This window comes from Alligator mississippiensis, chromosome 1, assembly GCF_030867095.1.
Source record: "Alligator mississippiensis isolate rAllMis1 chromosome 1, rAllMis1, whole genome shotgun sequence".
Taxonomy (NCBI): Eukaryota; Metazoa; Chordata; order Crocodylia; family Alligatoridae; genus Alligator; species Alligator mississippiensis.
Window position 1 is genome coordinate 3371711 of NC_081824.1, and position 109941 is coordinate 3481651.

The window sequence follows — 109941 nt, forward strand, 5'->3', positions numbered from 1 at the left end:
TATTCAATCCCCCTCGGTCTTCTCTTCTGCAGACTCAATCAGCCCATTTCCCTCAGCCTCTCCTCACCAGTCCTGTCCCCCAGCCCCGCAACCATTTTCCATGCCCTCCGTCGAGCTGTCTCCACCTTGACCACATCCTGTCTGTAGTTTGGGAGGTGGGGGCAAAACTGGACGCAGGGCTCCACGTAAAGGAGTCACGGTGCGACCTATCTACAGGAGCGTGTTATATGCAAGAAAATATGACAGTCCTTTAAAGAGACACTCACCTGCTTCTCTTGCAGGCAGGACCTGGCCACGCTGCTTACGCCGAGAGGACGCGCCGGACCCGGAGGGGTTCGCTGCGGCTGCGGGGCTTGCTCTGGGGGTGGAGGACAGCATCTCGCTGCCTCCCATCTCCGCGGCTCTGCAGCCCTGGATCCTCGGGGCACGACCACGGTGGGAGCAAGCACCCCGACGTGGAACCGTGTATCGTGCCACCGAGGGCCAAACCCAGAGGCCGGGCTGCAGCCCTGCAGAGAAGGACCGGGCTCAACCAAACCAGCCCGCGGACCTGCAGAGGTCACGTCTGATCCAACCCCTGCCTGGGCCAGGATCCGCCCCGCGCGAAACCAGCCCAGACAAACCCATTTTGTGCAAAATTATAGTCAACACCGGGCGTCGCACCCCTTCCCTATTAAAGCAGGGGGGCCACGGCAGGCAACGTCCGGCCGCTGCAAACGGGGTTCATAGACACAGAGGAAGCCGACCCCCCCAGTCACCCCTCTCGGGACCCCAGGGATGGGGAAAGGGCAGCTGCTGCTTTCTTCTTTTTCAGCTTGTTTTCTTTGTTTTTATTTTTTCTTTTTTTTTTTTTGCACCCATTTCGCAGCTGGGCAAACTGAGGCCCGGCGGTTTTTTTTTTTTTTGTTTTTTTTTTGTTTTGTTTTTTGCAACGCCGCTTCCTCCTGCGCCGGGCGCTCCTCCCCTTCCCCGCGCGCATGCGCAGGGCGGGTATTTTGACCGCCGCGGCCGCCGTAGCGCTTGGCGCGCGCGGGTTCAAACCGCAACGGCGCGGCCGGGAGCAGGGGACACGCACGCGGGCACGGGGATGGACATGGAGAGCCGGCGGACACCCGACGGGCGCGGCCAGAGGAGGAAGGCCGGTGAGCTGCTGCTGCAGAGACATTTCTTTGCAAAAACCATGAAAGTTTGCAAAGAACTTTCCTTGCAAAAGCCAGGAAAGCTTGCAGAGACATTTTCTTGAGCAAAAACCATGGAAGTTTGCAAAGAACTTTCCTTGCAAAAGCCAGGAAAGTTTGCAGAGACATTTTCTTGAGCAAAAACCGTGGAAGTTTGCAAAGAAATTTCTTTGCAAAAGCCAGGAAAGTTTGCAGAGACATTTTCTTGAGCAAAAACCATGGAAGTTTGCAAAGAACTTTCCTTGCAAAAGCCAGGAAAGCTTGCAGAGACATTTTCTTGAGCAAAAAAGGTGCAAGTTTGCAAAGAAATTTCCTTGCAAAAGCCAGGAAAGCTTGCAGAGACATTTTCTTGAGCAAAAACCATGAAAGTTTGCAAAGAAATTTCCTTGGAAAAACCATGGAAGCTGGCAAAGACATTTCTTTGCAAAAATGTTTGCAAAAAACCCTGAAAGAGATTTCTTTGCAAATTTTTTTTTTTTGCAACCCCCTCCCCCCCCCCAAAAAAAAACCGTGAAAGCTTGCAAAGACATTTCTTTTGCAAAAGAATGGGGTTTTTTTTGCAAAAAGCTCCCCTCTGCGGTGAGCCCCGACGGGTTGAGGAGCACGTTTGTTACCGCGAGGGACCGCCTTGTCCTTCGGCTCTGGGGAGAGCGAGGTATCTGGGGAGCCCCGGGTGGATTTGCCTGGAAGACAAGGAACTGTCTGAGGATGCCTGGCGAGGAGAGGAGGAGGGAAATGGGCTGATTTAGTCTCCAGAAGAGAAGACCGAGGGGGATTGAATAGCAGCCTTCACCTCCCTGCAGGGGGGCTGCAAAGAGGATGGAGCTGGGCTGTTCTCAGTGGGGGCAGATGAACAAGGAGCAATGGGCGCAAGCTGCACCAAGGGACATTGAGGTTGGATATTAGGAAAAACTTGCCCCTTAGCAGGGTGGAGAGGCAGTAAAACAGGCTCCCCAGAGAGGTGGTGGCGTCTCCATCCTTGGAGGTGTTGAAGGCCCGGGTAGACAAAGCCCTGGCTGGGATGATGCAGTTGGGGCTGGTCCCTGGAGCTAGATGTGACCCCCTGAGGTCCCTTCCACCCTCCTTGTCTATGACGGTCAAGACCTTGGTGGCGGGGGAAACCCTGCAGCCCATTGCCCCTCTTCCCTACAGGCCTCCACGTTCATTTGTCACTGGGGGGAAAAGTTGCAGTTGCAATAAGGGCGCCGAGAGCCCCCGATGGGAAGGGCAGGAGGCGCGCGGGGATGTCGCCCTCGGTTCATGTTGTTTGCTTCTTGTTTGCAGACGCGGGGCCGTCTTCTGTCGTTATCCCGGCCTCCCCCTTCATGCAGAAGCTCGGGTATGGAACCGGGGTGAACGTGTATCTCATGAGAAGGTATGGGCACGGCCGCGGGCACGGGCAGGACCCGTGCTGGGACGTGGGTTTTTGTCTTTTGTTTTGTTTTTTCCAGAAAGGTTTTCTTTTAAGCTGCCTCTGCCGGTAAGTTTACTCCTGTGACTCGGGAACCGAGGTCTAGCTACAGGATAGACGCACACAGTGGCAATGAGCTATTCCCCGTCTGGTCTAAACAGAACATATTAAACATAAAAATAAGTAACCTAAGCTGCTCAAAAGAGTCCAGTTTTGTAGCTGCTGCATCTTTGCAGCGGTTTGCTCTTTCTTCCCACTGCTGATCTGTACATACAGCATCAGGTTCGTGACGAACGCTCCTAACCCGCTTGCGATGGGTCTTCAGTGAACGCTGAAGGTTTCATCCGGCGGATGCTGCATTTTCTGTGTCCCCTTCTTGTACAGATCTCCTAAAGGCTTGTCCCGTTCCCCCTGGGCCGTGAAGAAAATAAATCCCAAGTGTAACACCAAGCAGCAAAATATATACCAGGAGAGGCTGAACGAAGAGGCCAAGATCCTGAAACACCTGCAGCACCCGAACATCGTGGGTAAGCCTTGTGCGCAGCTGACAAGTCTCGATTGCTGGGCGTGATTGTGGGAGCTGGAAGGCGTATCGAGAGCGTGGGGCTGCGCCCGTGTGAACGGTGGTTGGCAGGTTGAGGGCACGTGCAAGCCATGGGAAGCAAGTACCAATTTTCTGCCCGTCCCTGGATCCCTTTCAGTTCGCCAGCCGGGGTGGTACCCAGCTGCCTCGTTCCCCTTCTCCCTGCATTTCCGACAGGCCTATTTGATGCACAAAGCACGTGAACCCGTGCAGAAATGGTTGGCTGTCCCCCTCTGTTTATTCGAGGGGGCCAGCAGAGTTCGTGTAAAAACTATTGTAAAAACGCTAATGTAAAAACAGGGACAGGAGTGCGGGGTCCTCCAAAGTGTCGGGCGGGGGGGGGTGCCCGTGCAATGCACCAGACACACCCGTGGAGATGGCTCCGTGGAAGAGCCTCCAGCTGAGCCAGGTTCCCAGTGGCTCGTGTGATGGGATCCCCGCACGCAGCGTCTCGGACAGGACCCTGCTTTGTTAATACAGGGAGGAAGGATCCGTATCGCAGGGCACCTCCAAGTGAGTCAGTCGCTCTTGGTTTGGAGGCAGGAACCGACCTGTTAATCAGTTGGTCCCGTAACCTACAAGCTAATTGGACCCCATGCGCCAGATGAGTGGCATGGTCCCCGTTTGCTGGGAGTGGGTCCTGGGAGCCCAGCACCACCCCCTTGCGAGCCAGGATTGGGCCCTGGGGATATAGCACAACTGTCTCCCACCCCCTGTGCCAGGATTGCATCCCGGGGGTCTGGCGCTGCCCCCTTGCACAGGGATTGGGGTCCAGGGGGCCTGGCGCCACCTCTTCCCACCCTCTGTGCATCGGGGACGGGAGTCATAGTTAGTTTTCAAAACGCTCCACAGGTGTTAATGGCCTTCCAACCCTTTTACTAGTCTTGACAAGCCGCTAATTAAGCTAGCCTTTCTTCAGCGATTCTCCTAGTTATATAGCTCCTATTTTGTAGCCCTACAGACTGGTGGGGGGGGTTTACTCTAGCTAAAAACATTAACTCGGGTGTGGAAGTAACTATCAGCGACACATTGGATGCGCTGCCAAGATGCTCAACAGGCTAGATTTTGTTTTATGAGTCGGAAAGAGAGATGCACATTTAACTTTTAATTAATGCAAGACTAATGAAACGGGCATCCTTCGATTTTAATTTTTTGCCTAGTTTATTGTGTCCGTGCATAATGGGAAATGAATGCGCGTTCCAGTAAGGTTATATTTGCTTTTGTTTCAAACTTTAAATGGGATAATATAGCCCTAGGCCCCTAGCATATTATTAAAGCATCTAATTTATTTTTAAATGGAGATGAGAGAGACTAGAGAAATGACCTTTTCAGCCTCCGCAAGAGAAGGTTGAGAGGCGACCTTGTGGCTGCCTATAAGTTCATCACGGGGGCACAGAAGGGAATTGGTGAGGATTTATTCACCAAGGCACCCCCGGGGGTTACAAGAAATAATGGCCACAAGCTAGCAGAGAGCAGATTTAGACTGGACATTAGGAAGAACTTCTTCACAGTTCGAGTGGCCAAGGTCTGGAACGGGCTCCCAAGGGAGGTGGTGCTCTCCCCTGCCCTGGGGGTCTTCAAGAGGAGGTTAGATGAGTATCTAGCTGGGGTCATCTAGACCCAGCACTCTTTCCTGCTTATGCAGGGGGTCGGACTCGATGATCTATTGAGGTCCCTTCCGACCCTAACATCTATGAATCTATGAATGTGTTGTGTTTATAGGATGATGTATTGCACCATCTGTACCCCCTTCCCCCTCCCGCATCAAAATCCTAGATCTGCCTTTGATAACTGTCACCTTGCGAGAGCTAGGAAGCATTATAGCAATCGCTGTACTTGATCGGTGAGGCGTTTTGTGGTTCGTGGATGCGCAGTTGGAGATCCACGTACGATGGTTGTCATTTACAGCCTCCTATCAGGTCGGGCTTTCGAGTGCACGTGTAAACGGTGCTCCCACCAACGCTGCCTGTTTTGCTGTCCTCACCAAATGAAATCTCTTGGACTGTTTCAAGGCTACCGTGCGTTTGCTGAGGCCAGTGATGGGAGCATGTGTCTGGCGATGGAGTATGGGGGAGAGAAATCTCTCAACGACTTAATCGAAGAGCGAAACGACAAGAACCTGGGCCCTTTCCCTGCCGCTACCATTCTCCAAGTTGCCCTGAACATGGCCAGGGGGCTGAAGGTAGGTCCGTAGCCCTGTTAGCCATTCCCCTGCATAGCCGTATGCACGGCAGGACCCTGCCCTGGTGTTGGCTGACCGCGAGCAGGCCCGTTGCATGCTCCTTAACGTAGCAAATGGCTTTTGTTATAACCAAATAAACCAAGCCCCGTGTTGCGCAGCCGTGCAGAACAACAGGACACAACCCGGTCCTGCCTCGGGGAGTTCACCATCTAGATTGCAATGCGACTTAACTTTCAGTCATGACGTTCAGCCAGCTTCCCTGCATCTCTGGTCCTTTGGGAGCCTTTTCTCCTCTGCTAGCCTGGGACGTGTGCCCTGGCTTCCACGTCCACTCCTTGGCTTCAAGGTCTGGCAGCAGTGGAGCTAGCGGGTGGGTGGTCAAAAAACCGTGGAGCCCAAAGGAGCTGGTGCCAAGCATGTTGTAGCAGCAGCCTGAGAAGGTTAGCTTGCCACGAAAGGGGCCCTTTCCAGGATGGGTGGACCAAGACTGGAGAGGGGAAGGGAGGTTTCCAACTGAGGCAGAAGGGGAGCAGCGTTTCCTCATCTGTCCTTCAGTTTAGCACGAGATGCTTCAGTCAGATCGGCCTCTTGCAGCAGCCCTACTGGCATCGTCGCTCCTCTCCCAGCCTGCTCCTCGCACGCTGGTCCCCTGCCGCCGGCAAGCATGTTTCATCGCTAACGAAAGGACAAACCAGCCAAACTCGGTGCCTGTGTTGCCGTCTCTCTAATCAGGCCAGTTCATGCTAGAGCGGGTCCTATCCAAACACTGTCCTCGGCCATAATTTGGGGCAGCTGTGTGAGGATATGGCTTATTGTTGCCTGCACGGATGGGAAGGCGTTGATTCGCACACAAAAATGTGTTGGCTGAGGTCTTGACGGGACCTCCGGCCTCGCTCCTAATGCCCACGTAGAGCTGTGCCTTCGGCGGTAAAAACCGAACGCACGGCTCCCCTAGCCACGGCAGCAAGATATCGCAAGACTTGGCGCAGAGGATTTGTTAGGTGCATCCTTCGTGCTAGCTCGGCGACTCTCAGCCAGCGTGCCTGGCTGCGGTTGTGCGACGAGGTCGCCTGGGTACTTTTAGGAATGGGCGAGATGATGCATTTGTCTGGGATGGGGATGATCCTTTCTCGGGCAGGGGGTTGGACTAGGTGTGACCTCCCGGACGTCCCTTCCAGCTCGATGTCTCTGATCCTCATTCTCGAATGAACACTGCTCCTCTCTCTCTCTGCCTCCTAGTATCTGCATAACGATAAGAAGTTGCTTCACGGAGACATCAAGTCTTCAAACGTTGTCATCAAAGGCGACTTCGAGGCCATCAAGATCTGCGACGTGGGGGTGTCCCTGCCCCTGGATGAGAACATGACCGGTACGTGGGGCTGCGGGCTCAGGGGGCACGTGAGTGATTTAGAGATCGCCGTAGCTGCCAATGCGGGGTCCAGGACCACAGAGCAGTCTGTCCTCTCCTCCAAGGGAGAGACCAAAGAGGCCAGGCCTGCTCTGTTTAGAAAAGAGACACGTGAGGGGGGAACATAAGAAAGGCTTACTAAACGGTGAAGAGAAAGTCAGTAGGGATTTATTATTGGCTGAATCTCACCGGACAACTAGGGCTTGCCAAATTACACGAGCAGGCCATAAGTTTTTAAAACTAACACCAGGCAGTTCTTGTCCGCACAGCGGGTCATTAAAGCGGAGCTCATGGCCACCAGATGTGGTGGGAGCTGAGAGAGTTCAGCCAGTTTCCCAAAGGGCTTGGGCCTGTTCTTGGAGGAAAGGGGCATCGGCTGCTATTGAGCACAGGAGCCAAGGGCACGGCCTCTGCATCGGCCCCCAGCATTGGAAGTGCAGGCAGGTGTGGAGGAAGGAACAGGGGAAAAGCCCTGCTCACACCCAGTTCACTCCCCTGTCCAGCTTCCACTCTGCCGCTGTGTGACACAGGACATTGGGCACGACGGACCCGTGGCCCGATCCAGTACATGCCGGTCCTTAATGCTCTTAAGAAAGAGGATTTTGACCGGCCAAAGCCAGGCAGCTTGCAGTCTGCATTGAGGGGAGAGGGGTCTTTGAGAGCCTGCATCCGGCTCAGAGCTTGCAAGCCTGCAATTCCCTCTCAGTAGGGATTTACTGCAGTGTGGAAGCACACCTTTTACACCAGCCGAGTGCTGTCCTTCGCCCCAGAGCTGGCAGCTTGTGGGGGTTATAATCACGAAGCACCTTGGGTCCTCTCCAGGGAACGGCATTGCATAATTGCAAGCAACATCGCGGTGACCCCACATGGCCCTCCTTGCACGTCTATGCTCACTACCATCCGCAGCAGTCCCGTGAGACTCGCGTTAGCGTGTCGTGGCAGTGGCCCCCCTCTCCCACGCCCGAGAGTTCAGGACGTCGACCTTCTTTCCCTAGCCCTGGAGGCAAGCTGCACATACTCCACTTAAACAAGAAGCAGATGTCTAGCAGCCCGTTGGCTTCGGCAGCCAAGGCAGGAACGTGTTTAAGTTAGTTAACAGCTCGCTCTTCCAGGCCACTTCTGTTCCCGGGGACCTGGGCTCGCAGTGCATCGATGTTTTGCAAACCTGCTCTCTAGGTCTTTCTTTTTTTATTAGTAACTTATTACAGGAAGAGGGAGCGAAGCCGCGGCGGTACCCCAATGAGATGCGTGGCTTGCCCTGGAGAGGCAGCTAGGGTCTGGGCAGCACCCGGCGTTCCCTCGTTCAGTGCGCCGTGCGTTTTTTGGGACTCCCGTGAATTGGGAACGTCTCCGAGGCCTTTAATACAAATGTGCATCGGCGAGTAATGGATTGCTGCTTTAAGGGAGGCAAAACTGTTCTTTGTAGCAAAGCAGGTCTCCTCTGCTGATGTATTCCTGCCTCTGCCTTTGCCCCTTTCAGGGAGCCCTTGTGAACGGCGCCAGGCACAAACAGCATCTGGGGTTGGGGTGATGACCAGCACCGTGGAGAGCAGGTGCTGCATCCTCGAAAGGTGCAGGATGCCCCTGGTGAGGAGCAGCCCTCACCTTGCACGTGCGTCCAGCCCCTAAAGCATGCAGGTTTTCTGCTGCTTGGGTGGCGCGTGGTGTTGGAGAAGACCAGGTACTAAACTTGAAAGGGCTAAGAACAGGCCACCAGGTCATCCCCAGGACAAAGACTTTGATCCTGGGGTGTTGCAGACCTACGAGCCCGTTGCCCCACTTCAAGTCCCCGTGAACGATGGGAGATATAACGCCCTGTCCTCCTTCCAGCTTCCAAGGGCAAGCTGAGTTCTCGACACCCGGGACAATCGGAGCAGGGATAACCCTTGCTTGAGTTTTTCCTAATGTTGAGCCTGAAACAGTCTTCCAGGGGTTTGCGGCCATTACTCCTGGTTTTCCCCAAGGGTGCCTTGGTGAACAGTTGTTCGCCGAGCCCCTGTTATAGCGGTCCGCTGCTACCACGGCCCCTCTCAGCCCATTCTTGTCTGGGGAGAGACAGTCCATTAATAAATCCCCAGTGACTTTTTCTTTGTTTAGACTTTTGTAAAGCCTTCTCATGCCCCTTCAAACATCTCTTTTTCTAACCTGCCAAGGCTTGACCTCTTTAGTCTCTCCACTCATCCTAGTTGCCCGTCTCTGCGCCTTCTTTACCGCTCTTTGTCCTTTTGGAGGTGCGGGGACCACGGCTGGACACAGGATTCAAGCTGCGGTTGTGCCATGGATTAATAAAGGGGCACAAAGATGCTTTCAGTTTAGTTCACAATCCCTGTCTTCATAACCCCTAACATCATGCTTGCCTTTTTGACAGCTGCTGGGCACAGACTTGATGTTTTTAGTGAACTGTCCCAGATGTTTCCTGCGTGATCATAGCTCGTGTAGAGCCCGTCACGGTGTAGGCGGCGTTGGGGTTAGTCCTGTGTGATGTTCTACGGTGGTACACGGGCTTCTCCCTGCCGCTGCAACACGGGGAGTTTTCGGCAGGACGTGGCCAAGATGTTAACGAAGTCGTGGCTTTGGGGCACGGCCAGGCCCTGAGCTGGACTCTCGGTGCTTTGCCATGCACATCATCGTTGGGCCTTATCCAGCCTGGGATCAAAGATGTATTTTTAACCACCTAACACGTGCTCCGTGATGTGTTGAAGTGCCCGTGTGGACAAGTGCAAGAGGGGGCTGTTTGGCATGCGTTGGCTCCATGCGACAGCCACGCACGCAAGCCCCTGCCATGCCTATCCCTGCCTTGCACCGTTTCTCTCGCAGCCACGGCATTAATCTCGTGTCCTTTCCTTTCAGTGAGCGACCCGGAGGCACGCTACATCGGCACGGAGCCGTGGAAGCCCAAGGAAGCCCTGGAGGAGGACGGCGTGATCACCGACAAGGCCGACATCTTTGCCTTCGGGCTGACCCTATGGGAGATGATGACCCTTTCGGTGCCGCACGTGAATCTGCTCATGCAGGACGACGACGAGGAGGAAGGTTGGCTGGCCTCCTTTCCCCTCTTTACCCAGTCCTTCTTGCAGGGGCTTGCACTCTGCCGTGCTGCAGGTAGCTGGGGCGGGGGGTGTTAATACAAAACCAGTGAAGCCGGGAGCAATTCGGGCCTTGCTTTTTCCACGGCTAGAAACATTGTGAGACTCTTCAGTCTTTTGCCATCCTCCCGATGCAGCTCCTCGCCAAGGGGAAAATAGCCCAGACCTCATCTGCTCGCTGATTTTAACAGTGGGGTGAGGCCAGTCCCTTTTCCCAGCATCGCCTTTCTTCCCTTGAAATGCGCTGCAGCCTTCAAAGCTACCCCGGGGCTTTCTGCAAAACACGTGCCTGGCTGCGGCCCTCCATGTTGTTGCAGGTGGCTGGGCGGCTTCAAAGTTTATTTGGCTTTGGAAAGCCAAACGAGGAGCCGATAAACGCTCCTAATTAATCATCCCAGGGGCTGACGTCCTCCGCAGGCTCGTCAAACAGCTGGAGAGCATTTTCCTCAAATTCCCGTCAACACCATTCCAGCCCTGCAGCGGAGACCGCATCGAAGCACGCTCGCGACGGTGCCTTGGTTGTGGTCGAGGAAGCGGCGAGCTAGATGCCGTACAGCTAAGCGATGCTCAGCTGTTCGACTCGAGGCCTCCCGTCATATTTCAGGATTCAGCAGCCCCCCACTTAAAGTGGGGTGTCCCCTCAGAAGGATCTTGCGTGGCAGGGCATCCTGGGAGCATTGGGGAGGGGAGCCTTCAGGTCGGCTTGTCCCCCACCCCTCCCGGGCTCCCAGGAGGGCCCGTGGGGATGGGTGCACCGGGGTATTACTCGGTCAAGGGACACAGAGGCGACTGGTGTGTGGAGGAGCCAGCACGTCGCTCCTTGCATGGGGGCTGGGCGCTGCGGTGCCCTTCGAGGGGTCTCGTGGCACCCCAGGGTGCCGAGTTCAGTGAGACAACAGGACCTCCAAAGAAGTCTCTTTAGTAAGTCCAGGCAAAGCGTGGGGCAAAGCAGGCCGTAGCTGGGAAAGCTCGCGTCTCCCTGAACGGGCAGGTCTCTGCCTGGCTTCAGACGGCTGCAGGCAGCGATCTCTCTTGGCCGGATAAGTCGGAGCGCGAGCCTTCTGTCCCTGTTCAGCCTGAATAATTTAGTATTGATAGTTGTTATCAGTATCCGCACACATGAGGGATAGCAATAGACCCCGAAGAGGATCAGTCTGGGCACAGCAGCAGTGTCGGGTGGACCAGGCCCCCCGCCAGCCGCATCTCGGTAGGCTCGGACCGTTGCTCGTCTAGCTCGAGGACCGGCGCAGGCCAGGCAGCGACTGCTAATCCGCACGTCCCAGTGTGGCTTCTGGGCTGGAACGGAGCTGGTCGAGGCCAGATGTACGGTGGGAAGTCCCTCTTCCCCGCTAGCAGAAGCAGCGAAGCATGCGGTTCCAGAAGGAATAATCCGGCTCGGTTTATTTTTCAATCGTGCCTTTGATTAATAGGGAAAACTCCAGCTGGAATCGGGACCTGGCGAGGTCTGGGGTGACATTGCCACCGCCTTCACGATGTAAATGAAATGGGGAAGGGACAGATCAGGATTTAACCTTTGGAAATATGTCAGGCTCGCTAAAGACCTAAGCAAGCCATGCAGCTGTGTGACCCCGGGGGCTACTGTCCCACAGCAAACGCAGCCCGATGGCTTGTATCTAGGGAGGGTTTTGCATGTGTGCCCGGACAGGCAGCCCTCGGCGCTGCTCCCCGGGGGCCTGAAAGCAAACGCTCGATTCCAGCGTCAAGCAGTAGCTTGCGAATGCAAAGGCGAGCGAGGCAGCCCCGGGAGCACGGGCCTAGCCGTGCCCGGAGCGCTCCCCTAACGAGGAGGGAAGCTCCTTTTCTCTCTCGCTGCACAGAGCAGGATGCCGACCGATGGCTTGAAGTTGCAGCAAAGCAGGTTTCGACTGGGTCTCCGGGGGGGGCACATCTGCACTGTTGGAGCAGGGAGGACATGTACCCTTCGTCACTGGAGGTGGCAAGGAGAGACACTGGTTGGGGTTGATCTAGGTGCAGCGATGCTTGTGCTACTGCAGGGGTTTTCCTGGCTTCTGGGCTTTGCTTGTTGCCGCTTGGGGCCAGGAGGAGTTTTTCCTGCACTGGGGGTTTTTATTCACCTTCAGAGACATTGGCTGCAGCCCAGGCTGGATGGGGACTGGGCTGTGCCAATGCTGCTGGGAAGACATACTCGACTCTGGAGGGTCTTGCCCCTGCACTCAGGGTCAGACTGATGCTGTATTTGGGGTCAGGAAGGATTTCCCCCCTTGTCAGACTGGTATAGATGTGTGTGTGGGGGGGTCTTTGTCTAGCAGGGGGCCACAGCCTCTGCCTGTGATCTCTCGAGTGTACGTTAGCACCCTTTGCAGCAGCAGGATGCCAGCCGCCGCGTCCCCCTGCTTTCCCTGGGGCAGGGGTGATGTCTGGTGCTGTCAGGGGTGACTTGTTTTGCGAAGAGGTCTGACACTGGGTTTGTGCGGGATGGTTTGGGCAGGGCTGATCCAGCACCGGGCAGGGGTTGGGCGAGATGTGACCCCCACGGCTCTCGGACTTGGAGGTGTTGGGTGTGCTCATGGTCGCTAAGTCAGCTACGCAGGCCAAGGCTCTGGACCCACGTAGCTTCTCAAAGGGAGTCGGTGGGTCTGACCCTCGTCCCTACCCTTCAAAGCACCCAGGAACGGCACATGCCAAGGGCTGGGGAGGGGATGCGCGACTCGCCCTGTCCCTGCCACTGATTAGTTCTCCGCTTCCTTGGCCAGACGAGTCTTTCGACGAAGACGACTTCGACGAGGACGCGTACTACGCCGCCCTGGGGACCAGGCCGCCCCTCAACATGGAGGAACTGGACCCGTCCTATCAGCACGCCATCGAGCTGTTCTCCGTCTGCACCAGCGAGGAGCCGGCGAAGCGCCCCTCCGCGGCTCATATCGTCACCATCTTGGAGGCCGGCGCGCAGCAGCCGTGACCGCCCGAGATTCGCCTGCGGCCCGGAGGCTTCTGCACGTCGGTTTTGGGTTCCCCGTGTATCCTACGCAGGGATCTGGTGTAATTTAAGGGGTTTCTTGAGATAGCGGAGACTTGCCAGGCAAATGGCATTGCTAGAACTTCCAATTGCTGCAAGTCTCCTCCTTCCCGCGTCTCGTGTTTAGAGCAGTCCACATCCTTAGAGAATTCCTCTAGCAATTGTCTCTGTCCCATAGCTTCAAACCAGCTGGCGACCAATTCCCCAGCCCTGCGAGCCACGGCCGCATCCTGCGGGCAGGGTTGATCTGCGGGTGCAGCCGGCACTGCGCTGGCCCCGCTCGCCAGATCCGGCTGCAAGCAACCCTCCATGTCAGCCCAACCGAGCCCACGCGCTGGATACAGCCGTGGCCCAACCCTGCGTCGCCTGGCCCCCGGGACTGCCCGTGCCTCTGGGATTTTGGCATGGGGGGAGCAGCAGCCGTGTTTATTGCTGTGGCTTCCGGAGCTGGAGGCTGAAAGCCACGGCTTTAAACAAATACCGAGCAGCTGGGAAGCACTAATGCTAGTCCTGGAGGAACGGGGATTGGTAAACGCCTGGCTTGTGAGCCAAGCAGTCTTCCAGCCATGCAGAAAACCTCATACGTCGCAGGCTCCCTATAAACCTTCTCCCAGCTAGTGCTTCTGACTGGCACGTCGGGCCCTTGTTCCATGTAGGATAATAGTTTAGTATTTATATATTTCCCCTTCTCCCAGCTGGTTTTGTTTGTTTAACTCTGTCATTGTTTTCCTGTAGCTTGTCTTCTAACACAGTAAACCGTGTTTTGGAGCCATGACTCGAGTGCAATAACTCTCCGGCTGAGTGTGGTGTGACATCTCGGCAACGCTTCGTGCAGTCCGCGCTTACGGTGCCTGTTCATGCTTAAGGATCGGGCTGGGAGGGACCTCAGGCACCCCTGTGGTCCAGCTCGCCGCTCAAGGCACCGTCGCCCCTGTCCAAACCGCCCTAGACAAGTGTTTGTCTAATCCAGGAGTGGGTAAAATATGCCCCACGGGCTGTGTTCAGCCCCTGAATACGTTTTGGGTAGATGGCCCTAGCACGAGTGCTGGCGGCGAGGGAGAGGCAGCGCCTGGCCATGCGCCGGCTCCAGCCAAACCCCGTCCCACCCTGGCTGATCCCCTCCCCAGGGGCCAGAGCCGGCGCAGCCGCAGCTTGAACCCACACGCGGCCACGGGGAGCCAGAGCCGGGCACGTGGCATGGGGCCAGGCATAGCTCGTGGGCGCAGGTACAGATAAAAGGTCGCCTGAGCCCCACCAGCACCTGCTTTTGGAGAGGGCTGGGAACCCCTGGCTGCGGGTCCAAGGAGTGTGCCGTAGGTGCCTGGAGGGCAGACGTGGGGCATATGGGGCGCCTGGCGGAGCTGTGGGGAGGAGCTCGCGCTCCTGCTCTGGCACCCTCAACAACTGGTTGAGCAGCCCTCCAGCCCAAATAATTGCCCACCCCTGGTCTAACTCATTTTAAAGCAATTTTGCAAACAGCCCCGGTGCGTGGCTACTAAGTAGTGGTTCTAACAGGTCCTGAAGAGCAAAACCCTGGTTGAAGCGGCTGCAGCATAACGTCCAAGGAGCTTTCCTGGCAGCGTGCCTTCAGTGGGAATCTGCAAACCGGCTGCTTGCAGCCCTCCGTGATGCGGGTGTAATCCAACTGGCACGTCTACGGCTGCCAAGCCCTGGGGACTGGCCAGTGGAGAGGGCAGTCGCTGGCACAGGATGGCCTGGCTCACTTGGGAGCGGGGCTGCCAGCAACACAAAGCCGCGGCAGCTGGATTGCAAGTGCGGAGCCCTGTTCCAGGACGCAGTGGATAGAGTTGGGGTACTCCCTCCATGTAAGCAGCAATAGCAAGAGAGAGGCATGCCCATGTCGGCTACAGGGACCACAAGTGGGACCTAGGGGTGTTGAAGACCCAGCTGGACAAAGCCTTGGCTGGGAAGGTGGAGGTGGGGCTGGTCTGCTCTGAGCAGGGGGGTGGACACTACTCCCGAGAGCCCTGCCAACCCTCATTTTGTGATGCTAAGTGAACCACTGAAGGGATAGAAGAGCCACAACTGCAAAATGCTTTGTACTGCGGAAATTCAGGCAGTTCAAGCTGCATTTGCCTAATTCAGGGGTTTTCAACCTTTTTAGCGGCTGGTCTACCCCTGGGGGCCGGTTGAGAAGGTCTCAACTTGTCCCCATGGCCCTCAGCTGGGTGTTGCCACCTCCAGGTAAAGCTGCCGTGTGTGCCTGCTGCACTCGACCAGGGAGGGCTGCCATGCACACTTGCTCTCCTGCACAACAGGGCTCTCCCATACCCCTAAAACGGGCACAAGCTGGTGCCGTTTCTGGTTCAACCCTGCACCACATCTCCCAGGAACAGGCCCACAGGGCAAGTGGAATTGTCCTGTGCACCTGTTTCCGATGGGGGCTGACTAGGAAGGACTGCAGTGCGAGCCAGCTCTGCCTCCTGTAAGGTTATCAGAGAGCCCTCATGCAGGAGGAGCATGGGGCAGTTGTACCTTGCTGCCACAGTTGGCAGCAGCTGTGTTGCAGCATGGCTGGGGGGGGTCTTGTGGCACCCCAGGTTGAACTCTAGCAGAAATGGAGACCTCCTAACAGGAAAACCTGCATCAGATGAGAGGTCAGACTACAGCAGTGGTTTTCAACCATTTCTCATTTGCAGACCCCAAAAAGATTTCAAGTGGCAGTGCAAACCCCTTTGAATTGTAAGTGTTGTGGGTATTCACATACTTTGATCGATCACAGTCATCTTTCACAGACCCCTTAGATAGATTTTGTGCACCCCAAGGGTCTGCAGAGCACATGTTGAAAGCCACTGGACTAGAGGATCACGATGGCTCCTTCTGACCTTGATGTACGAGTCTAGCACAGGACAAGTACAAAATCCTGGTGCACTTTCCAAGAGAAAGAGGAGGAACTTGAGTGGCATGACATTCTTAAAGCAGGAAAATTTGTTCACCGGACCACTGTAAATTGGAAGTTTTATAGCAGACGCAAGGTGTGTGCCAATGCCACTGCTTGGGCCCTGCAGAAATGAGACAAGAAGGTAACTTGGAAATGCATTTTATTGAACAGATTAGTCAGGGAACTGCCTCCAGAGCAAAGTGCCAGTCACGGTCTTCAACAAGGCTGACACTTGATTTTCCCAAAGTATCTTCAAGGCTTGGGTTTCAGGTGGAAAACCTGTCCTGGGTCAACTAAACGCTTAAAATGTTAGCTAAGCCCATTACCAATACTGCCCTCACCCTTGACAGGTGGTTACAAAGGATGCCCAAGGACTGTAGCGTCCCGACTACAGTTGCAAGCATTTTGTGCTGGGTCACGTTTCAGGTAGCTTGGCAGTAGCAGCGATCAGCAACCTGGGCAGTAGACTGTAGAAAAGGCAAAAAAACCCAAGCCCTTCATCTGGAGGGTGCGAGACAGATGGAACATCCTTACCCTGTCCCCCGACTGGCCCAGGATGTGAAGAATCAGTATTTGTAGTATACTCAAGAGCTAAAATAAACACCACTCTTGTCTCCACTGTACCAATGCGATCGTCTCCACTTAAGAGTCTTGAGAGGATACGATGAGTTAAGTACCTAAAACCGACAAACCTATCTAAACCCAATCAGCGAAGAGAAAACATCTTTATATTAATAAAATCATTTAAGCAATTTACAAATTGCAGCAATAGACGCTCTCGATTTTGAAATAATAACCTTTAAATCTATTTAAAAAACCCAAACAAACACGAGTTTGTTTAGCTCCAACGTACATTCCCCGCAAAGTACGTTAGCCACGCAACACCACTATGTACAGAAAGTGACGAGTTTCCTTCCGCTCCTCCAAACTTGACGGAGGCAGGGAAGGCAAGACACAGCTTTCAATAGGCATCTGAAATAGAAACACAGCCCCGGAACAAGGTTAAAAAAGGTTGTTTTCAATATGTCCAAACTGCTATGAACGGTTTACCATCCTAAATAACTCCGCCATGACTCACTTCTTTTGGATTGTTTGGAACTGGGTTTAACTAATGAAGTTGTAGACCAGGAAATTGGGGGTTTGGCAGTATTTGGTTGCAAACAGCTTGCCATCGGGCGTGGGGTCAGAGAAGGCGATTTCAGCAGTGCTTAGGTAGCAGCCATATATGAATGTGTTCCTGAAACAGAGAAGCAAAGTTCATTGTTGGAGGTAACGGTTTGGCTCTATCGCCATAACGTGCTAGCAGCTGGGAGTTGTTCCATAACTCGTATGTCATAGAACATGAGGGCTGAAGGGACCTCGGGAGGTCACATCTAGTCCAACCCTCTGCTCCAAGCAGGACCAGCCCCAACTACATCATCCCAGACAAGGCTTGGTCTACCCGGGTCTGCAACACCTCCAAGGATGAGAGTCCACCACGTCTCTGGGGACCCTGCTCCAGTGCTTCACCACCCTCCTTATGAGGAAGTTTTTCCTAATATGCAGCCTCAACTTCCCTGGCTGCAGCTTGAGCCCATTGCTCCTTGTCCTGTCATCTGCCCCCACTGAGAACAGCCCAGCTCCAGCCTCTTTGCAGCCCCCCTGCAGGGAGGTGAAGGCTGCTATTCAATCCCCCTCGGTCTTCGCTTCTGCAGACTAAATCAGCCCATTTCCCTCAGCCTCTCCTCACCAGTCCTGTCCCCCAGCCCCACAACCATTTTCATTGCCCTCCGCTGGACTCTCCAATGTGTCCACATCATTTCCGTCGTGGGGGCCCAGAACTGGACACAGGACTCCAGATGTGGCCTCCCCAGTGCTGGATACAGGGGAAGAATCACTGCCCTGGATTTTTACTACAACTTTATTTCACACTGGGATGAAGGACTCAGGTAGAGAATTTTTTTTCAAGAGGAAGTAGATTTGAAACCGAGATGAAAGCCACTAGCAAAATTTTGGTTGTAGTTGGAAGTTTCCTGGATTTAGGTGACTGGTATCGCAGTAACAATCAGGCTTTTAAGTCTGTCCATGTAATCTTTCCCTGGGTATTTCCACTGAACTGATACTGGAAGGGAACTGTTCAGAGGCACCTACAAATCAGTGAGCAGAAAGGCATGTTCCTAACAGCGACTGCTGTGAAAGCAAGGGGGTAATGAAGGTCATTAAAGCGTAGATCCCTGCCTTTTATGTTCTCTCCAAAACTCAAAGTACAGAACACAAGCCTCTTGCCTAGGAATAAACGGTGGTGTTTGGATTACAATCAATGCATCAACCATCGTTGTCAGTCAGCAGACTCCTAGCGCTCCATTTAACTCGGCTGACATCTAATACATTTGCAGAGGTGGGCTAAGACACTTAGCATTGATATTTGATAGGCGACCCGTGAAAGTCATTTGCAGGCCACGCTCTAGCTGCTTAGTTGTGAAGCAGGTCTAACCCTGGACATGCAGGTGAAGCTTTCCCACAGGCTTAGCTTTGCTCAGTGGGCTACGGTGCACCCAAAGTCAGGCCAAAGCCAAAGGCACGTGAAAAGCAAACCTACATGATCTGTACAGCTCTCCGCAAATGTTGCTGCACTGCCGCACTGGCTCCGGGGCACAGGCTAGTAACAAATGCTCCTTACCATCTGTCTGGTCAATAGGCCAACTGTGCAGTGTGATAGGGGGCTCTCAGACCTGCGAAGGACATGCATCTACACTCTTCCATAAGCAACAACTTCTCCCAATGCCATGGGGTTACCCTACGTAATCAGCTTTTCCACATCACCATGAGACTACTGCTGTGCTGCTCTTGCTGTTACATTTCGGGAGAGACTCATCTCTGTTCCTCACCTGACCACATCCACCATCCGGCGCGCGATGCTTCTTCTCCGCATCAGGCTGAACACCCAGATCCTGCTGATTCCGCAGATGGCAGGTTCCGGCTTTGTGGAGCAACGCCAGGCACGATGGTACTCCAGGACCCCCTGGTTCGGGGACTGTGGGGCGTGCGGCTCAGACAGCACCCGGAACGCCTATTGGGGAAAAATCGTTGAGGAGTTAAGCCGGTGTCTTTCCTGAGAGCAACAGAGCAGCAAACTCAGCTGACCCCCAAGAGTGTCTGGCAGAAAGGCAAGCGGCTCTTTTTAAATTGGTTCCTTAAAGGTCACCCTGATAAAGCCAGGTGCCGGCAACAGATCAGCCCAAGCAAACACAATTTAGATGCTGGGAACACTGCATACCTGTCTGATGTGCTCCGCAACCAGACAGCCAACTATCTTCTTCTCGCTGGACACAAACAAGTAGGTTTTGATCTTGGCCGGGCAGCGCAGCACAACTTGTTTAAACCCCAGTTCGTTATCCACGAGTTCTCGTACCTCTTCTGCCTGATAGGAGTTAAAAGGAGACACAGGCTAGAGCCCAGCACAGGTCAGAGAAGCAATCGATTTCAAACACAGGAGCGTAGCTCAGCTGATCACCCACAGAGACGTTCATTATCCAGCTGCTAAATCTGCCTCTAGCTTGGTAGGTGGGCTGCACTATCCTGAGATCTATGAAATTGGAAGAGTCTTCTATGGAGTTATGGACACGCCCCAGAGGTGTTGAAAGGTCTAGATTATACCTGTCTATATTTTAATGCACATTCCTGCACAGACAGAAAGATGGACCAGCTGACTCAATAGGCTCGCCCCATCCTTTATCATCTATGCAATATACAACTCACCTCTTTGCAAGGTCTGGCCCCCTAGCCTCAAACGGCAACCTGACACAAGGCTGACAGACAATGCAGTATATGGCATTCCTTCTTCCCTGCTTGACTTGAAGGACCTAAGCCACACTTGCCCCACCGGAGCTCTGCTGGATGAGCAGCAGCTCATCAGCTGCTGTTTGAATGGCTTCCAAATCAGCAGGCACGTCTCTGGCTTTTCAACAGACCCAGTAATAACTGCATCAGCATAGAGCTAGTACCTCAAACTGCCTTTAGTGCTTCACACTGGATAAACTCTCAGGGCTGGGAGCTCCCGTCTTCATCCTGGGATGTCACGGATGATTACATCCCTAATCCTTCCCCAGATGTTGGTCTAAGCTGCTGTTCTTATTCCTGCACTAGCTGGAGGCATATCCACATCTGGGTATGCCTCCAGCTAGTGCAGGGATAAGAACAACACTGGAACAAGTTACCTAGAGAGGTGGCAGACTCTCTATCCTTGGAGATTTTGAAGACCTGGCTAGACAAAGCCTTGTCTGGGATGATGTAGTTGGGGCTGGTCCTGCTTGGAGCAGGGGGGTGGACTACATGTGACCTCCTGAGGTCCCTTCCAAACTGAATTTTCTCTGATTCTATGAATGGCTACTTTAGCTTATCTGAACAGGAAAAATATGCAAGATGCTCTGGTGATACAGGGACTTGGGTCAGTTTTGCAGTAGCCCCATGAACCGTCAGCCTCCTTGTGCTAGGCACTGTACAAACAAATCTAGAGAAAAAGCTGCACCTTTCTGATTGCATATTTAGGGTCATCTGGAAGGACCAGCACAATCTTCCCATCCCAGAACTCTGCTACCACCCGTTCTCTCTTCCAGCTCTGCCAGAGAAAAAGAAAAGTTAATTAACTGCAAGGAAGGGAGTGAAGGTTTTATTTGCAGAGCAGACATCATAGCTGTAATGTGAATGCCCTCTGGTTTCAAGGTGGCAAGGGGAAGGGGAAAGTCAAGTCACATGCATTAACCTGGTGGCAAGAGGTGATTATGAGAATCAGCGAAGTAACATACCCTTTAACGTGTCACTTGGGCAACAGAAAACCTTTGGCCTATGCAATCTTAAATCTGTGCTCGATCACAAATGCCACTTCCTGTAAAGTTCTCTGGCTGCCATGCAAGAGTCAGCCATTTCCTTACCACGTATTTTAGCCCCTCAAGGAACCGCTGGTGATGTTGGATGTGCTGGGCTTCATCCTCTGGGCTGGCAGCTGTATAGATCATGCCGCACGACTTGCACACAACAGCACCAAAATGCTTCTGACCGGCATCCTGGAATCAGGAGGGAAGCCCAGACATGTCAGAAGCCGATCTGAAGGGTTCCTGACAGGCTGTTCAAATATATTCAGATTTAGTAGGACCAGGATTAAAATAATCCAGGGTCCTATGGTTGTTCCCCTATAGGACAGCCCTGTTTCATAGTTTCAGAGCTGGTTGGGTCAGAAGGGACCTGAGGAGATCATCTAATCCGACCCCCTGCCATGGCAGGAAAGAGTACTGGGGTCAAACGACCCTGGCCAGATGTTTGTCCAGCCTTTTTTTAAAATACCCCCATGGTAGGAGCCAGCACCACTTCTCTTGGAGTTGGTTCCAGGTCCTAGCTGCCCTGACAGTGAAATAGCACCTCCTGATGTCTAGCCTGAAACTACCCTCCGCTAGCTTGTGTCCGTTGTTTCTTGTAACTCCAGGGAGTGCTCGGGGGAACAGGGACTCTCCCATTGCCTGCTGGTCCCCCCTGACTAGTTTGTAGACTGCCACTAGATCCCCTTCAGCCTTCTCTTTTGGAGGCTGAACAGGTTCAGGTCCCTCAACCTCTCCTCGTAGGGCCTGCCTTGCTGACCCCTGATCATGTGGGTGGCCCTCCTTTGGACCCTCTCCATATTGGCCACATCCCTCCTGAAGTCCGGTGCCGAGAACTGGACGAAGTACCCCAACTGCGCCCTGACCAGTGTCGCATAGAGGGGGAGGATCACCTCCCTGGACCTGCTCGAGATGCATCTGTGAATGCATGACAAGGTGTGGTTGGCCTTCCTGACCGCATCCCCACGCTGTCGGCCCACGTTCATTGTGGCATCAATGATGACTCCAAGATCCTTTTCTCCCTCTACACTGACGAGAAGGGAGTTCCCCAGCCTGTAGGTGTGCTGCTGGTTCTTCCTCCCCAGGTGCAGCACCCTGCACTTGTCAGTGTTGAAACCCATCCTGTTCTCATCCGCCCACCCCTGTAACCTGTCTAGATCCGCTTGCAGCCTGTTCCTTCCTACTAGTTCATCTGAGTAAATGATGATGTGGTTCTGCAACTTTGATTTCACAGGGCATGGGGTGGAGAGGAGGGAAGAAGCAGTTCACTTGTATTAGTTATGTGAATATGTTTATGTTTTTTGTTTTTTAATTAATAAAAAAACAGCATAATAGAGAATGCAGTCCCGGAGGGGGGGTGTATTCCATGGTATTGCCAGACTTTTGGAGGAGCTGGACTATGTACTAGGGGTGTCACGAGGTGGGCATCCATCCTCCCACCAGATACACATACAGGATGGTTTAGAAAATGTCCCTACTGCTGGGTATTAAACCTTATTGCATTAGTCATCTTCAGTGGTTGGAGCACGGTAGCCTTTGCCCAGGCAGCAGACCGCATAGCCATGGGAAAGTTGAGTATTTTTCTGTTAAGCAACTGACTCCTACAGCCTCAGTATGGATTTTTCTTTGTCATTGCACAAACCTCTCCCTATTTATTCCAAGATATTAGAAAACCTTTAGCCCAGGGAAACCTTGGGAAAAAAACAGATTCCCAAATACCGTTTATAATCCTAGCTTTTAATGTTTTGGATGGAGATTTATACACTATTTGGAACCGTTTCAATACTAAATAAATAAATCACTGAGACAGCCAGCATGTGGGTTGGGTGCAGTGTCATTTCACCACTACCAGAAGTCCCAGCTCCCTGAAGGATCAGCATCGCCAAGAGGGATACTCACAATAATCATCTGGGCTTTAGAGTCTCTGCTCAGGTCTTTTGTTTTCTTGCTGTTCTTTTGCATGGTGTGAGCCATTGTCACAGGTGGGTTGAGTCTCAGGGAAGATGCCAAGTCATCTGGGTGAGGCTGTGGCCTGAAAAAAAATCATGTCAGAGTTACCTTGCAATGAGTCCCATCACACCCCACATCACATGAAACACCAAAGTAAATCACATCCCCAGAAAAAGAAGAGAAAAAGGAATTCAAAATACTCAGGCAGCTTGAGGCTTCCTGTTCCAAGAGACCCCAAACTAGGCGAGATGCTCTGGAGATGGTACATGAAGTATCCTCCGGAGCTTAATGAACACTGTACTCTTGTCTATACTCTATCCGTGCAATCCCAGCCGAGTGGGAGCCTGGGGCTTGCAATGTAATCTGTGAGCTGTCGTTTGGACAGCCCAACTTCAGAATACTTGAGGCTTCTTGAATGCTAACACTCCCCAGCCGAGGTAGATAGCAAGGCTCTTACAAGTGGGTGCTAAGTAATAGGGCAGACCCATCAAAATTGATGGGCGTCCCCATCCAAGAGTGCCCAGAACCACAGAAAACGAGGGTGGGAAGGGACCTCAGGTCAAGTCTAGTCCAACCCCCTGCTCCAAGCAGGACCAGCCCCGACTACATCATCCCAGCCAAGGCTTTGTCTAGCCAGGGCTTCAAAACCTTCAAGGATGGAGACTCCACCACCTCTCTGGGGAACCTGGTCCAGCGCTTTACCACCCTCTTAGTGAGAAAGTTCTTCCTAAAATCCAACCTCAACTTCCTTTGCTGCAGCTTGAGCCCATTGCTCCTTCTGTCATCTGTACCACTGAGAACAGTCCAGCTCCATCCTCTCTTCAACCCCTCTGCAGGGAGGTGAAGGCTGCTATAAAATCCCACTCAGTCTCTTCTCCAGACTAAATCAGCCCAGTTCCCTCAGCCTCTCCTCACCAGTCATGTCCCCTAGCCCCACAACCATTTTCACTGCCCTCCACTGGACTCTCTCCAACTTGTCCACATCCTTTCTGTAGTGGGGGGCCCAAAATTGGACACAGGACTCCAGATGTGGCCTCCCCAGTGCTAAGAGGGGAAGAATCACGTCCCTGGATCTGCTGGCAATGCTCCTCCCAATGCGGCCCAGGATGCCAGTAGTCTTCTTGGCAACAAGGGCACACTGCTGGCTCCTGTTCAGCTTCTTGCCCACTGTCACCCCCAGGTTAGTTCTCAAACCCCAGCAGGCAGTTATTCTTTCACCATTTCAATTTTCCAGGTACCTGAACCTGGTCCTGCCTAAGCCGAGAGTCCACAACAAAGCAGTCCCCCACCCCGCCCCTGAAGAGCTTGATCCCATAGGCATGCTCCCAGCATGCTCAATATGCACCTAACAGAACAGACTGGGCACAACACAGCAGTAGCCACTTTCATTCAAAAATGCATGGCTAAAGGACGAGGAGGTGGAGCCACTTTTTGTACAGCTGTCTAATGTTTAGAGAACTTGCCCAGTCTAAGGGGGTTTGACAGCACCCCCCACCAGGCTGAAGAGCCCAGTGGACCCAGACCCCATGACCTGGGTGACTGCTCCAGCCATTAGGCAGTTCTACAAGGTGGGTACCCCCCGCCACCACCATCTCTCAGGTTCTGGAAAGAACTGAGCTCTGCTCATTTCAGGTATTACAATGTAGGCACCTAACTCCAGGAGACGGGAATTCCCACGCACCATAAGGACCTCTATACAGCCTGGAGATAGGCACTAAGCACCGGCTGGAGTAAGACTGAAGGCAGATCCCAGTCAGCAGGTTCTCCTACTGGAAAGCCGGGGTGACTCCCTACTCTTGGATCTCATTTGGAGGTGCTTAGCGGCCGACTCCAAGCAGCAGATTCTGCTCCGCCGCCTGGCCCTTGCAGCAAGATGCTGAAACACTTGGCTTTGCATTGCCTAAGTGACTGGAGGCTCAGATTTGCAAAGAAACTTCCCTAAACTGTCAGCAAGTCAGAGCTGGGAACAGGATGTATCAGTCCTGCCTCGCATTCCTCCACTTCTAATCACACTTGGAACAGGGGCTTTGCCAAAGCTGGACTAAAACCTTAATGAACTGGAATAAATTCTGGTGCACAGCACGTATGCGGGACACCTCTGTCCTCAGCCGCTTCACAAGCGTACCTGAATGTCAGTACCCAGAAACATACCCCTGGGAGTAGGCATTCGATGAGAATACATACACATTTTATTTACAGAGATAAAAGGCCCCAAAACCAAGCGAATGCTTTGGAGCCTCTCGCTGCATCAGACAGTGAACTCAGGCCTGTGGCTCTACAGCCATTCCCAGGGACAACATCTCAGGCACTAAATGCAGCTTTGAGTGAAGAATCAAGCACTGAAGAGAGGGAAATAGGAACTGAAGACAGGAAGAAACAGCTGAGCTTCCAAGACCCCTCTCCCTCCTGTACACCTAGGATGATGGTGGCTCTGCAAGGCTGTGGAGTGATCTAAGCGCTCTCCTCTAGGGAGGACACATGAAAGGTGGCAATTCTTGCTCTCTCCCCCCCATGCAAACATAGTGGTGTCCCTTCTGCACCCCCTTTAAGAAAGGGAAGGCAACCATGAAAAATGAGATGCAGTAAAAGTTAAGAAACTGTTTCATAAGGCTATTGTTTCAGCGCTAAAAATTTGAGACATTCAAAGGGGCCTCTCTCTGCCAGCTGGCCAACAGTAACTGTGAGCTGGCCCCAAGCCCATGCTGCACCTGCTCCAAAGCACCTCGGACCACCTCCCCTTGTGACTCTGCTCCAGCAGTAGAAATCCAAGACTGTCAAGCTAATAGCGCTCAGTCTGGATGCAGCGATTGGCAGCAGCTTCAGTTAAAGACCCTTCACTCTAAGCAATTTTCTCTCTTATAAACCAGCAGAGAAAAAAAATTGCTGCTGTTCCAGGCACGAGGCAACACTAAGAGAGGAATGGGATAGATCAAGGGAAGGGTTTTTCACACGGCTGTTGATCCAAATGAAGTCTTCATGTGAAACATTTAAGTTTATTACATGTGGTCTGAGATGTGGAGAACCACATGTAAAAACTGTTAACGAATGTGTGGTGTTTTTATAGCATTACCTTGAGTGGTTAGGGTTCTTTCAGCAAATTCAGAGAGGGTCCCTGCCTGTTGTGCTATTACCCTTAACGCAGAATTGATTTACAGCCACAAGCACTGAACAGTTTTCTAGCTTTAGATGCTGAGGAGTTCCCAAAGCAGAAAATTAAACTCTAGTCCAAGTAGGAAAAGTCTGTGCTCATCTCTTCCCAAGAGACAACATCGTGTGGGAGGTAACAGCAAGTCCAAGGCCAATTTTCAGTTAATCACAAACATTAGAAATTCAGCATATTCCAGAATTCCATTTGCACCATGGAAGGTATTTGAAAAGCCACATAAGGAAACAAAGTAAATACTGTAAACAGATCTTGCTCTTTCCGCACTCCTAAGAGGCAGAGAATTATTACAGTGTGACAAGTTTAGGTTTTTTTTGGCTCTATCAAATGTAAAATAATTGTGTGTTTAAGCTCACAACAATCTGAGATCAGAATGTCCCTTTGCTAACAATCTGTACTAAAAAGCTGATTAAGTAAGACAGAGGGATTATTAGGTTCTTATTTTGTGTGTGGGAAAACATGGCATTTTCATTAGCAACATAGACCTATGACTGGGTTAATCAAGTTGTCAGGGGCAGAGTCATACGTTAGCATGATCACTTTCTATAAGTTAGCTGGCTTGCTGGGCAGTCGTCATCTACTTAACAGAACAAAGAGTTGGTACTGTAACAGAACAAGGCGTAAAATACATAGATCTGCTTAAGACTGTTAAATGCTAACGGCTCTAAAATACCTAGTAAAGACGCACTGCACTGGGCAAAGATCAACTTGGCACAAGAAGACATAAAGCAAAAACTCTGTTCACACCATCCACTTTATCTCCAACCTGCAACCCCCTTTTCAAAAAATGAATGGTCTGCAACCACAGGGATGTTGGATATTATGGAAAGAAGAGCGATCACCTGACAGTTCCCAACCACAGCTCTCTCTAATATAAATGTCAAACTCCTGAAACAACTAAAGATTTAAAAAGGAACTCAAAAGTTCAAGTACTAGTTGAGTTAGAGTAGAGTTCTGCACTTTTTAGGTGCTCAGAAGGTTTTTGGACATTCTGCATTGTACCTCCCAAAATACCAGATTAGCAGAGAGATGCGAGGATGAATCATTCGTAGTTCTAGTTATGCATTCTATTAAAAAGGGGCTACTAAAGAAAAGCAATGAACTGGGCAGAAGGTGATTTACCATCTGCCCATCGCAGGTTTACAGGCAAATTAAATAGGGCACTGCAGCTCAAGTGAGCTCAGTAAGCACCACTTTATTTCAAAAACGTATTTCAATATTTGAAAATTAATACGAGATTATACGAGAGAGAAAAAAATATATAACTAGACTGTCAAATCTGTAAAGGCAGGGTATCTGTTTCCCGTCCTTCAACATGGGCAGGGTTTATTCACTGAACTACAGTAGCATCTACAGGTCCCAAACAAGAGCAAGACTATATTCAAGGTGCAGCAAAGGATGTTGAGGTTAGATATTAGCAAGAACTTTCTCACTAGGAGGGCGGTGAAGCACTGGAACAGGCTCCCCAGAGAGGTGGTGAACTCTCCATCCTTGGAGGTTTTTAAGCCCAGGGTAGACAAAGCCTTGGCTGGGATGATGTAGTTGGGGCTGGTCCTGCTTTGAGCAGGATGTTGGATTAGATGTGACCTCCTGAGCTCCCTTCCAACCTGAATTGTGTACGATTCATTGTGCTGGAGCAACAAACACATTCAGGAGTAAGTCTCTGTCCTGCAAGCTTCATTGCTAAACCTGCTAAGACAGAAGAGGTTAGGGTCACCTCTTTTTTTCAGTATACAGATGGGATTAATGAAACACAGACGGTGGTCAAACAAGGACAATGTGGTACCACCAGGAACTGAACCCATATTTCTTTAATTTCCAGTTGGATACTATACTGGCTTTTAGCCCAAAGAGAGATTTAGTGTTCTGATCTCCCTCTCAAAACCGGAGCCAATACTTTCACGCCTCCTGATGGTTCTACTTCCTCACTCACAATCCCGATGGAAGATATCTGTTCGCTAAATTTTGAATTAATATATTTTCTTAATTGGATTTCCAGAGATAGTTAGGAGTGAGCATTCTCTCCAGAATCCCGTTCTTGGAGAACATTAGAATAAGGTCAACATACCTTTTTTTGTTGCTGGAGAATGTACTGAATATGGGGTAGATAAAACCTGCTGGAAAGAAAAATGGAAAGAGACATTACTGCTATTAAATACTGAAAGAAGTACAAGTGACTATCTAGAAATGAGCTCCTGGGAAACTCAGACATTTTCAAGCAAGACAAACATGAAAGGCAGAAGGTAGGGCAGGGTGGCTTCTTAGACTAACTGGTTCAGAGAGACAGGAGGTTTCATAGGCAACAACCTACTTTGTCAGACACTAGGAATGGACTGGTGGAAAGAAAAGTTTTTTCTATAGAAGGGGAGGGAACATTGCTGAAGGAGGTAGTAAGTGCATTGATTGGATCAGTTGAGACGAACTGGGTAGTTCACTGAAGAAACACAGCTAGTTCACATAACAGGATAGTCCCCACTGAGACCCAAGTTAATACAATCCAATCCGTGGGTAAGGGTAAAGTCACATGTTACACTTTGACCACACTAGGTAAGTGGTGGTCAAGCGAGAATGTGCCATCAGCACTTCTAACTGGTTAATACCATTTCTTGCCTGCACGGCTCTGACTTGCCACTAAAGGACTGGCAAGTAGGAGCAGGGCTAGGAGCCAGGACACCTGGGCTCTCTCCCTGCTCTGGGAGGGGGGTGGTGGTAAGGAAGAGGAGCTGGGAGTAGTGCATCGCGGGATGCTGAAGGATTGCAAATTGCTTGTTTCATTTCTGTGAAATAGACTAAAGTTATATGAATTCAAGCTGGGTAGCATGGCTCGGAGTTAACACTTGCCTTAAGTGGCATCACTTTGAGATGCTCTACACGAGACGCTTCAAGTGCAGTAGACTACTGTGCATTAATGTGGTGGGCAAAACCCATAATAATGTACTAATATATAGTAGATTTAATCTACTAATGGACACAAAAAGACCATTTGTTTGCACTAATACACAGTAGCACTAATTACAGTGCATTAAGTTAGTACTTGTCATTACAGGTGCTAAACTTAGTGTGCCATAATTATAGCACGTTAATGAACACGTAGACATGCCCAGAGAGCACATAGCACAAGTTAACAAACTTGAACATGTGGACACTTATGTTTTAAGGTAAGTTATGGTCTAAGTCAGGAGTGTAAAATAATTTTGGTTCGAGGGCCACTTAATCAGTTTTGGTGTCTTTTCAAGGTCTCTGTTTCCGTATCCCCCTTTCCCTCCCTCCCTGGAGCTGTAGCACATCCCAATCCCCATCCTGTAGCATGCCTTGATCCTCTCTCTGTCTTCCTCCCCAGAGATGGAGCATGCCCTGATCCTCTCCCTCTCCAGAGCTGTAGCACACCCCAATCCCAGTCCCCACCCAGAACCTGCCAGCCCCAATCTCAGCTTACGCTACCACCTGCCCAACATGGCAGAAACAGCCCCGGGAGGGCACCAGCGTCAGCTGTGGATGTGCCTGGCAGGTTTTGGGTGGGGACTGGGACATCTACCTGGGTCCACAGCTAACGCTGCTGAGCCAGCACAGGGTGGAAGCTGTCCCATCCACCACCACTTAGCACCTGAAGCTGGAGCTGCCGGCCACCCATGGGCTAGATCCCGTCAGTTGATGGCCACCTGCCAGTGGGCTGATTCCAGCCCGTGGGCTATATTTTGCCCACCCCTGGTCTAAGTCTAACATGTGATTTCACCCTTATTTATTGTTCTGAAATTTTATGTTCAAGTTAGGTTTTAAAGGTTTTTTTGGTTTAAGGACAGCTATTCTGGGGGGAGAGGGGGGTCTCTTTCTTGGATTTCTGAGTTGTTGAACTTGAAACAGAAATCATGCTTAGGTACTTTAAATTAACACAACTCCATCTTTACTTACCCTTCTTATTCTCACTTGGAGACTGACTTGAAGGAATAATTTCGTCATCATCATCATCATCTAACTCACAGGTTATAGAAGAGCCAATTTCATTTGAGTCCTGTAATCAAGACAAAGATTCATAAAGCTTCATTTTCAGCTTGCTAGCTACAGAATCGCACCAAGCTCAAGAACCTCACATGACACAGAGAATGCAACGTCATCCTCTTTCCTTTCCAGTACAGAAATGCTACTGGTAAAGGCTAAAGATTCTACAATATAATGCTCAGGTGAAGATAGAATATCAGCACGTAATGTCCCTGCAAGCAGAACAGGTAGTCTCATGGGCAACACTGGGGAAGCCACATCCGGAGCACTGTGTTCAGTTCTGGGCCGCCCACTACAGAAGGGATGTGGGCAAATTGGAAAGGGTCCAGCGGAGGGCAACAAAAGTGTTTCAGGGGCTGAGGCACGTGACTTGTGAGAGGCTGAGGGAACTGGGCTGATTTAGTCTGAAGAAAAGAGAAGACTGAGGGGGTATTTAATAGTAGCCTTCAACTCCCTGCAAGGGGGTTGCAAAGAGGATGGAGCTGCTCAGTGGGGGCAAATGACAGGACAAGAAATACTGGGATCAAGTGGAAAAAAGGGAAGTTAAGGTTGGATATTAGGAAAAACTTTCACTAGGAGGGTGGTGAAGCACTGGGACAGGCTCCCCAAGATGTGGTGGAGTCTCCATCTTTGGAGGTGTTGAAAACCCGGGTAGATAATGCCTTGACTGGGATGATGTAGTTGGGGCTGGTCTGGTTTTGAGCAGGGGTTAGATGAGATGTGACCTCCTGAGGTTCTTTCCAACCTCATTTTCTATGATTCTAACACCTCAAGATTATAACTTGCAAAAAAATGGAGCAGCCTATCAAGGCCCTTCTTGCTTTTAACCAATTGTCAATATGTCTCTTCCTTGGCCACACTTGTCTAACTCTTCAGCAGTCACGAAAGCAGCTCCAAAATGTCACAATAAATAATTTTATAGCAAGACATCATGACTATGGTTTCCTGGTTCACGAAGTGTATAACTACATACACTTGATCCACTTTCCTATTTTTCCATGTTTTGCAAATCCCAGGACTTTTGTTACAGTATTTTGTGCTTTTTCTTCATCTCTATATTGGTTATACTCCGTTCCATCCTTTGTTTATAATTATGAAATTGCAAAGGTTTAGGGAACTTCCTGCAAAGACTCGGGTAGTGTGCCAAATTGATTTCTGCTTAAGCTTCTGCCCAACTCCCCGTTTCCCTTGTATGTGAAAACAAATGAATCCTTTCTTCCCCATCACCAAAGTCTTAATTCTCTGGAAAGTCACCAACTACAACAATTAGCTCAAACAGGAGCAATTTGAAACTAGATCAAGGCACAAGGCTGGCCTCTACCGATTGCAAAAAAATCACAATTCATTTTCATATGCCCAATGCTACAATTACCTTTTGAGAAACGTCGTTTGTCAACATAAAAACCTACGCTCAGGCAGAGCCAGCTGCTTTGAAGTTACATTTTTTTACTGCATGTGTGAGATTGTCACACAAGCCAACATTTTTATTTTATTAATACTATATTGTAAAACCAAGCTGGCAATCAAGTCAGGAATGTGCTGGATATAGTAATACAGCACAAGTGAACAAAAAGGCAATAAATAGCTCTTTACTGAACCAACACAGGAATATAAAACACATTAGTCCAATGAAAACTATTACCCACCTTGTTCCCTGTTTCCTCTGAAAGGCCCATACAGCTATTAAAGTATTCCAACATGCCTACATTTTAGATGCCAGAGCATGGCAGCCAAAATATGGCATCAAATGTAATGAAATAGTTTGAAAACCTGTTTTGAATTTGACATTTTATTGCTGCACTCATTGTGTAGCCACCCTCACCTCTGGCATCTACATGCTGGATAAGAACCCTGGGCTCATATCCAAACCTAAACAAATCTCTAGCAAACCATAAAAATAAAAGCAAGACCTGGCAGGGACTTAATTGTTCAGGGCTGAGCTTTGGGGCGATTTTTAAACGTAAGCATTGGAGTGCTATTGAACTTCCATTGTATGAGGTCCAAATGCATGCCCAAAGCAAGTCAGACCTATTTACTTCTAGACCTAGAAGCTGACACTGTCACAACACCTTGCGATTCAACGCCTTGGTAGTTGAGTACCCAGCTGGAGACATCTTAAAAGTGACCTAGCTGGTAAGTGCTCAGTCCTTCCTGGAAAGCAACCCCCTTTCAAGGATCTCAAACCACGCAGCCACAGGGTGAGGTACCCTAACTACACTTTTCAAAGGTTGGATCAAAATATTTTGTTACATTTGATTAATAATCCTTATAATCACTGCAACCTCCTCCTGTCTTGTCTTCCCAACATGCATGTTGTTTCACTTGTCCAGGGGTCATAGAATCATAGAAAATGAGGGTTGAAGGGAGCTCAGGAGGTCACATCTAGTCCAACCCCTGCTCCAAGCGGGACCAACCCCAACTAGATAACCCCAGCTGAGGCTTCGTCTAGCCAGGTCTTAAAAACCTCCAAGGATGGAGAGTCTACCACCTCTCTGAGGAACCTGTTTCAGTGCTTTACTAAACACTGGAACAGGTTCTGCAGGGACTGAAGAAGTGCGGAAGTTATAAATGCTGTGAAGGTCAGAAACAAGCTAAACAAACAAAGAGTACATTAAAAGGGTGTTTCAGAAAGTCATGGTAATTTTAAAATAAAACCATTTTAAACACAATGATAATTTAGTGGACCACATCCACAGAGCCCTAAACGATGGGCGTGTTTGACAGTGCTCCCATCAGTGTTCCCCGTTGCTGTGCAGTTTCCCACTCATTGCACATAAAATGGTTTCAAAATTGCCATAACTCTCCAAAACACCCTTGGTCCTTTCAATCCAAAATTCTTTTTGCTAGTACCTGCACCTCTGCTAGGTAATACATGCTTTGCAGAAATGAATGCTCAGTAAAGATTCAACATTGAGCTTCATTTGAGGTAGAGGCAGGAAAAGAATACCCAAAGTACAAATTTGAGATCCTCCAGAAGTCATCTAGGGAAGGCCACACTTATTTTTAAAAACCTTACAAATATCAGGAAAACTATCTCTGTTTTTAAAAGTGTTAACTTCTATAAACCCAAAGGCTGCATCCACACAAGTGTGGATGTTTGATTCCCTGGGGACAACTACCAGTAGGACACCTTGTGCCACTGCTAGTTGTCCCCATGGAATGCCTGCGCCACGCACTTCATGCGGCAGGTTATCCCAGGTGGCGTAGGGGATCCTTTCCTAGGATCCTGGGCGCCTCCAGGGGCTGAAGCAGCAGTGATCCTGTTCCTCGGAGCCTGGCCAGCAGCTGGAGTGCGGCTCCAGCTCGTCAAGCTCTGGTTTTGAGCAATGTATGTTGCCCCCACATGCACCACTCCATTTTTTTGACCCCCAGATATCCAGGGATCAATCCCCCCCACCCACCCCTTGCTGCTACCTTGCAGCACAGAGAACAGCTGAATGTTTCATAGTAGGTTGGGTCAGAAGGGACCTGAGCAGATCATCAAGTCCAACCCCCTGCCATGGCAGCAAAGAGTACTGGGGTCAAATGACCCCAGCAAGGTGTTCGTCTAACCTCCTCTTAAAGACCCCAGGGTTGGAGCCAGCACCACTTCGCTTGGAAGTTGGTTCCAGATCCTAGCCGCCCTGACAGCGAAGTCGCGCCTCCTGATGTCTAGTCTGAATCTACCCCCTGCCAGCTTGTGACTGTTATTTCTAGTCACTCCTGGTAGTGCTCGGGGGAACAGGGACTCCCCCAATGCCTGCTGGTCCCCTCTGACTAGTTAGTAAATGGCCACTAGATCCCCCCTCAGCCTTCTCTTGTGGAGGCTGAACAGGTTCAGGTCCTGTCGCCTCTCCTTGTAGGGCCTGCCCTGCTGCCCCCTGACCATGCGGGTGTCCCTCCTCTGGACCCTCTCCATGCTGACCACATCCCTCCTGAAGTGCGACGCCCAGAACTGGACGAAGTACTCCACCTGCGCCCTGACCAGTGTCGCATAGAGGGGGAGGATCACCTCCCTGGACCTGCTCGAGATGCATCTGTGGGTGCACAACAAGGTGTGGTTGGCCTTCCTGACCGCGTCCCCACACTGTCGGCCCACGTTCATTGTGGCATCAATGATGACTCCAAGATCCTTTTCTGCCTCTGCACTGACGAGAAGGGAGTTCCCCAGCCTGTAGGTGTGCTGCTGGTTCTTCCTCCCCAGGTGCAGCACCTTGAACTTGTTAGTGTTGAAACCCATCCTGTTCTCATCCGCCCACCCCTGGAACCTGTCCAGGTCTGATTGCAGCCTGTCCCTGCCTTCTAGAGTGCCCACTTCCCCCCACATCTTCATGTCGCCTGCAAATTTGAACAGGGTGCTTTTTACCCCCTCATCCAAGTCACTGATGAAGATGTTGAACAGTGCAGGCCCGAGGACCAAGCCCTTCATAGTTTCATAGCAGTTAGGGGTCAGAAGGGACCTAAATAGATCATCTAGTCTGACCCCCTGCCACTGGCCGGAGCACATGCTGGGATCACACAACCCCAGACAGGTGTTCATCCAACCTCTTTTTGAATTTACCCAAGGTAGGAGCGAGGACCACTTCCTTAGGAAGTTGGTTCCAGATCCTAGCCACCCTAACAGTGAAATAGTGCCTCCTACTCTCTAACCTGAACCTAATCTCCAGCAGCTTCTGGCCATTGTTCCTCATCACCCCAGGAGCTGCTGGGGGGAATAGGGCCCTTCCTATTTGCTGCTAATCTCCCCTAACGAGTTTGTAGGCAGCCACCAAATCCCCCCTCAGCCTCCATTTGCTGAGACTGAACAGGTTCAGGTCCCTCAGCCTCTCCTCGTAGGGCCTGCCCTGTTGCCCTCCAACCAAGCGGGTGGCCTCCTCTGAACCCCCTCAAGGCAGGCCACATCCTTCTTAAAGTGCAGTGCACAGGACTGGATGCAGTACTCCAATTGAGGCCGGACCAAAGTCGCGTAGAGGGGGAGTATCACCTCTCTGAACCGGCTTGAGATGCATCTTTAGATGCACGACCAGGTGCAGTTGGCTTTGCTGGCTGTGGTCTGGCATTGGCAGCTCATATTCTTCTTGAAGTAAATAATGACTCCAAGATCCCTTTCCGCCTCTGTGCTCTCAAGGGGGAACTTCCCAGCTTGTATGTGTGCTGGGGGACCCCACTGCTCACATCCCTCCAAGTCGAAAATGACCTGTCCACCAGCACTCTCTGGGTGCGGCCCTCCAGCCAACTAGCGACCCACTTGACTGTGTAAGTGTCAACGCCACAGTCTCCTAGTTTTTTAATGAGAATGGGGTGAGAGACAGTGTCGAAGGCCTTCCTGAAGTCCAGAAAGACTACGTCCACTGCTACTCCTGCGTCTAAGGATTTTGTGACCTGGTCGTAGAAGGCCACCAGGTTGGTCTGGCAGGACCTGCCTCTAATGAACCCATGTTGGTTGCCTCTAAGTATGATCTCCCCTGCTGGCCCCTCGCGGACATGCGCCAGGATAATTCTCTCAAAAAGCTTACCCAGGATCGAGGTAAGACTGACTGGCCTATAGTTTCCTGGGTCCTCCTTCCTCCCTTTTTGGAAAATGGGAACCACATTGGCCCTTTTCCAGTCCTCTGGCACCACGCCAGAGCACAATGAGTGCTCGTAAAGCCGTGCCAGGGGTCCTGCAATGACCTCTGCTAATTCCCTCAGCACCCTGGGGTGCAGATCGCCAGGACCTGCTGATTTAAATACGTCCAGTCCCTCCAGAAGTTCCCTGACTAGATCCTCACTGACCCTAGGCCTGGGTGCGCCTCCCCTGGAACCTACGGAGGGTCCCGGGAGGAGGGGGGGGGACCCGGTCCCTGCTCAGAAAAATGGAGGGAAAGAAATTGTTAAACAGGTTAGTGTTGCTGTCTGGTGTGACGACCAGATTTCCTAGCGTGTCCTGCAGAGGCCCCACATTATGTGTGGTATGTGGTACTGCAGATATGTCTGCAGTGCTGCACACTGCGTGGCCACGACCAAAAAGGGTAAAAATCCAGCTTTACATAGCATCTTTTCTAGCAAGTTTTCCTCTCAGCTAACCTATACTGAATTATTCATTGTGACGTAGCAGTTGTGACACAGAGAACAAAACAAAAAGAACATTTTCTCACCCAAATCAGCACAGCCCAAACCTATATTTCAAGGATTTGTTTCAATGCTGCCCTGCCCTGCGACATCAAAACTTCACTGAACAAGATCTCTCCAATTAATGTCTGAAGTCCCAGAAGTGGATCTGTAAAGGATCTGTCTTTGATAAAGTTCTCAAATATGCTTTGGTGAGGCACCACATGGTTCCCTGTACCTAAATATGCATTACTGCATCCCTGCCGAACAAGGCCAGCAAACATCCTTGTCACTAGGACGCGTCTGTGTGTGTACTTACCACGTCCCCTGGAGTCAGGGGCTTTGAGGAACCAGATGGACTGGCAAGGGTGCAGTTGATTTTCTGCAGAGGTGCTTCTACTTCACAGACAGCGTCCTTTTGGCTTATACTCGTCACTCCTTCCTGATCATCCTTCTGGAGCCCAGATGCATGTTTCGATTCCTTGCTGGCCTCATCAATTTTGTTTTCATCAGTTGAGCAAACCTTTGCATTTGCCAACAACCCGGCCTGATCATCCTCTGCAGCAGATCTGGAGAGAGGCTGAAGAGATCTGGGGGCTGAAGGAAGCTTTTTAGGACCAGAGTGGGATTTCCTCCCAGTGGAAAAGAATGCAGCTCCCATCTGGAGTTTCAACATCGGTTTTACTTTCATGCTTAACACTCTGAACGGATCCTCTGTTTTCTTTTCCACAAGGCCATTAGTACTCTTCTTTTCCACCTCAGATTTCACAGGGACTGTATCCAGCTTGGCTTTCTTAGAGGTCTTTGCTACAGCCTTGGGGTGCCTGGATGCTTTTGAGCTTGTATTCCTAACCCGCTTCACATTTACCTGTACTTTCTCCGTCTTGTTGGCAGTGGGGAGATTTCCATCATTGTTTCTTTGACTGAAAGGCCGAATTTCTTTCACCAGCTTTCTCTCCAGTGGAGTGAGGTACCATTTTTCTTTGCTGTAGAAGGATGCAGCAGGCAAAACAGACTTGTACGTGGAACCAGATTTGGGGGACACTTTACTTGGGAACTCCCAACATGCTGCCTTTGGGACACTGGCTGTCTGAAGCGGGGAATTCTCCAAGTCCCTTGATGATGATGATTTCAGGGGCAAAGTCTGGTTTTCTTTATCCTCATCCCTGGATGTACGGGGATTTTTTTTCTGAGAAGCAAAACTATGATCCGTAGATGACTTTGCTGGCGACAAGCCCTCACCGAAGTCCCTCATCAGTTTTTTCACTGGAGCCATGAGAGCCAAGAGTGCACTATGAAAAATAAATCAAATTAAGTTAAATGTTTCTCTGTCTTACATATTGGAGAATTCTTCTATCAATCATGGTTCTTCAATTCTTTCAAAAATAGTTTCCTCTTTTGGGAAATACCTACACAAACTATTTTGGTTCTTTGATTAAATCTCACTCCAAGCCTCTCAACAACACAGAGCTATCTGCTACCTTCTGTCGATGTAGTTCCCATAAACTGTACTGAGAGTTACCCATATGAACAAACGACAATATAGAGTTTAGCATTTTTCTCCTTACATTTTTTTGTCTCCACGCAAACTAGAATTTTCTTTTACTGCCTAAGTTTCTTAGAGCACAAAGCAACATAACTGCCATTGCATATCCTTGTTCATCATTAGCACCATGCATCTTGTCAGAAGATTTCCAGGAATAACACTTAATATTCCCTTTCGTTGATCAGGAGTAAATAGTATTTACAAGTTTGCTGATTTTAGTTGTTTGCTGTTTTTCTTACTTCGGAAATGAACACAAACTTTCCAATATTTTTGTATGACAGTGTTGGACACAGTTTCCCTCTGCTTCCTCAAGACATCCACACAGCAGTGAGTTACAAATATGCAGGAAGTCTGCCATCCCCAGCTACTTTCAAACTCATTTTTTCAATGGTCAATGTCTCTTGTATTAAAAGACAATGAAAATGGTTGGGAGGCTGGAGCACATGACATGAGGAGAGGGTGAGGGAACTGGGCTGACTGAGTCTGCAGAAGAGAAGACCGAGGGGGATTGAATAGCAGCCTTCACCTCCCTGCAGGGGGGGCTGCAAAGAGGATGGAGCTGGGCTGCTCTCAGTGGGGGCAGATGATGAACAAGGAGCAATGGGCTCAAGCTGCAGCAAGAAAAGTTTAGGTCCAATATTTGGAAAACCTCTCACGAGGAGGGTAGTAAAGCACTGGAACAGGCTCCCCAGAGAGGTGGTAAGATCATCATCCTTGGAGGTGTTGAAGCCCTGGCTAGACAAAGCCTTGGCTGGGATGATGTAGCTGGGGCTGAAAAAAGAATTATAGGCAAAAAAACCCTCTGGATATCAGGCTCTTAAAAAAATGATTTCTGGGTTCCCCCTCTCCTCAGTTTCTAAGCTCTTGCTTAAAACCAATGTTTATGTTATTGGCTCTCTTTAGAACTGCAACCGCCTCTCCATGTTTGTAACTGCCACGTAAAAAAGTTACCACTATACACAAGCCACTTGCAAGCAAAATAAAGTATTCCTTCAATCTGTAATTAACCCATAAACTTGGATCAACAGAATATTGGGTGACTAATTTTCTATCCTAATTTGTAGGTTTACATTATATTACAAATGTAGCAGGATTTACAGCTTGAGGTTCTCTTTATCCTTTAAATAAAAGCTGTCAAGCTGTTCAGTACACTATAAAGCATTACACATTAATGAAGAATGAAAAACCACTGAATTTATTGCTTCTCATAAACACCCTACTACTTTTTTCCACTATATCGTAAAAGTATTAAGGAGAGATTTAAAAGATTTGTTATATCCAAAGTACATCAAGTGAAGCAATAAATATTCAGTTTTCTACTGTGAAAAACAGGAAGGATGAAATGCGTCTGTGGAAAGGAGTTGTCAATAGCTAACGCACCCATCAGGTGTGGTAGAACTACGATTCCTTTTCCTTGGAGTAACAGCCGCCATCTCCTTGCCAGAGCACCTGGAAGTTAAACAAAAAAAACAAAAAAACCCTAAATAAATATAATTGCATTGAAAAAAAATATTGCATAATGCTCCATCTCTAAATCAGCTTTAAAATTTGAAATATCTTAAAGGACGTGCATGCTTTATGTAAAATATTAAAGAAAGTCATTGTCCACTGGATATATATGTTTGGGGGTTTCTTGAGAAGTTTAAATATTTATTTAAAAATAAAATGAAAGAGAAAAAAATCACTGTCCCAAACCCTCATTTGTGAAACTCCTCTCTCTCAAATATCATATTTCATTCCTGGAAAATGCCTCTTCCTAGGTAGGGACTATACATAAGAAACTTCAAGTAGAAAAAGATTTAAGGAATTTTTTCGGAGGACGTAAGGAAAATTAACGTACTCCCCCTCTCATCCCTTTTCAAGGTGAATTACCATGTCAAATTAGGAATTATAATTGGATTCGATTATTAAATGCTATTTCTAACGCTTCAAGCTCAAACGCGTCAGTGCTGCTCTAATTTGGCATTTTACACCAAGCTTATGTGTTGCAACCACGTATTTTAAAACCTTTTAGGTGATTTATCGATTTTGGTAGTATGAGGCTGTGACAAGTGGAGGAGAGGACTCAGGATTAGATAAGGAATATGGACAGAAAGCAGATAACGCATGTGGGAGCTGCTATCTTTGCAGCATACAGGAGAGAAGCCCATGTTAGATGTAGTCGTAATGACAGCAGCAGAGGACAGGAAGGAATCTCTACCATTCTTCACATATCAGACAATCCCTTTCATAACCTAATCAAGCTCATTTTAAAGCTGGCTGGGTTTTCTGCCCCCCCACACTTCCATGTGGGAAGCTGTCCCAGAACATCACACTGTTCTTATGTTTAGAAGTCCTCTCGATTTCCAGACTAAATTTGTATATGGGCACTCTATGTCCATTAGTTTGTGTGCCACCTTCTTGGCATTTACCAATCAGATGTATTTACCAAATTTTCTCAGTCTTGTTAGACTTGAGGCACCCCTGGATAGGCTCGAGACCCACCAGCTCTTCATTTTCACTCTTATTTTGCCGACAGAAAAATAAGAGAGTGGGGTTCTTTTCTATAGCAAAGAACTCAGAAAGACCACAGGCGTGGATTTCTATTTGAAATCTCTGGGCTTATCTGGTGAAGCACGTTTATAAAACTGACAGTGTTTGCGTTATATGGCAACCCATGGTATCACTGAAAGGATCTCAAAGCCTCCAGACTGAGAATCACTGATGTACAGGCAGCAACTATATCCCCTTACAAAAAGCCTAATAAACCAAGCTTTTTTATTCTCCTCCGTATTAAAAGTGTCCAGCTCATTCTAGTAATCCTCCTGTGCACCTGTTCCAGCTGGACTCACCTTGCTCGATACAGACCTTTCCATAGAAAGATGCCCGTCACTGAACAAATGAACTGCTCTCCCAGATCCAAACAGTATTATGGCCATTATGGTGTTCCCCCAAAGGCCAGTACAAGAAGTTTCAAAGCAAGAGTTACATAAAGCAACGCTTTATTTAAGTACTGAATAATCTGCCAGAAGGGGGAGTTTCTTCCTAACCTGTCTGGATTATTGGTTCGGTTATGCTTTGAAGTATAAAGGTTTATAACCTACATTAAAGTTATTGTTATCTTAGTTAATAGGGTGGCAGATATTTGAAGTATCCATGTGAACAGTCAGCCTTGGCTGCATCTTCTAAGATCTTTGCGGCAGAGCTGTCCTGCAACCACAAGTTCAACGCTTACTGTGGAAATTAGTATTTCCTTTGATCAATCTCTATGTATTGCTTTGCAATGCCATTGCATCCCTCTTGTGATGACAGAAAATAGGCTTGGAAGAAACCTTGAGAGGGCACTTATGCCATCGCCCTGTCCCACGGCAGGATCAGCTAAATGCAAATCAGGTTACGGTAGTAGTTTTTGATCCTGTAGCCCCCAGTGACAACTGCAGAGAGATCCTTATGGTATTCAGAACTGGAAGCAGCATGGGGACTTTGAGTGGGACAACAGAGCACAATACCGCCTTCCCTGCCCCAGCTCTGCAGATGCTACCTCCTGAACCAGAAGCAGGACAGACACATTAGCACTGGCACCATGTGCAGGCTAATTAAGTGGCAGCAATGCATTAAGGCAGAGATGTTAATAAACTCGCTTCCTGTCTTGGGTTGGATCTGGACTGTGGAGCTTCTTCTGGACTGGATCCAGCCCAGGAGATGGGGCGGCTCTGGCAGCGGCAGGAATGCCAGCAGCAGCTCCGGCTCCTGCCCAATGCATGCAGCAGCTCCAGCTTCCATTGCATGCCATGTGCTGGGACCACTGCCACTGTCATGTGGAGCACACGGCAACTTTGGCCTGGGGCACGTGGCAGCCGAGGAGCTGGGGGTAGCGACCGGGGCTGCATCAGCCCAAACTCATCCTCCTGCTGCGGCCTGCCAGGTGCGCTGGGGCTCACGGGCCCAGGTCCTGCAGCAGGCCACTCAGACCAGCCTAGGCAAACCCACCATCCAAACTCTTAGCAAAACAACTCCATTACCCCGGCATCGTCCTCGGCCCTGCCGCAGGGAAAGCAGGGCAGCCGCCAGCATCCTGCTCCTAGAAATGGGTGTTAATATTTACACTGCAGAGGCCATGCCCCTGCTACAGAGGAAGGGAAAACTCCCCAGTCCGTACCAGTCTGACGGTGGGGGGGGGATTCCTTCCTGACCCCAGTTGTGACCCCTTTACCTTCCCCGCGCCATTACTGTATCCTGTCACACGCGGCGCACCGCTCCCCTGAACCAGCCCCCCAAGCTGGTGCACGCGCACGGGCCGGGGGCAGACGAAGCCCTCGGCTGGTTTCCTGCTCCGCAGCGCAGCAGTGTCGTAGGACCCGGCAGGCCACAGGCCCAGCCACGGCCTAATAAAACAACAGCAGTAATCAATTAATCAGTCACATTAATTCATTGCTTAAATCGATGCCGCCAGGTGATTGCTTAAGCAATCGCATTAATTGCTTAATCCATACCAGCGATGTATCGCGTAACCACATTCACTGCTGAATTGATTGATGGATAGCATTTATTAATTGCTTAACCCCCTAGGGAACCACATTAATTGCTTAATTGGTCATAAGCATTCATTAATTGCTTAACCCCTAGGGATCACTTAACCTTACATTAATTGCTTAATTAATACCAGTCATTAATTGCTTAACCCCTATGATCCAGGGATCACTTAACCACCTTGCTTAATTAATGCCAGTCATTAATTGCTTAACCCCTATGATCCAGGGATCACTTAACCACGTTGCTTAATTAATGCCAGTCATTAATTGCTTAACCCCCTACAATCCAGGGATCACTTAACCACATTAATTGCTTAATTAATGCCAGTCATTAATCGCTTAACCCCTACGATCCAGGGATCACTTAACCACGTTGCTTAATTAATGCCAGTCATTAATTGCTTAACCCCTATGATCCAGGGATCACTTAACCACCTTGCTTAATTAATGCCAGTCATTAATTGCTTAACCCCCTACAATCCAGGGATCACTTAACCACATTAATTGCTTAATTAATGCCAGTCATTAATCGCTTAACCCCTATGATCCGGGGATCACTTAACCACATTAATTGCTTAATTAATACCAGTCATTAATTGCTTAACCCCTAGGATCCAGGGATCACTTAACCACATTAATTGCTTAATTAATGCCAGTCATGAATCGCTTAACCCCTGTGATCCAGAGATCACTTAACCACATTAACTGCTTCATTCATCAATTAATACCAGTCATTAATTACTTGATCCATATGATCCAGGCATCACTTAATCGCATTAATTCATCGCTTAATCGATAATGTAGTCACATCAGTTGTGACACTGATCCCACCCACTGATGGCATAATGGCATTCATTAAGGTGATCAAGGGATCGGTTAAGGGATCGGGTAAGGGATCGAGAGGGTGATTAATCATCACTTTTCGATCCCCTTAATCACCTTCATTAATTGCTTAATCGATCCCGCAAATACGGAGCCGATCCCAGCACCTTCATTAACTCGCTTAATTGACGCGTTCGTTAATTACTTCTATTAAGCGATTAATTACTTCGCCTCCTCATTAACTGCGAGCACCCCTCCTCTCCCCCGGCCGTGATCACCTCACCGCGGTGCCGCCGCCAACCGCCGCCGCTTCGAATCCGCGCGCGCTGTCACTGCCCGCGCCGCCCGCCCCTCGGCCCCGCCTCCCCCATTGGACAGTCCTGCCATCACTCCAGCTCCCTCCCCAAGCATTGGCTCAGTTGCCGCCTGAAGGCCCGCCCCTTTCGCGCGAAAAGCGGCGCTCCGCCCCCCTACCTCGCAGCCAATCCGAGCCATGCCGGACAAGGAGACTGCCACTCCCAGCCTGCATTGCGAGTGAGGGGGCCGGTAATCGAGGCGGCCGCAAGGCTTGCCGGGAGCTGTAGTTCTAAGAGAGCCCACTGGGGACAGAAGTGTGGCGGCTGGGCTTGGGAGGCTTGCTGGCCTCTGTGGTCCAGGCTGAGCTGCTTCCAAAGCAAGTGGGGGGTGGATTGGAAAGGGCTCAGGGATCAACTCAGGACAGGGCATGAGAGTAAAGATCCCAGGGCCCAGGAGGAGAACCCTCTCAGCCCCACAACCCAGTCCAGGGAGGGGTAAAAGGAAGCAATGGACCTGCACCCCACACTTGCAGAGCTCAAGCTTCCACGTGGATGCAAGCTCCAGTTCCTCCAGGGCCCAAAGACAGGCAACAAAGAGGGTTCGGGTTAAGAAGTCCGAGGAGGGCTTGGAAAATAAGTCCTAGGAGAAGAGAAAAGTGCTGAAGAGGGGCCGTGAGAGCAGCCTGCAAATACCTGAAGGGCTGCCAAAAAGAAGTGCGAGACCCCTTTTCTCTTCTGCTGCAGAGAGACCAACAGCATCAAGTTGCAGCCAAATACGTTTAGGTTGGATCTGCACCATCAGAGCAGGGAGGTGTCGAGCTGTTCAGGAAAACAGCCGCTGGGTGGGGACGATGGAAGTGCAGTGATATCTGTGCTCTAATATGAGGACGTCCCTGACTTCTGGGCTTTGCTGGTCACCTTCTCCCTTCCTGCCTGCTCCATGTGTCAGCGGGGTTTAAACCTCCCCCAAAGGCACTGGATGCTGTCTGCAGCCGGGGAAGAGGGACTGGGCTGTGCCAATGCTCCTGCTGAGACCAAAGCTGGTTAAAGCATCTTGCCCCTCTGCTCAGGGTCAGACTGATGCCATATTTGGGGTCAGGAAGGAATTTTACCCCCCTGGGATTGGTGCTGTTTTGGGGAGGGGGGGGCACTCCACCTATAATCTCTTGAGCATTAACGACATTTCATAGAAGCAGGACGTTGGCTGCCATGGTTCCCTTGCTTTACCCGTGACAGGTTGGTGTGTTAGGTCTGTGTTGTCAGGGTTGATGGCAGTCTTATGTAGAATTTAGATTGTGGTTTGTCTGGTTAGGGATCATCCTGCCTCAAGAAGGGAGTTGGACTAGATGCGACTTCTGGAGGTCCCTTTCAGCCCTACTTTTTCTATGATTCTGTATGTGTCTTATTCTATTCAGGTGTTGGGAGACGCAACTACAACAGAGGCAAGATCGTGAGCTCAGTGAATAGCTGGCTTATGTCCCAGGCAGGCTGCAGAACCAGCGTAGAATAAAGGCTGGTCCAGCAGGGCTCCACAGATGGTTCTGTCTGCTTCCCATCTGTTTATCAGGGCAGCAGGTGAAGGCAAAGGTTTAGATGGTGTAGCGGTGTTCACAAGGCATGATTTAGACATAGTCGTCGTTGGCAAACCCTCAATTCAAGGATGGTCTCTATCATGGCTCACTGATGGGCAGATCAGCTGGCTGGCAGGGGCCAAACTGGGTGGTGCACCCCCCCCCCCAGTTCAACCCTGCCCTGCAGGGGTTTCGCAGGGTAAAGGCTCAGTGATGAGCTGTGGAAGACACATAGCTAGCTTGAGTTAAGCAAATGAAGCAGGGGACTAGGTGTTTCTCACCTCCTTGGGCACCTGCATGCACCAAACTAGCACCACAGGGATCATTCAGTCCCTTGGATCAAATTCCAGGAAACCTCTGACTCTGGAAGACACCTCTAGCACACCAAGGAGCTGCAACCACCTGTGCAATGTGAAGCAGGCAGCACTTCTGCTTCAGCAGTGATAATGGATGTCATTGCTGGAATGAGCTTCTAGGTCCTGGTAAAAGCTCAACATCTCAGCTCTAGCAGAAGAGACTTGGACACAGCTTAAAGAGCTGCCAGTTGTATTGGATGCGGTGATATATATCAGCCAGCACCATGCTGGAAAACGAGTATTTTAAAGGAACGTGCAGGGGTGGAGATGGAAAGGCTAGACCTGGCTGTGACAGCCATGCAAACAGAGCCCAAGAAGAAAACTCAAAGCAGGCTGTAAAAGGGGTAGGAAAAGGAAAAACAACAAATGAAGACAGCTTCAAGTATCCACATTTAAAGCAGTTAAAATAACACTGGCTGAGCCATCAGTTCCTGGGCTTTTAGCTAAGATCAAGCAAGACTGGGGGCATCTGAACCCTGAGGCCTCCGGGTCTGGGGCTTGCGCAAAGGATACCTGTTTGGATGTGGGGAGTATCCAAAGCCCCGGACCAACAAGTCTGGGAGGGAGCATACTTGCCCAGTGGCAAAGCCACACAGATTTGACTATTGAGCTCTGCTCAGTTGAATTTTGGAACTTGACTATTGGGCTTTGCCCAACTAAATTTTGACTGATTTGGAAAAGATAAGAAATAATTGGTTGCCAGCAGAAATGACCTAGCTAGCTTCACCCAGGCTGCAATGTTTTCCTGCTTTCCCAGGCTAAACTGGGGAGGAAAGGAGGCCTAGGAACCCCTCAACCTTAGAAAACAGTGTTGGGTGAACTAGAGTCAGAGGCTGCAAGTAGGGTGAGCTACTTTACCAGAGATAAATTAGCCGGTTTGACAGGAATTCTCCAAGGCATAAGAAATATTTTGTGCAGCCAAGCCCCGCCCTAGATGGCTGTATTTATTAGACCCATCAGTGAACCCTTGTAGAGATTATCCTCAAATCCAGGGATTGAATCACCACCTCTCAGTGGTCCCATTGACAACATCCTTAAGTGAATGGGCTTCATTTGCAAATGAAAAGTATATCCAGCCTCCCCCCAACAAAATTGGGAGACACAGAGACAGATGGGGCAGGAAATAATTACTGCCTTGGAGTGGGAAAGAGGCGGGCAATCTGAAGCTTGTATGGGACTGAGCTGGGGAGGTATAAAGTGTAATTCTAATAGGGCTCATCTATTTTAGACTACTTTAATTAGTAACTATGCTTCATTGACCCTGCATCATCAGATTCATCACAGGACCTTTTAAGAGGTGAGAGGCTCCCAGAGTTTTCCATCTATCGACTCCTCTGTGAAATCCTATAAAATATGAACTTTCATTTCTACCCAGGAGAACTTTTACAATTTTTGCTCTTGATGCCTGAAATGCAAAAAAACTTGTTGGTCTAATAAAAGATACCATCTCTGCTAGACCCTGATGCAGTTGCTTATCTATAAACTGCAAGGTAACCAGGGCTAGTCCTTCTTAATCTAGTCAGCCAGCCTTGCCCTTCACTGTGTATGTAGCTCTGAATGATTGTTTTATTCCACAAGAATGCCAGATCTTGTTTTCCCTCATTTCTGACTACAGAAAAACAGCAGGTTCATTGCCAAATATTCAGAGAGACCACCCCAAGGTGGAATGTGTTTGAGAAAGGGAGATAACAGGCTCTGACAGGCTCACAAAAGCTCGTACTATTGTGTGACTTAATTACTCTGTATAGGGTGCAAATCTTCAGGATGTGTTTAATGCTGGGAATTCCTATTTGAAGTCCGTGGGCTAAATTTGCGACTCGTGCGTCACCCTTGGATCTCAGATCCCCCTGGTTGAGCATCACTGCTCCAAGCACGCACAAAGCGACAGTGAAACAGAAACCCCCATCAGTGCCTGCCTACCATCCCCATGCAAATTTGTTACAATGAGATGTAGATTATTGGATTAGAAATATAATGACATAAAACAAGCTTTGTCATTATTTTACAGCCCTATATTACCAGGATCTTTAAATGCTTTCCCAAACAAATGCAAAAAAAACCCAGCCTGCATTAGAAACTGCTGCACCAATTCACCCTAATGTGCCAAGCAAGCTCCCCGGGAAGCAAGCCCTCACGCACGCGCACTACACACCACGAGTATTCCACCAGGCCACACTGAGCGAGTTCCACCCAGCCGCCATACAACCTCCACGCATGCGCACTACACACGGAGCTAGTTCCACCCGGCCGCCTAACAACCTCCACGCATGCGCACTACACACACAGAGCGAATAGTCCCAGTGGGCCACCATACAACCTGCACGCACGCGCAGAGCACAAGGCCGGTATAAAAAAAGAACTGCCCGGACTTCCCGTTGCGCATGCGCAAAGTGGAAAAACCTAGAGGCGCTTCTCTGTGTTTGCCTTACCTGTGTGAATACACCGGAGAGCTAACAGGACGCATGCGCTGACGGCGGCTCGCGCATGCGCTCCGCACGCTTCCGGGCCGCTTCCCCGCACCTACCGGAAGTAGAGGTGTCTGGCGACGGGAGCCCGGACGGGCCTAACCGAGCCGAGCTGAGGCGCCGGGACCATCGCCATTATGGTGTTTTACTTCACCTCCAACGGTGAGCGCCACCCCCTCCCCCTCCCGCACTATTACTGCCAAGCATGCCATTTCCACCGCTTTAAAATGCCTTGCAGGCCTTGATCCGCACGACTCGCTCACGTGGTGTAGGTTTGTATACTTGTCTTGCGACTTCCCTGCCCCGGGGCGGGGGGCTGAACTCGGTGCACTTCCGAGGTCCACTTCCAGCCCGGATGTCTATGAAAAGAGCAAGATATTGGGTCCTTTTGGGGTTTAAACTGACTAGGAGTCATATGAGCCCAGCATTCATTGCTGCCCAAGGCAGGGGGTCGGACTGGATCTGTTCAGGTCCCTTCCAGCCCTATGAAGGATCATTGCCCTGGCCTCGGGGAGGGGAAGGGAGTTGTTTAGATAATTATTTCTCTCATTTCTAAGACATAAATCAGGTTGGCCTAAACGCCTTGTTTTTCTTGTCTGTTCCTCAGTCGTTCCTTCTGTTTACACCATTTACATGGGAAAAGATAAATATGAAAGTAAGTACACCAAAATGCTTGAGGTGATGATGAATTGGTTTAGATGTTTTCATTTGCTATTTTTTTTTCATGTGTTTTGTGTTGAAACAGCTGGTTGTGTTGTTTGGAAGCAATGTTGGGGGTTTTTTTTTGTTATAACTGCTCTGTAAATTGTGCTGTAAATTAACACCTCGTGTAGTCAGGTGTATCATATATTGAGGTGAGGTGGAGGAGCCGTGTGCCCTTTTCTTTCCCCCTTGATTATATCGGGCTGTTTATTTTAAGAAACAATATACAGTAAAAGCTCTGTTATCTGGCAACAAAATAGAATATATAACAAAATATAATACATATTATATATAATATAATATCTACAAAATGTTATATATAATAGATTATACTTTGTAAATATTATATAACAAAAATAATACTTATTATATATAATAGATTATACTTTGTAAATATTATATAACAAAAATAATACTTATTATATATAATAGATTATACTTTGTAAATATTTTCTATAACAAAATATAATACATATTATATAATATAATATTTACAAAATGTAATCTATTATATATAATATGTATTATATTTTGTTATATAATATTTACAAAATGTAATCTATTATATATAACATTTTGTAGATATTATATTTTGTAGATATTATATAACAAAATATAATACATATTATATATAATAGATTATATTTTGTAAATATTTTATATAACAACATATAATACCTATTATATAATATAATATTTACAAAATGTAATCTATTATATATAATATGTATTGTATTTTGTTATATAATATTTACAAAATATAATCTATTATATATAACATTTTGTAGATATAATATTTACAAAATATAATATAATATAACAAAATATAATACATATTATATATAATAGATTATATTTTGTAAATATTTTATATAACAAAATATAATACATATTATATATAATAGATTACATTTTGTAAATATTATATTATATATAATATGTATTATATTGTGTTATAGATTACATTTTGTAAATATTATATGATATATAAAATTTTGTATAATATAATATTTACAAAATATAATCTATAGCAAAATATAATAAATTTTATATATCATATAATATTTACAAAATGTAATCTATAGCAAAATATAATAAATAACAAAATATGCTGGTTAATTGAGCAGTCCCAGTTTCCACTTCTCACGCCACGTTTGGGGCATCCCTCTGCACCTCCCACGGCGTCGCCACCCCTCCCTCAGGGCGCTGCGGGACACGGAGGCGGGTCCCATACAGCCTCGCACAACCTGTTGTGCCTGCGGGCTGTGGGGGCTCGGCAGTGCAGGCTGCTTTGCCCCAAGCAATGGAGGCTCGGAGAAGCCGGGAGTGCCACAGCAGGCACTTCTGGTTTGACTTAATCTTACAAGCCGGCATGCCGGTTAGTGGAGCATGGTGGCTTGTAAGATGCCAGGTAACAGAACTTTTACTGTAGTTTCAGTTATCACGCACATAGGCTCTTCTGTAAACCTTTCTTAATAAAGAGATCTCAACATGATCTTCTTTAAGTGCATGCCTCTTAAAGGGGTGTAGGTTGTAGCCGTGTTGGTCTAAGGACACGGGCAGACAAGGTTCCTTGGGTGAATCTGATATCTTTTATTAGACCAACCCAAATAGTTGGAGAATAGTTTATTAAGCAAGCTTTCGGGTTCAAAAACCCTTCGTCAGGCTAAGGAAGTGTCAGCAGTTGGTGTGTGCTCTTTCTGGATGGGATGGAAAGTAAAGTTGTCAGTTGTCAACCGACTGCCCAGCCCAGCCCAGCCCAGCCCAGCCTCTGGCTTCTTTACTTTCCATCCCATCCAGGAAGAGCACACACCAACTGCTGACACTTCCTTAGCCTGACGAAGGGTTTTTGAACCCGAAAGCTTGCTTAATAACTATTCTCCAGCTATTTGGGTTGGTCTAATAAAAGATATCAGATTCACCCAAGGAACCTTGTCTGCCTCTTAAAGGACACACACAACTTGGAAAAAATCACATCTGAATTTATTTACTTTTAAATATAAATAACTCCAAAAAATGAGCAGAAGAAAAGCATTTGCTTTTCAGTTTTTTCCCCTTCTTGAGTTAGTGTTGAAATAAAATAGGCTTCTTGTTATCGTATCTTGTTTCAACAGATTGAGGCTGCAGATTTGTTTTATTTGACAGCCCTGCCTGGGCTGCCAATACAGAAGAGAGTTAGTGCTTCTTGTTTTTTGAGAACTCTCTCTGTGAAAACAGTATCCCCCTCTCTCAGGTGTTTACATGAAGAATTGTGCTCCACCTGAAAAAGAGACTTGAAATAGAAGGAGAGGAAGAAAGAGAGAATGTCAAAGTGTTCAGAGTTTTACCCTGAATCTCTAACTACCCAAAGGCATGCTGTGTTCTGTAGGGGTCGGGGAGGTAACTTACTGTGCTTGTTCTTCTTTTCTATTCCTGCAGATGAAGACCTAATAAAATATGGCTGGCCGGAGGATATTTGGTAGGTGCTGAAATTGCTGTTTCCTGTGCAGTTTCAGTCCCGTACGCTTGTAAAATGAACTGCTTTCCTAACGAGCCTTGATTGGAGGCACTGCTAGTGCTCCCTCTGACTGCTTACAGATGCAATGAGCACCTCCTTCTAAGGCAGGGGCGGGCAATTATTTTGGGCAGAGGGCCGCTTACTGAGTTTCGGCAAGCCATCAAGGGCCACGTGACAGGCAGCCCAGGGCAGATTAATATTAATTTTCTAAAATTTTATTGGCCTCGTGGGTCAGAGAGAATGGCCTGGCGGGCCGTATCCGGCCCCCGGGCTGCAATTTGCCCATCCCTGTTCTAAAGCCATCACTCTGACCATTTTCATGGGGTGGTGGCTTAGTGTCTAGATTACAGTACAAAGACATTGGCTGAGGTAGGGGGCCCTGTTGCGCTGGATACCGCACCCACATAGTAAGAGCCTGTCCCTGCCCCATTAACTTCACAGCCTGTGATCTTGTTCATACATGGAGTTGTTCAGCTACTGCTCAAAGACTCTGGGTATGAATGCTTTTAGTTTAGTTCATGGGTACTTTGTCCTGGTGTAGCTTAGTTTTGTTTTGAAAACCATTTTAATTAAATGAGAACTAGGCCCGCTCATTCTGGACTTTGGGTCTGTGCACATACTCTTTCAGGGAAAACTGTTTCTGCTTAATGCTGTGTGTAGACATGCTGTAAGTAAACCAAGCAAAGAGCATTAAAAGAACTGGAGGCACAGACATGAAACAGGTGCACAGCACGTCAGCATGGAGCTGGGAGTGGAGCTCTGATCTCCTGACCTCTCCATTGGCGCTGTGTCTAGATCAACCTGCACTCTCTTCCATCCAGTCCCTATGTTTAACACCACTTTGTTCGCTTTGTAAGCATTCACACACATGGCAGGAGAGGAAAATATTGTGTCCTCTCTTAGCAGCTTCCTTCATTCCCATTCAGTGAGTTGAGCCTGAATGCTCAGAAACCTGACAGCTAAAAGCTTGGCATAGCTGACTGAACAGATGCCATGGGAAGAAGCAGTGCTCTAATGTATGTGGTTCTGGCACCAGTCACACAGGGAAGTTTATATGGCTGTCATAGAATCATAGAAAATTAAGGTTGGGAGGGATCTCGGGAGGTCACATCTAGTCCAACCTCTTGCTTAAAGCAGGACCAGCCCCAAATAGATCATCCCAGCCAAAGCTTTGTCTAACCAGAGCTTTAAAATGTCCAAGGATGGAGACTCTCTGGGGAACCTGTTCCAGTGCTTTACCACCCTCCTAGTGAGAATTTTTTTTCCCAATATCTAACCTCCCTTGCTGCAACCTGAGACCATTGCTTCTTATTCTGTCATCTGCCATGGCTGAGAACAATCTCACAAAAATGCCACTGATTGCTGCTGATGCAAAGGATTAATACATTTTCCATATAGGTGTGGTGTTCAAGGTCAAACGGTTCTAGGGCTCTTCATAGTCCTTAAATGGCTGTAGAAAGGGTCAGCCCTCCTGGCAGGGCTGAACGCACAAAACTTATCAGAATTGACACTTGCTCTTTCAATAGCTGTTTCAGCCAAAATACTTGGCATTGAATGTGCTATGCTGATTGTACTTTCTTATCTCTAGCTCAGGCCTTTTTGGAGGTTGGCCTGAGGCGTGTGAAGGGTAACAAGAAGGGTTTCTACAAGTATGCTGATAGCAAGAGGAGGATCAGGGAAAATGTGGGATCCTTACTAGATGGGGAGGCAACCTTGTGACAGAGGATGCAGAAAAGGCTGAAGTACTCAGCGCCTTTTTCACCTCAGTCTTCATGGGCAAGGGCAGCTCCCAAACTACTGCACTGGGCAGCACAGTTTGGGGAGGAGGTAAGCAGCCTTAAGTGGGGAAAGAACAGGTTAGGGACTGCTTAGAAAAGCTGGACATGTACAAATCCATGGTGCCAGATGGGATGCACCGGAGGGTGCTGAGGGAGTTGACTGATGTGATTGCAGAGCCATTGGCCATCATCTTTGAAAACTCATGGCAATTGGGAGAGGTCCCTGGTGATTTGAAAAGGGCAAACATAGTGCCCATATTTAGGAAAGGGGAGGAGGGGGATCCAGGGAAGTACAGACCAGGCAGCCTCACCTCAGTCCCTGGAAGAATCAGATCCTCAAGGAATCCATTTCTAAGCACTTGGAGGAGAAAAACATGATTAGGAACGGTCAGCATGGTTTCACTAGGGGCAAGTCATGCCTGACCAACCTGATTGCTTTCTATGACTAAGTGACGGGGTCTGTGGATGTGGTGTACCTTGATTTTAGCAAGGCTTTTGATTCAGTCTCCCCCAGCATTCTCGCAGTCAAGCTAAGGAAGTATGGGTTGGATGAATGGACTGTGAGATGGGTAGAAAACTGGCTGGATCATCAGGCTCTGGGAGTAGTAATTAATGCCTTGATGTCTAGTTGGCAGCTGGTATCATGAGGAGTGTCCCCGGGGTCAGTCCTGGGGCCGGTTTTGTTCAATGTCTTCATCAATGACCTGGAAGATGGCAGAGTGCACCCTCAGCAAATTTGCAAATGACACCAAGCTGGAGGGAGTAATAGATCTGCTGGAGGGTAGGGCTAGAATTCAGAGTGACCTTGACAAATCGGAGTATTGGCCCAAAAGAAATCTCAAGGTTCAACAAGGACAAGTGCAAAATCCTGCACTTAGGAGGGAACAGTCCCATGCACCGGTGCAGGCTGGGGATGACTGGCTGGGCAGCAGCTCTGCAGTAAAGGACCTGGGGGTGACAGTGGGCAAGAAGCTGAACAGGAGTCAGCAGTGTGTCCTTGTTGCCAGGAAGGCTAACAACATCAGGTCTGCATTGGGAGAAGCGTTGCCAGCAGATCGAGGGCAGCGATTCTTCCCCTGTATTCGGCACTGATGAGGCTGCATCTGGAGCCCTGTGTCCAGTTTTGGGCCCCTCGCTACAGAAAGGATGTGGACAAATTGGAGAGAGTCCAGTGGAGTACAACAAAAATGTTTGGGGTGCTGGGGTACATGACTTGTGAGGAGAGGCTGAGGGAACTGGGCTGATTTAGTCTGGACAAGAGGAGACTGAGGGGCAATTTTAATAGCAGCCTTCAACTACCTGAAGTGGGTTCAAAAGAGGCTGGAGCTGGACTGTTCTTAGTGATGGCAGATGACCGAACAAAAAGCAATGATCTCAAGTTGCAGCAGGGGAAGTTTAGGTTGGATATTAGGAAGAATTTTCTCACTAGGAGGGTGGTAAAACACTGGAACAGGCTCGCGTCCCTTCCCACCCTGACTTTTTATGATTCTGTGTTGGGTTCCCTGTTAATTAGTGTTCTGGGCCTTTTTTGTAGACTGATGATAAAGGAGTGGGATCTTCTGTCCATGGAACATCTTGTTGTCAGTGATTACTTATAAGAGAGCTTATTTCCTTCCAGTTTTTAAAGAGGGAAGAGAGAGTTTTAGTGCTTTCAATTTGATAATGCTTTGCTACTGTTTTATCAAGCCAGCCTGTTTTTGTCTCATATTTTGCCCAGTATTGGTTAATTAACGTAGTGCTCGTTTGAAGAGAGAGAATTATGTTTCTGCTGTTTCCATAGGAATCGCTAGACAGAGCAAACTGCAGTTCTTTTTGCATAAAATGTTAATGTTTCCTGCGTGTATTGTTTTTTTTTTAAAGCAAACATGAGGTTTTTGTAACTGTGGCCTTTAGTTTTTTCAATTTCCTTCTCATTAAGTTGGGTGAATATTTGTTCAAAGATTGAAACCAGGATAAGGTGTTACAGTTCCCTGGTGTGCCATCAAACATGCATGTTTTGAATATTTTTTTTAATGCCGTTGCCCAAGAGACGACAAATCTATTATAGCAATCTGCATTAAAGAATTAATTTCAGATCAAGTGGCCTCTCTCTTGCCCTGTGTTAAACGTGCCTTTGTGTTCTGTAGGTTTCATGTGGATAAGCTCTCCTCTGCACATGTGTATCTCCGATTACACAAGGTAATCACAAAGCTCTGGTGCATTTAAGCATGCATGCTAATTGCTGGTGCCTTGCAAAGCCTTTTTCTAAGGTTCTTCTCTGTGGTGATCCATGTGTGTGGGCAGATCTGCTTATATAGAGCCCGAGTGAACCCGCCTGGGTTCTCCAAGGCACCTGCCTGATGGAGAAGACTAACGGGGCTAGTGTCCATGTGAACAAGCAACATAGGCAGAAGGGAAGAGAGGCCCAATCCAGAAGCGCCACAAGACTGGAAGTTAGATGGTCTGGGCTTTGCTATAGGCTTGTGACACCTGGGAATGCTCATTTAAGCCTCTCTGCCTCCTTCCCTCTCAGCAAAACAGGGTGAATACTTCAGAAGGGTGTAGTAGCAAACTGTAAAGCATTTTGTTGCTTGGAAGCCTGGACAGTGGGTGCAGTAGAAATGTAAAGTAGTGTCAAATGCTTGTAATGAAGGTCACTTCATGTTTGTGTAAAGGGCACTGGGGTGGCTATCCATATTCTGCCACAATTTCTCAGAAAGCCTTTAATGTTACGCTGGTCTGTTGTAGGGGCAGACGGTGGATGATGTTCCTAAAGAAGTGCTGATAGACTGCGCCCATTTAGTGAAAGCCAACAGTATTCAAGGTAAGACTTGCCATGGAAATTGGGGGAACTTGGTGTGTGTGGGAAGGGGGGTTAAATCAAATGTATGATAAGTTTAAGTACACTATATCACTTGCAGATTTTATGGGAAGCAGATGTCTCTTGCAACAGCTGGCGTTGCCTGTTATATTTTCATATTCAGGAACTTAAAATCTCTTAAATTCCTGGTTGTGCCTCCCATATCAGCATCTGAGCCAAAGGGGGCCTTTCAGTTTTCCTCCAACACCCTCTGAAGGCCCCCTTTTGTAGTAATCGCCCTTTTGGCAAAGACAGGCTCCATCTGGAGTTCATTAACACTGCTGTAAGGCTTGCATTACCCCAGAGAGCTATGTAGCCATGTTCTTGTAACGCTGGAACTTCCAAAGCGAAGTAAGTTGTCTTCCTCCTTTCAGACCAGGGCTGTAGCATCAGTAACACCCCATCGCTGTGGATGTTTCCATTCACTCAGTGATAAAGACACTGGTCATGGGGGTGAGAGAATAGAGCAGTCTCTCCTTCTGATCCAGAAATTCTCTCCTCTCTTCTTTCCATCCTGCAGGCTGCAAAATGAACAACGTCAATGTGGTGTATACGCCGTGGACCAACCTGAAGAAGACTGCAGACATGGATGTGGGACAGATAGGGTTTCACAGGCAAAAGGATGTAAGTGTTTGCTACGTTCTGGTGAAGATAACTTGCCAGCAGAGCAATGTGATCTTATTGTGAACTGCTGCCATATCGAGAGTTGAACAGGGCACCTTCCCATAAGTCTTCTAAAATGAAGACGCTACCGTATGAGAGAGAGATGACCTGGTGTGTTTGAACTTATCTGAATTTCTGTTTATGAAACTATTTGGGTGTCAGAGTATAGCATGATAAAGCCAGTATGACACAGGGAAGGCACACATTGCACTAGGGCTGCATAACTGATTTATAAGCAGCTCTATGTGGTGATGCCAAGGATCAGAATACACAGACTTCTTGAATTTCCAGCTGCACTTAAACTGCCTTCAGTAAGATTGTAACAGCTAGTTTGCCTTCTGGTAGCATAGTGGGGGCCAACCTGGGCCAAAATAAACCCCTCGCTCTTCCTGGTGTCATTCTGATCCCCTTCTCTTGCATGATCTGTTGCTCTGCTTTCTGTTTCCTCCTTGATCTGAAGTGTGCCACAAATCCCTGTGGTGTAATGCACATCAATAAAACTGGTGACCATTTCAGAAATGAGAGGCCTTGAAAACTAGGAATTGGCTTCTCTGCCTGTTAGATGTAGGTGTTTTCAGTGATTACAGAGGAACCACCAGACTTAAAATGTGAATCTCCATCTTAAAACTAGTGATTGTCAGATGTGAGTTTCTCCTTTCTCCTGCTTTCCTTGATTCCTCCCCCACAAAAAAAATTGAAGTGCTCTACTGTGAAATTGAAGACTGAATTTAAGAGTCCTGCAGGTCCTCAGATGAAAAATTGTTGTGGCTTAAAGCAAAGGACTCTGATCTAAGCTTTCTCCTGGAGGTTCATTTTGTGATGTTGGAAGTCACTTTAATTCCTTCAGACCTGGCCCCAAACCTGTAGAAATGGAAAGACTCTCATTTACTTCCACTCTGCTTGAATTTGGCCATTGGTGCTTCAGGTTTACAGACTTCAGAGGCAGGAAGGGTAGAGGATTATACTCTGAAGGAGGTTGGGCTCCACAGAAGCCCAGTGGTAAAACACCAATCTGCACTGATAAGGAGAAAGCTGGAGTCTGATCTGCAGCACCCTTGCCAGCAGTGTGAGTTTCCTTTTGCCAACATGCCTCTAACCTGAAGGTGTCCCTTCCTCCAAGCCACCATTCAGCGGTGGCTGGAAGGATCGGTCTCCACAGTCTGTTCAGGCCAGAGCCTCTGCTGAAACTACTACCAAAACATATTAATTGCAATCATTGGTGGTGGTAGTGTGGGGATGAATAGGTTGTCTGCTTTGAGGTACGCTTGCCTATTGGTAATGTATTTGGTTTCCCAGCTTCTTACACACAGGCTACCAAATGACAGGGGCTTTCCAGCTGTTTAGAGCAGCAATACTCAACCTTTTTGGACTCAAGGTGCCTCTCACTGGACTCTAGGCACCCTCCATAACTTCTGTGATTTGAGTGGCATCCAATTTCCAAAACTAACTAATATATTATAGTGTTTATCTTCTTACACTGGGGCTGGCAATGCGGGTAGGGGATCATCCAGACAGAGACAAGCCTGAGCCTGGTTTATCTGCTTATCTCCTCACATGTTACAGCACTCTTGGTGGCACCCTAGGGCTTCCTGGCACCCTGGCTGAGAATCACTGGTTTAAAGGTTTAGGAACACCATGTAACTGTAGATATAATAACTAAAGAAAAATGTGGTCTTTCATCTTTCTCATGATGACGCTCTCTCTTGAAACAAAGGCCAAAGTTGGGGCATTTTTATAAGGATCATAGGTCTTTCCATTCCAAAGGTGAAAATGCTGACAGTGGAAAAGAAAGTGAATGAGATCCTGAACCGGTTGGAGAAGACCAAAGCGGAGCGTTTCCCAGACCTGGCTGCTGAGAAGGAGACCCGGGACAGAGAGGAGAGGAATGAAAAGAAAGCTCAGATCCAAGAGATGAAACGGAAAGAAAAGGAGGAGATGAAGAAGAAGAAAGAGATGGAAGAACTTAGGTGAGTAGTGTCATATGTGGTTGGCTTCAGGTATCAGGGTTTTCCGCCCTGGTCATGAGAGGCACCATCTAGGCATGTTGAATGTGGCTTTTATTTCATCTAAACCGGTGGCTTTTAACCCTTTTTAGGCTTGAGGCCCTCCTTGAAAAATACCAACTCTTAATTTTCATTCATTCTCTCTTTTTTGACTGCAGCAAAATACTAGGGCAAATCTTCTGTTGCAAGCAACTTAGAAAGGCCACAGCAAGGCAGAATGCTTTTGACACTGTGGATTTATGTTGTGAACACTCTGGGTTTATGTTGTGAATCCCATTTGCACACCTAACAGTGCTAACATTGCTCGGCACCCTGTGACACCCCTGAAAAAATCTCAGGGCACCCCACAGCACCCTGGTTGAGCATCACTGATCTAGGCTGCTGCTCTCCTGGACAAACAATGCCTTCATTACTTAGAGACAAAAAAGCAATGGAAGTCACTAAGTGAATTGGGCAAGTGCATCAAACTCTAAACTGGGGGATAGGAACAGTTTCTAGACCTGGGACCTGAGTCTTCTGCAGTTGTGCTGGAAGATCCTAGTACTTAAATGCTTGCCAACCTTTGCAATGGATGTCGTCGCTTGCGGTGCAGCAGGACACTTGTAGAACTTGTGAGGCTCTGAGGGAGATGGCTGAAACTGGGGGGCGCTTTTTGGCCTCAGAGTCCATCTCAAACAGTGACTAAGAGCTGCAGAATGAATTCCCTAATACACAGGGAAAGTATGACATACCTCGGTACATGGTGGCATAGCCATGTTGGGCTTTTTGAGGTGTGACATGTTGGCCTTTCTCTTATGGATGTGGCCATATTCCTCTGCATAGAGATTGTTCAACATGATAACCCTGCTGACTTTGTCAAGCTTGGATGTGCCTAGTGTCAGACCAGAGATGTTTACACTTTATATGTATCCAATAGCTAGTTAATAGCAAGCAGCTTGTGTTTAAATGGGCCTGAGGCAGGACTTTGGACAGTCTCTGCTCCCTTGAACTTTTGGGAGCACTTAGTTCCATGGGGGGGATGCAGCAGCGACACCAGAGTGTGACCCCCTGCTTCTGCTCCCAGTGACACCTGGGACAGATCCCAATAGCTGCAACAGGGGCCATGCTCAGGTTGAGGGTTAAAAATGCATCTTACCAGTTGATTTTGTTTCCCTTGCAGGAGCTACTCATCCCTAATGAAGGCTGAGAACATGTCCTCCAACCAGGTATGTGCAGCTGCGCTCTGTGAAGGTCATGGAGAGCAACAAGGGAACTTGAAGGGGAGATGGTGCTATCAGGTGTGAGCACTTGCTTGATAAAAGGCTGAGAGTGGGAGGGGGACAGATCAGTAAGTGGAGGATAGGGACAAGTATAGGGGTCAGAGAGGATGCAGGGTTCTTGAGGAGTGCTGGAAGCTGGTATTTGCAGTGGTCAGCTCAGCCGACCTGCTGTCCTGCAGCACATCAGGTCTCTGGTGCCCCTTTGCTTTATGTGTGTATGCCTCATCCAAAATGGTGTACTGCGTTGGTGGTGTTTTAGGCATGCAGCTTGGCTCTCCTAACAATAACTTTCAGATCCATTTGCCTGTCACGTCCCAGACTCAGGCACATACCCATCTCGTGCAGCTGCTTTTGCGCACGTTTGCCTTTCTTCTGGCTGGCCTGCTGATCCCAGCTGAGAATCACAGGGGTGAAGCGTGCTAGATGAAAGTGCCTCCTGATATGCTCGAGCAAGCTGCATGTGATTAGCAGCACATTCCAAGTGTCCCCCGTCGGGGAGCACAACGGAAATTCCCATACTGGGAGGAGTTCCTCTGCTCTGTGCCTGAGCCACGTGTTGCCAGACTGGTGCTGGAGTTATCAAGTTGAGGTCACGTGTAATAGGGTCATACACAAGCTTGCTGGCAAGCGACTAAGCTCTGCTTCCTAACCTAATGCAGATGAGGGCTGTGCATGTCGCGAAGCAAAGATGGCATGTGCTGACCCCTAACAGATACCATTACAGAGGCTATCAATGAAGCTTTTCATAGGACCCTAAAGCAGTGGAGCTAGAAGGGAGCTGCAGAAGTCGCATCTAGTCCAACCCCTGCCTGAGGCAGTATCAGCCCTGTCCAAACCAGCCCCGGCAAACCCATTGTCCAGCCTCTTAGCAAAACTACACCGTCCGCCCTAACAACAACAGGCATCACACCCGGACCTGCCGCAGGGGAACAGCAGCAGCCAATGTCCTGCTGCTACAGGGGTTGTTAAAATATGCTGGAGCGATACCAGGAAGAGGGCCATGCCCCCTGCTACAGAGGAAGCAACCTGTCCATACCAGTCTGACTGGGATAAAATCCCTTCCCAAACCTGGTGAACTGTGACCTTGAGCGGAGGAGCAAGACCCTCTAACCAGGACCCTCCACGGTTGAGTTCCAGCCAGAGCATCGGCACAGCCCAGTCCTCATCCCCAGCCTGGGCTGCAGCCAGCACCTCTGAGGGAGGTTTGAAAACACCCTGATACATGTAGCAGAGTGGGTGTGGAGGAGCAACCAGGAAAGGTCCAGCTCTAGGCCTTCTAGGCAGACAGGGAAGTGGGAATGGATGAGCTGCTGTCCTGGGAAGCTGAAGAGCCTGCTTGCAGGCATGTAGCAAGCACTAGATTTCACACTGTCTCTGCCTACACACTGTTGGCAGACAGGACCTGGCTTTGCGTCAGAGGGGGGGATTTGTCCTTGGGTTATGCTTTGTGAATTGGCCAGGGACTGTTGGATGTGAACACAGGAGGAGGAGGATTGGAGTGATTGTAGCTGTGATGGTGCAGGACGTATGCAAGAAGCAAGGTTCTGGGGGAGGATATTGGACCAACTGTATAGCCGGGAGAGATGTTAGATGAGCTTTGGGGAACAAAGTGTTCAGGTCTGGGTGAGACTCCCGCGTGCAAATCCTTTGTGAAGAGTTAGAGGAGTGGTTTTCAATCTTCTTTCATTTGCAGACCCCTTTGAATTGTAAGTGTTGGTATTCACATACTTTTGATTGATCATAGTCATCATTCGCGGACCCCTTAGATATAGTCTGCGGATTCCCAAGGGTCCGTGGACCACAGGTTGAAAGCCACTGAGCTGGAGGATCAGAGGCACCTGGCTTGAAACCGTAACTGTTTCAGAACTGCGATCACGTGCCTTTTGACCCAGCCTGGTCTGGTTCTGTAGTTTTTGTATTGAAACCAGAAGGAATTCAGCCACTTCCTAAAGGGACAGGAGACTTTGGTTGCTTTGTCTCACCGGTTGTAAGAAGGGCTTGCAATCCAGTGTCCAGTAATCCTGTTTGTTCTCTCTCTGTCCCCAGGACGGAAATGATTCGGACGACTTCATGTAAGCAGGGACGCGTGTTCCTTCCTGAGGTCCTCAGATGTTTTAATTTTTCACCATTGAGAAGAACGCCAAAAATCAAACTTAATTCGTTGCTGGCAACATGTGACCAGACTCGTGCCATGGATTTTATAGATCACGTCTTGAAGGGAGAGGATCTGCACGTGTGTGTCCATAAGCGAACATCAATTCCAGTGCTCCCAGGACCATGATATTTATTTTATGGGGGGAAAGGAGGGGCATTTAATCGGGTGAGCTATAGGAGTTCTGAACTGCCTTGAATGCTTTCTTGGCAGCAGGCTGCTTCATAAAATGTGGTTATCCCCTCCCTCCCTCCCTCTCTCCCTAGTATAAATTCACGCCTGGAACCGGACTGGCTGACCTGAGGACTGCTTTCTTTCTTGCCGAGTAACAGCTGATCTGCACGCGTGTCTATCGATGCCAGGTTATCCCTGCCAGCCCCAAGTGCCTCGGCTGTGACAGCTGGTGGCCGTGTCGCGAATTCTCCTGGAGCTAGAGACGCAGTTTAGCTGGTAGCAGGTTGTAGTAACAGGAAAGCAGCTACAGAGAGCTGCTGCTTATGAGGACTAGTGTCTGGGCTTCCTTGGCCGCCTGCTCGCTCAGTCCGAGCTGCAGCAAAGCATGCCCCAGCGCGCAAGGCTCTTGTCTAGGAAGAGGATAGTCGCACGTGGTGTTTTTGGACTGTGTTGAGAGGGAGTGGGATGGGGCTGCACTTTGGACACCTTTTCTAAAGGATTCAGCTGGCGAACAAGGTGAGTTGGGTCTGGACAAGCTTACAGGCCTATTCAGAACGCTTGACGGAGCGATTTACTTGGATAACAGTACCTTCGGAGCCATCCTGGGATCTGTACTGCGTGTGTGTACATTAGAATTAAAATCCTACCATGCCGTTGAACGTGCTGCGTTGGGGTTGTATGTGTTACCTTCGTTAAGAGGACTCCTAAAATCATGAGATGTCCGGAGGGCTCTAAGCATAACCTGCATGTAGGACATAAGCAGCACCAAACTGGGTCACCTATGGTCCATCTAGCCCAGTAGCCTGTCTAGACAGTGGCAGAAGTGGATGCTGTACAAAGAGAGCATTAAATGGGGCATCTAGAGTGATATTCCTCTAGAGGATATGTGGCTACTCAGTACGATTGCTGGTGTCCCAACCGTGATAGGTTTAGAGATGCCAGTAGAAACATCTTAACCCTTCTGTTCGGTAGTCACAAATAGATCTATCAGGCATGAATTTATCCAGTCCCTGCTTGAATGTAGCTATGTTCTCTGCCTCCACCACCTGCAGCAGTGAGTTTCATAAGTTAATTGTGCTTTTTGTAAAAAAAAAAAAAAAGTCCATTCTCTCATTTGTTTAAACCTGTCAACTTCAGCAGGTGCCCCCTAATTCTAGCTTCCTAGAAGCCGTTTGGCTTGGGGTGCACTTAGTGAACATGATGGCAAGCAAAAGCCCTCCTGGCCAGAGTTGCCTGACCTTATGGGTCTCCCAGGTTATTGCGTCCAGTCCTCTGAGTCTGCAGGCAGCTGCTCGCCCAGAGACTCCTCAGCATGTCACACTTCCCACCCCCCCTCCCCCCCTGTCGTTCACCACAGGCGCAAGCACCTTTATGAGAATGAAAACAGCCCTGTATGCCACAGGTAATGAGCAGGGGAGATGGGCGCTTCCACTGCCCTTCTGCAACAGCAGAGGAGCTGTTAGGTGAAGGAGCTCCAATTCTGTGCAGATGCAGGCTCCTGGGATTGAGGTGGCTGGGGGGTGGGCATGGGTGTGGAGCCCTCTCGAAAGCAGCAGCTGGCCCTTTCTCATGGTCGGGGGCAAAGGAGATGAGAACCAGTCACTGAAGCAAAACTGACTCACTGCTTCAGGACACCCTCTGAGTCCTGTCCCTTGTGTCTGGAAACCAAGCAGGGCAGGGGGGAGCCCTCTTACCCCAGGAAGCTTCTGTTGCAGTCCCACTTAGTACTGGCCTCTTCCAGGAGCAAGAGGGCAAGCACATCTCTAGGGCCTGGCAAGATCCCTGAGCCCTCGCAGTGCAGGGGAGTAATGGATTCCCAATGGGGCCTGTGCATGTGCACTGACAAAGTTCATCCTGCTTTGGAAGTGGACTTGGTGAGCAGTAGCCATCCTCTGGTTGTCCCCTGGGCACTGCCAGGCTGGCAGCTGCCCTTGGGCACCTTCCCTTCCCAAGGGCAGCTGTGTCTGGCATGCAGAGTGATGCCCAAATTGCACGTGGGAGAGAAGTAGAGAGCGACCAGCCTGCTCCTGACTCAGGCCAGGGCTTCGGGACTGCAGCAGTGAGGCAGCCGCCCCCCCTGCAGCCAAGCCGGGGTACTGCCATGCTCAGCCAAGGAGGCAGGGTCAGTCCTGTCCAAACCAGCCTGCACCAACCCATCATCCGGCCTCTTAACAGCAGCCAGCCTGACGCAGCACCAGGCATCGCACCTGCCTTGCCACAGGGAAAGCAGGGGGACTGGGGCAGCCAGCCGGTGCTGCTGTAAAAGGGTGTTGATATACACTTGAGATGCTGTACCCCTGCTGCAGACAAAGGCAGCCCCCCCCAGTCCACACTAAGCAGGAGGGTATCCCTTCCTGCCCACAAATGCAGCATCAGTCAGGCAAGACCCTCCAGCCAGGACCCTGTGAGGTTGAGTCCCAGCATGAAGCCTGGAAATCCCCGGAGCAGAGCACAGTTGATGCCGTGCCCAGATCACCCGCGATCTGTTGTAATGTCGGAGCAGCGGGTGGAGCCTGGCTTGCACAAGCCCCTGTAGTCTCTGGACACTGCATCGCCTCTCCCTTCCTCTCTCTAAAGGGAGCCTCATGGCCCCAGCCGGGGAAACTGAGGCACAGAGGCAGGGCGGACTTGCCTGATGCCCTGCTGCTCTCCAGAGCTGGGAAGAGAAGGGCTCTGCCCTGCCTGGGGCCAGCTAGCTGGCTTGTCTCCGCACCAGGGAGCTGCTTAGTGGTTCCCCGGGCCAAGGATGGCCTGTTTTCCACCCCCACCACCCTGCAGTTTGGTGCCAGCATGGCTGGATCTGAAGCCTCAGTGCCGGGACTGCAGGAGCGTGTTGGCTCCTGGCCTTAGACCCCCTGGACTGTGGCTGGAGGGGGGATAACCCAGACCCGGGTGTGCTGCAGCTGCTGCTGCTTTAGGCACAGCTTGGTTTCCCCTCCAGCTTTCCCCAGCATCTCTGCGCCGTTTGCCTGAGGGTCTCCCAGCAGCCCTGGACCATGGGGTCCTCTCGGGGGGGGGGCCTGGACAAACTAATTGCCCCTCCTGACCCTGTCTAAGCCCCAGGCCTTGGAAGCGTGAGTCACCTGCAAACCATAGCCTGTGAACGCAGTGACCGCTGGATGGCAGCAGGAAACAGGCATTGCTCTGGGGCTGGCCGGCCCTCAAGAACAGGAGTCCTCAAAAGAGAGAAAGCACTAAAATCAATAGGCAGTAAAACGGTACTGTAGACAGCATCACCCTGCCAGCTACATGTCTGTCCAGCTGGTTCGGCTCCAGGACAGAGTCTGGTTTCTGGCCTGGCTGGTGTCTTCCAGCTGGGATGGATCCTGCATCAGACCTCCCCTAAGCCCCTCAACAGCAGTGCTTAGCACCGTTGGGCTGGTGTGTGTTGGTCCCAGGCTGTGGGGCAAAGCCCCGGCAACGTGCAACAAGGACATGTGCAAGGTCCTGCACGTAGAAGGGAACAATTCCCTGCACCGGTGCAGGCTGGGGGTGACGGGCTGGGCAGCAGCTCTGCAGAAAAGGACCTGGGGGGACGGGGGACAAGACGATGGATATGAACCGGCAGCATGCTCTTGTTGCCAAGAAGGTTAAAGGCATCCTGGGCTGCATCGGTAGGAGCGTTGCCAGCAGATCGAGGCAGTGATTCTTCCCCTCTATGCGGCACTGGGGAGGCCATGTGGAGTCCTGGATCTAATACTACTGCCAGGTGCCATCTGTGGAGTAGCTGTGTGTCTCCTGGCTCTCACAGCAGGCTGCTGCTCACGAAAGCTGATGCATCCCTGAGGATGAGCCGGTTTCATGCCAGCATTTAGCCTTAGATGGAGTTTACTGCCCGCTTTGGCCCCATGAAACGCACTGCACAGACATGCATTTTGCTATAACCCAGACATTTCTCTTTCCTTCTGCCCTTTTGTATCTGAGGTGGCAGCAGAGAATCACCTTATTTCTGCGAACGCAGCTCGCACATCCCCCCAGCCAAAACAGTGGAAACCCAAGGCACTGGTGTCCACTGCCCAGTGAAAGCCCAGGGGCCATGGGTCTGTCTCCCTGGGCAATGCCCAGCCAGGAGACACACAGCTATAAGGGACTGCAAGGGGTAAGCCCCTCAGGGGCAAGGGGTGCTTGGGACCCTGTGATTCGAAGAAAGCCCTGTAAGCCCCTGGGAGAGAGCAGGACTGTGCATCTTGTAAACCAAACCCAATCAGACATGCATCAGCTTGCATGAGCAGCAGCCTGCCTTGCCCACAGGACAGGGGCCCTCCTGCTCCCAGGTCAGGGTGGAAGTAGCCAGCAGAGGCCTGGCATCAAGGTCCCCTGCCCGCTGCTGGGACAGGAGAATCACAGAGTCATAGACAACGAGGGTGGAAGGGACCTTGGGAGGTTGCATCGAGTCCACCCCTCTGCTCCAAGCAGGACCAGCTCCAACTACGTCATCCCAGACAAGGCTTTGTCTAGCCAGGGCTTCAAAACCTCCAAGGATGGAGAGTGCACCACCTCCCTGGGGAGCCTGTTTCAGTGCTTCACCACCCTCCTAGTGGGAGCGTTTTTCCTAATATCCAACCTAAACTTCCCTTGCTGCAGCTTGAGCCCATTGCTCCTTGTCCTGTCATCTGTCCCCACTGAGAGCAGTCCAGCTCCATCCTCTTTGCAGCCCCCCTGCAGGGAGGTGAAGGCTGCTATTAAATCCCCTCGGTCTTCTCTTCTGCAGACTCAATCAGCCCATTTCCCTCAGCCTCTCCTCACCAGTCCTGTCCCCCAGCCCCACAACCATTTTCATTGCCCTCCACTGGACTTTTTCCAACTTGTCCACAACCTTTCTGCAGTGGGGGTCCACAGCTGGACACCTAACTCGATCTGCTGGCACCGCTCCTCCCAAAGCAGCCCAAGATGCCATCAGCCTTCCTTACACCAAGGGCACACTGCTGCCTCCTGTTCAGCTCATTGTCCCTTGTCCCCCCAGGTCCTCTTCTGCAGAGCTGCTACCCAGCCCATCGCCCCCAGCCTGCTCCGGTGCATGGGGATTGTTCCCTCCTAAATGCAGGACTTTGCACTTGTCCTAGTTGAACCTCATGAGATTGTGCTGAGCGCAGGCACATGGCAGGCTTGTGCCAGCGATTTGACTGCACTCTGGGCTTCTCTTTGACCAGTGCTCAGCTGGCAGCCACTCCTGGGCTGCCCCAGAGCAGTGATGTGTGGATAGGAGCTACCCCAGGGCAGTGGCCATGTGTCCACCGCCCTCCTGAAATCCCTCCCGGATTAGCTGCTTGCATGGGTGGACCTGGACCTAAGCTTTGAAAAGTGGGAAGCAGAGGGTGAGATGTATCAGCCCATATAAACCAGCTTTTATTTTTCTCCAGTTAAAAAAAGAAACTGGAAGGTCTATTAACACACTGGGGGGCCTCGGGCTGCATTATTCACTTCACCACGGGAGCAAAAAAATAAATAGCATTTCATTGGCATGAGTTCGGAGCAATCTGCAGGGCTGTGAAACAGGAGCGGTGTTCAACAGACAGCAGGCGAAACACTCCCTTGCTGGGTGGGACATCAAGACCATTAAAAAGGAGGGAGGTTGGTTAACGCCTCCGGAGCGAAGAGTTTTGAAGGAATCAGGTAGATTTTAACCAGCCACAAAGTCCCTTGTTGCCCTCACTGCTGCCTGCCTGGAAATGCTGGGTGTGTCTGCTCTGCACGCTGGATTAAAAGGCATGGGGGGAGAGGGGGGTGATTTGGGATTAAAATAACCCCATAACCAGTGTGTTTCCCCCCAGGGGCCTGGCCTCCCCCGCCCATTTCCTGCCACCTGCCTCCTTGTTTGTGCCCGCAGCCCGGCCCAGCTGAGCCAGGCAGGTTTTGCTAATCCTTCCTGCGGCGTCAATGGAGCCTTTCATGCAAAGTGCTGCGCTGTGCAGGGGCCGGCGGCAAAGTGCCTTGGTCATCAGACTTGCCCGGTGCCAGCCCCGCAGCTGGGGAGTGTTGACCTTGGCTCCGGCCGGCTCAAGAGAAACCCAAACCCCGGCCCCGGCACGGGGGCACTCGCTCACCTTCCTGCTGAGCTTGCAACTCCCCCGCTCCCAGGCCAGGGGGGCACCTCATGTATCCTGGAGCTGCCTGGGCTGGGAGCCTTGCCTAGCGGTTAGCCAACTGCTCTCCCGGCTCATTTTGGAAAGGAATCCCTTTCGCTGTGCCTCAGTTTCCCCCTTGGTAAATTGGGCTGGGGGCTGCTTTTGCAGGGGGCGGTCGTTGCAGATTAAGCCATACTTGCAAAGCACCCAGACAGCCTTGCATGCAAGGCGCGGCATCCAAAGTGGCTCAATCCTGACTACATCAGCAGCAGGGAAAGGGGCATTCGACCCCCAGTCCCAGCCGAGGGGAACTCCAGGAGAATCTCCCCCCGCAGGTTGCATTACGGGACCCAGGAGACACAGCACTTCCAGCCACGGGGTTCAGGCTAGCACGGCTATCAGCAAGCTGCCTGGAGATGCTTAGCTGCACGGTGTCCCTTGTATCTGCCCAGTGTGTGCAAGCCTCCAGCATCAGGATATGCAGCCAGGAGGGAGCAGCGAGGCAGCATCCCGTGCCGCTGTCGGACCTGAGGATCTGGCTAAAAAGCCAAAGCCAATCCCTTTTCTTTTGGTGAGGGGTGCAAGGGACATACTAGAGGCCTGGGCATTCGTGCCTCCGCTTGTAGACTTCCCCCATCCCATGAAGGCTGGAAGGCACTTTGTGTGACCTTGGAAAGAGGCAGGCTTGAAGGTCAAGCTCCACGTTTTTGCTGATGCAAAGACAGCCCTGGATTAGGTGTTTCATTGCGGTCACACAAGCAGCGCACCTGAAACCTGTTATCATAAGGAAGGGCACTGTGCCAATACCTCTGAGGCCATCTGAGTCAAGCCCTTATTAAGTCTTCGTCATCGTCATTCATCAGTGGAGAGGGTCTTTATGATCTACCCCTTTCATCAGGACAGACCCAATCCAGTGGAAGATAGATGCATGTTATTAATTATTGCATATCTGTGATTGCAAACCTGGGGGGTCGTGGACTTGCGTTGCTGGAAGAACCGAGCCAGCGCTCCCGGGGTCCCAGACGCGAGTTCGTCTGTGCATTTCCAGCGCCTGGTCCGAATGCTAGCTGCACCGGCACTTGGCTTTGCAAGGACGCGATGCTCTTGAGAAGACACAGGCGCGCTCTCTCGTTACTCCAGGACCCCGTCTGACGGTTGTCGCAGCCCGCGGATAGAGGGTTTCTGTTTGGGGGGACGAAGTTTGAAACCACGAAGGGAGCATAGCAGGGGGAGTCCTCCCTGGCTTGCTCCTGCGGCTGCTGGCTGAGGGCAAGCGAGACTCAGGGGGTATCCAAACCCCAAGCCTCCAGGCTTGGGCCTGCACGTGGGTTGCCGGTCGATGGATTTGGGACTATCTGAAGCCCCAGGCTGAAAAGTTTGGGGTGGAGGATACTGTGTCTGGCCGGGACCTGGCATTTCTGCTGCTGTTACACTGTTCAGATGACGCCCTGTGCTGCTTTGGTGGTCTCTGCCCCCAAATGCAAGGGGAAAGCCTATCCCAAGAGGTCCCGCAGCCCTGCGAGGAGCCGGGGGCTGCCTCTAGCGTGTCACGGCACAGCTCCTCTTCCCATCCAGCTCGCGGCCAGGCCATGCTCCGACGAACGTCCGACACCGGGTTTGTCCGGGCTGGTTTGCACAGCACTGATCCTGCCTCAGGCAGGGGTTGGAGTAGATGCAGCTCCCTCCCAGCCCCATTTCTCCAGGACTCAGCGCTTTCCTTCCCCGCTCCATGAGCATCACCCATCCTGCCCAGAGCCACCGCCACCCCTCGCCCGCCTGCTAGCGGGGCCGGGAACGGGCCGCCCCGTCCTTCAGTCGCGTCCTGTGCTGCTCCTGGCTGGAGCCTTGTTCTTTTTGCTAACGCGGATGAAACTCTATCTCTGACCTGCATCCATCGCGGCCCCCGCACAGGGCTGCCTCCAGCACTCCAGGGGCTCGTGGGAGCCTACAAACCCCTGGCCCTGCCTATTCTTGCAGCTGGGGAAGGGGCCCGTCCATCCGCAGCTTGCCCCATGGTATGAGAAGACCATTTCCAGCCCTGTTTCTACCCCCCCCACCCCCCTTTTCAGTATGTTTGTCCCCGGGACCCTGTTCCAGCTGAGGTTTCCTGACTTTGCACGGGCTGGGAGTTCACAGAGACGTGGCCGGCAGCTCCGCGAAGGGCCCTGCTGCTTGTTTTGGCAGGGAATTGCTTTCATGTGCCTGCCAGCAAAGCCGGGCATGACCCTGGCCGTGAAAACACCCTCTGTTTAAAGGCCGGGGGAGAGCCGGGGAGGGCTGGGGAGCTCGATGGGGCACCTCTTGCAGCTCTCCGTGCCCATGATGACCCGGCAAGGCTGGGTGCAGAAAGCAGGGGGTTAGAGCTGTGTTTGCAAGGCCCCAGACGGACGAGTCATCACTTGGCCCCCGTGCCTGAGTTTCCCTATGTCTGCAATCAGCAACGCTGGGTGTGGGAGTGGGGAAGGGGGTGGTGTTGGGAGCCAGCCGGCCCCGCACGACTCTTCCTAGCGCTGGGGGGGGACAACAGGAGAGGGAAGATTTAGAAAGACTTTTGCCCTACAGACATAGCAGTGGGAGCTCCTTGCACGCTCCTGCTCTCCATCTGTGGCTGGCAACACCCCGGGGCAACACACCCATGGCGGGGCTGGTCTCCATGCTCCCTTGCTCTTGGGTCCCCCTTTTCCAGGACAGGCTGCTGTAACGTCTGGCGCACAACACGCCCCTGCGGTATAATCTGCCCCTCGCTTTTCGGAAGGCAGAAGGAAGAAGAAAAAAAGGTCTTTCCTTGTAAGGGGCCTGCTCTCCAGTTGCAAATGGTTTTGCCCCTAAGTGGCAGAAACTGCTTTTACCGTATTTCTTGTGTATAACGTGCACTCCAATTTTCAGCAGCTGGTTTTTGCCAGGGGGAGGGGGGAATGTGCATGTTGTATGTGAGAGCATATGGTATTTGCAATGACTGTAGCTTCCCTGATCATAGAAATCATAGAAACTCTGGAGGAGCGGGGCTTGCAGGGAGCTCCTGAGGTCACGGCTAGTCCAACCCCTTGCCTGAGGCAGGATCAGCCCTGTCCAAACCACAGGGACAGTGACCTTGGCCTTCCTTGCCTTTGGTAGGAAAGGCATTGACATAACCAAGCCCACCCAGCCCTGAGAGAGAGGGAAGGTGCCTCCCTGCTCCCTGGGGAAACTGAGGCATGGATGCATGGAAATGGCCTCTGGCGCTGGCAGTTTGTATCTGTGTTGCCTCCTTGGGGCCCGATGCTCCCACTGACTTAAGCACTTGCAACAGCTGCTCAATGCCCTGGGAGCGGGTATTCGCCCTCAGCCCCACCGGGACAGCCAGGATCTCACATACCGTCCCCCAGGCCTGGCCCCAGCACCTGGCCGGGGGATGCTCAAGGCAGAGCCAAGCAGAGAGCCCAAGTGTCCCTCACCCTCACCCTCAAGCCTTTGCAAACCTGTCCTGCACCCCTTCCCCTCCCAAATCGGGTGCAATCCCAAGCAGGGCTGAGGTGGGCTCTTGCACGTGGGACCCTGGCAGCCAGCAGAGCCAGCGGGCTCTCCCCACACCTGCCGGGACTGCTTGATGCTGGCGGGGGCTTGACTGGGACAAAACCAAGGGGGGTGCAGGGGGCTGTGACATGAGGGTGGGGGGCAGCTGGGCTTTGTAGCTGGTATTGCATTGCCTTTCGCTCTGCAGGGAGGGTCCAGGGCAGGGATGGTGGGGTGGGGTGTGCAGAAGAGGAGGGTTGTGGGGCTGGGAGGTGCAGATGAGAGGGGCTGGTGGAGCACAGATCCTGGCATGGGGGGTGCAGAGGGGCCTGGAGGGAAGAGAGCATGCCTCCCCCCACCCCATCTGGGGGCATGGCCACAGCTGCCTTGCGTGGAAAGCCTGGGGACGCTGAGTTGCAACCAGCTCTGCAAAACCCTGCTCTCATATGGGAAGGACAGCCCTGGCGCTGCAGCTGTGATGCCCAGGGATGTCCTTGCCAGCCTCCCCCCATCCCAGTCTGCACCAGTCTGACCAGGGGGGAAATCCCTTCTTGCCCCCATTGCAGCATGGGTCTGACCCTTAGCACAGGGGCAAGACCTTACAGCCAGGACCCTCTGGGTTTGGTCCCAGCAGGAGCCTTGGCACAGCCACACGCTGCACCGTGGGCAGCTGGAGGGACACGGCTCCTTCTCCTGGGAGAGACACAGCAACAGCCCCAGGCCGTTGGACCTCCGGCCCTGCGAGGAGCCAGGGGGCTTGCACCACATCCATCACCCCCGGACAGGGGGAGGAAGGGGTCTAGGCAGATGCCTCCCCAGGGCTGGACAATGTCATTTATGTCGGCCTTGACTTTCTCCCCACCCCGGTTTCTCCTTGGGCTGGATACGGGCTGATTTCCTCCTCCCTGCACGGATGTCCAGCCCAAAAGGAGGTCTCCAGCTTCTCCCCGTGAGCAGAACAACATGTTTTCCTGCTGCCTTGTGTTTTGGAAAGGGCTCTGGCTGCAACCTGCCAGCATCACGGAGCCTGGCACGGGCCCCTGGCAGCCCCCGCTGGGACAAGCTCAGCTCAACGGGGTCACGTTCGGCCCCCCACCGCCACGCACAGGGCACACGGGGCTGGCAGCACTGCTTTGCTCTCCTCCAAGCACAAACCCAGCCCCGTGCCCTATCCCTCAAGTATCATTTATCCCAGGGGAAACTGAGGCACTGAAAGCCAGGTGTCCTAGCACCCTCCTGCAGGGCTGGACTCCCCATCCGCTCGACTAAGTGGGGCCCTGGGAGCAGCAGGCCGGGCTGGGTCCGAGGTGTGTTTTCCCCTGGCCCGTGTTGCTCTTGGCCCCGGCAGCCTCGACCTGCCCCGTGCCAGGGAGACCCGGTACATGTGTGAAGTCAGTGTGGAGCCGTGGGCCCGCGGCCAGCAGACACCATCTGCTCAAGCTCTCAGGGCCGGGAGGAAAACAACCCCCACCTGCCGGGCCCGTGTGCAGCCGCGGTGCTCTGCAGCTCCGCGCTCGCGGCCGGGGCACGGGCTGGGACAGCCCCCGTACCCCCTCCAGCACTGGGGTCCCGACCTCTGAGCAGGGCAAGGCGGTGAGCCCCTCCAGACAGCCCGTCCCGTGGGCGGATCACAGAGTGAGGCTCGCTCCCCGTTTCACAGATGGGGAAACTGAGGCGCGGGGTGGGGACTTGATGCCCCAGAGTCACACAGCAGGGCAGGAGCAGAGCTGGAGGGGGGCGGGGGTCAAACTCAGGCCTCTGACGTGACATCACCAGGCTCTCACTGCCAGCTCCGACGGGGTAGGTGGTCACAGTGCCAGTGCCTTGTCTACACTACTCCCTCATCATTGTCGCTGCTAGGCTACACTTAGGGCCTGCATGGGGTGAGTCTCCCTTTGCCTCCAACAGCAGAGATCCCCTCACGCCAGGGAGGTCGGCTCGGGGTGGAGGGCACATCAGGAGGTTTGGGGGATGGGAAGTCGGTGCTGGACTCTGCCACCGACTACCTATGAGATCCTGGGCGTGTCCCTTAGCCTCACTCCAGCAGGGCAGCTGGCACCAGCATAGCAGCCTGGAGAGACCCCGGAGCAGCCCAAACCAGCGCGGCGGAGCACTGTCTACACTAGGTCACACTGCCATTGCTGTGTCATGACTGCTACAGGGCAGAGCCCCACCAGCCGCTGCCTCTCTCCACTGCAGTACCCCTCTATGGGGAGCTTCCCCTGGAGACGAAGGGGAGGCCACCCCTTGAAACACCCGATCTTCATACTGCCAAGAGGTCTGGATGGGGCTGGAGGCACCCAGCTTCCCTCCCCCAGCACTGGGCCAGTCCTGCGGCTGCTCTGTGCCTCAGTTTCCCTGCTGGTAGAGCAAGGGGGTAGATCCTGCTGTCCCCCTTCTGCTCCCCCATTACACCCCATTGTCTGGAGTCTCTCCAGACTGCTCCCGCTGCCTCGTGCCCCAGCGGGGCCCTGGTTGTGTCCGGCTGTGGGTGTGCAGGGAGCCGGGGCTGGCAGCAGCTGGAGCCACAGGCTCCCCGGTCCCTGCAGCATCCTCTTTGGGTTGCGGGGTTGTCTCTGCCCCGAGGGGGGAAAGATCCTTTGGGCAGAGCGCTCAGCACCGGGGCTGTGTGCATGTGTGTGTACACAACACTGGGGATGTGCAATGTGTGTGTGTATGTGTGTGCAGCATCGGAGGTGAGCGTGTGTGTATGTGTGCACACAACACTGGGGTGTGGAATGTGTGTGTGCACAGCATTGGGTTGTGGAGTGTCTGCATGTGTGCAAAACACTGGGGTGCAGAGTGTATGTGTGTGTGTGTGTGTGTGCATGACACTAGGATGTGGAATGTGTATGTGTGCATGTGTACAGCACTCGTGTGTGTGCAGAACTGGGGGTGCGGTGTGTTTGTGTGAGTGCATGTGCAGCACTGGAGATGTGGAGAGTGTGTGTGTGTCTATGCACAACACTCAGGTGTGGAGTGTGTGTGTGTGCATGGCACTAGGATGTGGAATGTGTACTGCCTCTGTGTGTGTGTGTGCGTGTGTGTGCAGCACTGAGGACGTGGTGTGTGTGTGTGTGCGCGTACAACACTGGGGTGTGGAGTGTGTACAGCATCTGTGTGTGTGCATGCGGCACTGGGGAGATGGACTGTGTGTGCATGTGTGTGCACACTGAGAGGTGGAGTGTGCATGCATGTGTGTGCATGCGCAGCCCGCGGGGGTGTCTGACAACCCTCTGCCTTCTGCACACTTCCCTCCCGCTGGGGACCCTGCTGCAAGCCCCCCGGACACTTCCTGGGGGGTCAGGGCATGGGAGCTGCCCAGCCCCGGTCTCAGGCCCCCCGAACCCCTGCACCGTTCTCCCCCCCATTGGCTGAGCCATACGCCGGGCCAGGCCCCGCACACAGACGAGGAAGCTGGGGGTCCCCATACACCTTTATTGCTCGTGAATACAGGGCTGTTACATGGCCCGCGGCTAGCGGGCAGCGTGGCGGGTGGCGGGGGGCAAACCAGCTGCACCGTGCCGTGCACACGCCGCGACACGGCTCCTTGGGTCGGGGGAGCCCCGCGGGGCCCGTGCCCGTCATGCCGGGAGCAGCGCGCCAGTCGGGGTCTCGGGGCTCTGCCCAGGGATCCCCCAACGACGCGTGGGCTCGGGGGGCCGTGCCAAGCCCCCCCACCCCGTCGCAGCCCTGGACAGGTGCCACCCCCAGCTCTGGGAGGCAATGGGGGTGCTGGGAGGCTGGTCGGGGCCGGCGGGACCTCTCCCAGGTGCCTGCTGTGGGTCTTCTCCGAGGGGCAGGGGGAGGACAGCTCAGGGGCTTGCAACTGGCTTAGTGGCCTGGGGGGCCGGGGGGACCGGTCAGGCCAGGCTCTCCCCGCAGGCCGGGGTCCCCCTTGGGTCCCATAGGCCCGATGGGACCCGGTGCCCCGGGTTTCCCCGGCATCCCTGGCTTTCCTTGCAGCCCCACAGGCCCCGCCGGCCCGGCGGCCCCGTCTGGGCCCCGAGGCCCTATGTCGCCCTTCGGGCCCGCCTGTCCCTTGGGCCCAGGCTGGCCGTAGCCGCCTTTCGTCCCTTTGGGGCCGGAGAAGCCTCTGGAGCCGACGGGGCCCCTCTCGCCCGCAGGCCCCGCTACGCCCGGGGGGCCGTGGGATCCCTGCGGGCCGGGGTCGCCCAAGCTGCCGGCGTCGCCCTTCTGGCCTCGGCCACCCCCAGGTCCCCTGGCGCCTGCGTCACCTTTGATCCCTCGAGGTCCCGGCATGCCAGGCACACCTGGAAGGGAGGAAGGGGGAGAGGCAGAGCATCAGCAGCCCGCGGCACCAGGGGGACGATCGCCGTGGCAACGGGATGCAGGCACCGGGCATCCCCGGCTGGACCCGCTCCTATTGCCCCACAGACCCATGCGAGGCCTCAACCTCCACCGAGTTTAAATAGCATCTCGCTGACCGCAGCCAGCCCCACGGCGCTGATATTCTCCCATCTGCCCTCTCCCTAGCCCGCGTGGGTCACTCGTACAGCACCTAGCACCTAAGAGGCCGGCCAGCTGAACGGCCAAGCTGCCGCTGGGGCGGCGAGCAAATGCGGAGGAGAAGGAGGGCAAGGAAAACCTGCAGCCACCCGTCCTCCAGCCTCGGCTCAGCCGCCGGGCGTTTGCGAGCGGCTCTGAATCTCCCCTGCAGCAGCCAGGGAAAAAATCCAGGTGCTGGGGGCCCGCCAGCCGCCTCCTGTTTACCCTGCCCGGCTTTCGGAGAGATGCCGTCATGTGTTGACTCACGCGGCCAGGCCGGAGGTGCAGGGGGCACCCAGACGGTGCTGTCTGCAGCAGGGCTCTCCCCCTGCCAAGCCTGGAGCGGCCAGGTCCCCGGCTTGCGGGGCATTGCTCGGTTTTTCCATGATCGGGAACGCGCGCAGGACAGAATAACAACCCGCTGCGTCCGTGCTGGAAGGGGGGAGAGAGGGGGCTTTGATCCCCCAGTGCTGCAGGACAGGGGATGGGCTGCTACTCTGGGTCACACCATTACCTGCTGCCCCCGACAGTGATGAAGCTGCAGCCCTGCCGCTATGCCGGGATGGACCCAATATCCTCAAAACCCTTGCAGCCTGGCAGGCCGAGGGGTCTGGTGCATAGGGAAGCTGTATATAGCTCGGGGTCTCCGGTCCCGGCTGGGCATAGCATCTAGCAGGTGGGATGTAACCACGAGCTTGGAGCGGGTATCTCTCTCCCGGTCTCTCCACCAGCAGCTTTCCTGGCTGTGAGCTGCCTCCCAGCAGTGCTGCTCCACCCCAGAACTGGCTGCATCTCGGAGCAGCGACCGTCATACCTCAGGCCTGGCTTTCCCAGACCTGGTTTTGGGGGGAAATCACTGCAGCAGGAGCAGGTTGTTAACCTGCAAAGGCAGTGCATGCACTGGACCCCTTCAGGGTGCCTGGCAGAAGCATGGGAGAGGACGGAAGAGCCATTTTCCTCGGGGCCATCTATCCCCAGAAGAGGAGCAAGGCAGGGAAACAGTGCCCGCTGAGCTAGCTACACAGCTGGGTGGGCTTCCCCAGGGGTGGGTCTGTCCAGGCTGCCGGGGTTATTGTAAGAAGAAAAGCCAGGGCTGGATAGATGTCTGCCCTCCTCCGTGTTAGGTCCTCTCCATCAGCCACCCCGGGACCGGCTCCCGTGGACATGCTGCCGGCGGGGGACGTCCCCAGCTTGTCTGTGGAGCTGAAGCCAGGCCCCACGAAAGTCCTGGCAAGCCCCAGTGAGCGCGGGGACAGGAAACAGCCCGAGCCAGAGGCAGCCCGGTAATGACAGCCGTGCCGCGGCCAAGCCGGTAATGATGCGGCTGAGGCTGGGCCGTGTCTCCGGGCCCCGCGGCTGGGTGGTCTGCGGCTGCCTCAGACTCCTGCCCACCCGGATAATTGTGGCCTTGGGGGAGCGGGGAGCCGGCTCGGCTGGGCTCGCGTTTCCAGGCCCGGGGCTTTGTTCCGTGCTGCTCTGGCGGGGCATCGTGTCGCCCTCCCTGGCGGAGGCAAAGCCCGGGCTGCAGGGAGGTACATGGTGAGTGTGAGTCCACAGGGTTGAGACCCGGAGTGACAGGCTCCCGTAGCCCCAGACCGGGAAGGCTCCCCACTTGCTGCCCCCCTGCCCCGATCACAGCCCGTCCTGTAGCAGCACGGGGGTGCTCGGGGCATTAGGCACGGAGGGGACACCGCGCTGCTGGCTCCTGCGTGCAATGTCAACTGCAATGTGGATGCCCTGGCACAGAGCGCCCTCCAGCAAGGGGCTTGGGGAGCCTTTTCCCACACAAGCCCCAGCCCTCTGGCAAGCAGGCCCCGGTCATCGCTGCTGAAGTCTGAGCCCTGAGAGTTGAGTGGCAGAGCGGATGGCCGGAGAAACCCCCCTGAGCCCCAGCACCTCCGTGCAAGGCCTGCAGCACAGCCGGGCTGTCCCTCTGGGTTGGCCTCCTCCTGCCTCAGTTTCCCCATCTGGGCTTCCTGATGTGCATGCACACACATATATGTGCACACACGCATGCCTACACACATCCATGTGCATGCACATCCCTGCACACATGGACATGCATGTAGGCACATACATGCACACGTGTGCACACATACTTGGGTGCACAAGTTTGCATGCACGAATGCAGGCGCACAAATGCGGGCACACATGCATGAATGCAGATGCATGCATGCGCACACATGCTTGGGTGCACATGTTTGCATACATACATATGCAGGTGCATGCATGCACACACACACACTCACTCCCGCAGTCCAAGTCCCCACGTGGGAGATTTGCAGCCTGTCCTGGCAAACTGGGCCCACCCGGGGGCTCCTCACACCCCCAGCACACTGGGGACCAGGTTCAAGCCCTGTGCCGGTCAGCGCCCGGCCATCCTCACCTCTCAAAATGGTGACGTTCTGGAGCATCTCCCCGTGCCGGGCGTCCACCACCTTCATCTCCTCCATGACCATGGACAGGTTGCGGACGTCGAAGTCCAGCCGGGCGCTGAGCAGGCCGAAGCGCTCCCGCAGCAGGTCGGTGGTGACCAGCACACGGGCGACGGTCCGGTTGAGGTAGCCGAGCTCCTCGGCATGCGCGTGGAAGCCCAGCGTGCAGGACAGCCGCACGTCGTCCAGGTACTTGAGCATGCTGTGCACGTGGCTGTCGGTGGCGTTGATGTTGGCGAAGATGGTGGCGATCTCCACCTCGTGGGAGGCCATGCGCCCCTCCAGCGTGGCGAAGCGCTCGTCCGTGCGGTTCTCCGCGTGCCGCGCGTGGTACTGCAAGTCGTTGGCGTTCTCCCCGTGCTCGTCCAGGGCGGACGAGACGTTGTCCAGCTGCAGCTGCAGCCCCATGACCTGCAGCACCAGGTCGTGCAGGCTCTCGGCGTTCTGCCCGATCCTCTGCGCCGCCGCGCCCAGCCCGCTCTGCAGGCTCCGGACCAGCTCGCCCGTCTTGGCCGAGGCGGCCCGCAGGCCCCCGAAGAGCCGCGTGTAGTTCTGCCACTCGGTCACGATCTTCTGCAGCGTCAGCGTCTCCTCGTCCGCCTTGCGCTGCATGAGGCGGATCCGCTCCCAGCTCTGCCCCAGGGTGAAGTTCACCTGCTGCAGGGCCGCCCGCACGTCGTAGCGCTCCTGCGCCAGCCCCTTCAGGGACCCGTCCAGCTCGGCCGTCGCCGCCTGCCAGCCGCGCACCTGGGCCAGCAGCTGCGCCAGGCTCTGGTTGACCTGGCGGATGGAGAAGGAGCAGGCGTCCGCTTCTCCCGTGAGCTTGTTGCTGGCGGCCGTGAGCAGCTGGTGGGTCTGGGAGGTCCGGTCCAGCAGGATCTCCTGGACCAGGAGCATCTTCTGGATCTCCTCCAGCTCCGCCTGCAGCTTGCTGATGTCCTGGCCCAGCTGCCCGGTCTCGTGGCACGAGGAGCAGTTCCCCACGGACCGCTGATCTGCAGCGAGGACAGACGGCTCTGTTAGCGCTGAGCCCTAGAGAAGTGGGGCTGGGGGGGAGCTGCAGAGGTCCCATCTAGTCCAACCCCTGCTTGAAGCAGGATCAGCCCTTGTCCCCGGGTCTGACACTGACTCTCCCTGCAGCCTTGGGCAAGTCACATCATCCTAGAGCAGTGGAAGGGACCAGTGGAGGTCACATCTAATCCAGCCCCCTGCCCTGTGCAAACCGTCCCAGACAAACCATCCTCAGCTCCCCTGCATGGTGAAGGGACATCCCAAGACCCCCTGAGCCCCGAGGCCTGCCGGCAGCCACAGCGGGGTCACCACCTGGCACCGAGGACGGGAGTGGGGTGAAGCCAGCTGGGGCTCGCACACTCACCGAGGTCCTGGAGGCCCTGCTGGACAGACAGGATCTTCCTCTCGTAGTGGGCCTGGGCAGAGCTGATGTTGTCGGACATGGAGTCCACCCTCCTGAAGACTGCAGAGAAGAGACATGTCAGGGCTGTAGTCGAGGTGTAGTCAAAGACCCCGGCTAAGCCCTTCGTCCTACAACAGCTACTACTCTCTCATCCTGCCTGGTCCTGGGGGCGTCTAACTGGTGCATAGGCTTACCCTTCCCAGGGCCTCTGCCACCGACTCACTGCAGGAAATCATGTCCCCCAGCTATGGACTGGGACGGAGGTTGGGGATGCTCAGACAGGCTCGTGGTAAGGGTACGGTGGAGAAGACGTGGGTTCAAGCCTGCGTGTGGGGATGTGTATGAGCAGGAAGCAGGGAGGACACCTGAGCCCAGATGCCCGGCAGCTGCCCCGTGCCTACACGGGAGATGGCGATGCTAGAGCTGCCCCATCCCCGGAGCCTGCAGCCAACAGGGCTGGGTGAGGACCCCCGCGAATAGACGGGGACTCGCGAGGCACAAGCCACGGGTGGATGAAAACAGTCTTGGAGCAAACAAGCAAGTGCCTGGTAGAGCCACACATAAGGTGTCCAGTGACTGGGTGTTGGGGGGGGGTGCTCAGCCCTCCAGCATCCCACAATGCTCTGTTCCAGTGCCAATCAGGACTTGTCCCCCGGATCACTGGCGGCAGGGCTCAGAGCCTCAAGTCACCCTGCCTTGCCCCGCTGCTGCTCCCTGGCGGCGCCGCGGTCAGCGGGACAGCACTCCGGCCGCGTGGCCAGGGTAGCAGTCACTCCTGAGGGTTGGGACCCAGATCCCGTTGGACCTGCAAACCTCCCATCCCCGTCCCCTGGCTTCCTCCCCCGAGCAGTTTGCAGGCAGTGAACATGGCCAGGGATCTGCATCCTGCGTCGAACGGATGCCAAGGAGGATGGGCGAGAGGCCAAGGCGCTGGAGCCGCCTCTCCCCGGCTGGGAGCAAGCGGAAGCAGTGGGCGAGAGGCCTGGCTTGCCCTGCCAGGGACCTTAGTGGGTGCAGGGGAGCGGGACGGCTCTGTAGGACCTGGTGGGATCCCCCCACCTCCCTCCCCGGGGGCTTCTGAGCTTCTGTGTCATGCAACACCCGGGCCCTGCCCAGAGCAGCAATCCACTGCCTCTCTGCGGTGGGGCTGCGGCCGTCCAAGCCTGACGAGAGAGGCAATTTTCATGGAATAATAAACAGCTGGAGCAGCAGCCAAGGGCTGGAACGACAGTGCCTCGCTCCCACCGCCCACCGGCCCCCATCGCGGGGCAGGCGGGGATCCCAGCCAGGCTGGGAGCAGCCCCTTTCCTGCAGGGCGGGCGTGGGTGGGGGTGGAGCGCAGCATCCTGGCATAGCTTTGGGGGTCCCGATGGGGGGCTCAGCGGGAAGGGGGGGTCTCCTTCAGGGTGCTGAGGCTAGCTTTTTTAGGAGCAATGGGCCCAAGGTGCAGCAAAGGAAGTTGAGGTTGGATATTAGGAAAAACTTTCTCACGAGGAGGGTGGTGAAGCACTGGGACAGGCTGCCCAGAGAGGTGGTGGAGTCTCCATCCTTAGAGACCCGGGTAGACAAAGCCTGGGCTGGGATGATGTAGTTGGGGCGATCCTGCTTTAAGCAGGGGGTTGTACTAGATGTGCCCTTTTGCACATCTCTTGCACAGGAGGGGAATCACCGTCTGCAATATAGGGCCCATGACCCACAGTACTAGAGCTCAGTGGTGTGCAGCGGAGGCTGGCAAGCCTGGGTCCTAGAGTCAGCAGGCCAGGGTCCTATCCATGCCTTTGCCACAGACTAACCATATGCCCCTGGGCAAGCCCCTTCCCTTGCGGTGCCTCAGTTTCCCAGAGGAAGCAGCAAGGAAACCCCCCTCCCGAGGCAGGGGCGCTCTGACTCACCCAGGGATGCCAACACCGTCACGGTGATGACGAGGAGGACGAAGAAGGCGTACAGCACCTTGACCGAGGTCTGGAGCGACAGGTTCTTCTGGCACTGGCTGCAACCTGACCTCGCCCGGCCTAGACGGGGGCGTGTTGGGAAGGAAGCGTCAGGCCCCGTCTCTCCCTGAGGGTCCAGACAGCTCCCAGTATCATCCCGTCACCACCCCGGCTGGACCCGACTGGGCCCAGATGGCAGCAAAGCCAGGGCAGGGCCATAGCACCGTCGCTGGGGCTTGGCCTTGGCCCCACACCCGTCCCCTAAGGCTGGCAGCCCTGGATTCCCCCCCGGTCCCCAGCCAGCACCCCACCTCCCCAGCCCCCTCCAGAAACCCACGGCCCCAGGTGCGAGGGAGCAGCCACGAGGGCCAGGCCACCTCCACCGAGACACCCCAACCCTCACCGTTGGGCCGGTAGTGGAAGGACGGCATCTCCTCCTCCTCGCCAGCGAGGTCGTCCTCTGCAAGACAAAGGGGTGCCTCAGCGCTCACTTCCCACATCCCTGGGGGGACCCCACGGACCTGCGGCCATGCCATGCCAGGCTGGTCCACGCCTTACGGCTGCAGCACTGGCTCCCCCATCGGCCACAGGACCCGTTTGCCTGAGGCTGGGCTGCGGCTGGAGGAGCTGGTCTTGTGTGTGTAGCCCGTGCAGCAGGTCCTGAGGGCGCGTGTGGGGAGGGGGCACAATCCTGTCCGGTCCCTGGCACTCAGAGGTGGATCCGGGAGGGTGCCATCCCTGCTCCACACCAACTGCCAGTAGCGGCAGTGGCATTTCTACTCAGGCAGCAGCAAGAGTCACTGACTTCTTGGCTCGTTACCCTCTCCCCACTTCCTGCTAAACTCTTCACTCCACAGGTGTTAATGCCCCTCTCTCCTGTTTTTTTAACCCTCTTGATCTTCCACTCATCGAGCTGGCCTCTCTCCTGCAGCGCTGCTGTCTGTTCGCTGCCCCTCTTACCGCAGCTCCCATTTCACAGCCCCGCAGCCTGGTTTTCATTCCAGCTAAAAAACTTAAAGTCGGGGGCGGTGGAGGGGAAGCATTAACTCCGGGGAACACGGATTCAGGGGTGCAGCTAACTTCTCGCGAAGCACTGGGTGCCTGTCGAGAAGCCTTGGTTGTGTTTCACAGATCTAAAAGAGACATCCAGTCTCATGCAAGTGGTGCCAGACCCAAAGGACCATCTCTTGCTGCTTTCTTTTGTGCTTAGTTTGCTGTGTTGTATATGTAAGAGATGACACAGCAACCGAGCGCACGTGCCAATAAGGTTCCTATTTATTTTTGCTTCCATCTGGACCTGAGTCATACAGCCCTAGGCCCTGAGCTTATTGGTAAAGCTTGCAATTTTAATTTTTTTCTGGAGAATCATGTGTCTTGTGTCCTGTGGGATGATACTTCTGCAAAATCTTAGCTTCCTAACACCCCTGAGCATGCAATTGCATCTCCCCAGAGCCTGTCCTGGCCTCTGCTGTGCTGTCAATGGGAAAGACCCCCAGTTTGGGGAGCTCCCCCATGGGGTTAAAGGACCAGCGTCTCTACAAACACGTGCCCGGGGTGTGGAGGGAGCTGCACGCTCCTCAGCCCGCAGGCAGCCAGGCACGGACCACCCAGCTCGGCCCAGATGGCAGCAGCTCCCTGCCACGCTTAGTGGGCAGCCCCTGGAGAGGAAAGCCGCCCCTCCTGCCCTCCCGTTCCCACCCTGCCTCTGATCTAAACCATGTCAGGCTTCCCTCCAGCCAAGAACAGCATCTCCCCTGGGGTGGATGGTGGGGGATGCGCGAAGCCCAGCCAGTTGCACCGTGTGGTCCTTCTGGAGTGGAGCCCACCCCACCCAGACGCTGCCCAGGGGAGCCCCAGGGATGGAGACTGCACCGCTCCCCAGGCATCTGGCTCCACCATCCTGCTGCTCTCCATTGAAACCCACATCCCTGCTGCCTTCTTGAACCTGTTTCCTCGGGTCCGGATGGGTCAATGCTAAAATCTCACAAGCTTTCGGCATGCCCAGGATCTGGACACCTTGGAGATTCCTCTCGCTCAGCAGGAAAACTCTTCCCTTTTGGATGCCCCCAGCCCCACCTGCAAGTTGTGAGCTGGGCCCTGGAGACAGCGAGCTCTCCGGCCCCAGTTGCATGAGCTCAGTCATGGTTCAGGGAAAAAGGAAGGGTGAAAATAAAGGGCCTTGCTTGCTTCTAGCCTCCCCTGACATGGTATGTGCAGCATATCTCCATCCATTCGCAGCCAGTAACAACCGGCCTTCGTTAGACTTAGTCCCTTGAGGAATGGCTCTGGGTCCGAGGAGGTGGAAGCCAGCTTGGTCTCCTACCTGGTGGGGGAAGCTGGGATGCAGCAGCATTTTGGCTGGTGTGTTTGAGCAGAAAGGAAAGGGCTTATTCAGCCGCAGTCCTGCGGAGACTGGAGACAGCGAGTCTTGGGGCTGCTTCTTGCCTTGGGCTTTTCTGATGAGCCGGCGATGGAGTGCTGCTCTGGTCCATGGATGCCCGGCTCTCCGGGCACGCCTGGGACGTCACCCAGAAGTGGAGGTTATTCAATCCCATAGGGAACATGTCCCGTACACGGCCGTGCCCCCGAGTCAGGGATTATGTCTGTGCCGCATGCTTTCGTTCCAACATGGCACAGGCCCCAGGGGCCCCACGGAGCTGACGTGCTCTGGGCTTGCTCAGCTCTGCACAAGGGGAATTTCATGCTGAGGTAGTAAGCTCTCTCATCCAGCAAAACAGGACTGAGCACAAACACCGACTTATTGCATCCATCCTAGTGCCCGCAGAGTTCGGAAACACCTGCTCTGATCCAGTGGGTCTCACGCTTTTCACCCTCAGGGCTGAAAATGCTGACTCTGAGCTGTCACTTGTTTCTGGACTACGGAAAAAATCCTAGAGCAATTCTCTTTCTGCAAAACCCTCAGCAAGCCCAGAGCAGGTGGGAATCACCCAGCTCACCAGACCCAACAGATACCCACCCCCACGCTTCAAGATCCAGCGCCAGACAAACCCCCCAGACAAACCCCAACATGCCAGCAGCCCGGCGTACAGCTTCATGCGGATCTACAATCCTCATAGCGTGCACTCCCATAGCGATCGCAGGCTTTTGCATAAGAATTGCCATGTACTGGGTCAGACCCCAGGCCCATCTCCTGTGTCACGTGGGCAGAGAGTGGAGTCTGGATGGGAGGGTGACCTGGGTTTTCCCCCTGTTCTTCTCTCCCTTGCAGCCTCCAGCAGTGAAGATCTAGCTGATTTAGCTGCTGTTAACTTTAAATCAGGCCACGCCGGCATCGGTGAAGCTAAGGGAAGTAGCGTGAAAGGACCCGAGTCACCGTCCAGAGGAACTTCTTGAAAAGACCAGGCATCACATCTGGATTTAGGGGTCAGGTCAGTGCGTTCTAGCTGCCCAGCAGGGTGATGTGAGAGTGCCTCCTTTCTAACCACATCTATCAAGTCATGCTGCAAGCCTTTGTTAGAGGAGGGGGATAAAAAGGGGTTCAATGCTCTGAGACACGTTCTTCTGGCATCCTCTGCTGCGGTTCCCATCTGCAGAGGTAATGAAGACTCCTAGAAATTCGTTTCCGAATTTGGGTAAGATATCCCTAGAAGTTTGTAGCAAGGCACTGTGGTGTGCTTGCCCGGGAGGCAGCTTCCAGGAGGCTGATTGTAGGCTTATTTGACCCCACAAAGGCCAGGCTGGGGCTTAGTGGGGCTATAAAGGGCAAGGGAATAGACCCCACCAGCCCCAGAGATAAGGGGGCTGAGTGGGCACAGGAGGGTGCCCAGTTCAGAGGAAGGGCTGAACAAGGGAACAGAGCCCACCAGCCCAGTGAAGGGTTTGGGGTGGGGTACAGAGCATTTCCCAGTCTGGAGGAGGGACTGAACCAGGAAACCCATCAAAGGATCCGCCGACCAAGGAGAGGGGGGATTAAAGGGCTTGCAGACTCCAAGCAGGACGGTGTGTGGGGCTAGGGGTTTGAGGACCTGGAAAAAGAGAGCAGAAGATGGTCTGACAGTCCTGAGAGGGGCTTAGAGAAGCTAATATCTGAGCTGCTAACACCAGCTCTGCCTCCAACACCAGCGAGGCTTGGGGCATGGTGTAGGGGAGGAACGGAGCCATGAGATTTGCCCGTAAGGCTGTAGGTGCCCTGCAGGGGCACTGCCAGGCTAAAATGGCCTATTTTAGCATAAGGACTGGATTGAGATTAGTGGGGTCTGGGTGGGACCCACTGAGGAATTGATTGGACTTAGCCTCCCTTACTTAACCTCAAATAACAAAAAGGCATGGCAGGCGAGTAAATAACGGGGGTCAATAATAGATACAGAGCCGAGCACGAGTCACACAGCCACCAGTGGGCACACAGCTGCCCTGTGACTCGAACCTCCTACACAGATCTTGAGCTGTAGAGCTTCTGAGCTGTACGACTGCTTATTTCTGCTTGGGGCATAAAAGCAGCAGAGCAAGGGCTATCAAAAGAAACCCATAGAGCCCCAAATCTACACTGGGGCCCCTGCTACATGTTACATATATCACACAGTTAACTGGTGAATGGCGCAATAAATGCAGACAGGCCACACATGCAAAAACAGACTGGACACAAGTGCAAAGTAATTATCACACAATGATAATGGTGAATCGCACAATTGAGACCAGCCACACGTGCAAAGTAACACTCACATGATAAAAACGCCTCCCCAGCTATAAAAAGAGCCAGCTATACAGTTAGTGCTTGACAATGTGTAGCAACTTTATAGCTAATTTCTATCCAGCTTTCATTTGCACCTGTAGCAGGGTCAACACCGAAGGCAGCTTTATACTGAGTGGCTGATTCTGCTTCCAAAGCCTGGATCCAGCCAATCAGGAAGAAGCCGTTTATTATACGTTGCTTTTCATTGGAGCTAGGGGGATGGGGGGGCGGGATTATTATTATTTTTTTTTTAAGCAAACTGAATTGTCCAGCTGTGCCCAGGTGAGGTACCAGGGGCAGGCCCTCGTCTTTCACTGAAGCAACAAGCTCAAACCAAGGGAGCTTTGCAACAAGTAGACGTGCTAAAAGGGAGGGGAAAAACCCTAATTTCTAGGCAGGATTTTTAATTTTTTTACGGACTGTACATGCTCTTGGGACTGAATCCTGAGTTAGCTCTTAAAAACATTGCAATGCCGAGAAAGTCTGGCTGATGTCGTGGGTGGGATGGAAAGTCCGATTCTTGGGTGACGCCATCCTCACCGCTCCCTAGCACGGGGCTGGAGCTTGCAGCCGCGAGCACAGCTGTCCCAGCTGTTGCACCCTCTCTCCCCGGGACTTCGAGGCAGCCGGGACAAGACACCCATCTCCTCTTGTGCAGGCTGAGGGGGTCTTTAACCCACCCTGGACACATAAAGGAGGCTTTCCCTAGCTTTTCCCTTCGCTGTCGCAGCCAGTGGTCCCAAGCAAAGCTGTGTGCAAGGTGGGCAAGGAACGCTGCTGCATGCCCAACAAGAGAAATGAGGGTGTCTGCAGTTATTTGGGCCCTGAGCAGGGTTGGAGTGCTCTGCCCACCGGGTCTAAGCCCCTGAGGGCCACCCTGTTGTGTGGGCACCCCCCTCTGACCCATGCAGGCACAATCTCCCCCCATGACAGCCCCAATCCCCCACACCCTGTGCAGCCCGGACTGCCCCTCAGCTCCCCATGCTGCCCCAAGCCTGGGGGCAAAGGCAGGAAGCAGCAGTTGTAGGATGAAGGGGCTCCAGCTACTATTGCTAGGGCGGGGAACAACCCCCACTTTAACCCCTCGCAGGCTGACGCAGCCCGTGAGCTGCCAGTTGGACAGCCCTCCTCCATAGAAAGCCTAGAAATCCCACAGCAAGAGAAAAGCCACCGCCCGCAAGCCAAATAATGCATTCAAGGGGGAACGAGGTTCTCGCCAGGCCCCAGCACGCAGCCAGCAAAACCCTGGCGGGGGACGCCCAAATGCCTCCCACGTGTGCCAAGCATCCAGGCGGAGATCGGGTTTCCTTTCCCCCCACCAAACAGCAAGCCCTTCTCCAAGTACAGCAGGAACAGGCCCGTCCTCTCCGATCCCAGCTCCTCAACTCTGACAACCCCACTGGCAACTCTCCTGCTCTAGTGGGTAGATACCGTCTCACTTCCAGCAAAACTGGGTTTGCCACCCGCCTGGTCCTGCTCCAACACTGTCCCAAGCTCTTCTCCTTCCCGTATCAACAGCAACCCTTTCCCCTCTCAGCCTTTCTTTGCACTGGGGCTCACCGCTGCCTTCATCCCCCCGCTCCCAGCCATAATGGGAGGTTTGGTAGTGACATTCTCTGTCCTGACTCGGATGAGTCTAATGAGATGGTTGTTATGATCCCTTCCCAGGCTCTCACAACCGTCCAAGCTCCCAGCCTTTGAGCCAGCGTCACTGCCACTATTTTACAAAGGGAGAAAGGAAGGAAGGGGTGGAAGAGGCGGGGAAGACATGACCAAGGCCATGGGGCAAAGTCAGTAGCAGAGGTGGGAAGTGACCCAGCCCCACTGGCTCCCAGTTCGTGGCTATGGGTGCCTTCTTGGTGCTGCTTTCCCTCTTTGGCTGTCCATCTGGGAATGCATTAAAATGTCCAGGTGCTTGGGAGCTGGGGGGAGAATTTTGCACCAAAATGGGGATTTTTTTTCATGCTACCAGGCTACAGGGGATGGGATAAGGCTGATGAAGATGGCACTGGAGAGGGCGACCTGCCTGGTGTCATGAACCCAGCCACGAGCCTGGGGCACAGCAGCCTGGGGCAGGTCCGTCAGACCAAGCACAGGTAAAAGGAGGCCAAGCGGGGGACACGGTCCCCAGATTCCCAGCCCTGATACAGGAGCAATTACCCCTCTGAGCCACGTGCCAGAGGACGAAGGGACCAGAGCCCTGTCCCTCCAGGCCTGCAAAGGCAGAGGCCTCAAGCTGCTCATCAAAGCTATACAGCTGCACCCTGTATATTTGGAGGACCTCTGCATCGCCATGTAGAAGAGCCAGGCCCTGGCCTGAGCCAGCTTCTGCAAGGTTCAACAGCACAGCTCTTATAAATCAAAGCCGTCTGCCGTAACGCCATGGCCTAGGATTGCATCGCTGCTTCCCAACACGATACTCCAGGCGGCTTGGCAGGATAAATTGCCGCGGGGAAAGCCAGCAGGGTTTGCCGGCTGCAGTCAACAGGGCTGCGGTGACGAACCAGGCCGTTAACGCCATCCATGGTTTTGCAGCCTGGGTCATAAATGAAGGTCCCAGCGGGTGCTGTGCAAAGCTGAGAGTGCTCCAGAGTGCAGACCTCCATTGCTCCGGCTAAGGAGGAAGGACTGCAGTGAGGACAGCCAGAGCCAGGGCAATACTCCCCCAGCACAGCACCCGTTTGCACAAGGGGCCAAGCCCTGGAGCCAGCCTGTGCCAGGAACCCGGCCAGCTCAGGGATTTCTATAGGATGGGATTAAAAACCCCAGCCCTACACTGACCTCTCTGCCCTGCAAAACACATTAGGGGCACGTACAGATGTGCAAACACATCAAGCATCTACATGCATGAGCATCTTCTCCCTGCGTGTTGGCTTGGACAGGCATGGTAACCTCTCCAGGAGACCGCTGCGAGCCGGAGAGGGGGAGAGAGGTTGGGCAGTCCCTCCCATTTCTGTCCAGCATCACGGATGTGCAGGTGCTGGCTGGCAGCTGCAGGATTATGCTTTGTCCTTTAAATGAGAGGGTCAGAGTTAAGGATACGTCACCTCCCTGCTACAGACAGTCCGGTGCAAGCACAGCACATGTGCAAGTGAAGGCAGCATGGCAGCATCACAACAGTAGTGGGCATGAGGAAGGTTTCGCAGCCAGACTTGGAGACCTGAAGGCCACCAAGGAGCGCCGGGCTCTTCCAACCAGCCCCTGCTTTGGGGAATGCTTCTGCCCCAGGCATCCCGTCTCAAGCCAGGCACCCCGGGGGATGCCGCAGTCCCCGCATCCTTCAGAGGGTTCACGACCTTCCAGATGTGCATCTCATTTCCCTTCTAACCGCTCTCTCTGCCAGGAGGTCCCGTCCCTCCTTTGCCCGCGAGATGCTTGGCCCTGCTTCTGAGCGCACAGCGCGTACAGCACCACCCCCTCCTCCTCGCCACACGCCGCAGCCTCAATCCCTTCATTGTGCGCCTGCTTCCCCCGGCCGGCGAGGTGATTTCCTTGCGGTGATGCACCCCAGCACGCCCAGGTCTACCCTTACCCAGCTCTCCCCGAGCCATTGCACCGGCTTTGCAAACAACTCCCAGCTGCAACTCCAGGCACCGACAGGTCCCTCCTGGAAAGGCCCAGGCAGAGCCCAGCCCAACTGCTCTGGCCTTCCCCTCTCTGCAGACCTCACATATGCATGCACACGCGCGTGGCCGTGCTAAGGGGCTCAAATGTTTACCCTCTGGCGTGCACAGCACTGGGTGGGGGGACAGCAGAGATCTGGCTGCACACAGCCTGTCTTGGGGAGCAATGCGGAGCTCCCGCCCGAGCCGTGTTGTTTGTGCCCAGCCAAGACAGTGTGTTTCCATGCTGCCACCCGCCTCCTGGGGACCTGCCAGTGCCAGCTGTGTGCAGCTGGATGATCCCACGCCAGGGAGAAAAGCCCCTTTGAGAGCTTTCAGATCAGAGCTTTCCCTCCATGCTGCCAGCTCCGCGGCGGAGCGAGGAGGAACGTGGTGGAGCTCAGCCTGGGAAAGACCCCAGGGGGAATTTACCCCTTGCTACCCATGGTGCTTCTTCAGCAGCTTAGAAACCGAGCTCATCTTGGCCTCTGCTGCATGGGCACCGAACTTGCTGCTCTGGGCATCCCCCAATCCCACTGCTCAGTCCCTGTGGGGGGTGGGAGGGGGTGGAGGGAGGCTCGGGAGCCCCCCAGCAGGGAAAGCCACCCTGGGGACCTGACCTCGGGGGCAATCGGAGCAGCCCGCCTGCCCTCAGTGCTTGGGAATGTGTCCATCCATCCGCCCAGCCCCGGTCACTCTGCCAGACTCAGCATCTTGCTCTGACCCCGCCGTGGGCAGCTGGCGGGGGGCTCTGGGCATCCTCTCACCCCGGGCTGCTCGGAGCGGGGGGCTGTGCTTTCCAGGCCCCTCTGGGATCAGGCTGGGGGCCTCTGTGGCTCATCCCCTGTCCCCGGCACCCAGCAGTCAGACAGACCTCACCTTTCATGCTGCTGATCCCCGGGGCAGCTGTGTGGCCAGGGCGGGCGAGCCGGGCGCCGCGCTCAGAGCTCTCCGCTGGGCATCCCCGCCTGGCCCGGGTGGGCCGAGGGCATGATCCGCCCTGGGGCTGGGCTTCGCGCCCCCATGGCCCCGCGAGCGCTGCAGGAGAGAGGCGGCTCACAGCCCTAATTGCTACCAAATGTGCCGGCTCCAGCCTGCAGCCGGGGGCGGAGCGGGGCGGGCCAGAGGAGGGCACAGGGGGGAGCCGGGGCTGCACGGCTGCTTCGCATCTAAGACGGGTTCCCTGGGAAGCTCGGCCCCACCACGGTGCTGGACCAGCGGGCAGGGGGAGAAGGGCGCTGGGTGTGGGCCAAGTGGCCGCTGACATGGGTCGGGGCTGCTCTGGGCATAGCACCAAGGTGGCTCATGCAAAAACGGCCACGTAGCGGGGCAGACCCAGCTCCGTCTTGCTCAGTCGCACAGGGAGGATGAAGGGAGAGGATCCTGGGTCGACACTGGGTTTTCCCCTGTTCCTCTCTCACCTGTGTGGAAGGCCCAGGCCGTGCCCATCGCTCCCGCGACCGATGCCCCTTTCCTCCAAGCACGAGTCCAGTCTCTTGGCGAACCTGGCTGACCTCTCATCTCCCACCGCATCTGGTGCCAGCGAGCCCCCACTTCAATGACACTGGGGGGAGAAAAAAATGGCCTTTGTTAGCTGTCAACTGACTGGTTTCATGCTGTGGCCCCTTGTTCTTGCATGGGGAGGGACAGTCAATAATCACTCCCTAGCGACTTTCCTCTTTGCCATTCAGTATTTTGCCAACCCCCGTTACGTCCTCTCTCTTCTCAGCTCACCAGGCCTGGCCTTGTTGGTCGCTCCCCTCCATAGCACTCCTCAGCCTTGTCACCCCTTCTCTAGTTCTTCTGGGGGGGGGTCGGGACCAGCACCGGGCACCGGATTCAAGCTGCGACTGCACCGTGGGTTTATAAAGGGGCAGTGTGGCACTCAGGTGGAGCCACCGAGCAGCTGGTCTCCATCACCCTTGCAGCTGCTGCGTGAGCTGCATTCGCACCCAGGACACAGGGACCCTCTGCTCCAAACCTGCCCGCAGCAGCACGATGGGGCAAGGCTGGTTCTGGGGGGTCCCTTTCTCTCCCAGGCTCTGCCCCCGCGTAGGCCCAGCCCCAAGCCCCCCAAGTCTGGGGACACATGGGGAGGAGACGGGTGCAGATCCAGGACATCCCAGATGCAGGCTCTTGGACGGGGTGGGGGTAGGTATATCGTCACCTCTACAACCCCCTCGCTCCTCACCCTGACCCCGCTCTAGGGCAGCGCCACAGCTGGTCCCACCCTGCCAGGATGCCCGCGGCTCGGGCCCCGCGATGCCTCGGCTAACGCAAGCTCGTAGCCTGGACCCGGCTGAGCTGTGGCCCCCCGTTCCCCCCAGTACAGCCGCACTGGTTCCAGCAGGGGCCGAGACTGGGGAGGGGCACGGCTCCTGGCTTCTCTCCCCAGCTCTGCTACTGCAAACCCCTTCCCCCGCGGCGGACACGCGTGGGCCCCTGCACCCCGGTGCGAGAGGCTGCGGGGGGTGCGGGCAGGGCACGGGGGGCAGGACCGGGGCGGGGGGGGGTCCCGCCTGCCCCATCCATGGGCCACGGGCGCCCACTCGCGGCCGTGGGCCGGAGCAGCCGCTTCCAGAAAGCTCCGGCTCGGGGCGGGGACGCGCGGCCGCATAAATAGCGCCGGGGCCGGCAGCGCAGCTCGGCCGGAGCCCGGAGCAGCGGGCGCAGCCGGGTGAGCGGGGCGAGACCGGGACCGGGACCGCAGCCGGGGTGCATGGGCTGGGAGCGGGGTGCAGCGTGCGTGGAGCAGGCAGAGCCCTTGAAGAGCCCCGGGGCTGGGGCATGCTGCGGGGCAGTGCCGGGGTCGGGCCGCGCAGGGTGCCCGGTCCCCGCGGGGCGTGGAGGAGGCAGCGCTCCCTGCCCGGGCAGTGCCGCCCCGCGCTGGAGGTGGGCGTGCATGGGCAGGGGTGCCGCAGGGACTCCCCCCTGGCCCGAGGGGCACGGGGACACGGGCCCTGGGAGGGGGGGACTCCTGGACCCCCAGATCTGGGTGCTCCCAAGGGAGGTACCTGGATGCCCAGCCAGGTTTTGAGCCGCTGCCAGCTGCGTGTCCCGTGCTGCTCCCCTCCCCACCAGCAAATGCCACCCTCCCAATGCCCCTCCAAGCCCAGTTGCCCTTGGGGTGGGTTCTTTTCACCTCCTTTTTTAAGCGGGTGCTGGAAGAGGTGGGGGGCAATGCCAAGGACGTGCCCGTAAGCCTCAGGGCAGGCGGGTGGGTGTGGACAGGGACGTGCATGACCAGATTGGGGAGGCAGAAAGCAAACCGCAAGACGCCATGGCCCCCCTTGCGTAATGGCGTGGGCTGGTGTTTGTTTGGGGGGGGGTTTTGGGGAAGTGCGGGATTCCCGCAATGCACTTGTGCACAGTTTGGGGGTACTTTCCCACATTGCACTTGGCCACCCCCACTGGCTGGGGCAGGAGAGCTCCAGGCCTGGGGCAGTGAGACAAGCCTGGGGTCACCCGTGGTGTGGGGGGTGGACTCGGGGGGGGGGGGGGCGTGCAGAATCGGGGCCACATCCCTTCCTTTCCTGCAGCCCCCAGGCTGCTGTGCCCGAGCCCTGTGGGGGGCAAGGGTGAGGCCTGTGCCCCATTGTGCCCCTGATAATGCTCTTGTCCCCTGTCCTGTCACTGGCACCCCCTGTCCCATCCCCCCTATGCGCCATGCAATGCCCTGCAGTCTCCCGCAGCGCTGATCGATGCTCTCGTGGGATGCAGTGGCTCGGTCAAGGTCGCTCCGGCTCTTCTGGTGCTGGCCCAGGGCCAGGCTGGGCGTGGGAGCGGATGAGAAGAAAGTACAAGGAGCTGCCCAAGGCAGTGCAGCCCAGTGGTACATCACCCAGCTGCACTCTCTAGTCTTGCTCTGGCCCAGCCTCTGTGCTGGGCCTCCGGCCTGGGGGGAAGAGGTGTGGGGGCATGATCCACACCTGCCCAGGAGACCTGCTGCCTCATTAATGCAATTATCCTGCTTTTGGGTTGATGCCAGAGGAAGGCGTTTCCCCTGGGGCAGGCTGGGAGTTGTGCTGGCCCCCAGCTCTCCTGCTGCCTCCGTCCCGTGCCCTGGGGAAATCCAGAGGGGCCGGGTTTGGGGGGGTTTCTGCCCATGCCTTCTGCCTGTTGCAACCCTGCAGGGGTTGATGCCCTCCTGGGTTGAACTCCTTGTGTTGCTGAGGTGCAAGTCCCATCCCTCCCCGGCGGCTCCAGCTGTGACCGGGCAGCTGCAGGGCAGGTGGGCAGCCCGGGCATGCCTGTGCCATGCAGAACCACGTGCCCTGGGTTTTGCCATCTGCTTTCCCAGCCCTTGGCTGCAGTCGTGCCAGGAGCGTTGGTGCCCCGGGGGTCTGGCAAGTCGAGCTGCAGGTGTGGGGGGAGGTTGTGAGGGGCCACGTAGGCCTGTTGTCCAGATTTGCTCCCTCCCTGCCACTCCTGAGCCCCCGCATCCCCAGAGGCTCTGTGCCATCTGGCAATAAGTATGGGAAGCTTTGCACAAAGGTGTTAACCAGGCCCTACCTCCTCCGTAGGATCCTAAATCATCGCATTTAATGTCTTTGCAGCTGATTTTTCTGTTTCACCTCCCTCAACTTTATGGGGACCTTGGTGGCTCCGGGGCCAGCTGGAGCTCTCCTAGGGGCTCAGCGGGGGCCAAAGCTCCCAGCTCCAGCCCCTCCTTCCTGACCCCCAGCCAGGAAGGTTTCTCTGCCGTGATGCCTGCGTCCACCTTAGCTGCTCTGGTCCCCTGACCAAGACCTGTTTGCACCCCTTTGCCCCAGTGCTTTGTTCTCAATGCCTGGTGGGATTTATCTGTGAAGCAGCAGGAGGGAAGACTGAGGCAGCTTGCCCTGAGCCCTTCTCCCCCCTCCACCAAGAGCTGAGCTGTTTAGGGGTGCATGGGGGGGGAGCTCCCCCTTTCCCTGAAGCCTGTGGGATTTGGGAGAAGGGGGGTGGCCACATGCTGCCTCTTACGCAAGCCCCTCTGATTACCAGACTGGAGTGGCTTTCCCAGAAGCCAGGTCTTGGCATGTGTCTGCTCCCTGGCTGGGTCCCAGCTCTCCGGCCCGGCTGGGGTTCGTGCCAACACCCCGGAGGGGCTGAGTCACCCATGAGTCACTGCCGGTTCCTACCCTGCGGCCAGCTGCCTGCAAGGCCACGGACATGTCCAGGCTCTGCAAGAGCGCAGTTTGCTCCAAGCTGAAACGCGGGTCTGTTGTGAGTCTTGCCAAGCGATGCATCTCCCTGGGTGCAGAGCTGTGCTAGGTCAGGCACCCAGTAAGTCTGGAGCCAGACGTGCCCCCTTCCCTGCTCTACAGCTGCATGGGTTAGAAATTGGGATGAAATGTGTCCAGCTTGCAGGCACAGCTGCCTGGGCTGGAGGACTGAGAGCAGGGCCCACGTGAGCTGAGAGAGTAGCTCCATGAGCTGCTAGCAGCAGGAGTAGGCCTTTATCCTCCTTGCCATCGGCCACCTGCTGCAGGGATATGCACCCTGCTAAGTACTGGGGCAGGTGCCCTGGTTGGAGGGTACGCTGTCTTCTTTGGAGAGGGGCTAAGTGTCTTGCCCAAGGCTACTGAGGGAGGCTGTGTCAGAGCAGCAAGTCCAGGGCTCCTGGCTTTGGAAAAGCAGTGAGGCTGGAGGGGAGCTGCAGAGGTCGCATCTGGTCCAACCATTGCCTGTGGCAGGATCAGCCCTGTGCAAACCAGCCCGGACAAATCCACTATTTGACCTCTGAGCAAAACTACCGTCACCCCTGACACGGCACCGGGCATCACTCCCACCTCTGCCTCGGGGAACACAGTGCCCAGTGTCAATAAAAGATTATCAATATATGCTCCAGAGACCCCAGGCAGAGGCCAGGGGGAAATTCCCTCCCTGACCTCAAATGCAGCATCAGTCTGAGCCAGAGCGCAGGGGCAGGACCCTATAGCCAGGACCCTGCAGGGTTGGTGCCAGCAAGAGCACTGGCACAGCCCAGTCCCATCCCCAGCCCGGGTTGCAGCACCCAGCACCCGCTGCTTTGCTGCACCCAAGGTCAGGTGGTTCTCGGCCCCTGGCTGCATTTCCTGCCCCGGCTCCTGACGTGCTGCCCCCAGGCCCAGAGCAGTGCTGGCCAGGTTGGGGCTGGGCCTGGGATAACTCTCTCCCCTGTTTTCCAGGGTCCTACCGTGTGTGGTGAGAAGCCGGGAAGATGGCATTGCTCCTACTCTCACTGCTGGGGCTCCTCCTCACCTGGGAAGGGGGCCAGGCTGTGATCCCTACCAGTGAGCTCAAACGTAAGTGGATGGGTGCCCCCAGCACCCCTGCATGACTGCGGACCCCTCCCACACACTGCCTCCCATGCTGTGGGCATTGCTGTGTGCAGCATCCGAGCCAGGCTGCCTGCCTGCATGCCCCTTGAGGTCTGCAGCGACCCCTACCCATAGGTCTGGCCAGTGGGTCCCCAGTCTGGCTTGGCAGTGGTGGGGGCTGTAGTTCAAGGGTTTAAACCCTGTCTGAGCTGGGCTGGGTGGACGCTCGCAGGCTCCAGGGCTTTGGCTGAGGCTCTCGCAGCTCAGGCTGCAAGAACCCATGGGGGCTAAACTCCCGTCTTTGAGCTGGGTTCGACTCCATGCCCAAGGCCAGGGCACTGCAGGTCTCCTCCCCACCCACGGCAATGCCCTGACCCCAAGTGCTTGCACCGTGAGCTCACAGCCCTATGGCTACGACTTGCTGCTGCATGCCCACTGCAGTGTCCACACCCAGATTGCACCCTGCAGCCTGCCCTTGTGTGCAGAGACGCTTTGGGGGTGGTTAGGGGCTGGGGCTCCTCCATCCTCTGTGTCCAGCACCAGTGTCCAGCTCCCTCCCTCCTGTAGGGCTGTAGGCCAACCCCATGGGGGGGCTCACGCCCCATGGGGACCCTGTTTTGTCCCTCTTCACCGGCAGCTTCTTGTGCTAAGAAGGTCAATGCACTCATGCATGGGCAAGACCCGGGTCAGTCGCCCTCGCATGGTGCTGCCCGCACGGCTCACACCTCCCCTGCCCCCTTGCAGAGCTGTCGGTGGCTGGGAGCAAGTACCTCGACACCGAGATTGAGAACGCCATCAACGGGGTGAAGCAGATGAAGAGCCTCATGGACAAGACCAGCAAGGATCACCAGGCCATCCTGGACACGCTGGAGGAGACCAAGCAACAGAAAGAGGTGGGAGAGGCAGGGAGCTGGGATATCACCTTCCCCTTCACCCTGAGACTTTGTGGGGTCCCCAGGTTTGGGTTGTGGGATGCAGGTCACCCTGCACCAGGTGGGAAGATGAGCGCTGGCTTCTCCTGAGAGCTGGGGCTTGTCATGAGGATGCTCTCCCTGGGTTGGGGGTGTGCAAAGGTGCAAGCTGCGGTCTGCAAAGTAGCTGAGCTTTCTCCAGTTCGATGGGGCCCATCCCAGCATTGCATAAAGCAGGTCAGGTTTTCTGGAGAGCAGGACTTGCTCCCTCTGTGCCACTGCCTCGCTCCACTCCTCTGCCTTTATGAGCTGAGGATTGTCTCAGTCCAGACCTTTGCAACTGGGAGCATCCCAGCAGCAGCGGGGATAGAGCTGGGGTCTTCCCCCATCCCCTGCGGGCAGGCGTCTCGGGGGGCTGCGTCCTGGCTCACGGTGCCCGCGTGTCTGTGTGCACAGGAGGCCATGCGGCAGGCCCGGCAGAAGGAGCAGCTGCTGTCGGAGACGCGGGACGTGTGCAACGAGACGGTGCTGGCGCTGTGGGAGGAGTGCAAGCCCTGCCTCAAGCAGACCTGCATGCGCTTCTACTCCAAGACCTGCCACAGCGGCTCGGGGCTGGTTGGACGCCAGGTGAGTCCTCGGTGAGCTGCGACCGGGTGATAGCAACTGAATGAGGAGGGGGTCCCTCGGAGCATTGCTCCAGCCCCCTGCACCCCGCAGCAAACTGGGGGGGCTCTTGCAGGCAGCTGGAGGCTCTCTGGGTTTTCAGTGTGGTGCAGGGGAGACCAGGACCCCGCCAGCACCGTGGCTTTGCAAGGGCAAGGCATGTCCCAGGGTCTTGCCCAGTGAATGGCAGGTCTTATGACTTGGTGTGGGGGGAAGGACTCCTTCCAGAGAAGTAGGATAGCCCACAAGCTCTGCAATCCCGGAGCATCTTCCCTAGCAATAGGATGCCCCGCACTGTGCTTTGCCCTGCAGCTGGAAGAGCTCCTGAACCACTCCTCGCCCTTCTCCATCTGGATGGACGGGGAGCGCGTGGACTCGCTGCTGGATGAGGACAAGCAGCAGAGCCGGTGGCTGGAGGACCTGGAGGAGCGCTACGGCCTGGTGGAGGACAGCGTGGACGACCTGTTCCAGGAGAGCACGCGGGCCTACGGGCACCTGCACCCCTTCTTCCACTCGCCCTTCGCCGGCGGCTTTCAGGAGGCGCTGCGCTCCCCCTTCCGCAGCCCGCGCCTCCCCAGCACCAGGGTCGTCCGGGACCTGCCGTCCCCCTTCTTCCGCCTGCACGACCCCACCCAGAGCTTCCAACACCTCTTCCAGCCCCTCTTCGAGATGACCCAGCGCATGTTCGAGGGGGCCCAGCGTGCCATGGAGAACGACAGGCACTGGTTCGGCAAGGGCTGGGATTCCCTGCCGGGAGGGGTCTCCACAGGTGGGTGAGGTCTCGCCAAGCCCATCAGTGCTGGTTGAGGGGGCTGCGACTTGATGCATTCAAAAGAAATCCGAATAGAAACCAGCTGTAAAGCTGCTAGGCACTTTCAAGCACTAGTGTTGTAGCTGGTCCACTCTTTGCAGCTGAACTGCCGTTTTTATGGCATAATTGTTCTGCATATGTAGTCGATCTACACTTCAGTGCTTGATGCACCAGTTAATTGCATGATTATTACTTTGCACGTGTGGCTGGTCTACATCTTATTGCATGATTTGCCAGTCAGTGGTGTACTGCATGTAACCTGTGGCAGGGGCCATCGTACCCTAGCCGTGGGGTGTTTCAATGCTCCCCTCCCCAGGGAAGACTGGTCACTGAGCCCAAAACCAGCAATGGGAACTGGTGGGACGGCATCGAGGTAGCCTCTGGGGAAGGTCCCAGGAATTTGGGGGCTGCAGGAACACACCTCACTCCCGCTGGGGTTGAGCAGAGAGCACATGGCTCAGGTCCGGCCCTGCTCTTGGTGGGGGTGCTGGTGCTTCCCCTCCTCCAGGCATTGGGAATGGTGTTGTGGGTTCGAGTCTAGTCCTGGGACGGAGCGAGCCTGTGGCTGTGGTTCCCAGCAATGACTGGAGCAGCACAGGGTGCATTGGAGGGGGCTGCTCTCCCCTGGAGTGAGCTCCACGTGCTGGCTGGGGCAGGGGTCAGTCTCCCTATCTCCACTTTTTTTTCCACCCCCCTCCCACCCCATGCATCGTCCTAGGGGCTGCAGGGCCATGCTCCCTCCTGCATGCAGCTGCCTCTCCGCACCAGGGGAAGCCGCTCCTCCTTGTGCCTCTACCAAGGGGTGCAAGGCGCTGTGCTGCCCAGGTAGCCAGCACGGGGAGGGGGGCAACGAGATCTAACACCATGTATCCCACCTGCAGAGACCTACAACACCAGCGACGCCCGCATGGTGTGCCGCGAGATCCGCCGCAACTCTGCCGGCTGCCTCAAGATGAAGGACCAGTGCGAGAAGTGCAAGGAGATCCTGGCCGTGGGTGAGCAGTGTCACCTGGAAGCTTGCTCAGGGTGCCCCCACCCTTCAACCCCTCCACTGGCATTGGCTTGGTCAGCAGGAGGCATTGCCCCCCCCTGCCCCCCCTCCATCCCAAATCCTGCATCTGTGGTTTAAGCACCTTAGGTTTCTGTGGAGCAGTGGAGTGCATCCTTGGTATGTTTGCAAAGGACACCAAGCTGCGGGGAGTAAGGTGTTCAAAACCCACGTGTACAAAGCCTTGGCTGGGATGCTGTAGTTGGGGCTGGTCCTACTTGGAGCAGGGGGTTGGACTAGACGTGACCTCTGAGGTCTCTTCAACCCCCATTTTCCTGTGATTCTGATCAGTGTCCAGTTTGGGCTTGTGTGGATGCAATGACGTGGATCCTCCCTCGGACCTCAGACGTTAGGACATGAGTGGGGGGGGCTGGGGAGTTGGGGCCTCTTGTACCAGAACCACGGGCTGCCGTGGGCTGGGCACAGGGGAATCCTTGTTGAGGATAGGGCCCTGGGGTGGTCTCCCCAGGGTGGGGGGCTGCAGCGAGTTCAAGGGGGCTTGCATGGTGAATGCAGGCTTTTGACTCGACTTCCCCGGCCTCCAAGTGCTGGTGGAGAGGGGGAGGCACAGCGGGGGCCTGGCTGCTGCTTCCACGAGATGGGCAGCCACGTGCCCCCCTCCCACGCTTTGCAAGTGCAGGGATGCAAGGGCTGAGCCTGCCACAGACCCTGGGCACACCTTCCTGCTGCCGTGGGGCAGGGCTCAGGGCAGCGTGCGGGGGCCAGGGGCTGCATCCCTGATGCTCTGCCCGACCCCGTCCCCACAGACTGCTCGGACCCGGCACATAGCCAGCTGCGGGAGCAGTTCGAGGACGCGCTGCGTATCGCCGAGCGCTTCAGCCACCGCTATGATGAGCTGATGGAGGCCTTCCAGCAGGAGATGCTCAACACCTCGCGCCTGCTGGACCAGCTCAACCGGCAGTTCGGCTGGGTGTCCCGCCTGGCCAACCTCACCCAGAACGGCAGCGGCCGCAACGACGGCTTCTTTCAGGTCACCACGGTGAGTCCCTGTGGATGTGATGCTTGGAGGATTGTGGCGATGCTGCTCTGGGGCTCGCTGTGTGTGTGATGTGGGGATGTGCTGATGCTCCACTGGGAGCTAGCATGTGGTTTTTGCACAGAGGACTGCACTGATGCCCTGCTGGGGGGTGCACGTGCATGTGCACGTGCACTTCTGTTGCAGGTCTGGCCACGGCTGGAAGGTAAGGGAGAGGACCAGGTCCATAGCCTCCCCCCAAGGCTGCTGCCCTGTTAGAGGGCACTTGTCTTAGGGAGGGAAGGGAATGTGGGACCTGGGCAGCACATCCAGAGCCTGCTGCAAGAGACTGGCATGGAGAGGAAGCCTCTTGCCCGGGGCAGGGGTGTGTGCTGTGGGCTGACCTCCTTGGAGCCTGGGAATCCAAGGGACCACAACCCCCCCTAGGCAGGCAGGCTCCTCTGGAGGGGCTCTGCACTGTAGGACCCAGGAGGATGCAGCCCCCTCCCATGGCTCAGTGCCCCTGCCCCTTCCTTCGAAGAGCCTGCAGGGTCTCTGCAGCGTCGGGGCAGGTGCTTTGCCAATGCCAGTGTGATGCTGCCCAGTGTAGAGAGGAGGTGCCGGGGGGTGAGCTCTTCCCTTGTGCTGGCTGGTGGCCTGGGCAGCCTCCGTGGTGCCAGGGTGTGGGGGTAGCTCTCCCCACTGCCCGCTATCCTTTGGTGCAATCAGTGCAATTGGGGCATGGAGCTGCACTGCCTCTGCTGTGCCCAAGCACCAGCTCCCAGGGAAGCTGGAAGGAGGGAAAGTGGGTCAGGCCTGAGCCAGGGACAACCGGACCATTGTCCTTGCCACAAAGTGCCTCTGTGTCCCGACAGCCCCGTGGGACCAGAGCCCCAGAGGGACCTTGCAGGGCCCCAGTGGCTCCGGCTGCTGTGAACATGGAGCTGGACAGGGTTATTACCTTTTTGATTGGATTTGTGGTTAGGAGTGAGATTAACTGATCCTTGAGACCCTTCCAGTCACAACTCGAAAGCTTTATTAAGATGCGCAATAGCAAAGACTTGTTAGTACTAATCAAGACCCTGCTTCTGCAGCCTTATTCTTATAGCCGGTTGATTTGCCATACTAATACTTGATCTCGGGTTGGTTTTATTTAAATGTCTTTGTTTACTGGAACTTTTGAAACTAGCACCAGACTTTAGTGGCCCTGGGAAAGGGTTCAAGGGATCACCTGAGCTAGTTTTTAGGTTGTCTGACCCCTGTCTGTTAATCATCTGGTAATCTTTAATAAAGATCTCATTAATCAATTGAAATTTATTTCTGAAATAGCAGAAGGAAAGATTTATCTCCCATTGTGGCTTGCCCTTTGGCCTCGGTCAGTTATGTACTGACGAGGCTACCTCACTCTCTTTTTTTTTTCCATCCTCAAGGCTGCCTTTGTCTATAATTAGTGGAACCTGCTAGCAAAAATACATTTATTTTAGCAACATAACTCTTAATACATTTGGTCACTTGAGTTTTATTAATGGTTTAGGATGCAATTGTAATACAGAGCATCTAGGATGCAGGCCCTTGGCTTGCTGTTCAGTCCTATTTCTGCAGCTTTGGATATGTTTGATTCAAGTTATAGTGCTGTCGGTCACCCATAGCTCGTGCTGCACAGGCATGTGCATGGGTACAGCAGGGTCGGGCTGCACCAGGGGCTGGTTGGGGGGCAGGGGCAGGGGGCTGTGAGCTGGGAGAAGTTGCTGCCAGGTCTCCATGGGGTGAGCTTGGTTTGGAGGTGCCGCAGCCCCAGCTCTGGGCTCACTGGACCCCACGCTTTCTCCCCTAGGTGCTTTCGAAGACCCCTGACCCGCGGGACCCCTCGCTGCCAGCTGACACCCAGGTGACGGTGCAGATCTTTGACTCGGAGCCGCTGGTCCTGACGGTGCCTGGTGACATCTCCTGGGACGACCCCAAGTTCATGGAGGTGGTGGCCGATGAAGCCCTGCGGCTCTACAAGCAAAACAACGTGTGAGTGCCGGGGGCGAGGGGCTGGCCTCTGCCAGAGCCCCCCGTGCAACACAGCTGGGGCTGGCTGGAGTGGGGGCACTTTGAGCTTGCGTGGCCTAGGCCACTAGCAGGGTCAGGCTCTGCATGGGGGATGTCTTTGAAAGGTTTTGGAGCTCCAGGACTTGTTTTTCCTGTTGTCAACCAATGAGCAACATCTGCGGGGCTGGTGCCAAGCATCCAACGAGGCTGAGACCCTCTGTCTTCACCAGCCTCTGGAGCTTGGGGGATACCCAGCTCCTTGGCTACGCTGGACTGTGTGGGGGAAAGCATTTCAGCTCCACCCCAGAAATAGCTGCACTTATGGAGAGGCTTGCATGTCAAGGCTCTTTTTTGGGGTTCTCCAGCCTTTCACAACCCTGCAGCAAAGGCCCCCCAGGCCCTCCTGCTTCATGCTTCAACCTACTGCCTAGGTTGCTCATCCTACCCAGTCTTGTCTCTCCCCACTAGGCCCACAGCTCTGCCCTGCTCCTCCCCATAGGTGTGTCTGATGCCGACACCAAGTCTGGGGTTGTGTGTACAGCACCAGGCACAGCAGGATCTGACAGCTTGCAGGGTGCAGCAGCATTATTGGTGCCATGTCATGCACAGGCTGCAGGGTCTCTGCACCTGAGCTGGGATTGAGACCCCCGGCTTCCTGGCTCCTAAATCTGCTCTCCTATGCTCCAATCCTCTCTGTAGAGGCAGAGGGCAGGGTTTGTGCCTTGCTGGTCCTCTCTGCTGCCCTGTATAACCCCTGCCCTGTGTCTTTCCCCCACAGGGTGTAGCGCCCTAGCGCTCCCGCCTGCACAGGACTGCGATCCCCTCTCCGACGCCGATGCCTCCAGCGCTGCCCTTCTCCATGCTGCACAGGGCTGCTTAGCCCCAACTGTCTGCACTAGTGGTTAAACACTGAACTTCTGCTCTGCTGCTGCTGGGCTGGCTTGGCCCACGCGGGAAATTAAACTAGATCCACACTGAGCAGCTTGCTGGACTTTGTTGCCTCTGTTGCTTTTTATGAGGTTGGGGTGGGGGGGTGGTCTTGCTGGATTTTGATGCCCTTGTTTGCTTTGAGCAGGTCAGTGCTGGCAATGGGAAGCCTCTGTAGGAGGGCAGGGATGCTGGAGCCAAGATAGGGGGAATAAAGTCTCTTTTGGGTCCAAAGGGCTGCCACTGCCCACACTGGACTGTGAGCAGGGATTGAACCTGGGCTCTCTTCTACCTTTCAATGGAGGCTCAGGCCCTGGGAGTTGCTAGCAGGCTTGTGCTCCTATCCCAGGTGGGTGCAGAGGACGTGGGGGGCTGCAATGCTGGGCTGAGGTGTATGTAGGGGCAGGAGAGCATCCCTTTGCCCCTGTAGGTAGACCTCAGGCCAAGCCAGCTCCATCTTCAAACCTGCACGTTGCTCCCAAACCATCTGCTGGAGGTGGGAAATCAAACTTTCAGACTGAACTTGTTCCTGGCCAAGTGATACCCAACGCTGGCCTGGCCAAGCTGGCCCTGCACAGATATCCTAGAGCCGTGGGGCTGGAAGGGAGCACCACAGGCCATGTCTAATCCAACCCCTGTCGATGCAGCATCAGCCCTGTCCAAATCATCTGTCTAATCTATTAATTAAACTCTTTGCAAAACTACCTTCATCCTTGACACAGCACCAGGCACCTACCTCGACCCTGTGTAATAAATACATTGCCCCAAATGCAAAGCTGGGTTTTGGGTGGGGTTCTCAGGCAAAATCCTTTTTGGGTCACTTCAAAACACATCACCACCTCCAGCTGGCTCTTGTGAAGAAGCCTGGGCACAGCATTTCCCACCCCGAAGCCAGTCTGCAGGCAGCTAGTTCCCAGTCCTGAGTGCTTTTTACACTGCTATGAATAAGGAGCTGATTTTAGGCTGGGATTACTAGGCAAAGCCCACTTTGTATCACCCCAAAACACATGTCACCACCACCCAGGGCTTCTCCTGGGCCAGGTCCCTGCTTGACCTGAAGCTCAGTTTTTGAGTGCCCGCCTGCCAGTAGATACTCACCCTGGAAGCCTGTATGTTGCTGCTCTGCCAGGTGTTGCATGGCAGAAACAACAGCTGTTGTAGGAGTTTTACACCAAAGTTTCTAATTTACCCCCACCCAGAAACCCGGTAAAGTACATTTGAAGTGGGCTTTCTAATGTGAACAAACTGGCCCCTTGCAAGCAAATATTAAATGAAAGCAGGTGTATTACAAGGGAAAAGGGGAGGGTGGGTGCCTCAGGGGTTGATGCCAGAGACTGGGTACTGCCCTGACCTAAATTGGCTTATAGGTACCCACTAGGCCTATGCAAATAGGGTCCTGTTTGATTCGGGTTCAGATTCAGCCGATTCGGATGCCAGGGATTCGATTCGGAGCTCTGAATCGGTTTCCAGCTTCGATTCAGCCAAATCGGTTCTGAAGCTTCGGAGCTGATTCAGAGATTCGGCCATAGAGTATAATGGGGAATCATTGAAATATCTATAACTTTGTTGTTTCTTTTTCCAGTTTGGATGAAATTTGAATGAATGGTAGCCTCTGCTGAGAGCATGAAGCCTGTCAAGTGTCAAGTAGATGGGTGCAGAGGCTTGGGGGAAACTGCACCCCAAATTATTGAAAGCAAAACTCATGTCACGTGTATGCATTATGCCACAGTGGGGTGAACACTGCAGGGGTGCTGAGGCCACGAAGCCTGCCAAATTTCAAGGAGATATGTGCAGGGGTTTGGGGGGAACTGCACCTCAAGCTGGGGACTAGCAAAACACATGACATGGGTGACACCGCGTGTGTTGAGGCGCAGCGGGGTGACAGCTGCAGGGATGGTGGCCCCTGCTGTGACCACGAAGTCTGCCAGCTGTGGAGGAGATCGGTGCAGGGGTTCTGGGCTCCAAATCGAATTGGAAGCTCTGAATCAGATTGGAAAGCCTTAAGCTTCTTGCAATTTGATTTGGATTCATAGATTCAGCCTCTGAATCATCCAAATTATCTCCAAATCCGAATCATGATCCGAAGCTTTGCACAGCCTCTGGCTTTTCTTGTATGCCATACCTTGCTGTTAAAGTTAAATCATGCAAGAAGAGGAAGTTCACCCTTACACTATGCAACCCACCAACAGAAAAGGCTTGCCACATGCCGCAGTTTCAGTCTGAATTTTAGGACCTTCCCCTTTATGTCCTATGTGTTTGAAGCAGGGCAGTGTTGTTGGGCCCTCCACCACCCCTACGCTCCTTCCCCATCCTCCAGAGTCAACAGAAAAAGAAGGTAACAGAAAAGACAGGAGTCAGCTGCCGGGAGTTGATGAACTGAGGAGACATCCACTTGATGGAGAGCTGGGTCACAGAAGCTGGGAGAGCAGAGGAGGGGGCATGGTCACTCTTCTACCCCAAAACCAGGCAAGACAAGGGCAAAGGGGCATGTGACGATAGCAGGAGCCAAGTGTGACACCTCCAGGGGCAACTGGCTCCCTACACACATCTGGGTTCACCCAGAAGAAAATATCTGGGTCATAAATCCAGTGCAAAAGTATGTGCTAAGGGACCCCTCCTGCAGAGAACAAGTGCAAAGCAGGACACACATGGCTGAGGACAGGATGACTAAGTGACAAGGGATCCCCCGCCGAACCCAAGGCAAGGACATGTCCAGAAGGGGCCTCTTTCCAGTATGGCATATCCCCCTGCTGAACAGGGCTGACCCCATCAACACAGCCCCAAGGAAACAGAAGACTTAGTCTTACCCGCAGCTGCTCCTCCAGTGCAAATGCTCTGTCCCGAATGTCCTCTGCTACCATTGTAGGGCAGCCACCAGCCACTGCCCCGTCGTGCTGCTGCTGTGGGGAGAAGGGACAGTTAGGAACAGGCAGAACCCCCCAGCAAAGGCTGAATGTAATTGCAGAGGTGGATTCATACGAGCAATTCGACCCAGGACAATGCAAAGATCATCTCATATGAGCAATACGGACCAGGGGCCATGCACAGACAGTCTTGTGCGAGTCAGCATGGCAGAATTCAATGTTTATTTTCTTATCACTTCAACAGAGAAGCTCAAAATTTATTTTTAAGAGTTTCTTTTGCTTTGCATCAGTTTAAATTTCCAGGATTGCACATGATTAGGGGTGTGGGGGCAGAGCATTTACAAATGACTGCAGACTGCTAAAAGCTTTATAAAAATCAGACATCCAAATAGAACAAGTAACCATCCATAGAGCAGTAAATTGCACCCGCTTTCAATCCTGCTATTCGTTTGGCAGCATGTTCGTAAAGAAAGCAAAAAATGTAAAAGATCAATTCAAACAAGAAATCATGGGTGCTTTGTTACATAGATTCATAGATGTTAGGGTCGGAAGGGACCTCAATAGATCATCGAGTCCGACCCCCTGCATAAGCAGGAAAGAGTGCTGGGTCTAGATGACCCCAGCTAGATACTCGTCTAACCTCCTCTTGAAGACCCCCAGGGTAGGGGAGAGCACCACCTCCCTTGGGAGCCCGTTCCACACCTTGGCCACTCGAACTGTGAAGAAGTTCTTCCTAATGTCCAGTCTAAATCTGCTCTCTGCTAGCTTGTGGCCATTGTTTCTTGTAACCCCCGGGGGCGCCTTGGTGAATAAATCCTCACCAATTCCCTTCTGTGCCCCCGTGATGAACTTATAGGCAGCCACAAGGTCGCCTCTCACCCTTCTCTTGCGGAGGCTGAAAAGGTCCAGGTTCTCTAGTCTCTCCTCGTAGGGCTTGGTCTGCAGGCCCTTAACCATACGAGTTGCCCTTCTCTGGACCCTCTCCAGGTTATCCGCATCCTTCTTGAAGTGCGGCGCCCAGAATTGCACGCAGTACTCCAACTGCGGTCTGACCAACGCCCTATAGAGGGGAAGTATCACCTCCCTGGACCTATTCGTCATGCATCTGCTGATGCACAATAAAGTGCCGTTGGCTTTTCTGATGGCTTCGTCACACTGCCGGCTCATGTTCATCTTGGAGTCCACTAGGACTCTGAGATCCCTTTCCACTTCCGTGCCACCCAGCAGGTCATTCCCTAGGCTGTAGGTGTGCTGGACATTTTTCCTCCCTAGGTGCAGCACTTTGCATTTCTCCTTGTTGAACTGCATCCTGTTGTTTTCTGCCCACTTGTCCAACCTGTCCAGGTCTGCTTGCAGCTGTTCCCTGCCCTCCGGCGTGTCCACTTCTCCCCATAGCTTTGTGTCATCTGCAAACTTGGACAGAGTACATTTGACTCCCTTGTCCAAGTCACTGATGAAGACATTAAAGAGTATCGGTCCAAGGACCGAGCCCTGCGGGACCCCACTGCCCACACCCTTCCAGGTCAAGACCAACCCATCCACCACGACTCTCTGGGTGCGCCCGTCTAGCCAATAGAGCGCAACCCCTCCCCCTTTCTTCTCCACCCTGTCCTTTCTGTACAGCCTATAACCCTCAAGATGTACTGCCCAGTTGTGGGATGAATCCCACCAGGTCTCTGTTAGCCCCACTAAGTCATAGGTGTTTAGTGAAAGCAGGAGCGCTAGTTCATCCTGCTTGTTCCCCATGCTCCTAGCATTAGTATATAGGCACTTGAGCCCTGCGACTGGTGCCTTTGCTGCCCCCCCGCTCCGAGTCCCAAGGGGCCCTTTGATTCTTACCTTCTTGTTTCTTACCTGTGCCGTCGTGCTGGCCGCCCCATGGCTTTCAGGTTCCCAATGCTCTCTTTCTTCAGGCTGGGCTGTCCTTGTGGGTGCCACATGGTTTGGTGGTCCACAGCTTCCCCTGCCCTCATACTCCCCTCCCCCCGACGAGCCTAGTTTAAAGCCCGCCGGAGGAGATCTGCCAACCTAGAAGAAAACACACGCTTACCTTTGGGGGACAGGTGAAGCCCATCCCAGCTGAGCATGTCCCTCGTCGTGATGTGCGGGTCGTTGTCCAGGAAGCCGAAGCCTGCCTCGAGACACCACTGCCGAAGCCGCCAATTGGTCTCTCTGATGCAGTTCTCATGCCGTCTTCCTCGTCCGGTCACTGGTAGGATGGAAGAGAAAACCACCTGTGCACCGATCTCCCTCAGCACGCCGCCCAGAGCACAGTAGTCCGCCATCAGGTGATCTGGGCTTCTCCTGGCCGCATCATTAGTACCCACACAGACTAGGACCATGGGGTAGTAATCAGTGGGCTTGATCCTGGCCTGGATTACTTCCGTCACGTCCCAAATCTTTGCTCCGGGCAGGCAGTATACCTCTCGTGTTGAGGGGTCCTGGCGACAGATGGGCCCTTCCGTACCTCTGAGGATGGAGTCGCCTATGACGAGCACTCGTCGCCTCCTCCTCTGGGTCCGCATGGATCTCTTGATCTGTTCAGAGTGTGAAGAATGTGGTGTTTCTTCCTGCCCAAGGGTTTCCTCCTCCCCTTCCATCTCCTGCAGGGTCGCCAGGGCCTCGTATCTGTTCTCCAGTTGGACTGGAGGAACTGGTACCAGTTCGCTGTGAGCAGCTCCGGTCCTAGCTGTGACCGTCTGCCACTCTGCTGTGGAGGGCACTCCCCGGGCTGCTTCTTCCTTCAGTGCCTGGGCCTGCAGGGAAAGGAAATAGCCGTCAATTTTCTCCTCCGCCTCCCTGATCCCCCTCAGCCTGCTAACCTCCTCCTGCAGCTCCATCACCTGCGCCTCCAGAGCCCTAAGATGGGCTCCTGCCGGACAGATGTGGGGGCCCCCAATCTCTGCCCCTCCCCCAACCCTGCTGGGGATCCCTGCAGGGCAAGAGGTAGGGGGCCATCAGCTCCCCCATGGGCTCGGTCTGGGTGGAGGCCTCAGACCAGCCCCAGGTGGGCTTGGCCCCCTGGGCAGAGGCCCTAGCAGCAGCAGGGCAGTGGTGTTGTCAGGTGTGATTGTGTCGTCTTGTTAAGAGATTGGACGGTGGCTTTGTCTGGGGTGGTTTGGACAGGGCTGATCCTGCCTCAGGCAGGGGTTGGACTAGATGGCTGCCTGTTGATGTGCAGGGACATTGCTCCGACACCCTGTACTTACAGACCCCCTCCCACCCCCAGAGCACATGTAAAGATGCCTGATGTAACCTCTGCAGCTCCTGTGCAGTCCCTCTGCTCCGAGACGATGAGCTCCCTCACTCGGCCCCCTTACCCAGCCACGTGCTGCTGCCCCGCTCCCCCACCTCCCTCACTAGCTGCCCCCTAACATAACCTGTTTCTGCTCCCCCCATAGCTGAGGTAGCACATGCTCATCATGCTGCACCACCCCCCACAACAAGTCCAGCCAGCTCCACACCAGCAGCAAGCGGGAGGCTCAGCATATCGACCTCCTGGTCACCGTGGACTGCTGCTTCTCCGACCCCTCCGGTCTCTACCCCTGCTGGGCCAACACTGCTACCGTCGACTGCTGCTAATCCACAATCCGTGGCCTCTACCCCTGCCGGGCCACCACTGGCACCATCAACTGCTGCTTATCCACAATCCGTGGCCTCTACCCTTGCTGGGACACCACTGGCACCATCGACTGCTGCTTATCCACAATCCGTGGCCTCTACCCTTGCCAGGCCACCACTGCTACCATTGACTGCTGCTTATCCACAATCCGTGGCCTCTACCCCTGCTGGGGCACCACTGGCACCGTCGACTGCTGCTTATCCACAATCCGTGGCCTCTACCCCTGCCAGGCCACCACTGGCACCGTCAACTG

The 109941-nt window shown here is 53.6% G+C and overlaps 5 protein-coding genes across 17 annotated transcripts; 3 read left to right on the top strand and 2 right to left on the bottom strand.

The window, feature by feature from the left end:
* The first annotated feature begins 1014 nt into the window (after positions 1-1014).
* PBK (PDZ binding kinase) lies at positions 1015-13614 on the top strand. Its single transcript, XM_019493220.2, has 7 exons — positions 1015-1142; positions 2463-2553; positions 2974-3116; positions 5185-5354; positions 6594-6723; positions 9613-9795; positions 12584-13614. The coding sequence occupies exons 1-7, from the start codon at positions 1088-1090 to the stop codon at positions 12787-12789; spliced, it is 978 nt and encodes a 325-aa protein (XP_019348765.1). The 5' UTR covers positions 1015-1087; the 3' UTR covers positions 12790-13614.
* A 2277-nt stretch (positions 13615-15891) lies between these two features.
* On the bottom strand, positions 15892-47484 carry ESCO2 (establishment of sister chromatid cohesion N-acetyltransferase 2). Of its 7 annotated transcripts, XM_019493213.2 has the most exons (12): positions 47403-47484; positions 38703-38771; positions 36096-37068; positions 29621-29720; positions 27780-27828; positions 22498-22630; positions 20659-20790; positions 20256-20345; positions 19005-19148; positions 18616-18797; positions 16827-16985; positions 15892-16720 (listed from the first exon to the last, which is right to left on the bottom strand). In XM_019493213.2, exons 1-11 carry the CDS (start codon positions 47477-47479, stop codon positions 16853-16855), a joined length of 2082 nt encoding a protein of 693 aa, XP_019348758.1. In that variant the 5' UTR covers positions 47480-47484; the 3' UTR covers positions 15892-16720; positions 16827-16852. The 7 variants fall into 7 exon arrangements, with proteins under 7 accessions (XP_019348758.1, XP_019348759.1, XP_019348757.1 ...); XM_019493214.2 differs by having other exon boundaries at positions 15892-16985; positions 27780-27825; XM_019493212.2 differs by having other exon boundaries at positions 15892-16985.
* CCDC25 (coiled-coil domain containing 25) lies at positions 47415-62069 on the top strand. 4 transcript variants are annotated; one of them, XM_006274652.4, is made up of 9 exons: positions 47415-47505; positions 47951-47998; positions 50464-50503; positions 54447-54498; positions 55048-55123; positions 55680-55783; positions 57587-57789; positions 58985-59030; positions 61131-62069. In XM_006274652.4, exons 1-9 carry the CDS (start codon positions 47481-47483, stop codon positions 61158-61160), a joined length of 624 nt encoding a protein of 207 aa, XP_006274714.1. In that variant the 5' UTR covers positions 47415-47480; the 3' UTR covers positions 61161-62069. The 4 variants fall into 4 exon arrangements, with proteins under 4 accessions (XP_006274714.1, XP_014462805.1, XP_014462766.1 ...); XM_014607280.3 differs by lacking the exon at positions 47415-47505 and adding an exon at positions 47524-47615; XM_014607364.2 differs by lacking the exon at positions 47415-47505 and adding an exon at positions 47530-47611.
* Positions 62070-74391: 12322 nt separating this feature from the next.
* Positions 74392-91994, bottom strand: SCARA3 (scavenger receptor class A member 3). Of its 4 annotated transcripts, none has more exons than XM_019493209.2 (7): positions 91740-91994; positions 90970-91112; positions 81660-81716; positions 81218-81337; positions 79287-79385; positions 77863-78906; positions 74392-75241 (listed from the first exon to the last, which is right to left on the bottom strand). In XM_019493209.2, the coding sequence occupies exons 2-7, from the start codon at positions 91079-91081 to the stop codon at positions 74802-74804; spliced, it is 1872 nt and encodes a 623-aa protein (XP_019348754.1). In that variant the 5' UTR covers positions 91082-91112; positions 91740-91994; the 3' UTR covers positions 74392-74801. The 4 variants fall into 4 exon arrangements, with proteins under 4 accessions (XP_019348754.1, XP_059584003.1, XP_019348755.1 ...); XM_059728020.1 differs by lacking the exon at positions 91740-91994 and adding an exon at positions 91283-91329; XM_019493210.2 differs by lacking the exons at positions 90970-91112; positions 91740-91994 and adding an exon at positions 90428-90640.
* A 127-nt stretch (positions 91995-92121) lies between these two features.
* CLU (clusterin) lies at positions 92122-103253 on the top strand. Its single transcript, XM_006274651.4, has 9 exons — positions 92122-92225; positions 95701-95817; positions 96577-96725; positions 97200-97370; positions 97719-98175; positions 99099-99212; positions 100033-100265; positions 102076-102257; positions 103054-103253. The coding sequence occupies exons 2-9, from the start codon at positions 95733-95735 to the stop codon at positions 103058-103060; spliced, it is 1398 nt and encodes a 465-aa protein (XP_006274713.1). The 5' UTR covers positions 92122-92225; positions 95701-95732; the 3' UTR covers positions 103061-103253.
* Positions 103254-109941: the final 6688 nt, after the last annotated feature.

Excerpts from the sequence above, each read along its gene's own strand:
- SCARA3 (XM_019493208.2), bottom strand. The coding sequence starts at position 89,794 with ATGGAAACACACTGTCTTGGCTGGGCACAAACAACACGGCTCGGGCGG. Across the intron at positions 81,338-81,659 it reads CTTCCACTACCGGCCCAACG|GCCGGGCGAGGTCAGGTTGC; the intron begins GTGAGGGTTGGG and ends GCCCCCGTCTAG. Across the intron at positions 75,242-77,862 it reads GAACGTCACCATTTTGAGAG|GTGTGCCTGGCATGCCGGGA; the intron begins GTGAGGATGGCC and ends CCTCCCTTCCAG.
- PBK (XM_019493220.2), top strand. The coding sequence starts at position 1,088 with ATGGACATGGAGAGCCGGCGGACACCCGACGGGCGCGGCCAGAGGAGG. Across the intron at positions 6,724-9,612 it reads CCTGGATGAGAACATGACCG|TGAGCGACCCGGAGGCACGC; the intron begins GTACGTGGGGCT and ends CTTTCCTTTCAG. Across the intron at positions 9,796-12,583 it reads GGACGACGACGAGGAGGAAG|ACGAGTCTTTCGACGAAGAC; the intron begins GTTGGCTGGCCT and ends TTCCTTGGCCAG.
- CCDC25 (XM_006274652.4), top strand. The coding sequence starts at position 47,481 with ATGGTGTTTTACTTCACCTCCAACG. Across the intron at positions 47,506-47,950 it reads GTTTTACTTCACCTCCAACG|TCGTTCCTTCTGTTTACACC; the intron begins GTGAGCGCCACC and ends TCTGTTCCTCAG. Across the intron at positions 57,790-58,984 it reads AAAGAGATGGAAGAACTTAG|GAGCTACTCATCCCTAATGA; the intron begins GTGAGTAGTGTC and ends TTTCCCTTGCAG.
- ESCO2 (XM_019493213.2), bottom strand. The coding sequence starts at position 47,479 with ATGGCGATGGTCCCGGCGCCTCAGCTCGGCTCGGTTAGGCCCGTCCGG. Across the intron at positions 20,346-20,658 it reads TTGAGGGGCTAAAATACGTG|AGCTGGAAGAGAGAACGGGT; the intron begins GTAAGGAAATGG and ends TTTCTCTGGCAG. Across the intron at positions 18,798-19,004 it reads TTGCGGAGCACATCAGACAG|GCGTTCCGGGTGCTGTCTGA; the intron begins GTATGCAGTGTT and ends TTTCCCCAATAG.
- CLU (XM_006274651.4), top strand. The coding sequence starts at position 95,733 with ATGGCATTGCTCCTACTCTCACTGCTGGGGCTCCTCCTCACCTGGGAA. Across the intron at positions 95,818-96,576 it reads CCCTACCAGTGAGCTCAAAC|AGCTGTCGGTGGCTGGGAGC; the intron begins GTAAGTGGATGG and ends GCCCCCTTGCAG. Across the intron at positions 99,213-100,032 it reads CAAGGAGATCCTGGCCGTGG|ACTGCTCGGACCCGGCACAT; the intron begins GTGAGCAGTGTC and ends CCGTCCCCACAG.